This window comes from Schistocerca gregaria, chromosome 4, assembly GCF_023897955.1.
Source record: "Schistocerca gregaria isolate iqSchGreg1 chromosome 4, iqSchGreg1.2, whole genome shotgun sequence".
NCBI lineage: Eukaryota > Metazoa > Arthropoda > Insecta > Orthoptera > Acrididae > Schistocerca > Schistocerca gregaria.
Window position 1 is genome coordinate 100222755 of NC_064923.1, and position 144179 is coordinate 100366933.

The 144179-nt window shown below is 45.6% G+C and overlaps 1 protein-coding gene and 1 long non-coding RNA gene across 2 annotated transcripts; both read left to right on the top strand.

The window, feature by feature from the left end:
- The first annotated feature begins 12711 nt into the window (after positions 1 to 12711).
- On the top strand, positions 12712 to 52535 carry LOC126267618 (uncharacterized). The gene is made up of 2 exons (XM_049972917.1): positions 12712 to 12918; positions 49673 to 52535. Exons 1-2 carry the CDS (start codon positions 12712 to 12714, stop codon positions 49973 to 49975), a joined length of 510 nt encoding a protein of 169 aa, XP_049828874.1. The 3' UTR covers positions 49976 to 52535.
- A 633-nt stretch (positions 52536 to 53168) lies between these two features.
- LOC126268214 (uncharacterized) lies at positions 53169 to 53603 on the top strand. Its single transcript, XR_007549114.1, has 3 exons — positions 53169 to 53214; positions 53345 to 53457; positions 53551 to 53603. It is a non-coding gene; the product is annotated as an uncharacterized LOC126268214 (long non-coding RNA).
- The last annotated feature ends 90576 nt before the right edge of the window (positions 53604 to 144179 follow it).

The following is a 144179-nucleotide window of genomic DNA, read 5'->3' on the forward strand; positions in this document are numbered from 1 at the left end:
CTCTGCAATGCCCTGTCCACGATCCCATATCTCTCTAACTGGTTTAGAAGTAGTAAGTGATCGACCGAGTCAAAAGCTTTGGTCAAATCACAAAAATACCTTCGTCCTTTTTATCCTTGTCTAACGCAGAGCATATTTTTTCAGTGAGTTCCCCGATAGCATCTTTCCCCTTTTGAAATCCAAATTGATTTTTAACTACAATATCGGTTTCTATAAGAAAGTTTTCAAGATGTTTTGCAACAATCCTTTCTATCACGTTAGCAAAAATTGGCAGCAGGGAAAAAGGGCGGTAATTTCCCATGTCATCTGGTGAGCCTTTCTTGAACAGTGGTCTTATTTCAGCATATGGTTCAAATGGCTCTGAGCACTATGGGACTTAACATCTGAGGTCATCAGTCTCCTAGAACTTAGAACTACTTAAAGCTAACCTAAGGACACCACACACATCAATGCCCGAGGCGGGATTCGAACCTGCGACCGTAGCGGTCGCGCGGTTCCAGACTGAAGCGCCTAGAACCGCTCGGCAACAACGGCCGGCATTTCAGCGTATTTTAACACATCTGGGAAATTTCCTTCCCCAAATGACTGATCAATAATTTTAGCCAATGGTTGAGAAATGATGTATAAACGGCCTTGGCTACAGTGGTTGGAATTTCATCCCACTCAGCATCTTCTACATCTTTTGGGGTAATTCTTTTGAATGTTTTAAGGCTTGCATTTTGTTTTATATTTACAAAGTTGATATCAGCGTTGTCCTGGTGGGCAGTGATGTCTACATCTGATTTTGCAAGATTTATGAAGAAACAGTCTGACATTTGAAAAGCATCTATAATTATATTATTTTTAATTTTATTTTGGACAATTTCTTGGCACATATTTTTTATCCCCAACTCAGATTTGACGACACCCCAAACTGCCTTCGCTTTATTTTCATGTTTACTAATATACAGGTTGTTAGCCAATTTTTCTGCTGTCTGTTCAACTCTTTTGAGTGTATTCTTGTATCTCTTTCAATTTCCTTAAATCGCTTCAGGCAAATGCTGGGTTAGTTCCTTTCAAAGGACACGGCCGATTCCCTTTCCCATCCTTCCCTAATCTGACGGGACCGATGCCCTCGCTGTTTGGTCCCCTCCCCCAAATCAACCAACAAAGCAACCAATCAACCGACCACTCGTAAAGTACACAGTGTCATCAGCGAACTATGGCAGTTGAACGTTTGCAATCATCAGCACCTCGCTGATGTAGTTTGTAAACAAGACCGAGACTTGTGGAATTCTGACCTCTAGGAGTTTGATCTCCGATATGATGCCTTCAGTTTGTATTCGCATTTTTCATTTGCAGAGAAAGCTCATTGGAAGTTTAATATAGCTCTCTGGGATCGTTGTTGGCTTTTTCATCTGTCGTAACAAGTCGTCACGCCAGACCTTACCATGACTTCTACAGTCGCCGTTATTCCTGGAAATTGAGCAATTGAGCAAGCAGCTGTTGTAAATTCTAGTCAAAAGGATGAATGGTTTCCTTGGCAGTCTCTTTAGTTGTTCCTTTGTTACTGCACCCAGACCAGGATCTTTGCGATTTGCAAGACTCCTTAACCTGCTCCTCACTTGACAACACAGTACTTCCCGTCTCCTTTTGTACTGCCCTCTCGTGACATCTAGTGGCAAATTTCGCATTATGTAGGGGGTTTCTGGACCCTTGTAATCAGATAGCGTTGTTAAGACCTCCGTGAACGATCAAACGCGTTTGACAAAATCGCTCTTATCTAGCCACAGATTTGCCAAACAAGCCCGTACAAGTTCAAACAATGTTTGTCCGTTTAGCTTGACATTGAAGCAGACGTTATTCGTGTTCGTGTGTATTTTGAGAGCAGTGATAACGGCCACAAATGCAGACATAGCAGTCCTGGCATTGACTTTGGGATTCTGTTAAGAGAAGAATAAGAAAATAAAACTGGTACAGGGAATGGCTTAAATGAGAGATTTACCTATGAAAATGTGTTAAAGGAAATGTTACTCTCAGAACCCGATGATTACGTCAACTTTCTTCAAATGGACAATGAAACGTTTTAAAACTTGTTAAGTCCATCCCAAAAGAGCAAAATAACCTTTCGAATTCGATCTTGTCTAGCTACGGATGTGTCAAGCCTGTACACGCCCTAAGAATGCTTGTTAACTTAAGCTTTTGATTTAATTTTATCAGGGAAGCAAAAACGACAATGGTCACGCCCGCTGTTACCCACACCGAAACGTACTGTGCGGTATAGTTCCCTGTGTCTCTAGTGAAGCCAACCAATTCTCTTGAACAGTGCAAGTAGATCCTTTACCAGTGTTTTGCTAGACACAGTTTCTTCAGTTCTGGTTGATCCGAATATTATGTGTCTTTTAATCTCCAGTGCCTATCGCATTCGAAGATCAGATGTGATGCGGTTTCCTCGCCCACACCACACATCCTACATTTGGGGTCTTCTTCTATTATCCCCATTGTATTTAGTCTTTTTTTTAATTCCCATGGCCTGTCAATAGTCTAATCATGAGTTTCATTTCTCTCCTGTTCAAGCCCAGGATTGGCTCCGGCATCAATACCTTGCCATGTTTTTGCTTTTAGAACTTAGCCCAATATTCTACATGCTGTCTCCTTGTCCAGTCTCCTAGTTTTATTTTGATCATCGCCTTGGTGATTGTCAGAACAGATTCCAGTCCAATAAATGGTATCATCGCCATTATCCTGGGCAACCTATAGGCTTGCTCATTAGCACTAATGCCTGAGTGACCAGGGACCCACAAAATATTTAGGCTATTGCTTTCCCCTAGCTCCACAAGGTCTTTAGGCATTCTGCCACGAACTCTGATCTTGTTGCAGAGGCTGCCAGTGCTTTCAGGCTTGCTTGGCTGTCTGAATAAATGAAAATGCTACGATCTCTGTAGCACCTCCGCAAATTCTCCTCCACGCACACTCTGATAACAGACATTTCTGCTTGAAACACGCTGGCCATTTTCCCAAGAGAGATTGCACTTTCCAGCCTTGGTTGCACCCTGTATAGCCCGGCCCCAACACCTTGCTCTGTTTTCGAACCGTCAGCGAACCAGACTATGTCTCCTGTATGGTGTCTAAATTTGTTCTTCCAGAGCTACTTCCAATTACTACACTGAAAGACTTGTTAAAGCAGCTGGGAGTTATTATATAGTCGGTCGGCATTTCCCCAACCATACCTATGTCTACCTCACTCAGTATCTTAGTGTGAGATCCTGGATACCCCAGTAAGTTACAATTTTTGCCAGTCTTTAACCTGTGTGCTCCTGCTGCTGCCTCCATCTTTACCCACTGGTGGAAGGGGCATGACCAGCACGAGTGTGCTGCTGATTCCGAGTGTAAAGGCTAAGCAGGCCAGTCTCTGTACCTTAGCAAGCTCCTTAGCAGCTACATGCTGTTCTACCTTTTTCCACCACACTGTACCACAATAACTGATCATAGGCCTAACTACCGTGGTGTGTATACAGCACATATTCTTGGGGCTGAAGCACCAGTGGCGTGGCGATTGCACACTCTAACCTTGTATACCAGTAACACAACCAATTTGTAGTTGCAACACTTCTCTATTGATTACTCATACACATGAATTCATCAGCAGTAATAATCAATTAACATTTGCATATCAAGGACCTAACCACAATTACTATTTACAATATTAACCGTCACACTTGTGACAACGGCCACTTTACGTGCCGGTAACAACAACCAAAATAATAGATGAAATAGTTAACCAAATGTTTACAATGTCGGCTTCACCTTTCTCACTCAGTTTTACACTTACTGAAAAGGTAAAACTAATTTGATGCTGTTTGACCTGAAGGGTACTACTAATTGTTCTGTTTACACTTAGCATACTACTACACTCAACGTCGGGAAGATTCTAGACTTTATGCAAGCTAAAGGCAAAACGTCAATTTGATGAACTTGTGATGGACGCGAGCAAACGTTAATCTATCACGATTTCACAAACACACGATCCAAAGAGTGAACTTATAGTCAACTTTGGGCAGTAGAAAATCTTCTGCCTAAATAAGCCTCTCGTTGAATGGAATAGAGAACTCGCGCGTGAACGGGGTCCGGACGACCCAGAGTTCAAATCCTGAGATTTCCGTCACCCTTATTATAAGCATATTACAAGTTAACTAATAAACAGAATTAAGGAGCTTAATTTCCTTTGACCCCACCAAAAAAATCTAGATAGTACGTGAAAAGAAGTGTTAGTCTACACCCAATGACTTAAGGTCCACCTTACAAGATAATCTGTCTTTGCGGAATGGCTGACACCACATAAATCAAACTTTCAGTACCTAACGTGACAATCAACCTTTACAGACAGGTATTTGAAATTGTAATAGAAAACTGCCACTTCAATAGATCGCTACTGCAATAAGCACGGCCCCTATGGCCACGGATTAAAATACACACGGCCTCTATCTGACCATAAAACACAATGTGACCTATATTTATCATGACCACTTGCCTTCCATACACACAAGAAATTATTAAGAAACAACAACTACCACTAATTCGTAAAACCAGAAAATTCTAAATCTATAACTAAAATAAGAAATGACGTTAAAGTGAACCAGCTACCTTCAGCTTGCCACTAAGCACCAAATTCAAACTTACAAATGCGAGGCGCTATTTCTAGTCACTTTAGTAACATAATTTCGTGACCACTCGAGAACATAACTCGCCTCGCCACCACGGCAGTGAATGTTTTGCTGCCCACTAGCACGAGCAACTGCAACCGAGAACAGTCCGTAAGTGCACAATAATATTCACTATATATAGGAGGAGGAACCCACCACGAAAGCTTGACGATTAATTTTTTCTTCTTCATGAAAATTTCACACGCCATCCATCCACATAGCTCTCGAGGTATTAGCAAATCCTGGTCGCCACTGGCCAGCCGTGTAAATACAACTTTAATACTTTCCGGCAACGGCCCATGCTTCTTCGTTGCACCAATTCAAAATAGCTCTGAGCAATATGGGACAACGTCTGAGGTCATCAGTCGCCTAGCACTTAGAACTACTTAAACCTAACTAACCTAAGGACATCACACACATCCATGCCCGAGGCAGGATTCGAATCTGCGACCGTAGCGGTCGCTCGGTTCCAGACTGTAGCGCCTAGAACCGCTCGGCCAACCTGGCCGGCTGCTCCAACTCAGCTGGTCCTCACGGCATACGTCCGTGCCGCGTGACATGGTGTCGCCAACTCCCCACAACGACAACATCGAAAGCACGTCACGTCACGGCTCATGCTCGGACCCCACACACGCGCCACAATAAATAGACTGCCTCAAAGGCGCAAAGAAAACAAGGTACAGGGACAACGATCAAAGATGGAAGTAAGAATCGACATCGCCTGGCGCCAGAAACCCCCCGGTTCACCCAATTTTTACCACAAGCTCTCCTGGTACTCATTAGAGTACTTTTCGCCTTGGAACAGGTGCTCCTTACCTGAGGGGACCTCAATAGTTTCTCATCCAGGGTTACCTCTAGATATTTCACTATTCCATTCACTGGTACAATTTCATCGAGAAGTTTGAGATTCCAATATGTGTACTTGATCTGCTTCCTCACAAATGGTACTACAACAGTCTTCTTAGGACTGTCCCTTAGGTCCTTTTCCCTGCACCAATTCTGCACAATGTTCAATGCTCCTTGTGCCATAGCTCTGACAGCACTTGAAAATCTTGAAAATTTGCCAAGTATTAGTACGACAAGATCATCTGCGTATCAATGGCAAATGTACTGTCTAGAGTTTAATTCTACAATGAGTTCACTCATCACGAGGTTCCACAGTAGAGGGGACAGGACCTTCCCTTGTGGACAGCCTCAGGTTGTGCTGATTACCATTTTTCCTTGCATCACGGTGGTTTCTACCTTTCTACCACTAAGCATGGCTCTAATCCACCTGCAAATGGTGGTCTCCAAGCAATGTACCTCTGCTGCCTTAACCGTGGATTCGAATATCGTGTTGCTAAAAGCCCCTTCGGTATCCAAGAAGATGCAGACGGCTACTTCCTTAAAATGTAGCACTTTTCCAGCTTCCCATCAAGTTGATGGAGTGCAGTTTCACACAATTTTCCTGATTGGTTTGCATATTGGCTTATGTGTCGAGGGACCCTAGTTAACCTCCTCTCCCTAACATGCACATTAACCAGTTTTTCTAATATTTTACGGAGAAAGGACAGACTGATTGGGCTTATTTCCTTGGCCTTGGTATGATCGGTTCTCCCTGCCTTTAGAATGAAGACAACTTTCCCTGCTCTCGAGACGTCAGGAATAATTCCTGCTGCTAGGCTAACCCTAAATAAACTGCATAGGAATTTTATTAAGTTCACTCCTGCTTGTTGCAGGAGCGCTGGAAAAATTCCATCTGGGACAGGTGACTTGAACGGTTGGAATGTTCCTACCACCCATTGGATTTTACTGTGGTCAGCACATTCTCTGGTGGATTCCCAGGTCTCCCGTCGAATACCTGAAAACCGATATCTTGATTCGATTGGCTCTAAGCACTATGGGACTTAACATCTGAGGTCATCAGTCCCCTAGACTTAGAACTGCTTAAGCCTAACTAATCTAAGGACATCACACACATCCATGTCCGAGGCAGGATTCGAACCTGCGACCGTAGCAGCAGCGCGGTTCCAGACTGAAGCGCACAGAACCGCTCGGCCACAGCGGCTGGCAAACCGATATCACACAGGGATCTCGTCCTGATTTATGTTGTCTGTCAGAGTACATTGAGGAAAATGAGTCTTGAGGAGTAGTTCCAGCGTTGCATGTGCTGGCCTTGTATACTCCCCATCCTCTTTCCTCAAAGTTCCTCCTGGATTAGTTGGTATCCTAGTGAGGATTTTGTGAAGTCTAGCCTGAACAGCCCTACCCTCTACCTCCTCACATAATACCTTCCAGGACACCTGCTTTGCTTGCTTAATTGCAAGATTGTATTTGACAAGGGCCTCCCGATATTCTGCCCATTGTCCTTTCCTTGTCGCAAGATTAAAAACTCTTCATACCTGTACCCTCTGTGATTCCAGGTTGTTGTTTCACCAAGGTACATTCCTATTCGTGCACTTCTTGGTGATTGAGCAGTTGTCATGGTATGAGGTCATGATGGCAGAAGTCACTGCCTCTGCTACCTCCTCAAACTCTACTGGATTCCTTACCAAAGTACTGACATCTGATAGGCTTGAGTCGAGGTCACTCCTATACGCCTCCAGTCTGTTTTCCTGGGATTCCTATAGGACGTGGTCTGTCTAATGCCCATTTCAACCTCGAACTTAATATATATGTGGTCTGTGAGGATGGCTCTAAAGCCACATACCTTTGTTTGACGTAACAACCTATTAAACCATTAGAACTAATGACAGCCTTAGGAGTGCCAGGCCTAACAAAACTCTACCACCTAGTGAGCAATATGTATAAGACAGGAGAAATACCTTCAGACTTCAAGAAGAGTATAATAATTCCAATCCCAAAGAAAGTAGGTGGTGACAGATGTGAAAATTACCGAACTATCAGTTTAATAAGCCACGGCTGCAAAATACTAACACGAATTCTTTACAGACGAATGGAAAACTGGTATAAGCCGACCTCGGGGAAGATCAGTTTGGATTCCGTGGAAATGCTAGAACACGTGAGGCAATACTGACCCTACAACGTATCTTAGAACTAGATTAAGGAAAGGCAAACCTACGTTTCTAGCATTTGTAGACTTAGAGAAATCTTTTGACTATGTTCAGTGGAATACTCTCTTTCAAATTCTCAAAGTGGCAGGCGTAAAATACAGGGAGCGAAAGGCTGTTTACAATTTGTACAGAAACCAGATGGCAGTTATAAGAGCCGAGGGACATGAAAGGGAAGCAGTGGTTTGGAGGGGAGACAGGGATGTAGCCTATCCCCGATGTTATTCAAACTTTATATTGAGCAAGCAGTAAAGGAAACAAAAGAAAACTTCGGAATAGGTATTAAAATCCTTGGAGAAGAAATAAAAACTTTGAGGTTCGCCGATGACATTGTAATTCTGTCAGAAACAGCAAAGGACTGGGAAGAGCAGTTGAACGGAATGGACAGTGTCTTGAGAGGAGTATATAAGATGAACATCAACGAAAGCAAAACGAGGATAATGGAATGTAGTCGAATTAAGTCGAGTGATGCTGCCGGAATTACATTAGGAAATGAGACACTTAAAGTAGTAAAGGAGTTTTGCTATTTGGGGAGCAAAATAACTGATGATGGTCGAAGTAGAGAGGATATAAAATGTAGACTGGCAATGGCAAGGAAATAGTTTCTGAAGAAGAGAAATTTGTTAACATCGAGTATAGATTTGAGTGTCAGGAAGCCATTTCTAAAAGTATTTGTATGGAGTGTAGCCATGCACGGAAGTGAAACATGGACGATAAATAGTTTGGACAAGAAGAGAATAGAAGCTTTCGAAATGTGGTGCTACAGAAGAATGTTGAGGATTAGATGGGTAGATCACATAACTAATGAGGAGGTATTGAATAGAATTAGAGAGAAGAGAAATTTGTGATCCAACTTGACTAGAAGAAGGGACCGGTTGGTAGGACATGTTCTGAGGCATCGAGGGATCACCAATTTAGTATTGGAGGGCAGAGTGGAGGGTAAAAATCGTAGAGGGAGACCAAGAGATGAATACACCAAGCAGATTCAGAAGGATGTAGGTTGCAGTAGGTACTGGGAGATGAAGGAGCTTGCACAGGATAAGTAGCATGGAGAGCTGTATCAAACCTGTCTCTGGACTGAAGACCACAACAACAACAACACAATCTATTAAAGTGGAACAGAAGGTTGTGTCATTTAGCTCTTGCCCTCTTATATTCCGAAACGTAGGTTCCTTGCCTCTATTGAGGATCTCTAAGGTATTAGCTAGTAGAAATTGTAGAAGGTACTCACCTCTGCTGTTGGTGTCGGTGCTGCCCCACACTAAACTGTGGGCATTAGCAACGTATCCAACCAGCAGCTGGTCGCCCTGTCGTGCACAGTCTTCCGTTAGTCTCCTCACCTCCTGATAAGGTGGAGCACTGTCCTCGTAAGAAAGGTATGTCGAGGCCACTACAAACTCCCTCGTGATCCTTCCTCACGTTGCCACAACCTGATGGTCACTAAGTCCCTAGAAAAAAAGTCCGCCATCGGCATGAAGGGGATCCCATTTTTTACATATATGCACGTTCTGGAGGTTCTTATATTTCTAATACAAACCAGACTACCTCCAGTGCCCCTGATGCCCGATACTCCCCGCTTTATATAAATAGGGTTCCTGAATCAGGGCCACGTCCACTTCTTGTCTTCCCAGGAGACGACTCAGGGCAGCAGTGGCCCCTTTACTGTGTTGCAGATTCATCTGCAGCACGTTCAGTCTCCATCTTGCCGCCATTGTCGCTTCTGATGTCTTTGATTATCCTGACGGCAACATGCGAGAACACCTCAGGTCCTGTTACCGCATTGCCTTCAGGGACTTCTCTCCGACTTCCACCATAAGAGTTTCCTTACTTTTGAGGCAGACACTCTCCGTGTATGCTGTATTTTGCTACTAGCGGGAATGGCTACAAATGATGATAAAGCATTTCTACCATTGTCTCTGGCAGTGAGTTTAAAGAAGAAGAAACAAGATGCTCATTTAAAATGAAATATATACAACTGGAAACCTGTTAATGGAAATGTTGCTCTCAGAAGCTCATGATTACATCAACTTTCTGCTGATGGGCAGTGAAACGTTTAATAACTTGTTTAGAGTTACTTCACTCAAACATTGAAAAACAAGACACAAATACACGAATATTTATTCTCTTCTACTAGGTCATCTAATGACAGGATATTAAAATACTGCAACGTGGGAACACATAGCCCACTTGTATGCCACTGTTTGCGTAAAATATTGATTTTGCTCATAATTTCTTCATGCTTGATATGTGGCTTGGAAAGACGTGATACCTCTACCATTGCGGTAATTGTTAGTGCTATTTTGTTTTTATACTAGAACGTAATTTTCGTAGTAGTGCCGGGCGCAGTGGCCGAGCGGTTCTAGGCGCTTCAGTCTGGAACCGCGCGACCGCTACGGTCGCAGATTCGAATCCTGCCTCGGTCATGGATGTGTGTGATGTTCTTGGGTTAGTTAAGTTCTAGGGGCATAATGACCTCAATTGTTAAGTCCCATAGTGCTCAGAGCCATTTGAACCACAGTAAGATAAATAGTAATAAAACAATTTTTCAGTAAAAATATACGGCGAAAAGTGGAAATAAACAACGTCCACCATCTTGTCAAACTTTCTGGCAATCAAAATTTCTCTTAAACATGTCAAACACGGTGTATGCTTGACGAAAGCGTCAAACAGAACAGCACACTGTCAAATGCACTGCAGCAACAAAGAAAGTGGTATAGGCATGCATATTCAAATACAAAGACATATAAAACGGCAGAATACGGCGTTCCAGTCGACAAAGCCTACATAAGACAACAAGTGTCTGGTAGTTAGATAGGTGAGTGCTGCTACAATGGCAGATTATAAAGATGTGAGTTTGAACGTGGTGTTATAGTCGGCACACGAGCGATGGGATATAGCATTTCCGAGGTAACGATGAAGTGGGGATTTTCCAGTACGACCATTTGACGAGTGTATCGTGAATATAAGGAATCCGGTAAAACTCAGATCTCCAACATTTCTGAAGCCGCAAAATAGATGTCGCAAGAACGGGACCAACGACGGTGGAAGGAGTGAAGAGAATGTTTCAGTGTGACGGAAGTGCAACCCTTCCGCAAACTACTGTAGATTTCAAGACTGGGCCATCAAGAAGTGTCAGCGTGCCAACCATTCAACGAAATATTGTCGATATCGGCTTTCGGAGCCGAATACCCACTCGTGTATCCTTGATGACTGCACGACACAAAGCTTTATGCCTCGCCTTGGCCAGTCAACGCCAACCTTGCACTGTTGATGACTGGAAAAATGTTGCCTGGTCGGACGAGTCTCGTTTCAAATTGTATCGAGTGGATGGACGTGTACGGGTATGGAGACTGTCTGATGAATCCATGGACCCTGCCGCATCCTGTGTGATCACCTGCATCCATTCAAGTCCATGTAAATTCCGACGGACTTGGGCAATTCCAGCGGGTTAATGCGACACCCCACAAGTCCAGAATTGGTACAGAGTGCCCCCAGGGACAGTCGTCTGCGTTTAAACACTTCCGCTGGCCACCAAACTCCTGAAACATGAACGTTATTGAACATATCTGGGATGCCTTCCAACCTGCTGTTCAGAAGAGATCTCCACACCCTCGTACTTTTACGGATTTATGGATAGTGCTGCAGCATTCATGGTGTCAGTTGCACTACCTCAGACATTAGCGGAGTAAATGCCACGTCGTCTTGTGGCACTTCTGCGCGTTCGCGGGGGCCCTACACGTTATTAGGCAGGTGTAGAGAAATTGTAGCATTAGAAAATTGCAGCGTAATGCAGGAAGATCTGCAGCGGATAGGCACCTGCTGCAGGGAGTGCCAAATGACCCTTAACATAGACAAATGTACTGAATTGCGAATACATAGATAGAAGGATCCTTTATTGTATGATTATATGATAGCGGAACAAACACTGGTAGCAGTTACTTCTGTAAAATATCTGGTAGTGTGCGTGCGGAACGATTTGAAGTGGAATGATCATATAAAATTAATTGTTGGTAAGGCGGGTACGAGGTTGAGATTCATTGGGAGACTCCTTAGAAAATGTAGTCCATCAACAAAGGAGGTGGCTCATCAGTGTGGGGTCCGTACCAGGTCGGGCTGACAGAGGAGATTGAGAAGATCCAAAGAAGAGCGGCGCGTTTCGTCACAGTGTTATTTGGTAAGCGTGATAGCGTTACGAAGATGTTTAGCAAACTCAAGTGGCAGACTCTGCAAGAGAGGCGCTCTGCATCGCGGTGTAGCTTGCTGTCCAGGTTTCGAGAGGGTGCGTTTCTGGATGAGGTTCAAATTCAAATTGCCCTGAGCACTATGGGACTCAACTGCTGTGGTCATCAGTCCCCTAGAACTTAGAACTACTTAAACGTAACTAACCTAAGGACACATCCATGCCCGAGGCAGGATTCGAACCTGCGACCGTAGCAGTCTCACGGTTCCGGACTGCGCGCCTAGAACCGCGAGACCACCGCGGCCGGCTCTGGATGAGGTATCGAATATATTGCTTCCCCCCTACTTATACCTCCGAAGAGAATGAAAATTAGAGAGATTGGAGCGCGCGCGGATGCTTTCCGGCAGTCGTTCTTCCCGCGAACCATACGGGACTGGAACAGGAAAGGGAGGTAATGATAGTAGCACGTAAAGTGCCCTCCGCCATACACCGTTGGGTGGCTTGCGGAGTATAAAAGTAGATGTAGATATATATGTACCAGTTCCTTTGGCGCTTCAGTGTACTTGGCAGCCATATTACTTTTGACAGACTGATCGTTTACGGAGGCCATTACACACTGTCCTCCCCGTCAACGCCGGCGTGGAAAAATTTTCCCCTCTCAGCTTTGACGTTGACGCTACGTCGCGTGTCGTTCAGTTCTGAGGCCTGCGGAAGGTTTTGACGTCTCCGTTCCGCCGTTGCTGCGCCGCCCACTGTCGGCTGGTCCTTGATACGCGGAGTGTCAGACGGCTCCGAGGCCATGAACTCGGCGAGCTGCGGCCGTGTGCGCTATGAGGCGCTCGGCCACCGTGGGCGCCGGGTTCCTAGCGGCGGCGGAGGCAGGCGCGTTGCGCAAGCGGCCTGGCGGCGAGGTGAAAGCGGCCGCCGTCTGCCGAGCTGTGCGGCCCCACCACACAGCCAGCCAGCCGCGCAGTCCGCCACAGTCTGCGCGCCCGAGCACGGACAGGTAAGTCGCTGCCCGCCCGCTGAGCCTCCTGCACGTTAACTACACTCCTGGCCATTAAAATTGCTACACAACGAGATGACGTGCTACAGACGCGAAATGTAACCGACAGGAAGAAGATGCTGTGATTTGCAAATGATTAGCTTTTCAGAGCATTGACGGAAAGGGGGGCGCCGGTAGCGATACCTACAACGTGCTGACATGAGGAAAGTTTCCAACCGATTTCTCGTACACAAACAGCAGTTGACCGGCGTTGCCTGGTGAAACGTTTTGTGAAGCCTCGTGTAAGGAGTTGAAATGCATACCATCACGTTTCATAAAGGTATGATTGTAGCCTATCGTGATTGCGGTTTATCGTATCGCGACATTGCTGTTCGCGTTGGTCGAGATCCAATGACTGTTAGTAGAATATCGAATCGTTGGGTTCAGCAGCGTTATACGGAAAGCCGTGCTGGATCCCAATGGCCTCGTATCACTAGCAGTCGAGATGACAGGCATCTTATACGCATGGCTGTAACGGATCGTGCAGCCGCGTCCCGATCCCTGAGTCAACAGATGGGGACATTTGCAAGACAACAACCATTTGCAAGAACAGTTAACGTCTGAAGCAGCATTGACTATCAGCTCGGAGACCATGGCTACGGTTACCAATGGCGCTGAATCACAGACAGGAGCGCCTGCGATGGTGTACTCAACGACGAACCTGGGCAAAACGTCATTTTTTCGGATGAATCCAGGTTCTGTTTACAGCATCATGATGGTCGCATCTGTGTTTGGCGACATCGCGGTCAACGCACATTGGAAGCGTGTATTCGTCATCACCACAGTGGCGTACCACTCGGCGTGATAGTATGGGGTGCCATTGGTAACACGTCTCGGTCACCTCTTGTTCGCATTGACGGCACTTTGAACAGTGGACGTTACATTTCAGATTTGTTACGACCCGTGGCTCTACCCTTCATTCGATCCCTCCGAAATCCTACATTTCAACAGGATAATGCGCGACCGCAAGTTGTAGGTCCTGTACGAGCCTTTCTGGATACATAAAGTGTTCGTCTGCTGCCCTGGCCAGCACATTCTCCAGATCTCTCACCAATTGAAAACGTCTGGTCAATGGTGGCCGAGCAACTGGCTCGTCACAATACGCCTATAAATACCCTTGATGAACTGTGGTATCGTGTTGAAGCTGCATGGGCAGCTGTACCTGTACACGCCATCCAAGCTCTGTTTGGCTCAATGCCCAGGCGTATCAAGGCCGTTATTACGGCCAGAGGTGGTTTTCTGGGTACTTATTTCTCAGGATCTATGCACCCAAATTGCATGAAAATTTAATCACATATCATTTCTAGTGTAATATATTTTTCCAATGAATACCCGTTTATCATCAGCATTTCTTCTTGGTGCAGCAACTTTAATGGCCAGTAGTGTAGTTCCGTCCTCCATAGCTCATTTCAACGATTCTTTTATCGAAGCGGTGTGGAATCATTTCACAGTATATGTGTACATTGTTAGCGTTAACAGTAGAAAAAACATAATTTTGTGGCCCAAGTGCACGCAATTAACCTCAAAAACATTTTTTAAAAATTGTATATCATTAGGTTAGTGCATAACTCCCTAGTGATTCTATTTCGCATGTTTGTATTCCCACTCACTATGCGTTTATTTACTGACTGCCATTTTTTATTTGTAGCTCTCCGGTCCTATCAGAGTTTACGTATTGTCTACATCTACATTTATACTCCACAAGCCACCCAACGGTGTGTGGCAGAGGGCACTTTACGTGCCACTGTGATTACCTCCCTTTCCTGTTGCAGTCGCGTATGGTTCGCGGGAAGAACGACTGCCGGAAAGCCTCCGTCCGCGCTCCAATCTCTCTAATTTTACATTCGTGATCTCCTCGGGAGGTATAAGTAGGGGGAAGCAATATATTCGATACCTCATCCAGAAACGCACCCTCTCGAAACCTGGCGAGCAAGCTACACCGCGATGCAGACCGCCTCTCTTGCAGACTCTGCCACTTGAGTTTGTTAAACATCTCCGTAACGCTATCACGGTTACCAAATAACCCTGTGACGAAACGCGCCGCTCTTCTTTGGATCTTTCCCATCTCCTCTGTCAACCCGACCTGATACGGATCCCACACTGATGAGCCGCCTCCTTTGTTGATGGACAACATTTTCTAAGGACTCTCCCAATGAATCTCAACCTGGCACCTGCCTTACAAACAATTAATTTTATATGATCATTCCACTTCCAATCGTTCCAAACGCATACTCCCAGATATTTTACAGAAGTAACTGCTACCAGTGTTTGTTCCGCTATCATATAATCATACAATAAAGGATCCTTCTATCTATGTATTCGCAATACCATATATTTGTCTATGTTAAGGGTCAGTTGCCACTCCCTGCACCAAGAGTCTATCCGCTGCAGATCTTCCTGCATATCGCTGCAATTTTCTAATGCTGCAACTTCTCTGTATACTACAGCATCATCCGCGAAAAGCCGCATGGGACTTCCGATACTTTCTACTAGGTCATTTATATATATTGTCATTGGAGGTAACGAGTCGAGCTGTGGACGCTAGAAGATGCAGTACCAAGAGGTGAAATCGGAATATTTTCGACATTTTCTTCTGTTTATGAATTCAATAGAGGGATAAACAGCAGCGGAGAGCAGCCAGAAGCGATGTACGGGAAATTGCGCCCACTGAAATTTGCGCCCAGAAGGGACAGAGGAAGGACTCACTAATCCCCTTTGCCTCGCAGGTAGAAGAGGTGATGGGCGTTTCCGTAGTCGCATACTCACGTCACACTATACAGAATGCTGCGAACTTAGGTGGTCAATGTTAGGAGCGCGTCGAGAGCTTTCTACAAGAAATCTATTCACTTTGCGGAGCCATGGAAAGTATGTCAGATCTTGTTTCAGATCCCAGTCATTTGATTCAAAACCCAGACACGAAACTTCCCACGATCATACAAAAATCAATTGGCAGATATCGTGAGATTCCTGAAGACGGCATCTCCGCACAAATTTGTTTACTAAGACGATTTCTTACGAAATCCAAACTTTACTTTGGTGCTGAGATTTCTGTTTCGACAGCGCTTTGTAAGAGAATTCTTTTATTCAAAAGTCAAATTAATTAAGAATTGTCTTTGGGCCACTATGAGTCAAGCACTACTGTCAAATTTAGCATTTAGCCAATAAAAAATGGGCTAGCTAAAGATATCGATATTTTTGAGGCAATTTAAAAATTTGCAATCGAAAAAGAGGGAAAAATATTCTTAGCTAGTGCTAGCCACCTGTGACTAAGGAGATCTTCGATTACTTGTTCTGCTTCCTGAATAATCAGTTAAACTGGTGTGTTTTCTTTTCTTTTTAATTCGTTCTACTTATTCTTTTCCGGCCATAAAAACTGTTTGCGGAATAGTTAACATAATACTTTGATTACTTAATCTCGCCTATGAAAAGACACCTACACAGAAATGTTGTATTTTATGCTTTTGTGAGGCTGAGAATATGGGGGCATGACAAAAGTCTGCACCGTATACCAAATTAAGTAGCGGCGCTACTGTGTGAACGTCACCCTGAATGGTCGCTAAAACTCCCTTATCGGAACTGTTGTGAGAGAAATATACAAGTCGCACGATGCCAACTCTTACGACAGCTAGAGCGGTACTATGTCCATCTGTTGAGACAGTCGGCTACTGTGATGTGACAGAGGAGGTCTATCGGGGCGCAGGTCGACCATGTCTGAGGAGCAGGTAGTTTGCAGTAATAACGACGTTCCGGGTCCGTGCCACAAAGGGGACAGGTCCATTAGTCACTCTCCACGTTCAGGAAGACCTATGCGTTTTGATGAAGATCGTTTAAACTCATGAATCCACAATGATCGACGTCAGTAAACCCGAGAACTGGTAGCTGTGAAGAAGTGTGATCATTTGACAATCGTGTGACATTTGCATGCAATGGAGAAGGTTCAAAAACAGGGTGTGTGGGTACCGCATGCTCTAAGCTAAAATCATAAAAATCAGCGGTTGGCCGTATGCCCATCTCTGCCAAGGCCTACACTGAACTGTTTACTCTGCGAAGGCCAACTAGTTCAAAATGGTTCAAATGGCTCTGAGCACTATGCGACTTAACTTCTGAGGTCATCAGTCGCCTAGAACTTAGAACTAATTAAACCTAACTAACCTAAGGACATCACACACATCCATGCACGAGGCAGGATTTGAACCTGCGAGCATAGCGGTCGCTCGGCTCCAGACTGTAGCGCCTAAAACCGCACCGTCACCATGGCCGGCTTTCAGTTTTTAACAGTCACCGTTTTTTTCTCCTGCTTTTGTTTGTTTTTCATATCTCCTGATTCTGTTTTTTAACTTTTCTGTAGGCTGCAGAGCGGCATATTGTGCTGCTGCCAGCACGCCCCCGGGTGGGGGGGGGGGGGGGGGGGGGGGGAGTTCTCTGCAAAGGACTAGGCCGGTCTAAAGCGCTGCAGTCGTGGACTGTGCGCCTGGTCCCGGAGGAGGTTCGAGTCCTCCCTCGGGCATGGGTGTGTGTGTTTGTCCTTAGGATAATTTAGGTTAAGTAGTGTGTAAGCTTAGGGACTAATGACGTTAGCAGTTAAATCCCATAAGATTTCACACACATTTGAACATTTTTTGCCTGGCCGAAGTATACACCTTCTGGTTCCTCTGAAACTTTGTTGCACTTTTTCGCCAGAGCAGGATCTCATCTGCCAATGGTGGCAATGATTCAGAGCTCCGACCAGTAAAATTCAAGCGAAGAAGTTAAACAATATCCTTTTGTCGTATATTTTCTCTGCGTTGAACGAAAAGGGCTCTTACGACCGAAGAAAGGTAGAAAATCTTTTCCACTCGACGGCATAATTCTGAAAAGGGCCTAATTGATGCTCTGCTCTGCATGTAACACAGCAAGAAAGCGCAGACTCTCCAGAAAATAACAGTATGACCCATTGAGAAAGCCGGATACTCAAAGTTTAAACCGAACATTATTCTGAGGTGTCGTAACGAAAATTCACCCGCCCTGTGGGAAACCACATATGCCTAGACGTCTCATTTCTTGCTAAAAGGCTTCTGCGAAGAATTTCACGTTTCTTTCCACAGAAAAAGCATGTCCCTTGTCCAGCCTGGAGAGTATGATCTGGGGAATGAGGATGACAACAAATGCCGGTCCATTTATCTTAAGCTGCGCATCTGCCGAACCACACCGACCATTCCTATCCTGTGTTGCTAGTGGTGATGAGAAATGCTGCCTTTGTGCTAACTTAAGGAAAGGAATGACTGAGTACAAACAAAACAGCAACTCCCCGCAAAAAGACCTGTGCGCATCCACAAAAGACGGATAAGTCTCTGGTGGAGAAGTAACGGTATGGTGTACTGCGAATTGCTTCCCCGAGGTTTAATCATCACTGCTGACGACTGAGACGTCTTCCAGACGCTATCAAAGAACAAGACTTGGTGAAGTGATGCTATTCCACGATAACGCAGATAACCCTCCGCCATACACACCACCAGGTGGCTTGCGGAGTATGGATGTAGATGTAGATGTAGAACGTCCGTCCGCATCCTCCTAGACGGACAAAACACACTATACAGGTACTGGTTGGAAAGTCATTCCGCACCCATCTTATTCAGCTGATCTTGCACCCTCAGATTTTCATCTTTTCTGCTTTCTGTTGAACAACCTTAAAGAAACATCCTTTCTGGATGAAAAAGCTCTCCGAAAACGGTTTGACGAGTTCTTTCACCTCAAAACCACGTAATTTCCACGGTCGCGGAATCGAAAAGTTGTCCCAGAGTGGCAGACTGTTGTAAATAGTGATGGAGAATACACTAATCAGGCAGAACATTATGATAATGAACCTAATAGCTGGTATGTCCACCGCTGGTATGTCCAACTTTGGCACAGTTAACAGTGGCGATGCTTCGTGGCATGGAAGCAATGAGGCCTTGGCAGGTGGTTGGAGGGAGTTGGCACCACATCTGCACACAGACGTCACCTAATTCTCGTAAATTCTGGGGAGGGGCAGGGGGGGGGGGGGTGGGCTACCAGTTCTGACGCCACGTTCAATCACAACCCAGATGTGTTCAATTGGGTTCAGATCTGGCGAGATGGGGACCAGTGCTTCAATTGGAACTTGCCACTGCATTACTCGAACCACTCCATCACATTCCTGGCCTTGTGACATGGCGCATTATCTTGCTGAAAAATGTGTCTGCCATTGGGAAACTTGCTCGTCATGATGGGGTGTATGTGGTCTGCAACCAGTGTACGATACTGCTAGGCTGTCGTGGTGCTTTGTACGAGTTCCACTGGACCCGTGGATACCCACGTGAATGTTTCCCAGAGCATAATGGAGTCATCGACAGCCTGTCTCTGCGCCGCAGTGCAGGTGTCAAGGAGTTGTTCGCCTGGAAGACGACAGAGTCGTGCAGTTATGTCTCCATCGGCATCAGACCGTGCAACGCTCTGCCACTGCGCCAACATCCACTACCGATGGCCACGTGCCCGTTTCAGTGTAGTTGCCGATGTCTTGGTGTTTACATTGGTACATGCATGGGTCGCAGGCTGCGGAGGCCCATCGTTTGGAGTGTTCGGTACTCTGTGAGTTCAGACACAGCTGTACTCTGCGCAGCATTAAATCTGATAGTTCCACCACAGTTCGCCGCCTGTCCTGTTTTACCAGTCTGCCTAGTCTACGACATCCGACACCTGTAATGAGTGGTGGCCGGCTAATCCCACGACGTCTGGGCGTGGATTCACCGTGGTTACGCCACGTGTTGTAGAGACAACATTCCTCGTACAGCAGACAGTCGTGCAATTTTCGAAATACTTGTGCCGAGCCTCTGGGCCATCGGAATTTTCCCCCGATCAAACTCAGGTAGATCGTGCACGTTCCCCATTCTACACACAGACCACATGCTTACTGATAATACATGCACCGTGCATGTCTCTGACTAGTAGTCGTTCCTCGCCAGGTGACATTGCTGCCGTTTGGACGGGTTTATTTCGACAGTAGTTCGGAGGCCATAATGTGCTGGCTGATCAATGTATGTTGGTGATGACTAAAGTGTCTGTTGTATCAATCTTTAAAACTTACTTTACTAACTGTCAGACTTTTCATGTTATCGGGAAAATGATCAAAACTTTTTGTTGCTGCAAACTGAATTTCTTTCTGAGCTACTGACAGCCTCTAATAATGGGTAATAAATGTCATTTTTCCCTCTAGTGTTGCAGGTATGGACATCACCGTTCTTCTAAAATTGTGATGGATTACTTATGACGAATTTCATTAGCTCCTTGGAGTGGTAACTACATCACGTCCGTGAGTGAACGCCACATATTATTCTTACTCCGCGCATTTGTGCGATCAGTACTTTCTAATCCATGAGTTACCCCAGAAAATTATTCCATAACTCATTGTTGAGTGGAAATAGGCAAAATATGTCAGAAGGATTGTTCGTTTGTTTCGAAGATTACCAGTTATAAGAAGACAACGTCTGAACTGCGTGCCACGCGGCTTGCGCGCCAAGCCAAAATGGATTTTTGGTAGCTCGATCAGTTATCGGTTATCCGAGCGACAGTTGTTTCACACGAATCTTCTACTTCTTCCCCGCCTTTTCACGCTCCTCTGCACGACCGGCATTCGGTAAATTATTTCTTCTTTTAATGTTCAACTCTGAGGTTGGTTTGAAGCACAGCACCACTCCTCTCTTCCGTCTGCCTTCCTCTTCATTTCCACGTATGTGTTACATCCAACGTCATTCATGATCTGTTGCATGTATGACATCCTTGGTCGTCATCGCCGATTCCTTCCTTCATTATCTCCTTCTGCTATTGTTCCAATTATGTTGTTGTGTTGTAGGATGTGCCCGACAAGTTTGTCTCTTCTTGTTTGGATGTGTCTCCACAGATATCTGGTTCCCTCTACTCTTCTAAGCATCTCTTCATTTGTTACTTTGTCTCTGCAGCTGATCTTCATCATCCTCCTATAGCAACACATATCCAGGGCCTCTAGTCTTCTTCTCTCTTCTCTTACAATTGTCCAAGTTTCACATCCGTATAGGGCCACACTCCAGACGAAAGGTTTCATGATTCGGTAAATTGGGCTCTAGTGATGTTGGTGATACTGGGTGATCTGGTGCCCTTCCTTAAGGCGCCACTTCCCGAAGTGCGGAATCTGCATGCGCCATCTGATTTATTTTTTCCATATGGAATTTAGCCCAACTTTGCCTCCCACTGTATAAAGTCTACTTATTACAAAAAACTGTTATCTAACTTAGAGTCGCACGCTAACCTTTGACTAAACAGAACCGAATTTGAACTGATCTGTAACTGATCGAAATGCAGTTTGTGTTTGTACTAAATGAACAAGGGAAGTAAAACAATCATCTGACCCTAATCAAAATTTCCACTTGCCTCGCATCTTGATAACATTGTTGCAGATTTCTCAAGGTACAAGAGCAAGTAGGCAGCGGCTAAGCTAGATTTCTGTTTCTAGATACAGTACAGTACATATTCGAACTGTTGCATGTGGTAATGCGTAATGATAAACAGCGTGGTGGGGAGAGTAACTGATCCTATGAAATGATATTCCCAGACAACGATTTTAGAATGAAGAATATATTCAAGAAGACAGAGGAATATTTCACGTGATCTTCACACATAACATTGGTCTGATGAAAATTATACTTAACAAGTGAACAATGATTTAAATAGGTGAAAATGTTAACGAATGATATGTATAAAAATCAAACAGCTCAATCAATTCATGTGTTAATGCGTAACTGAGGGGAGTGGGGTGGTCTTTCTTTCAGTTCTGAGCAAGTTAGATGGCTGGCAATAATCATTCCTAGCTGCGCAGTGCTGTAGTATTACTTGAAACTTCTTCACTCCAAATAACATTAGTCAAACCTTATGTTCCTTTCACCTTTCATTGTATACATCGTACTGATCCTTGCTGTCCTTTCTTCGTCTAACAGATACAATCACAAGTCCACACAGCACTAGTAAATGCGTCGATCGCCTGCCACACTTTAAACGTACCAGACTGCACAGAGGCAAAGACTATACCACGACAAGATCAAAGATTCTTTAACAGTAACGTAACTTGCTCTCTCTCTGACGTGCACATCGATGACAAACAAAAATCAAAATGACATGACGACCTTACAAGAGTAATCCCTTTCTGAAGTGGGAGAACATTATCTAAATATCTGTGTAGCGTTTATCTTAGGCGGATCGTGGGTACAAGGCCCGTGTTTGCTTCCTTGGATGAGGGAAACCATCTACAACCTACGTCCAGCCTGGGCGACCTCCCCCCCCCCCCCCCCCCCCACCAGCTGTCGTCTCGTAATCCACTAATCAACGAGGCGGATTTAATCCGAAGCAGCCTCGCCTTCCCGAATCCCGGAAGCGGCTCTTTATCGCTCTTCGCTTTCCGGCAGGATCAATCCGGTGCCAGGAACTCAGCCTTAGACCGCGCACAATGTCTTGTGCTGGAACCAACATCTCGATCAGCTCACTGCTGGCGGCATTTACTTGCACGCGGCTACTTCTGCAATACTCTTCACCTGGTCGTAGTTGTACCATTTTCGGTAAAGGTTTCAGTATTGCAATGGTGAAATCAGCAGCCGCGCTTGGTTAGACTGAAAGATATGTGAAAGCAAGTAGTATTTCAATCCACATGTTGCTGTAAAATTAAAAAAAAAAAAAGTTAAAAGCATTTCGAGAGTAAGTTGAAAAATGGCTCTGAGCACTATGAGACTTAACTGCTGTGGTCATCAGTCTCCTAGAACTTAGAACTACTTAAACCTAACTAACCTAAGGACATCACACACGTCCATGCCCGAGGCAGGATTCGAACATGCGACCGTAGCGGTCGCGCGGTTCCAGACTGTAGCGCCTAGAACCGCTCGGCCACTCGGCCGGCTTCGAGAGTAAGTAATTGAATTTACAGGCTGAACACGAATGGTCTTGTATTTGTCAGCAATTGTTTGTGTCTAAATGTCACGAATTGAATTATAATGGTCATTACACTCCGTCAGTCCAAATACTTTCGAGGCTGGACTAATACAAAAAATAGAGAATAGCTACGATGTTGATTTTAATGTTTCAGGTGTTGTACATAGTCTCATCCCCACCATATCCCTCCCTCCCCCCTCCCCACTATAATACGCCCATATAGTGAAGTGAAACTATCTGGAAAATCCTTCTTTGGGATGTTGCTCAACTCGTGTGTCACTTTGGCTTCGCCATCTGTTATATCGTCAGAGTGTTGGTCCTTTGTGTGAATTTCTACACTTTGTCGTTCTGTAGTAGGTACGTACTGATAACACCAAGTCTCATCACCCGTAATGGTTTTTCCAGAAAAGAATATTGTCTGTGGTTTTGGATTTCAGTCAAGTCGAGGCCGGCGTCGTTTTTCTTCGGGAGTCGAGGTGTGCGAGACAAACTTTGAACACACTTTTCCCTTCTTCGGAAGATTTTGAAGGATGCCTTGAATGCTTGATTCAGAGATGTTACTCCACAGCCTTCCGGTAACTCACTGATAGAACGCATAACTGTTGTTTACGTTGGTAGTTCAAGATGATGCCGTATTTACTATGACCTCGGCCGGCTAAATTAAGAAAAATATTGGCTCCTCACAAAACGGATGACGTAACATTACTATCATCAAGACGCACTCCCACGATTATTTTCTGCTCTGTTAGAAGATGGTGATTTTACATCTGGTATTTCTTGGGGAGCTAATATTTTTCTTAATTTATGGCTAGCTTAAAACATGTTGAATGTCCTGCAATATATGTTAGAAACATAAAATCAAATAATTGAAAATGACATAAAAGGCCGAAATCTGGGTTGTACTTAAATAAACAATAAAACACTCAGATGACGGCGTGTTCCTTTAAAAAACATTCAACCATGTCTTCTGAGTGCTTCACCGTTTTTGTCAGACATTGTATATCAGCATTTATATCTCCCTTTCCATCGAGTCAAGATAAACTGCTCGCCTCTTCAATTCTATAAAGGAAATGAGTACGTTCGTGGTCAGTCGAGCACCACACATTTTCCTTCACTTCACTGAAAATCATTTCGTCCACATTAAGTGAATGCTGGAATCAAACAACATCCGAAATGTAGTGGAGAGTATGCACGGACTGAAAATCGTTTGTGAGAGCTGGAATCCGGCAACCAAACCTTCATTTGCGGAATCAAAGTAGATGTGTTCACACGACCAACTAGGACCGGCAACGAGAAATCGTCACACCGAAAACCGGGTGTGGGAGTCCGTCTGAAGTGCTGCTCCTTCTGCCTACTTCATCTTACCCCACCTCAGTTTGCTACCCATCTCTCTGTCGACTTGCACCTACCGAATATTTTCCGCTGTTTTCCTCCGCCCTCGGTAGTGGCAATAACAGGTAACATAAACTGATTATTGCAGTTCGCAGTTTCATTTGTTTATCGTAACAGTTACGGTTAAGTCGTAACTAAAATGTTCGTACTTGAACTTAATTTCTTGTTAAATGAACTAAGCACGCTTCTGTTACTTGTGTAACAAAGGGCACTGTCTCCAAAAAAGAAGTAAATCGTTTCATATTCGATCTTAAATACTTTAACATTTGTAAAGTAGGCTTTATTTCTCTTTCATGTTCTTATTTTTATAGCCAGTCTAGTATTGTTGTCTCTGTATGAAATGACACCTTGAGTTTTTACATGGATTTCCGCCAGGTGATGAGCTTCTCGGATTAAAATCGAACATTATCCTTTCATCTCTACAAACAATCCATGTTCTGCGTTCATAGGCAGCACACCACGCGTAGTACACGTCCACCGCTGCGCTCGGTGACCACAGCACAGTTGCGACACCTGAGGATGGGTTTATGAGAGATAATAAAAGAAATTTACAACTGAAGCGGTATTTTCAACGTCTGGCCTTTTATCTCTGTTATTTTTACTTACGAGGCGTGTTTTTTTAAGTAAGTACCGTTTTGAAATTAAAAAAAAGACGTGCTAAGATATCTCAATAATTTTATTTTCACATGAAAGCCTGAACCTTAATCTACGCACTGACGCCACTACAGTCTGATTATTCCTTGTTTACGTTGTGTACTGAGTGAAGATGCCTCCGATAATTGTGAGTCCCGCCGACTGTGAAGTACGGCCTGTTGTAAGATTTCTTACTGCTAAAGGCCTAAGAGCGATCGACATTCATCGTGAGATCTGTGCAGATTGCGGAGAAAACATTATGAGTGATGTAATGGTAAGAAAGTGGGTGAGAGCATTTAAAGATGGCGGCACAAATGTGTATGATGAACAACGGAGTGGGCGTCCTTCGGTCGTTAATGAATGTTTGGTGCAGGAAGTGGACAATAAGGTGAGAGAAAACAGACGCTTTACGGTTTCCTCCTTGCGGGATGTCTTTCCTAATGTTTCTCGTAGTGTTTTGTATGACATTGTGACCGAGCACTCAAATTACTGAAAATTGTGCGCACGTTGGATACGAAAATGTTCACGGATGTGCACAAAACCAAACGTTTAGACAGTGCATTGACTTTCCTTGAGCGGTACCACAACGACGGTGATGATTTGTTAAGCCAAATTGTTACGGGCGATAAAACATGAGTTGCCTACGTCACACCAGAATCAAAGGGACAGTCCACGGAAGTGGAGCAAGGGCATCGTTTTGCTGCAAGAAAATGCCCGTCCGCATGTGGCGAATCAGACCAAAGATCTCATCACATCTTTTCGATGGGAAACTCTAGATCATCCTCCGTACAGCCCCGATCTTGCAGTGGCTACCATCTGTTCCTGCGCTTGAGGAAAAGCTGGACACGGCCAGCGACTTCAAGACGATGACGAAATCAAAACTGTGGTGATGCAGTGGTTAACAAGTCAGGCGGCAGACTTCTATGAGGAGGGTATTCGAAAACTGGTACAACGTTATGACAAGTACCTCAATATTGACGGAAATTATGTAGAAAAGTAGATTAAGGTACAGGTTTTCATGTAAAAATAAAATTATTGAGATATCTTAGCACGACTTTTTTTAAAATTTCAAAACGGTACTTACTTAAAAGTCACACCTCGTACAATCCGTCTTCTTGGCCCAAAACCCATTTTTTATTCCACGTTAAAGCTCTCTGTTGTAGCTTACAGTCAGCTTCGTGATAGAACTGTTTATATTTAGACGGGGAATATGGTGGTGAGATCTATCTTCAATGAGTTAACTAAAATGAACGAAGAGTGTAATGTAGACGCAGTTATAGATGATAAATGCAAAATGAAGTCGGACGCTTTGCAGTTTGGTTAGACGTTGAGTCCGTGTGGTTCAGTAGCAGAAGGCCGTGACTGCTAACGTCTCCAGCCTTGGCGAGGCCTTCGGGCGTGTGTGTGTGTGTGTGTGTTTGTGTGTGTGTAAACGCGTGACGAACGCTGCGCATCTGCGGTCCGCATTCCATACGGCACTTCGTGGCGCTGTGCGAGTATGTCTGCTGGGAAAGCCAACAGGCGAAGTGCTGCTTTCCTGTGACGATCAATTGCGGATGTGCGTACAGTGTCAGCGATATAGGGGGCGTTCTTACGTGACTGATAGATAAACGGTACCAGAAGATCGCTAATAAAACATGTGAATCCATCACGTCTGGATAAGTGATGTTATGATATAATTGTATTCAACTCACCGCGATTTTCATAAATACGAGATCGATTGGGGCCACTCGATCAGTTCCCAATAGTTGGTTCCAGCTGGAAACTCCCTTGTAAACTTAACCTAAAATTCTACATAATGAAATTTGGTTCTGATGTAACATTGCAAACGCTCTCGGTTCCTACGTAAAATTGCTTGAAATTATCCACCCCTTTCCATATTGATCTTTTTACTTTTATATCGTCGTATAGTTCGAATTTTCGTATTTGATTTCTGTTTTACAAATTATTTCCAGCTTTACTAGCATGTATTGGAAGAAAGTACAACTTCTTATTGTCTGTGAATAATAGTTTTTGTTGGGGGGATATCTGCCATCCCCTACCATGTAAAGCCAGACTGGGGAACACAGCTCAACTTAATGTTCACATAAAAAAAACCTTTTAAGTTATTCATCTATTTCCGTCGAAGCAAAAGGCTGAAATGCATCGATTCTTATAATAGGTATTGCTGAAAAGGCGATGTTTTAATTTCTGTTAACTAATTAAGCCTAGTACAGAGGCATAGAGTTGTTTTTCCCTCGCTCCGTTTGCGAGTGGAACAGGAAAGAGAATGACTACCAGAAGTACAAGAAACCATACATCGTAGGCCTCAGAAGGCATCAGCCGACCGCCGTGTCATCCTCAGCGGATAGGGATGCGGATGTGGAAAGGCATGTGGGCAGCGTTCTCCCAGCCATATGTCAGTTTACGAGACCAGAGCAGCTACTTCACAGTCAAGTAGCTCCTCAGTTTGCTTCACAAGAGCTGAGGGCATTCCACTTGCTAACAGCACTCGACAGACCTGGACGGTCATCCACCAATATATTTTTATATCCTTGGAGACCATGGTCGTTCACTATTGTAAGAAAATGAAACGCCTACAGCCTTCCTTGTGATCTTATTTATTGTGTAACTACCAGTTTCGGCGCTTCAACACGCCGTCTTCAGGCTTTAGTTGATGCTAAAGGGGTTATCACGATCCATAGACATGTTGCATCAACTGTCAACTGACCGCTCCAGTCAGTTGGCAGCTGATGGGTGGAATGTTGATATCACAGTTAGAGATAGCCTGCGTAAACCAGTTATGTCGGCCACTAATGCAGCCTACATATGGATTGTCATAGCCCCTTCATCATCCAAGTGTTAGCTTAGCCGACAGCACTTTGGTGATTTTGTTGGAACTGGTGTTACCATTGCTAGAAGACCGTTGGCTAAGTATTTACTAGGGGTCCCAGAAAGTAATGTTGGTCATTTATCAGCTCATTGTGTACTTCAGAGTACTGCCAAAGACATTTTATGGTTAGAGTGATTTGATTACTAGTAAATGATAAAATTTAACATCTTTTTGCAATTTATGGTGAAGTGGATAGCCAAGTACCAGAAGAGGTTCATACAAGGCATTGAATGCCTTTTTAGTTTCGCAAGTTACTACCAAAACCAATTGGCGGTCGTAAACGCCAAAGGTAGTTTCCTAAGTTCAAATCCTCTAATTTTAATCTTTCTGAACCCAATCGACATGGAAGACGATAACATGTTAAGGGCGAAAGTGTAAGCAAATTCGTGTCAGACAATCGAGGAATAGTCAGAGACTCTTAATTAACCTTGGTCGACCATCCAAGAACGTCTGCAGCAGATTGGTAACGACCAACAGAGTTAACAGATCCACAATGTGCAAGTTATAGCTTCAGTGACACGATACGGAAGCCCTGTTTGATCGCTTGATCACTGAAGATGAAAAATGAGTCTTCTGTGAAAACCCAAAACGCAAACGGCAGCGGCTCTCTCGGAAAGAATCGCCACGAAATAGAGCTAACTGAGATATACACCACAAAATGAGGCTTTTCTGTGTTTGGTGGAATATTAGCGCCTCTGTTCATTTTGAAGTGCTGAAACCTGGACAAACTGTGTATGTGGACGTTTACTGTGAACCCCTACATTGAGTAAATCAATCTTTAATTGAAAAGTGCGCAGCGATTGACATCATAAAAGGCGTTATTCTGCTACACGATAATGCAAGAGCGCACTGCGCAAGACGAAATCGGAAAAAATTAATTAATTGGGCTGGGAGATATTGCCTCACCCACAACGCTCGCTCGATATTCCGCCAACGGATTTCCGTTCACTCCGATCTTCACATATCTGAGTGGCAAAAAACTTCGAAATGTGGGTGATGTCCAGAATGTCATCTCCAGATATTTTGCGCAAAAACCAGTGAATTTCTGTCGACTCGTCATTGAAAATTTGCTCACTAAATGACAAAAAATCGTTGATAATGACGGCGATTACATCACTGATTAAAAATAAAAATTTGTTAACAGTCTGTCTGAATTTAATGTAAAAACCGACGTTACTTTCCGGTCCCCCTAGTAGATGTGAAAACGCAGTTGTGGTGGGCTGCGTGCTGTCACCGAGTTTCGCCCTCCTCTCATATGGGCGCAACACAAGCATGAAGGCTCACTGTAGGCACATTAATGACAGTCATCTACAGGGTGTCTGATAGGTCACTCCTTTTTTAAAATAGTTATAATTTTTTAATTTATGAACCAATGTTCTTACAACTACTTTTGTTAGAAACTTCCACGTACGTTCCATCATTCTCTAAGCATTTTTTAAACGAATTGGTATGTGCGAAACTGCTGCTTGCAACATATTAGGTGGAACATTGGCTAACACATTGGGTATTACTGCTTCCAGTTCATCAAAGTCCCGCGGCTTTCTCTTGTAAGCCTCCTCCTTAGTCCACACCCTGTAACACCTCGGTTCAGTTTACATTGACAAAAGCTATAGAAAGAATAATTTAAAATTAAGAATAGAATTTTTAGAGGGGAAAATAGTGAAGAAACAGAGTTCGGTAACTGCAGATCAGAATTATAGTATATCAGCAAGTAGTTTAACGTCTAAGTACAGCAAAGCTACGGAAGCTCCGTCATGGAGGAGGCAGTGACGTTAAACTCTTGTGATGAAAAACCTATAAAAAGTCCTGATCGTCATTATTGCCGCCTTATTTTCCTTGATTGTTTCGTTAAAGGGAGGGGAACCCGTGTCAGTCAGCGAGACAATAATTAGATTGGACTTAGCGTGTTCAGGTTGACGATAAACTGTCAGAATATTACGGAGATTAAAAGTGATGTAGTGTACGATCTCTGACTGTTGGTAGCAACGGAGTATTAAGCGGATTTTAGGACTTTAGTGCTAGATTGGAACTTTACGGACATATAGACGACAGAAACTCCAATTATCTGCTGATACGAGTGAATTCAGAGGTACCGGTATTCAGATATTAACGTGTGGACTTTTCAAAGTGTCGTGTGCCGTTAGTTGCGAATCTGGGCGTAGAGCCCGTGCATATCGGCATTTGCGAACTGTTTAGATTCCTCCAGGCTAGGAACCTTTTAAATAGACCATCATCCATCACCATCTTAATCCTTGAAGATAGAGTGAAAGTGAAATACAAGAGTGTTGTACTTATTTCATTTACCTAGTACTAATCAGTGAAGGTTTTATGGAACCAAAGCTATTCAGCAGTAAGTCAGCACCATCTAGCGGAAAGCATAGGCATTAACTAGCACGCTAACTGAAGTGAACGTTTACGTGTTTTACGGACTGCTTAATATGAACTTTTGTGACTCTTTGACGTCCCCACTCCCTCCGAAAGGTGGCGCAGGCTGTCTTAATCATAAAAGGGGAGAGTTTTAGCCGGGCAGTTTACTAAATAAAAGCGATATTTACAAGACTCGCAGTAATAGCAAAACACAAGGCCCGCACCTCATCGGAGAGTCGTCGCTGTCACGTCGGGAAGTAAAGCCAGAAAACCTACCGACGATACGTATCTACGAGCAGACGTCGACGTGGAGTACCTAAAAAGGGAACCACAAGAGAGTTGGGGATGCTTCAACCCAGAAAAAAAACGCGATGCATCGAATGACGGATGCGGGCTGGCCATTCGTGTGCACCACGTCAGCCTGTCCAACGATCGGCAGCCGGCCGCGGTGGTCTAGCGGTTCTAGGCGCTCAGTCCGGAACCGCGGGACTGCTACGGTCGCAGGTTTGAATCCTGCCTCGGGCATGGATGTGTGTGCTGTCATTAGGTTAGTTAGGTTTAAGTAGTTCTAGGTTCTAGGGGACTGATGACCACAGATGTTAAGTCCCATATTGCTCAGAGCCATTTGAACCATTTTGTCCAACGATCTGCAGTCATTCGCGGAAATCATCTGCAGAATGTGCACGTGCTCCATCCTGCATGAAGTGAAGCTGTGGGTTATTCCATTGTGAAAGTACTGGTCATACGAAATATTGCAGCGTTTCCAGCTATCTTTCCCTATTCACTGTGTTCCGCGGAAAGAAAGGACCAACAGTTTCGGATGACGTGATACCACACCGTACTTCAAAGCTTCGGACGCCCCTGTACTTTTTCAACACATTCGTGAGCGTTTTCGGCTGCCCAATAACGGCAGATATGCCTGTTTATAAATCCTCCAATATTGAAAACTGACTCATCAGTTCACATAATGCTCTCAAAAAGCTCAGGCCAATCATAATTCAAAACCAAGAAAACATCTCCAAACTCCATTCTTCTGTCACCGTCGTCAGGAAACAATTATTGCACATGATGTGGCTTCCATGGGGCAAAAGTGAGATTTATTGCAAGCATACAACACGAAAGACCACTTTCACGAGATACTTGATGCAGTGATTTCTTAGGCTCCTCGTGAACATTTCACGAACTCTGTCAACATTCCCTGGTGTCTTCGAAGTTTATGTTTTCCCAATCTTCTTGCATCGGTGGCACTCCCTGTTGTTAGTAATTTGGAATGGCGATTTTTAACTGTTTTTGCATCCAGTGTTGCATGGATCCTTTAGTTCAGTCCTCCACCACCTTTGTACACGCACCGAAGATCGCCAAACCTCATCTCTCTCTCTCTCTCTCTCTCTCTCTCTCTCTCTCTCTGCCTCTATCTATTCTTTTAGTCGGTTGCGAGTCTTCGTGACCCCGTGAACCAAAGCACACCAATGTCTTTTGCCCTGCAATTAATTTCTCCCGTAGTCTTTCCAGGCTGGAACACATTACTTTTGTGATGCCATCGATCCATCCCATCCTATGAAGTCCTCTTTTTCTAGTGTCTTCGATCTTCCCCAGCATTAATGTTTCTTTTTTTTCAGTGAAACATGTCTTCTCATGATGAGTCCAAAATAGGGCAGATTTTGTTTTAGTATCAGATCTTCCAGGGAGCACTCTTTTTTTTTTTGCTCTAGTATTGACCTATTCATTCTCTTTGTAGTCCAAGGGATATTTTCTCCGTTACGCCTTTCTAACGGTCCAGGTCTCATATCCATACAACCCTCATAACGAGCTGCTATTTTGGCCCATTTTTGCGCAGTCAGCACAGGCGGCAATTTCCAACAGAAAAAAAGAAAAAAACATGATGTTAAACACAACCTCGAGGAGTGCTGTTTCTAACATAAATGGCTCTAAGAAAATTGGGTCATAAATAAAGAAATTGTAAGTGTTTAAAAACAGGGAATGACTTATCAGACACCCTGTACAGCAAACAAAACACCACAAGACGCAAATCTTATAGACCGCATTGAAACGTCTCGTGGTGTGTAATCGAAGAAAACCCTTTCTGGTTAGGCAGCTGAACAAAGTCCCGGTGTCCATCAGCCAACAGTGCTACGCGAACCGTCCTTTGTTTTCCTTTGAAAAGGCCAAGGCCGCTTTCCTTCTCCATGTTTACTCAGTCCAAGCATGTATTAAGGCGTGGATCTAGCGATAGGTTAAGGGGAGGGGGTCACTGTGGGGTAAGAGCCCTCACAAGCTCTTTATTTATTGCACAATAATATTGTGTCAGTATATTTAGCGAAAGTTTGAGGCCAAGAACGGCACAATGTTATGGCGCAGTATTAATGCCCGGGACGCGCCAGTAATAATTCAGCCCTCGTAGCGAACGTGTCGGCACTTGATGACGTAGTACTCGTATGTACTGCAGTTGCAATCGCCACACGCTGCAAAAAGAAAAGCAACAGGAAGCGGCGATGGGCGAAGAAAGCGTCTTGGAAGGCGTTCTGCACGCGGCCATACTAACATGCTAAGGGCTCAGGGAAGACTCGCAACAGAACCACGTAACTATAGGAATTTTTTAAGGATGAACGAGCAATCTTTCAACGAACACAGAATGTATACTGCCCATATACTCGTCGGATTTCACTTCTCACAATGCTGGAAGCGATCTATAAACCTGAAAAGAGTAACATATATTATTGTAGCATTTAGAGGATCGGTAGATAGCGCTGTTATGTATTTCTGCAATAAATAATCCAAATTTCTGAAATGAAAAAATAAGCAGTTGCATTATTATTCGCCTTCAGTTTAACATTTTTGTTGACTGTTTCTACAGCTAATTACTGAAAATTTTAAATATTCAGTCAAACTATTCCCCTTAATGCGCTTAAAAACGTTTAGTTCATCAGCCCTTACTGATGTATTCACATTCATGTGGCGTCACTGTCTGAGTTGTTTTCATGTCCTCAAATGACGAAGTCTCGCTAGGATCTGCCGTGCAGTGCACGGTATCATCCTTGCACGGTACAATATATTGCGCAATATGTTGAACGAGCGTCAATATTTTGAAAGCTCTGCAATCTCGTTCAATACATTTCGCCAACCGACAATGCTGCTCTCAGACGGTCAATATTATTGTGCAATGCTCAGTACTGCTCAAATGGCTCAAATGGCTCTGAGCACTATGGGACTTAACAGCTATGGTCATCAGTCCCCTAGAACTCAGAACTACTTAAACCTAACTAACCTAAGGACATCACACTCAGTTCTGTACAATAAATATTGAGCCTGCGAGTGTCCCTTTACAGTTCTTCCCTCTCCTCACCCCTTGAAACCAAATCAGACTTCCTTCAGATTTTAACACGCCGCACTCCTTCTCCGTAGTAAATGCCGGTTACGCACGCGTGTACGGTAGCAGTCAGCTCCGAGACACGCTGTTTGAAATTATGGTGGTTCATGAAACTTTGACTGCCATTATTTGGCCGTCAAGGTTAGGAGAGTCGCTGGCGTAAAGATTCTGTACTCGACTTCTCAACAAGGACCTAGATTCATCTCCAAACCTTTCCGCATTGCCTCATGAAGTGGGGGATGTAACACTGTTCACGGTGATCCGTGCATCCGATGGGCACGTTGAACTTGGGGGCCCCCTTGGTGCTATTCGAGAGGCGTAGAATATGTGCTGGGATTGGGTTTTTAGTATTTATTCATTAGATTTCCTTTCAGTGCAGGATGTTTCTGTGGCTCTTCTCCATATCAACATCTCTATTGTTCCTAAATTTTTCTTTTCTTCGTTCCACAGTGTCCACCCCTCTCAACCACAGCTTTATATACTCCAAATAACTGTCTTTATGAATTAATTTCTTATTTCTATGTTTAGACGATTGTTTCTTGATAAATTACTCATATTTCTGAATGCTTCTTTAGTCATTGCAATTCTTGATTTAGTGCCCAACATACTTCTGTTGACACCTGTTATTGTACTTCCCAAGCAGCAAAAGGTTCGTTTGCGTCTATTAGCAGTTCATTTCCTGTCTTAATGTTTACCCTCAGTTGTCTGTGCGATTTAGCTATCTCCGTTATATTAGTCTTGAATGTGTTTGTTTTTATCCAAGGAAACAGCCAATTTATTGACATATAGTAGATGTAATACACTACTGGCCATTAATGTTGCTACACCAAGAAGAAATGCAGATGGTAAACGGGTACTCATTGGACAAATATATTATACTAGAACTGACATGTGATTACATTTTCAGGCAATTTGGGTGCCTAGATCCTGAGAAATCAGTACCCAGAACAACCACCTCTGGCCGTAATAACGGTCTTGATACGCCTGGGCATTGAGTCAAACAAAGCTTGGATGGCGTGTACTGGTACAGCTGCCCATGCAACTTCAACACGATACCACACTTCATCAAGAGTAGTGACTGGCGTATTGTGACGAGCCACTTGCTCGTCCACCATTGACTAGGCGTTTTCAGTTGGTGAGAGATCTGGAGAATGTGCTGGCCAGAGCAGCAGTCGAACATTTTCTGTATCCAGAAAGGTCCGTACAGGACCTGCAACATGCGATAGTGTATTATCTTGCTGAAATGTAGGGCTTCGCAGGGATCGAATGAAGGGTAGAGTTACGGGTCGTAACATATCTGAAATGTAACTTCCACTGTTCAAAGTGCCGTCAATGTGAACGAGAGATGACCGAGACGTGTAACCAATGGCACCCCATACCATCACGCTGGATGATACGCCAGTATGGCGATGACAAATACACGCATACAATGTGCGTTCACCGCGATGTCGCCAAACACGGATGCGACCATCGTGATGCTGTAAACAGAACCTGGATTCATCCGAAAATATGACGCTTTGCCATTCGTGCACCAGGTTCGTCGTTGAGTACAGCATCGCAGGCGCTCCTGTCAAGGGTAACCGCAGCCATTGTCTCCGAGCTGATAGTCCATGCTGCTGCAAACGTCGTGCAGATGGTTGTTGTCTTGCAAACGTCCGCATCTGTTGACTCAGGTATCGAGTACCGTTACAGCCATGCGGATAAGATGCCTGTCATCTCGACTGCTAGTGATACGAGGCCGTTGGGATCCAGCACGGCGTACCGTATTACCCTCCTGAACCCACCGATTCCATATTCCTCTAATAGCCATTGGATCTCGACCAACGCGAGCAGCAATGTCGCGATACGATAAACCACAATGCGATAGGCTACAATCCGACCTTTATCAAAGTCGGAAACGTGATGGTGCACATTTCTCCTCCTTACACGATGCATCACAACAATGTTTCATCAGGCAACGCCGGTCAACTGCTGTTTGTATATGAGAAATCGGTTGGAAACTTTCCTCATGTCAGTACGTTGTAGGTGTTGCCACGGGCGCCAACCTAGTGTGAATACTCTGAAAAGCTAATCATTTGCATATCACAGCATCTTCTTCCTGTCGGTTAAATTTCGCGTATGTAGCACGTCATCTTCGTGGTGTAGCAATTTTAATCGCCAGTAGTGTATAAACGCTTTTGCATAGGGACTTCAGGAAGGAAGTTACACGCGTTATTGCTGAAGAAGAGTGGCGCATGGTCAAAACTGGGTATATAATATGGATTGTACGGAGACAGTCCCGCTACGGTAGGGATAACAGGTACAGTACAAGCCAGTACAACTCTAGGGGGCAAAACGTCCAAGTTGCACTTAGATTCACCGTGACATCCTGACAATATACGTTGCAAATGCAGTTTTGCGGCCAGCTGTAGTGAAACGGAGTAACAATCTGACCAGGGGCGCACGGACGTCGGTGATGCTGATAGAGAAGGGAAGCCATCGACGTCGGCCACAGGCGATAATGTCTGGGCAATCGAGTATCCGATTCGCAGCAGTCGCAGGGTAAAGAGATTTACTGACAAACAATGGTCTTCGAACGGCTCCGTGACCAAGTTGCGTATTTCTGCTGTCGAAGAACTAAATTATTTGCAGGACATTTCGAGGGTTACCAAGACATGAGTACGATGAGAAATAGTGTAATGCATCTGTGTCACTTTGAACTGTAGTGCACCATACAATAAAAGTTATTTTGTCTTGCCATGATACATTTCGAAGGCCTAAGTAAGAAACAACTACAGTAGATGTGATAATGAAGTGCACTGTATGGTAGAGTTCACAGCTCGTGGTCTAGTGGCTAGTGTTGCTGCCTCTGGATCACGGGGTTCCGGGTACGATTCCCGGCAGGGTCGGATATTTTCTCTGCCCGGAGACTGAGTAATAGTGTTGTCCTCATCATCTCATCATCATTCAGGGAGTGCTGCGACTGGAAATGGAAATGTTAGTCGCTGATGAGCACGATATTGAGCGCCCCACAAACCAACATCATCATCACGGTATGGTAGAGCGTCTCAAAGGATATACATTACCGCATCAGACGCACTAACTATTCTCGCGACAGTGCAGGGTGATCGCATGAGGCGAAAATGGCGACATCACAGCAGCGTGCGCAAACTGTAGCGTAGTTTACGGAAACAAAATCGCCGATTAGTGTGCAAAGAAATTATCGGAGAGTGTGTGGATGTGATTCAACTTACGTGGAAACGATTACGGAAGGGTATCGTGCCGAGCGAGGTGGCGCAGTGGTTAGCACATTGGACTCGCATTCGGGAGGACGACGGTTCAAACCCTCGTCCGGTCATCCTCATTTAGGTTTTCCTTTATTTCCCTAAATCATTTCAGGCAGATACCGGGATTGTTCCTTTGAAAGGGCTCGGCCGACTTCCTTCCAGACCTTCCCTAATCCGATGGAACCACTTATCTCACTGTTTGGTCCCCTCCCACAAATCAACCATCCAGCCAATGGTGTCATAAGCGTCTGACGGCTGGAAGTGTTCTGAAGCGATCTGGCGATGCACGTAGTAGTGTTTCGGAAGAGACGGTGGAGGACATCGGACAAGAAGCTCTCAGAAGCACGAAGCACACGTAACTCAGTTCGGCAGGCATCCAGCCAACTTAATGTACCTCTTCAACATTTATACCAATGACTAGCCATTGACCCCAGGCCCAAGGAGATTCTTATATGCAGATGACCTAGCCCTTTCTACGCAGAGCTCATGCTTTAAAAGAGTGGAAAGAAACCTGACAACAGCACTTAGAACACTGTCAAGCTACTTCAATCGGAACCAACTCAGACCAAACCCTTCGAAGACACAGGTGTGTGCCTTTCATTTAAGGAACAGGGAAGCTAATCGTGAGCTACATATTGGATGGTCAGGCATCCAACTCCAGCATCATCACGCACCTAAATACTTGGGAGTCACCCTCGACAGAACTCTGACATTAAAAACTCACTGCAAGAACACCAAAATGAAAATCTCCGCTCGAAACAACCCAATTCTCAAACTAGCGGGGACACAGTGGGGATCACATCCACAAACTATTCGCTGTTCTGCAATGGTACTGAATATGCTTCTCCAGTCTGGTTCAGGTCATCTCATGCCAGACAAGTAGACATTGCTCTCAGCGAAACCTTCAGGATGATCACAGGTTGCTTAAGACCTGCCCCAACCGATAAGCTCTAATGCCTGGCTGGAATAGCGCCACCTTGGGTACTCAGAACAGTGGCTTCCAACAAGAAGAGACTTAAAGTGGAACAGGTCAGTGCCCATCCACTGCATGGACATAATCCACCAGAGCAACGGCTGAGATCGCGAAAGACCTTCCTGAGAACATCCGAGAAGCTCACCATTTCACCAGAGAAGGCAAGGCTGGAGTTATGGAAAAAGTCGACGCCTCACCTGCAGACGCCAGAAGCTGAAGAACTGCCACCTGGACACAACGAGAGCTGGCTGCTGTGGAAATCTTTAAGCAGATTACCATCAGAAGTTGGACGATCCAGAGACAACCTGAAGAGATGGGGCTTCATAAAAGAAGATACGTCCTGTCATTGTGGACAAAGACAAACCACAAGCCACATGCTACTTTGCCTTTTGTGCCCTACATCCTGCACGAAGATCATCAGTTGCAAGCCACTCCAAGCGCCCTGGAGCTTGCAAAGTACTGGGCACATGTAATATATATATACAGGGTGTTTCAAAAAGGTACGGCTAAACTTTTAGGAAACATTGCTCACACACAAAGAAAGAAAATATGTTATGTGGACATGTGTCCGGAAACGCTTACTTTCCATTTTATTGCTTCTCTTCAAATCACATTAATAATGGAATGGAAACACACAGCAACAGAACGTAGCAGCGTGACTTCAAACACTATGTTACAGGAAATGCTCAAAATGTCCTCCGTTTGCGAGGATACATGCATCAACCCTCCGTCGCATGGAATCGCCGATGCACTGATGCAGCCCTTCAGAATGGAGTATTGTATCAGAGCCGTCCACAATATGAGCACGAAGAGTCTCTACATTTGGTACTGGGGTTGCGTGGACAAGAGCTTTCAAATGTCCCCCTAAATGAAAGTCAAGAGGGGTGAGGTCAGGAGAGCGTAAAGGCCATGGAATTGGTCCGCCTCTGCCAATCCATCGATCACCGAATCTGTTGTTGAGAAGCGTACGAACACTTCGACTGAAATGTGCAGGAGCTCCATCGTGCATGAACCACATGTTGTGTCGTACTTGTAAAGGAACATGTTCTAGTAAAAAAAAAAAAAAAAAATGGTTCAAATGGCTCTGAGCACTATGCGACTTAACTTCTGATGTCATATGTAGCCTAGAACTTAGAACTAATGAAACCTAACTAACCTGCGGACAACACACACATCCATGCCCGAGGCAGGATTCGAACATGCGACTGTAGCGGTCTGGCGGTTGCAGCCTGTAGCGCCTAGAACCGCATGCCCACTCCGGCCGGCCATGTTCCAGCAGCACAGGTAGAATATCCCGTATGAAACAATGATAATGTGCTCTATTGAGCGTAGGTGGACGAAGCTAAAATGAGCTCTGACATGGAAATTAAGCATTTCCGGACACATGTCCACATAACATCTTTTCTTTATTTCTGTGTGAGGAATGTTTCCTGAAAGTTTGGCCGTACGTTTTTGTAGCACCCTGTATGCTGTAAATTTGTATGTTTCTGACTCGAGAATAAATAAATAAACACTTCATCGCTCGTAGTACACTAACGTCTTCTTTTACATAGTACAAATTCCGCAACATCTGATGCCGAATGGTGAACAATGGCTCCAAAAATCTGCTACGGACATGCTACTGCTGATCGAAATGAATGTCTGCTTCCTGGAAAGATGTTTCTTCCCAGAAACTTCCATGAACCAAGAACGTTTAACTCGCTTCGCGCTACAAATGGTTCACATGTAGAGGTATTCTGATGATTAGCAAATAGATTCTTTGAGAAGCTCTAGAATGTGGTGCAACTTCATTACCATACCTAGTGTAGCACTTTTCGCTGAGCCTCTGAAATGTGTGTGTGTCTATGGGGGAAGGGGGGGGGGGGGAGGTTTTAAAGGGGCACCCAGTAATGTGTAAGTTATTTCTTGAAGTATGAACTCCACGACACCTCCTCTCCCCCCCTTCCCCGCCCCCCACCTCTTGGATCCCCGCCTGCTGACGATGGCCTCGTGGTGAACGGGACTTGAAACCCTAACCAGGGTGCTGGGTTTGCAGTTAGCACCAGCGTTCAACTTGGGCCTGTCAGCGTTGCGCAGTGCGGACCAGAGCCCAGCGCTGACCTCGGTCCACTGTGGACCACCGGCGGCCGTGCTGGACGCGCCGGCACGCGGCTGCCGGTGGGGTGACTCACTAATTGGGCGGTCGGTGACCCCAGCCGGCCAGACGGCATTCCTGGGGCTGCGGCGTCTCTCGGCTGCCGTAATGAGGCGGCCACTCCCTAATTGGGGCGCCCGGCCTCGTCTGCATACGCTCTCACACCTCCCGCGGCCCCCCTAATGGACGTGCGGCCGCCAGCCCTAAAGATGTCACTCCCCGCGTTCCTGTCACCACTGGACGAGGGCCGGCCAGCGCGATGTGTGCCTAGGAGGCACGGATGGGCAAGTTACGCTGCAACACGAGGTGCACAGACAACGCCGTTCCTATACCTCCGTCCGTTGCGCACGTCTCGTACTGTTGGTTGACGTATTAGCAGTGGTTTTAACGTTACCACACAGTAAGTGATTGGGGCGGAACACGGTTTACGCTCGCAAGTTGTGATTCTCAGACGCCTCTCACCGCCTTTTTCGCCCAGTTCTTCACTTCGTTTTTCACCTCCTCTTCGTCGCAAAAGTGTTTTCCAAGAAGGTGTTCCTTTAATTTAGTGAACAGTTGATAGTCACTCGGTGCGAGATCGGGGCTGTGAGAGGCGTGGCTTCAAACATCCCTACCAAACGAAGTCAACAACTCTTGTGGTGCATGAGCAGTGCGTTGTCATGAAGGAGTACACTCTCCCGTTGTCAGCATCCCGCGACGTTTGTTTTGTACGGCTCTGCAAAGTTTCTTCATTGACTCGCAATATCTTGCAGCATTTATTGTTTCACCTCTTTCCCAAGACACTCACACCGTGATTTTCCTCGCTGTCTGCTGAGTACTGAATATTTTGCCTGAAGGAGAATGAGTATGGAGCTACTGCATTGATTGTCATTTGCTCTCTGGACTTTGGTGATAAGACCAACTATAGAGTTGAGAAAACCTCACCTTCAGTCTCAAGATGGTCAAGAAATCCTCGAGCGCACTGATTCTGTTCATTTTGTGTGCTTTGGTAAGCGTTCTGTGCACGCATCGCACACCCAATTTTAATAATTCATGATAGTGTCTGTTTGTTCTATATCGTGTCTCGCTACCACTTTCGCGCAACGACGCTCTGAGCGTGTTTTTTAGGGAATTGACTACTTTGAACCTGGGACCTGTTGCTGGTAAGGAGACGCCACACCATACATGACATGTAGAATTCAGAAGAGTTCAGTGAGACTAGCGATGATATAACCAAATACTAAATGATCTCAGCGTCAGCTCCACTGCACTCCCTGTAAAAGAATCTTGATACTAACTAAATTTAGTGGAAGGGGTTCAAGGCTTTCCTGTTTTTAGTTAGCTGGTAAAATAACGTCGAAAAAGCAGTTAAGTTTACCATTGGAAATTTTATTCTACTCACAAAACATCGTTTATAAATTGCACTATTGATAAAAGGAAGTGTTTTAATACAGGATGGTAAAAACCAACTGCGTTCAACAAAAATGTGAACGAATATTTCCTGAATGGGTTTCCAAGTTATACAATGAATCGAAGGATGACCTATGCAATATCACATCTATAATCTAGGTTTAAGTTAAGTTTCACAAAAGAGAAAACTATCAAAATGGTCTAACTTGTTGTAAATTACAGTGGCTGATGTGGCTTCTCAATAATTATATAACAGAGAAATCGCGTTTCAGATTTTTACTTCTAGTGGCAAATGTGAACACCATGAGGTATAATTTACGATCGACACTAGTATTACGCAAAAAAAGGGGGTGTAACAGATGAGACTTCTGCAGTTCTGAGTGAAGCTTCATGCGCTGTTGTGCGGCATCGCGTGCGTTCATTACCTTGTCGCTGCTCGTCAGGGGGCCGCGGCCGGCGGAGCTCCGCTCACCTCGCCGTCTCGGAAGCAACTAGTCACCTAACTTCTCCTTACTACAATTTACCGAAGGTGGTTTAAAAAAACTATCGGGCTATGTTTTCATCTGACCAATCAGGATCTCAATGTTAACCTTAAGCTCGGCCTACAAAAATTCTGTCTATCCAATGAGAAACGTTGTACTTTTCGTGGTGGGGCAATGTTTTTTAAAGTTTGCAACGTAACAGAGACGCGAAAAAGTCTCACGCTAAAACCTGCAGCTGGTGTGGTCCTTTTAGCGTTATCGTAAGATCTATACTGTTCTTTCGGAGGGCTCTATTTTTTAACATGGGCTGGGGGGTAGTCTTAGAGGTAGGCTGGCGACGTGGCTGTCCAGTCCGTCCCTTATCGTAGGGCCTTCTAGCTTAACACGGTTCTGCTCTCGGCTTCTGTTCTCGTTTCTCCCCTCGGAACTGCGTCTGCCTCGCAGTGGGAAGGTATGACATGCATTTAGACATTCTTGTGTTAGTCTGTGGTATTCCATTTGCTCACTCGTTACTCGCATTACTTTGGTTAATTTAATGTCACGATTTATTCGGAGCTATGTGACATACTACTGGATTTGCTTATCATGTCAGGGTTTTCATGGAAGGTGTTGGATTTGCCTGACACCTTACACAATTTGCGGTAATTCAGTCGAGTAGTCACGATTTCATGAAAAACAATTCGTGAAATGTTTGGACCAAATGCATTCAGGTCGTCAATTGTTGAACGGCGATCGAAGAGAAGATGTCCTTCAGTTTTCTGCATCACATCGTCAGTCTCAACAGACGACCTTCCGCTTCTGTCTTCATCGTGAATTTCCGTCCTTTCATAATTTAAATTCCGTACACATTTCGTCACACGCTGCCTTGACATTATGTCCTCTCCATAAATTGAAACAATTTCGCGCTGAATCGCAGCGGCGTTCACGCCGTTAGCATTTCGTAGGGAATTGCAGCGCGCACTTTCCACTTGGCGGGACTCGGAATGAGAACGCTCATTTCTGACAGTCTAAAAGCAAACTCCTCCCGAACAGGCCGTGAAGGTCCAACGGCACCGACCGGCCGCTGTGTCATCCTCAGCCCACACGGCAGTGGTACCAACATCCCCATGGATATTCCACGCTAAAGCTACATGCTTTGTAACCTTAGTTTCCGGATAACTCACACTGAGTGGTGTGCAATCTCCAGTCACGGAATAATCGGAGCGATATTCATTGATGGCACAGCGACTACCGAACGGTACGCGAAGGGTTTGGAAGACGATTTCACTCCCTTATCCAAAGTAACCCCGATTTCGATGAGATGTGGTTCACGCAAGACGGAGTTCGACCTTATCGAAGCAAGAGAGTGATGTCCTGGTGGAGCACTTTGGGGACCGCATTCTGGCTCTGGGGTACCCAGAGGCCACTGGCATGGGACTCGACTGACCACCATATTCTCCGGATCTGAACACAAGCGACTCCTTTTGTAGGGCTATATTAAACACGAGGTGTACAGCAATAACCCCAAAACCATTACTCAGCTAAAAACAGCCATTCAGCAGATCATCGACACCATCGATCTTCCGACACTTCAGCGGGTCATGCTGAATCTCGCTATTCGTCTCCGCCACATCATCGCGAATGATGACAGGCGTATCGAACATGTCATAACATAAATCCGAATATCTGTAGTGACGTTTATGTGTTGAATAAAGTGTGTGCACGCCGTAGTTTGTAACTGCTTTATGTTTTTTTCATATATTTCAATAACTGTCACCATCTAAAACCTATACCACCGACAGATATAGAAATTAAGCAAAGATGAAAGTGAATCAATTATTAAATCGATAAAGATTAAAGTCTAGGATAAGCGAGACGAAATGTCATGTGCGTTATGAAGACTGGATGCACCACGTATTACTACTGTATTCTGCCACCTGCGCAATGTGTATCTCAGGAGTTGTCGGTTCTTGACAGATCTGAAATGCTGCTTAGTGAAACTACTTTAGAAAAAAGGGGAGAGATAATTTAAACAATTAATAGTGAATTTATTTACAACACACTTTTTCGAATTTTTTTGTTTTGTTTTTGAGAAAGCATAGAATGAGAGTGTAATGTAAAATAGGACCACATACAATTTGTTGGCGGCGCGGGTTTAGCCGAGCGGTCTGGGGCACTGCAGTCAAAGACTGTGCGGCTGGTCCCGGCGGAGGTCCAAGTCCTCCCTCAGGCATGGGTGTGTGTGTGTGTTTGTCCTTAGGATAATTTAGGTTAAGTAGTGTATAAGTTTAGGGAGCGATGGCCTTAGCTGTTAAGTCTCTTAAGATTTCACACACATTTGAACATTTTTGAACAATTTGTTACCAGGTTCCTTGTGCCGCCACAGGGAAGGAGTATCCACAGGAAAAGCAATTTATGTTTTCGTTGCAAGGCTCTCGAAGGGCTAAGTGATAGGTTGAGGACAGTAGGTATTTTCTTTCATGTAACAAAAGCATTTTATTAGGTGGACAACGCAGCTCGTTGGGGAAGTTGGGACATTATGGGGTTAGTGAAGAACTCAACAACGCAGTAGGAAGCAGAATAAATATGAGTTGACTGGGGTAAAATAACGTTGGAGGTTCCACAGGGTTTTGGGTTGGGCACGACGAAGGAATTAACCGATTCGGACGGAAATCGGTAGATGCAATGTACATGTACAGACAAACAAATGTTTACAATGTCATAAAATCTGCATGATTTATTCAAGAGAAAGAGATTCACAAGTTGACCAAGTCAGTAACGTGTTGGGCTACTACTCGCTATTTTGCAAGCAGTTTTAGGCTCGGCATTGATTGGTGGAGTTGGTGGATGTCGTTCTGAGCGATATCGTGCCAAATACGTCCGATTGGCGGTTAGGTAGTCGGTACACCAAATTGCCTGGAGGGCCCTGCCCATAATGTTCCAGACATTCTCAATTGGGCGATCTTGTTGGCCGAGGTAGGATTTCTCAAGTTCGAAGAGAAGCAGTAGAAAGTCCCCACTCAACGTGATTCCCGACCGAAGACATATCTGTAGACGCCCCGGACAGCGGTGAAATACCAGCATGACTGTCGCCCGCCATATGGCTCGATAACCAGGGGTAACGGTCTGCGGTGCCACTTCATTTCATAACAGGACCCCTTGAGTTGTTATCCACGACAGTCTTAGAACAAAGCGGTACGTGGACGATATTCTGCTCCCCGTTTCGTTGTCCTTCATGGCAAGCCATCGTGGGCTTACATTTCAGCAAGATATTGGCCGCCCCCACACAACGAGAGCTCCTACTGCTTTTCTTCGTTCTCGCCAAACCCTACCTTGGCCAGCAAGGTGGCAGGATTCCTCCCCTGTTGAGAACGTTTGGAGCATTGCCTGTATCAATATAATTATGACTCTACTTGCCGACTGTGAACAGGAACTGATTATTATGTATTTTGCACTATTATGGTGGATCACAAACAGTTTTTATTTCAGAGAGATCTATTGTGTTGAACACTGACATTCCCAACGATAACTCATTCACAACTGACCATACAATTTTAATTTGGCTCATAGCTCTTTCTGTTATCCTGGTGTAATGCGTTACTTTAGTCTGTTTTGTGACATTTTTCAGTCCTTTGTGGGTTTTTTTGTGGTGATGTTCTGTAGTTGGGCTGTGAATGTCCTTCATATTACGATATAGATCCCGTTTTCTCCTGTATGGCGTCTAATGCCATTAGTTATCTAAACTAGTGGATTAGTATTGCGTACCTGCTTTCAATTTTTAAGCGGTAATCTCCCACCTTCTTCCTGTTTTCATCTATTGTCCACATTACTCTTTTATAAGAATTGAGAGGATCGAAGATTACAATAAACTTTCTAGTTTACTTAGCTTGTCATATAGAGTTGGCTCCAGTTCTTCTTGTCTAGGGGTTTGATCCTTGAAGCCGAAAATGTCACATTTTAGGTCCTCACTGTTAGATTGATCTAAATAAATTTGAAGATGGTTGTTGCAGAATTTTTGTTTTTACGTAAATCTGTTTTCTCACATTTTAGTGTATCATACAAACGTTTGATTTTTCACATTAACAAAGCCGAAATTACACTGATCGAACAAAATACAAAAATACGTCCGATCACATCAGAGGCATGCTTACGACTCTCACACTCTGTAGCCATAACCGTATTTCAAAGGGTTTACAGTGTTTCTTAACAAATGAATTTCTACGAGTTTCCGATACTTTCGATTATTATTTCATAAATGAATTCAGAAATAAACATAACAACCAGTACAAATGGTTCAAACGGGTCTGAGCACATAACAGCTGAGGTCATCAGTCCTCTAGAATTTAGAACTACTTAAACCTAACTAACCTAAGGTCGTCACACACATCCATGCCCGAGGCAGGAGATTCGAACCTGCGACCATAGCAGTCGCGCGGTTCCGGACTGAAGCGCCTAGAACCGCTCGGCAACCAGTACAGTATTGCGTAATTTATAATAGTGCCAATAGTTCGTAATTTCAAATGTTTCTAAAAAAATAATTATAACTGTAAAATCAGACTAGTACTTATCGATTACAACATCGAGACTAAAACATTTTATAAAGTAAAAAGGCAAGAGAACCGTGTGTGCAAACGCCACCGCGTGGCTCCGACGACGATTTGCAATAACGCCCAGAACAGCAAGCTAGATTTCGCCATCTTGGGCGTTTTCTATATTAAATAAAAGGGGAATGCTACTATTATTCTGCCCCCTCTAACCGATGGTCCTCTTCATACACAAAACTTCGGTAGTGTCTGTGGACTTGGGAAAATTAATTTAGTGGCATTAATTAATTATTCGACTGGTCGGAGTTAGGTATCACTTTGCTTTGGTAGTGCCGGCACGGTAGCTCAGCGTGTTCGGTCAGAGTGCTAGTTCGCCTCTGCAATAAAAAAACTGAGTGACGGATGTCATGTCACGTCCGCAACGACCGAACACAACGATCAACAACGAAAAAAAAGTAACTAACTGCCGAACGATTCTACTTCCGCCAACGTACATTGCGTTTAAGGACCGCGAAGGTAAGATACGAGAAATTAGGGCTTATGCGGAGGCATACATACAGTCGTTTTACCATCGCCCTATTTGCCAGTGGAACACGAAAGCAAATTGCAAGTAGTTGTACAGGATGCCCTCCGCCACGCACCGTACGGTGGCTTGCGGAGTACCTATGTGCAATGTAGATATAGATGTATAATGCTGGCCCATGAAATTTTTCCGTTCCTAACGTTTCGTCCAGAGCTCCCCTCGACATCTTCAGAGGTGCTTCCGGTTCTACTGAGTCGTGCCGACGGACGGGTCAGTCGTACTGTGACAAAATTTGCACGGTAGAAGTTTACACGTGATCGGCAGTGATAACATTGTTCAGTGACTTCGAATGTGGACTGGTCATCCGTCAAGGCAGAATTACTGAAACAAGCTGCCTCTATACCCATCCACAATTGCGAAAGTGTAACTGGTGCAAGATTTAGTGCGCGAATTGTGCTCTCAATTGTGCCCCATAAATGTTCGATGAGATTCACGTCGGGAGATCTGCGTGGCCAAACCATTCGCTTTAACCGTCCAGAGTACCCTTCAAACCAATCACTAATAAGTGCGGGCCGGTGACACGGCACATTGTCGTCCATAAAATGTCCGTTGTTGTTTGAGAACATGAAGTCCATGAATATCTGTAAATGGTCTGCAAGTAGCCAACATCACTGAGGACCCAGTCCATTTAATGTAAAACACAGCCTACACGATTATCGAGCCACCAGCAGGTTACACAGTGCCTTGTTGACAACCTGGGTCTACCCTGCACTCGAACCGTACCATCATCTCTTACCAACTGACATTGGAGCTCATCTGAGCAGACCAGACCTCGGTTTTCCAGGCGTCTAGGGTCCAAGTGATATGTTTACGAGCCCAGGAGAGAGGCTGTTGGCGATGTTGCGCTATTAGCAAACGCACTCGCGTCGGTCGTCTGCTGTCATAACCCATTAACGCCAAATTTCGTCTCATTGTCCTAATGTGTACGTTTATCGTACGTCCCTCATGGCTTTCTATGGTTATTTCATGCGGTGTTGTTTGTGTGTTAGCATTGACAACTCTACGCTAAGGTCGCTGCTCTCGGTCGTTAACAGAACTGCGCTGTCTGTCGTCAGAGCTAATGCCTGGAAATTGGTACTGTTGACACTGCGGACCTCGGCATATTGAATTCCAGCTCCAACTACTACTTCGCGTTTAAAGTCTGTTAATTCCCGTCGTTGAGCCATAATCTCGTCAAAAACATTTGCATATGAACCACTTGAGTGCAAATGACAGCTCCATCAATGCACTTCCACAATATACCTTCCACTGTATATCTTGTGAATGCGATACTGCATATCGCTATTCCTGCTAGAGTTTGTCTACTACTGGCCATTAAAATTGCAACACCACGAAGATGACGTGATTCAGACGCGAAATTTAACCAACAGGAAGAAGATGGTGTGATATGCAAATTATTAGCTTTTCTGAGCACCGGTGGCGACACCTACAACGTGCTCACATGAGGAAAGTTTCCAACCGATTTCTCATACACAAACAGCAGTTGACCGGCGTTGCCTGGTGAAACGTTGGCGTTATGCCTCGTGTAAGGAGGAGAAATGTGTACGTACATGACGTATCCGACTTTGATAAAGGTCGAATTGTAGCCTATCGCGATTGCGGTTTATCATATCGCGACGTTGCTGCTCTCGTTGGTCGAGGTCCAATGACTGTTAGCAGAATATGGAATCGGTGGGTTCAGGAGGGTAATACGGAACGCCGTACTGGATCCCAACGGCCTCTTATCACTAGCAGTCGAAATGACAGGCATCTAATCCGCACGGCTGTAACCTATCGTGCAGCTACGTCTCGGTCCCTGAGTCAACAGATGGGGGGGACGTTTGCAAGACAACAACCATCTGCACGAACACTTCGACGACGTTTGCTGCAGCATGGACTATCAGCTCGGAGACCATGGCTGCGGTTCCCCTTGACGCTGCATCACAGACAGGAGCGCCTGCGATGGTGTACTCAACGACGAGCCTGGCTGCACGAATGGCAAAACGTCATTTTTTCGGATAAATCCAGGTTCTGTTTACATCATCTTGATGGTCGCAACCGTGTTTAGCGACATCGCGGTGAACGCACATTGGAAGCGTGTATTCGTAATCGCCATACTGGCGTACCACCGGCGTGATGGTATGGGGGTGCCATTGGTTACAAGTCTCGGTCACCTGTCGTTCGCATTGACGGTATTTTGAACAGTGGACGTTACATTTCAGATGCGTTACGACCCTTGGCTCTACCCTTCATTCGGCCCTGCGAAACCCTACATTTCAGCAGGATAATGCACGACCGCATGTTGCAGGTCCTGTGCGGGCCTTTCTCGATACAGAAAATGTTCGACTGCTACCTTGGCCAGCACATTCTCCAGATCTCTCACCAATTGAAAACGTCTGGTCAATGGTGGCCGATCAACTGGCTCGTCACAATACGCCAGTCACTACTCTTGATGAAGTGTGTTGTCGTGTTGAAGCTGCATGGGCAGCTGTACCTGTACACACCATCCAAGCTCTGTTTGACTCAATGCCCAGGCGTATCAAGGCCGCTATTACGGCCAGAGGTGGTTGTTATGGGTACTGATTTCTTAGGATCTATGCACCCAAATTGCGTGAAACTGTAATCACATGTCACCTCTAGTATAATGTATTTGTCTAAAGAATAACCGTTTATCATCTGCAGTTCATCTTTTGTAGCAATTTTAATTACCAGTAGTGTATAATGCTTTCATATTCTCTTTGTGAGTAATATCGTAAATGCGCTTATGCTTCCTCTACGGAGAGTGCTGACCGGCTGTCGCTGCGTTGCAGATGAGAGCGACAGCGCTAGTGGTGGTGGCCGCCGTGGCGGCGGTGGTGGTGGCTGTGGCGAGCGGCTACGACCCGGAGGACGAGTCGCTGGCGACGGTGCTGCCGCCGCGCGGCCAGTTCGAGGCGTTCTACGGGGGGCGCGCCTTCGGCGTGGAGGACGCGCCGTCGCGGCCGGCGCACGGCCACGCCTCCTACTACGCGGAGCGCAGCCCCGCGCTCGTCAACGCGCCAAACGCCGCCGCCTACGGCTTTCGCTTCGACGGCGGCCGGCGCTTCAACTACGACCGCCGCCGGCGCCGCTAGTCGCACTCACGGGTCCGGGCCAGGGGCTCGCCCTACTCCGCCTCGTCTCGGGTTCTCGTGTACTTTCAAGACCTCGACTCGCGAGACAGGTTTCTGCCGGTGACTGGGACAGAAACTACAGTGGTGTACAGGCGAGTGCGTTTGCATTTCCCAGAGTGTGGCACAGAAACTTGGCAGTGCCGTCACTTTGTTCTCTGCCTTGCGTCACTCAACTGTTCTCTTTCATGGCAGTTGGCAGCCCTGGTCCAGGCTCATCGTGGGCGGTGCAGCTTCAGATTCTGACGCCTTTCTCATGAAACTGATGTACACGGGATGCCATTGCTGCAGTGGTAAAGACTTGTCAGATGACCTATACTTTTCAGAGGCCCTATACAACCAACAGGACAATTTTAAGGCCGAGATGTGGCTATGCTCTGTTAAGGTAGACAATTTTGTAGCTTTAGGCTGTAACTCATTATTTCAGTGACGTCATGGGACTGATATTTCCAAAACACTTGCCACCCACTCTGTGCTGACTCGTACAGGATGACAGTGTAAGAATCATCTGAAAATGACAGTTGTCATTTGTCTCTGATTAATATAAAACAAAAGATACATGTATCGCGATTTACAGGGTGAACCAAAAAGATGTTGACATTAAATGGGTGTTCAATCATGTGAAATTACGAGGCAGGGATTTGAAATGTTCAAAAGTGTGTGATATCTTATGGGAATTAACTTCTAAGGTCCTCAGTCCATAAGCTTACACACTACTTAACCTAAATTATCTTAATGACAAACACACACACCCGAGCCCGAAGGAGGACTCGAACCTCCGTAGGGACCAGCTGCACGACAGCGGTTTGATTACAGAGTTTCAATTTGCCACCCATCTCGTTCAGTGCACTAGTAGCGGCGGCCCATTGTTGACTATGAGGCCCATTGGACCATCTGTGCAGCAATAGAAGGACCTCACTGTTGGAGGGCTTCAGACTGTCTGCGTTGCAAGATTGGATGGCGTAGACACGATCCTTGACCATGCCCCACAGCCACAGATGGCATGGCGTCAGGTCGGATGAACGTGCTGGCGAGTGGAAAGGATCACCTCTAGCAATCCAACATTTACCGAACGTGTTGTTCAGGTAACCCCTACCCATATGACTGTAATGGGCATAGGTGCCGTCTTGGTGAAAGTACCCTCGCTGGAGGATGGAAAGTGGCGCGTTCTCCTCCATGAACGTGTTGAACATGACAAGTTAATTCTCTCCCCTGATTGTCTGTTCTTCAAAAAAGGATCCAGTCACTCCACAGCAAACGTTCACCCTGGGAGAATCCCGCACGGGCTTTCGAACTTCCAGGTGGTGCTCGGTCGCCCAGATGACACAGTTATGCTTGTTCACACGACCACTCATGAGGAATGTTGCTTTGTCAGAAAACATGAACAGAATGTCACGCTCCAAGTGTACCATTTCCAAGATAATTGCGCAGCAATCACCCGTAATTGCTTGCCCGCATTTGTGAGTTGATGCACAATCTGCAAGTGGTTTGGCTCCATTCCTAAATCGTAATTCAAAATTCTAGAGAAAGTCTCCTCGAGGACTTGGTTGGGCTGTTATCATTGGTCCCTGGATGAGGATAATCAGTTCGGACAGATCTGTTGCTACCGCTGTCTTGAGCAGACGCCAAACTTCTTGTAGATCCTACTACCTGTCAGGCGCGATGGCCATTCCACCCGATCCAGGCCTTGAAATTTTTTTGCATGATGCTTGAGGACTGAAAACCTCCAGCCAGGCAATTATCTTCCTTCGTTCATCAATGGAATATCGGGACGCCGTGGTTTAATCAGGGGAAAAACATAAAAAGAACACCCATTTAATGTTTACATCTTTTTGCCTCACTGTATTTTCATGTAGAACTGAACTGAATTTACTACCTATTAGTAGACTAAAATCCTTTGCCAGACTGATATTGAGGCTGGGTCATTATCTTAGAGGGAACTGAAATCATGCATTGTTTCTGTGAATTCATGAACTGTGTCTTGTTTACTTTTGACACCAACAATAGAAGAATTTTCATAATCTTCGAGTTTTGATTCTTTAATTTTGCAGATTGTTTTCAGAGTTCAAACAGCACATGGCAATATCTTAGAATAAAATGAAAAAGTTCTTAGAGTAAAGCTTCTAGTTTATTATTCGAAAATCGTGTCCTTTCCCATTTTGTCGAAAACCAGTGTCTCCACTTTTTTGTGTAGCCACTGTAATTTCGCAACTTAACACTACAACTGCTATTTTCTATTTCTGTCGGCTCATTTGTCTTTGTAAATGGCTTAAGCTTCCCTGATGTTTGTTTTTCATTTATTTTGTGTCTATCTGTATGTCTGTCTGTATGTGTGTGTCACAATGAAATTTGTGACCGAAATTTCTATGACATAGATAAAAGCCTAAATCTGCCTGTGTTATTATTTCTATATGCCTTGGTTTTCTAAGTGTTTTTCGCAACAGGCAGAGGTCTTGGTTTGAGTTCTGCAGTTCAGTACAAAATTATATTTTTCTATGGAAATAAATTTGTTGATAAAGTTTGAGTTGCGTTTCTAACTCTCGATGGAACCTATGTTACAAACTTCAGCACTAAGTTGGAAATGTTTGAAATTGGCTTCACACTGGTTTCTAAACAGGAGCAGAAATATTTATTTAACATATCATGCCCTTAAGCAATAATTTTATCTTGGAACTCTTCCATTTGGTCCGTGTTTGCATAGAAAAACAATATCAGAAGTTGCGTCCGCCTTGATGCAAAACACCTTGTTATATGTTTAATTTCTTTATTTTCCCATACTAGTTTCGGCGACAAATATCACCATCATCAGTGGGCTTTTCAAATCTAGAACATGCAGAGAATAGCATGGTTACACAAACAGTGGCACATTATTACATTTTTACTGATCGTTTCTTGAAATATACTTTTTTATACTACCTTATTTATTGCAAGTTACATAATGTTTTTGAGCATTATTTTTGCTGTTTGCAACATATTTACTTCCTGCTTATGTCACCGTTTTTATTCACGAACATCATGTCATCTGCAAACTGTATGAGCGGCTGTTAGTAAACAAATACTGAAGGTGAACTGTGTATGTCAGCAATATACTCTTGGGATTGCAGCAGCGTTGTGGAATGCAGTGTAATGAAACTGTTACTTAGCTATTTGTGCCAAAGTTTTGTTTTGTGTATATAAAAGCGTCTCCACACCATCCAACGAACGTAAGTACACAAATAGCTAAGTAACAGTTTCATTACACTGCATTCCACAACGCTGCTGCAATCCCAAGAGTATATTGCTGACATACACAGTTCACCTTCAGTATTTGTTTACTAACAGCCGCTCATACAGTTTGCAGATGACATGATGTTCGTGAATAAAAACGGTGACATAAGCACGGAGTATACATGTTGCAGACAGCAAAAATAATGCTCAAAAACATTATGTAACTTGCAATAAATAAGGTAGTACAAAAAAGTATATTTCAAAAAACGATCAGTAAAAATGTAATAATGTGCCACTGTTTGTGTAACCATGCTATTCTCTGCATGTTCTAGATTAGAAAAGCCCACTGATGATGGTGATATTTGTCGCCGAAACTAGTATGGGAAAATAAAGAAATTAAACATATAACAAGGTGTTTTGCATCAAGGCGGACGCAACTTCTGATATTGTTCATGCCCTTAAGCTTATAAATTCTCTGTACACCTGAAATATTTGTAAATTCTTCAAATTAATAGATATCTGCATTGATTGTTGTATCAATGATTGATGTAACTATTTCTCAAAACTATTTAGGACTTGAAGCTGATTCTATTAAAAACTAGGTGAGTGTTTGGGTACTGCACCTTCGTTCAACATATTTGGGTACTGAACCTGCATTCAGCAACATTACTATGACTCAGAGAGCAGCCACTTGAAAACATTCCTTTATTTTCTGGATGGTATTTATACACCTGTAGACATTGAAACCTACTTTCTGAAACATAGGGTAAATATTCTTCTGTTGTTGTGAGCCAGTTTTGGGATTATAATGTATCATGAGAGGAAATATATTAGCATGTTGGTTATAACAGGTACAGTAAGTGTGAAGATTTTATCAATCACAAGCAGCCTGCCTTTAGTTGGAGAATTTAAACAGGTCAATAACATTTAATGAGTATGATTCTCTCCAATTCTTGTTTTGTGATGCACCTGTATTCATAAACCTACATGTCTTTCCAATTGTAGTTTGTGATACATCTGCATCACAATAGAATTTTTAGGTACAGTGTAATATGTAAGCTGTGAATGAGTGTGTCAGTTAAATGAAGCAGGTCTGGTATTGTTGTCTCATGCAACTATCTGTAATTTTAGAATACCAAATTACAATGTTTGCATAGCAGTTGACATATCGAATTTCCGTATATATTTCTTCCAAGCCTGTATATTAATATACAGTGGTATGCTGTGCATTGGTAAATACTGAAGTAGATAGGTGAAATATATAGAAAAAATTTTCTGCATGCTAAGCGACTGACAACAGCTAAAGCAATAATACAAATTACAGTTGGCAGTAGGGTTTAGAGGTTTAGTTTAGAAATAAGACAATATAGCTCTACAAGAAAATTTTGTTTATTTCGAAATCACAGAATAGAAAGAGTCCCGGAACCTGTACAGAAAATTGGAATAGAGATAAACATAAACATCATTTCCGCTCTTTTTATTGCTCATGAAAACCACACATTGTATGTTGTAACACCATACACCGAGACCTTCAGAGGTAGTGGTCCAGATTTCTGCACACACCGGTAACCTTGGTTCAAATGGCTCTGAGCATTATGGGACTTAACTTCTGAGGTCATCAGTCCCGTAGAACTTAGAACTACTCAAGCCTAACTTACCTAAGGACATCACACACATCTATGCCCGAGGCAGGATTCAAACCTGCGACTGTAGCGGTCGCGCGGTTCCAGACTGTAGCGCCTAGAACCGCTCGGCCACCCCGGCCAGCCACCGGTACCTCTAATGCCCAGTAGCACGTCCTCTTGCATTGATGCATGCCTGTATTCATCATGGCATACTATCCATACGCTCATCAAGGCACTGCCAACCGCGGTAGCCGAGCGGATCTAGGCGCTTCACTCTGGAACCACGCGGCTGCTGCGGTCGCAAGTTCGAATCCTGCCTCGGGCATGGATGTATTTTATGTCCTTAGGTTTAAGTAGTTCTAAGTCTAGGGGACTGATGACCTCCAATGTTAAGGCCCATAGTGCTTAGAGCCATTTGAACCATTTCATCAAGGCACTGTTGGTCCAGATTATCCCACTCCTCAACAACGATTCGGCGTAGATCCCTCAGAGTGGGTGATGGGTCACGTCATCGATAAACAGCCCTTTTCGATCTATGTTCGATATGGTTCATGTTTGGAGAACATGCTGACCGCTCTAGTCGAGCGATGTCATTACTCTGAAGGAAGTCATTCATAAGATGTGCACGATGATACCAATCCTGAGCAGTCCATTCGGCATGTTGTTGGGTCAATAAGCACTGCGCTGCAAAGATGGACCTTGTCATGGACGTTGGGAGTGAGGTTGCGCATCATGCAGCCTATTGCGCACAGTTTGAGTCGTAATATGACGTCCTGTTACTGCGCAAAAAGCATTATTCAACATGGTGGCGTTGCTGTTAAGGTTCCTCCGAGCCATAATCCACAGCAATATTAGCCCTTGGGCGGCCTGCCTGAGGCATGTCATCTACAGTTCCTGTTTCTCTTTCTCTCTCCCCCATGTCGGAACAAAATCGCTTTGGTTCACTCCGAGACGCGTGGGCACTTCCCTTGTTGAGATCCCTTCCTTGCACAAAGTAACAATGCGGACGCGATCGAACCGCGGTATTGACTGGCTTGGCATGTTTGAACTACAGACAACACGAGCCGTGTATGTCCTTCTTGGTGGAATGACTGGAACTGATCGGCTGTCGGACCCCGTCCGTCTAATAGTCGCTGCTCATACACTGTTGTTTACATCTTTCTGTGGGTTTAGTGACATCTCTGAACAGTCAAAGGGACTGTGTCTGTCATACAATATCCACAGTCAACATCTGTCGTCAGTAGTTATGGGAACTGGGGTGATGCAAAACTTTTTTTGATATGTGTATATTTTACAAGAAAAAATAAGATTCGATGGAGTGTACATTCCAATCAACTATAGTGCAGTCTGCAAGGTTATGGAACAATACAAAAAATTAAAATTCATTATAACCTTTTTATACAGTAGTTTCTACATATACTTCAACATATAAAATAATTCATAAGATATTATAGCCAATTATTTCCAAACAAAAATTATTACAACATTTACTTACACTGAACATATTACCCTTTAGGTTTAGTATTACATAGCAGTCAAATTATGTAATACCATTATTAATTCCACACAATTCACAATCAACTGATTGGAAACCTATAACCCCTCAAGCTCTCCTAAAATTATATTTTATTCATAGCTAAACTTGCATTTGATTCTTTCTGAATATTTTTCTTATTTCTGGTGTGTATTCTTGAACTGAGCAGTTGGTTGAAAAACAATTTGATTCACAACAAATTTTATTAAAGAAGAAAGGATATTTTTGTCTTCATCCCCAAAAATAATTTTTATCACATGCCTTTGGAAACAGGAATGTTTTCTTGATATATTATCCTATGTTACTGTAGTATATGACATTATACAATAAAAAATAAGCACAACACACCAGCTTTTGTATGTTATCTATCTTGGGAACATCTGCATAGAAAACAGAGATTAGTTTTCGTTTTTCAGGAGTTTTGTGGTATATTCCTCTTGATTGATTTTATGATCATATGGTAATCCCAAGTATTAAATGCTGTCAGTGCCCTTCCATCTCCACAATTGTATATTCTGTCAATATTCTCAGTTGAAATCCCTAACATATAGCACAAAATATGGTTTTAAATTTAATGACAATGCATTAGTTACAAACAACTGATTAGCATCATTTTGTAAAATTTGAATGGTATTTGTCACACTCTTTGTATTATGTGAAAGAAATGTCTTACATGAAGAAACATAACCACCAACATGTCATTAAGGTACAAAAGGAAAACCAATGGCTCCAAGATGGAACCTTGGGGAAAATCTCTTGTGATTATTTCCTAATTAAATAGTGACTCATAGCTTATTTGATGAGTCTTTAGTACTGATACCTTTTCTTTGTTAGAACATGAAACCTTTTGAAACTTTACTTCTGACAAAACGATATCTTAATTTATTTACAAAATTTTATGACTTGTGCAGTTAAACACCTTTGAGTAATCACAGAAAATAATAGTAGAATGACATTTGTTACCAACTAAGTTAAGTTCATACTCACTATATGAACAAGGAACATTATCAGTAAAAAAATGTTCCCCAGAAATCCAAACTGTGATATGGGCAGCACATTATTTGTGGTCAGAAGGTTAAGAAGACACCTATGCATATCATTTCCTAAAACTTTACACCATATTGGCAAAAGGAAACTAGAATGGAAACTGTGTACTATATATGTTTCCACTTTCTTGTACAGTAGCTTAACGTTAATGTAGTTGAGCCAATCAGAAAATGTTCCTTTGACAAATGACTGGTTACACATTCAAACTAGGAAATTATTTGACAACATAATTCTTTATTGAACTTCGCAGATATTTGGTTAGAGCTATTACTTTTTCTTTAATTTTAAAAATTTGGTAGTAGTTGGTGAAGTAATTATCATATAGTATTACTGAAGTTATTATCGAATACTAGTGTCAGATAACTAGATATATCAGAATTGGGTCACTGGTAGCAGTCTGCCAACAGGTAAACGATTATTTCAAGACTCCAGATCACTATCCACATAATACTGAAATCCAAGGAAACATACAATCACAAAACCAAAAATGAAGCACTTTTGGTGCTAAGATATACATAAAAGGTCCTCAAACATTTGATTATCAAAATAATTTCTTGCTTCTAATCAGATTAATTAAATTTTTTGTATGATTAGGTGCATTTCTTTAAGATAATAGATAACATTATTACAATCCATTTTAATTAATGTACAAAATTTCTCATGAAGTATTGTGATTAGAACCAGAAAACTGGCTAAACTCTACTAAGTTGGTAATGGTACATCTGAGTGTGTACATGGGGAACAGGGAGAAGTGGGGACAGTTATGGTTGCAGAAATCATCTCCAAATTTGTTTGAAATGGAAACTGGACCCCCAACAGTAACACACCTCTCAATGGCAACAGCAATGTTTCACAACAGTGGCATCTCACAAGATAATGCAAGCATGGTGTGCCTATGTTCTGGCAAACAGGATACTCTATGATGGTTCAGGATGCAGCTGGTCCTCATTTGAAAACCAGCCATCGCTATGTGAGTAAGTGGGAACAGACAAGCACTTCCCGTGTGGCACTTTCTATCAGCAAATTGCACTTTGTATACTCATCATGACTGTATCAAAAGGTTATCTAAACTAGCAACTGATGGGGACAGTGTCTTCATTGGTGGAAATTTAAAATTCACATTCCTCAAAAAGGGAAAAAGATTATGATTTAACTGTAATGGTATCTATAACTCGATGAAAAAAGTTGTGGTAGTAATTTAAGAACTTAAGAGAATGGTTCACCTCAACCACATTTACAACATTACTCATATTAAGAAAGATCACAGTGAAATGAAGAGTTTCAATGTTATTAACATAATAAACCAAAATAGTCTCATAGATAGTAGATTTTAATATACTTTAAATGATGCATTTATTAGATATGGGGAACAAGCTCAGACTGGGGAAGGAAAACAGCAGTGCTCTCTCAAAGAAACCTTCCCAACATTCGACTTAAGTGATTTAGTGAAGTAAATCTGGTGAACTGTTAGTAATTTCAATCCAATGTTCTCTTGGATATGGGTCAGGTGTGCTACCATTGTACCACCTCACTCAGTACTGCAGTCCATTGGGTAGCTGCGTGCCACACACCACACGTTTGTGTATTCTGTTGCCTGTGCCAAGGGCAGTTAGAGGGTACAGTGAGATTCGATGCCTTATCCAAACTGACAGCGTCACAGTTAAAAAGATTTTCCAGAATGTGTATCTTCATGGATTATTTGAAGAATGAAGCCTCAAAATGATGATCTACAGCTAAATTTATTGGTTTCTCATATTTAGTTGAATGTTCAGTATTCCCTAGAATAGATTTGGTGGATTTCGAAAGGCGAGTACCACCGTAATGTTCAGTGCAACACGCTTCCACGGAGGCTGTGGTATGAGCACGATAATCTTCATCAAACTAGCAAGGAATTTTGTAACCAGCCTTCCCCCAGCAGTAATCCAACCCTTATTGGCCCCAGAATGTCTGCAGTTGTAGATGATCGGACGAAATTCACTTAAACTTGAATTTTGGTGATTTTGGCTGTCTTAGACGATAATATGTGAAGACAGAGTACGTCAATTACAGATGTTGCTGGCTTAGTCTCTTTTGTATCAGATAGTTCTGTTTTGCCTGTGACTGATAGTGACCCATTAGCCCCATCTTTGCCACGTGGAATATCCACTTTGGATGCTCGTACCAGATGTCATTGACTTCTGACTTTCTACATCAAAGTATCCAGTTTGGACGTTTTTGCCACCTGTTAGGTTAGAAACATGGTCTAGCTGTCCCATGATACAGTAAAAACCATCTTCAGTCCACTTTTATGATACAGGATAAACTTTTAATCTAGTGATAAGAAAGATAGTAACGAAATTTGTGTGTGCAAGAAATTTGCTCCTTATATGTGTATGAAACTACAATTATTTTTATGAATGATAGAGTGCACTAAGAACGTTCTATAATGTTTTTGTATCTTGTTAATCAGACAAATAACAGATTGGTAAAGATGTTGGTATGATTTGAAGTAACTTTGTAAAAGTCACTGTAACTGAAGCACATTTGGAAAAAAATCGCAGAGTAAACGTTATGCAACTAAGATGTAAGGAAAAAACTTCCAAGTAACGGATGAAAAAGTGGAAATGAAGACAATCACAAGCATGAAAACTAAGGAATAAAAAAATCGACTAACACTCTGAATAAAATAAAGAGGCACTGAAGTAGACAGGTGGGACAGGAGAGACATCGTGTGGAGTTAGATAGTTTAATAAAGCGTCGGGAAGTTTCGAAAAATAATTCAGTACTACCAGATGGGGCACTTTGTATCGTAGCTATTATTATTAACTTTTCATGAAAATTTAATAGTAGCAGAGACTACACTTATCAAAATGCTGATAAGTGAAAAATCTATGGGTGCAAATGTCTTTGCATTTAAATCCCTTGTTTACTCAAGTGGCAGCTTGTCCTTTCTGCATGTATCCGCTGCATAACCTGATGTTTAAGTTATGTTCTGAACTCATATATTAGTGGCAAAATGATGTTAAGAAACACATATCACATCTAAAAGATTTTCATGTCGTAGTTCATACGAAGAAATCAAAAATTCATTGACATAATTTTCTGTGTCTCTAATACTCCGATGCAACAAGTTTACTTTAATCCCTTCTTTATCGTCACATGTTCTTATCTCGAAATATTCAGTTGTCTTTACTTTTTTCATACTCATCGCTGAAATCTGAGTTTACAACGAAAAAAAAGAAGAAGAAAGGCTCTGCCCTCACACCAGTGACTACACGGATACACCAAAGAGCGGAAGTAACCTTGTTGTGTTACTCGGAGATTTGACATTATATAAAGTTCTCGACTCTCCAGTTGCGTTAGTTCATCGAAATAGAGACGTTTCGTCGAGTGTCAATCAGCTCATCGTGTGACAAAGTGTTGAAATAACGTGTGAATTCTCATTGTGGAGACGATGCCACTGGACTTCCCGCCCCCCTCCCCTTTCCCCCTCCCCAGTGCCGCAGGCTGGCTGAGAGCGCCGGGAAGGTCCGCATCCGAATCCCGTCACGGTCAGGTGGTCAGTCATGCTACACCTCGCGTGTCGCCTGGACCTCCTTCGGCTGGGAGTGCTCACGGCCTACTGGCGAGGGACTGAAGGAATTTGGCCATGTGTCGTTCCAAAGCGATCTCACCAGTTTTTTTTGTATTTTTTTTTACGAAATTTGGGGAAACCGCGGAAAATATAAAGCTGAATGGGGACTGGCATACGAGTCCATTGTGTTGACCATTGCGCCACGGCCATTATGACTTCACAATAACATTGCTGACCGATCGCCGAGACAAGTATAACTACTGTGTAATCTCTCTGACCCGGGTCTACAGCTGGTGCTCTCGCGGTTGCGTTCTCGCTTCCCGGGCACGGGGTCCCGAGTTCGATTCCCGGCGGGGTCAGGGATTTTCACCTGCCTCGATATGACTGAGTGTTTGTGTTGTCCTCATCATTTCACCATCATACAGGAAAGGGGCGAAATTGGGACGAGCAAAGGTTGGGAAATTGTACGGGTGCTGATAACCACGCAGTTGAGCGCCCCACAAACCAAACATCATTACCATCACCTCTGACCAGGACTTGTCGACCAGTACTGCAGTGCCCCATTTGAACTGTTTTCTGTGTTTTCTCACTAGCGCGCCGCTGTGGCCGAGCGGTTCTAGGCGCTTCGGTCTGTATACGTGCGACAGCTACGGTCGCAGGTTCGAATTCTGTCTCGGGCATCGATATGTGTGGTGTCCTTAGGTTAGTTAGGTTTAAGTAGTTCTAAGTTCTAGGGGACTGATGAACTCAGATGTTAAGTCCCATAGCGCTCAGAGCCATTTTCTCACTCTGATAGAAAACGTGTGTATCATGTCGGCATATTATCCCCACGTCTATATTCTCTCGAACACACTGCCGAGCGTTACAAGGAGAGCGTTAGTTTTTTCCAGTATTTTACCCTTGCAAGCGACCTAGGAGGTTAAACAACTTACTATCTCTCATGCAACTGCTGCGCACCACGCAGTGTTAGGTAACACAGTCAAGTGGACTGGAATATTTTATGACTGTGTGCTAGATCTCAAGTACCTGTTTCCTCGAGGCGCTTACTTTCTTGTTGCTCCAACCACCAACTCAAGCCTGATCTCGAAACTGTTTATTAATTAGCTGCATGTTGGTGGAGCACGTACAGAATGAGGACCATAATATCTGATAAGGATCTAAGTATATTGTACCAGTAAAAATAATTTATTTCCACACCTCCATGTCCTTTACACCAAATATAAATTGCATGAAATGTATTCGAGGTTGCGAATATGGACAATCATCAGCTGTGTAATGGAATGACAATAAACATTTATGCCTGACTGGGACTCGAACGTGGCTCTCCTGCTAACGCGAGCGGTCGCCTTAACATATGATTATCCTAGCATGACTGTCAGCCAGACCCTAAACTTCCATGTGCATCGTAATTAGTTATAACACAGGCACTGCAATATCGCATACAGGGTTATTTTTTCCACCCTGTACAAACTCTATGGATTGATCGATGAGAGGCTACAGATCAAAAACGATCAAATAAACTTATGTCCTGAAATGCATGGTTTCCATGCTAGAGACCATTTATTCAATCACACTTTGCTACACAGAGACTGTGGTGTAAAACACACTGTACTATGCAGCCACAGCTACATTCCCCATGACAGTTGTTACTAACCCTTATCTCTTACTGCGTTCGCAGGGCTTATTACACATTGGAAGCAGTATTGTCAATGGTTTCTTCACCAGGTTTCCTACTAGAGGGTGGTACTGTTCCTTATATGTCATGCCAGAGCGCCCTCTTCTGCCATCGTAATTCGTAATGTCGTGTCCTATTCTCTTGCTGACGCACCTCGTGGTGGACGTGATACAGCGTTGTACACAATGGTTCCACATTCGAATCGAGAACTTGCCGACACGGTGTTTGCTTACGGAAAGGCAAATGGCAACGGGAGGTGGGCAGCAAGGTTGTATTAGGAGACCTGTGCCCGCCGACAAAAACCACAGCATTCATAGTCTGCAACAGAGTTTCGCATTTTGTCTGAGACAGGGTCGTTTCAGCAAGCAGGAAATCATGAAGGACATGCCCGAAACGTTCGGACAGCAGACTTGGAGGAAAATGTGATTAACACTGTGGAAGGCGACTGCCGTGTCAGTACCAGGCAGTTGGCCCGCCAGTACAGAGTAAGCCAGATGACCTTGTGGAACATTCTCCATGACAGTTGTTACTACCCTTATCACTTAATGCGTTTTCAGGGCTTACTAGCGACAGACTTTCCACATTCGAAGCACTTTGTCACTGGTTTCTTCACCAGGCAACCATGATTCCAGAATTTGTGTCATCCATTCTATTCACAGAGTGGTACCTTCAACTTTCATAACAGTTATCTGTGGGATGGTAAGCAGAACCCCCATGGTGTGGTGACAACTCATCATCAGCATCGGTGCACCCCGAATGTGTGGGCCGGGATAATTAGCAACAGTTTTTTGGGACCAGTTTGACTTCCACATCGTCTAACAGGCTCGAACTATCGGCGTCTCTTGAGGGTGACTTTGCCTTCCCGCTGGAAGAAGTGCCACTGATGATTCGAAGGGTTGTGTGGCTCCTACTTGATGGTGCTCCAGTCCACTTCGCCGTTAACGTCCGGACGCATTTCAGTCGTGTCTTCCCTGATCGATGGATCGTTTGAGGGGGTCGAGTTGCATGGCCTGCTCGTTCACCTGATCTCATGTCGTGCGATTTCTGGTTGTGGGGCATCCAAAAGTATGCAGAGCTTTTTCCAGATGTGGAGACTGGAACAGCGTATTCATGCTCCCTTTGACACCGTTTGTATGCAGCCTGGCCGATGTGAACGTGTCAGATATAACATGCTACGGCTTGTATACGCATGCGTTGAGGCACATGGAAACCATTTTCAACACTTACTGTAACTGTGGCTGCATGGTACAACGCTTGTTAGTCTGCAGTCACTGTAACAATTTGTAATTGAATAAATGGTCTCTAGCATTGAAACTATGCATATCCGGACAAAGGTTCGTTAGACCTGTTTTATTCCGTATCCTCTCAGCGATCAATCCCTAGAGTTTGTACACTGTGGAAAAAGTCGCCGATCAGGACCAACCTTACGCCTACCACAAGTTCTTACAACAAAAGACATATTACTACTTAGCTAAGATGTACCTCTATCTCCATCATAAACGTCAACAATACTTTAAGTACGGTATATAGTAACACCAGAATGAAACTTTTAAGTCCGCCGATTTCACTGATACTACCACAACGAATAATGGGTATAGTCAATCAGCCACCACCATGGGAAAATTCAATCAGCTTTACTAATACTAAAATTCAGTACTCCTCTGACGAAAGCACAAAGGCCGTCAACAGCAGTAAAAGATCCAATTCCTTTCAGCTTCATTTTATTTTTCGTAATCATGTTCCCTGCTGTAATGTTTACATTGTCACTAGCTTTATATACTAAAGCGCGTGAGAGCCGGCTATGCCTATAACGACTCATCTCTGTGAGTCGCAGTTGCCTTTGCAGCAGCCCGAAAGTGTGGGCTGCACTGTTCACAACTGGCCAGTCACCCAAGAGCTGGTAATTAATTCCTCAGCCACCTGGTCTATCTGTAGGACACAGAAACCTACCACCATGCTGCACAGTCTCCCCAGCTCCGCAGTCACACAAGATCACATTCAGACAGTTTTGATAATAAGCACAGTTCTCGAAATTAAGATTACGACATCCTATCGGTGCTAATATTTATTTTCACGAGGGCACGTATAACCATTTCGCGGTTCGGCTGTCCGTTGATCTCTAGACTCAACATGCGAACTAAATGTCTCGACTCGTAAAATTTAGTTACACAATTTATAAGTCTCTTTCAATTGAAATGATCACTGTATTACGACCTAGTCTACGTTTCCTGGTTCTGCATTCGTCGCTGCACGACAGATTTTTTATCTCGACGACACGACATACGAACGCAGAAACTGGCCTTTCTGTAATACTTCACCGATACCGTTGAAATTGCTACGGCAGAGAGAACTTTCACTGTGAACGCTGTGGCAGTTCTTGACTGAAATGCAGCAAGTTGCCTCCTGCAGTCCACGTCTCTTGCACTACACATGACGTCCACCGCCAAGGTTTATATGCAATTGTGCTTTCTAACAGTTGCATTACGAGAGATGACACTATCTATATTACAGTATGCTTACGCGTTGGAAGGTAGGACGGGGTGTTTGTTCTTCTCAGCCCAACCCCAGGAGACGATTTCCGTTTGGGGATATCTGAGAGGGGGCAAGGAGGGGTGTAGAGAATTCCACTATTTGCTTTACAGCCAATGGAAATTTCCCGAAAAACTTTGATCGGAACTAGAGGGGAGCTATTTTGTTTCGATTGTGGACGACACAATCTAGACAAAACTAAGGATGTTTAATGTGTCGGTGGCTACCTTGTAATGTCACGCATTTTGTAGCGTTGCATGGGTAAACGCGCGTAATTGGACTTCGTCCGTGGAATGAACGAAGTATCTTCCCTACATGACAACCATCATCATCATCATAATTTATTGCGTTAACGGCCATTTACATCCTACAGCAGAAAAACAAAAGAAATAATTTCACTACAAAATTGAAAAAACAGCACACTAAAAAGACCACAATTCAAAAAGCACAATAAAAAGGAAGTTGATCAGTCACAACAGAAGAGATATCTATTGCAGATGGTAGTCCATGGTAGTCTACCTATACTAGATAGTGCCAGTAAATGAACAATGCGTTCGGCAGAATACCGGTACCAAATAGACATTTTACCAACTTAAAATAATGAAATTCAAACCTTAAAATGATTCGAGAACTGAATGCTCCAGTGTCATAATGAAATGGAGAAATCACCGTCTGCTGCATATTTTATGAGACAGCAGGTGTCAATGAGAGATACAGACTTTTCTTCACAAAATTTCACTGTGAGCTATCAAGTTCAAATTAGCTGCACTTTTAGTATTACACATGACGAGGCAACAACGTGCACAATTAATAAGAATGCAGGAAAGCATGCAGATGCTACATTTTTACAAGAACCACCATAGCCGCAATAAAAATCAGACTAGCTGCTTCTCTCAAATTTACGTAAGCGTAAACGATGAAGACTAGTTACAACGCAGTGGCATAACAGTTATATCGAAACGATGTAAGTTACACGTGATTGCGTAACACACTGGCGGCGATTCCTGATCTTCTGAGGCCTTAATCATTCAGGCAAACTACCGGAACATGGCGCATAAGCTTCAGGTCCACGTGGCATGAGGACTGACATTACTACAGGGATAGTTGTTCTCTTTAGACTCTCAAACCAGCAAATGAAACGGACCGCTAGCTTTCGGTGCTCTTTGCAACGCGGTACTCAAAGAAAACAGTGGGCTGTCCAGAGAGATTGTGCTTTTTATATTCAACCGAACTGAGCTCATTTTGACAGCATTGGGAGGTCTTATTAGACCTATTAGGTTGCGAGGCAGTGACGCCTCTCAGCTACATTTATACGTGAGGCACCGTTTAAGTTAATTGGAAACGCCATCTCCCCAAAGATTACCAACTTCTTAACGAAATGGAAGAACGACTCACAAAAATTTGAAAAAATCTGTCTATACCTACGTATCGTCACTACCTATTTATCATCTCTCGTGTGCCTCGTATCATGAATAAAATTTACAATAAAAATTAAACACTCATTAATAAATTCAAAATTATATTTATTCTGGCACAGAGACCTTCTATGCTTAGTTACACTAAACATGTTTTATTAATTAACTCCTGTTACCCCTGGGGAGACTAGCATCACAGACAGTTTGTGAACAGGAGAATGTAAGTAGATAAATTACATACTATAAGGGTACTATGATTTGTAGGATAGATGCTACTCAAAATTAGACCTGCCTACGGTGTTGATGGTTGGCTCAGTGGACTGTTCACTGTGGCCTTGCTTTTCTGGATTTTTACAGGGCATCTGCTCTTCCTTCTCATACTTATTTGATACATGTGTTGGAGATAATCGGTTTTAGCCCTAAATTCGTGTAGTTCATTCCTATATGTTTCAGGGTTTCGGAGCGAAGGTATTTGTTAATGGTCACCTGACGCCGCCAACTGCGATTAGTCGGGGCGGGTTTGCCTCAGGACAGCTCGCTTTCGATGTCCTCTCTCCGAAATCGCTGCGTAGTACGGGTCGATTGCTGTCCTCTTAAAATGGCGACACTTAACTGGAAAACCGTAAATGTAAAATCCAGAGGCCATACCGGAACATGAGCGGCACCAAATTACAATTCTTCAAAAATTTCATATTTTAGATACATATGTGTCATAAGAGTCGAGGGGCATGAATGGACAGCAGTGGTTGGGATGGTTGTGAGACAGGGTTGTAGCCTATCCCTGATGTTATTCATTCTATATATTTGACAAGCAGTAACGGAAACAATAGAAAATTTTGGAGTAGAAATTAAAATCCACGGAGATAAAAACTTTGAGGTTATTAAACTTTTTTTTTTTTAATTTGTGGTAAAGTCTTATGAGACCAAACTGCTGACGTCATCGGTCCCTAAGCTTACTACTACGTAATCTAACTTAAACTGAAAACTGACTTGCGCTAAGGACTCGAACGTCCGACGTGTGAAGCCGCGCGGACCGTGACAAGACAACCTACACCGCGCGTGTACCTCGCGCGGCCCTTTGAGGTTTGCCGATGACATTGCAATTCTATCAGAGACAGTAAAGGACCAGGAGGAGCAGTTGAACGGAATGGACAGTGTCTTGAAAGGAGGATATAAGATGAACATCAACAAAAGCGAAACGAGGATAATGGAATGTAGTCGAATTAAGTCTGGTGATGCTGAGGAAATAATATTAGGAAATCAGACAAAGTAGCTGATGAGTTCTGGTATTTGGTGAGCAAAATAACTGATGATGGTTGAAGTAGAGAGGATATACAATGTAGACTGGCAATGGCAAGGAAAGTGTTCCTGCAGAAGAGGAATTAGTTAACATCGAGTATAGATTTAAACGTCAGGAAGTCTTTTCTGAATGCATTTGTATGGAGTGTAGCCACGTATGGAAGTGAAACGTGGACGATAAATAGTTTGGGCAAGAAGAGAATAAAAGCTTTCGAAATGTGGTGCTACAGAAGAACGCTGAAGATTAGATGGGTAGATCACGCAACTAATGAGAAAGTACTGAACAGAAGTGGGGAGAAGAGGAGTTTGTGGCACAACTTGACCAGAAGAAGGGATCGGTTGGTAGGACACATTCTGAGGCATAAAGTGATCACTAATTTAGTATTGGAGGGCAGTGTGAAGCGTAAAAATCGTAGAGGGGGACCAAGAGATGAATACACTAAGCAGATTCAGAAGGATGTAGGTTGCAGTAGGTACTGGGAGATGAAGAAGCTTGCACAGAACAGAATAGCATGGAGAGCTGCATCAAACCAGCCTCTGGACTGAAGACCACAATAATAAAATGTGTTGTGTATGGCATTTTACATTGCCCAATTGTTCCCGCTCCCTTTAATGGTGGCAAGAAAATTGCGGTGATTGTCTCGGCGGTTTATATGGAACATTACATATTTATGTTACGCAATGCGATTATCCCAAAAGAAAATAGAAGATTTTGAAATATTGTGCTACAGAAGAATGTTGAAGATTAGATGGTAAGGTTACGTAACGAGGAGGTACTTAGTAGAAATCGGGAGACAAGAAATCTGTGTCACAGCTTGACCAAAAGAAGGGATTGGTTGACAGGACACGTTCTGAGACATCAAGGGATCACGAATTGATTACTGGAAGGAAGTATGGGGAGCTGTATCAAACCAATCTTAGGACTGAAGATCACAACAACAATAACAAAACATGCGATCACGACCAAACCACGTCTCTTAGGTCGTTCGGGCCTCTCTGATATCACGACCAAAGCTTTCGTTTCATACAATAGGCGCACGGTTTTGTTTATTACCCAGGTGTCAAGTACTTTCACAGCTCGGCTGTTCGCACTTCTGTATCCACCGAATCTTGTTCCGCCTGTTGACGTTGGTGAAACTACGACAAGTCAGAGAAACCGACCTTGCGGTGAGCTACTTGAGTGTGGTTGTACGGCAGCGGCCGGTATCTACTATCCGGTGTTTGCTCGCTCGCTCGCGAGGAGGGGGTGGTCTGTTACAACCCCACTGAACTTTTATCGCCGCGGTTCTCCTGAAAGACGGTGCAGAACAATGTTAGTCTTCGGTTTTATTCCATGGCAGTGGCCTCTTCTTAGTATAGAGTATGAACCGTAAATTTACTTTCAAAATCTTTTCTTAAAGAATTTCATTTATTTACTAGCGATTTATCAAGAACATTAACACATTTAATCACACTAGGTGAGCGTGGAGTAGTTTCCAGGAAGTAACTGATGGGAAACGAAATTACTTTTAACAAACGTGAATTTTATTCATAAAAGCTTTTTCAAAAACTGATTTAAAATTATAAGCAGAAAAGCACACTCCAAATATCAAGTTACAATTTTATTTAGAGGCAGAAAAAACAATATTAACAGTATGAGCCTTCGGGCTGAGAAGCTTGCCTGCTCCCTTTCAACACGGCCGTAGTCATGACCGCTCACAAGAGTACACTAGTGCAAATTTGCAACACACCAGATTACTTTAAACTAAAGAATTTCTAACAATTCAGACAAACACGTAAACTATGCACCCCGTTAGACGGATGGAAATGGTACAACACTCAAATCATTTGCCACCGAAAGCGCAATTTTTTTAAGGGCTCTTACGGTGAAAGGTGGCAACTTTATAACCTAAAATGACTATTTAAACAAAACCCATAAAATTCAGACTTACATAAAATGTACAACATGCTCTACATTGCACATAAACCACCTCGCATGATAATAGGCAAGATAAAAACATATTTCAAGAATTTGGCCTTTAAGTAATAAATTCGTTAACACCGAATCCGACAAACATGACAGAAGCAGCTATTAACGTATGGCAGATTGACAGGGGGGGGGGGGGGAGGGGGTTACTAAACAACCCCAATCGCAGATTGCTCTACACCTCCCCAATTCCACAAGGGAAAAACGGACCAGCCAATTCACAAATAACCACCTTCCTGCGGGTGGGCAAACGGAGAAGAATGGTGGGACGACCCCAAAACAAAGCAGCTCGTGGCCTCACCAAGAAAAGTAGAATTTAACAAGTAAATGAAACAACATATCTCCAATCAGTTAACTTCTAATAAACTGCGATTTCTGGCGAAGACCTGGCTGAGCACCCCAACGCTCTCCCGAACAGTCCGCTGCCAGCCGCTACAACGGACGCAGGAAGGCGCGCCGATCTCCCGTCTCACGGCGTCTCAGCTCTCCCCGGCCAGCCCGATGTCGTTGTTTCGCTCCTTCTCGTGTGAACCGTGAAGCCACTACCCCTTTCTATACGGCGCTGCCCACTGGACTCACGTGGCGACCTCACATGCGCCGACGATCAAGGCGGACAAATCGTCTCGTGTCTCAGTGCGCGACCGACCAACCGACCGATCCAACCGCCAATGACCGTTGCCCGAGCAACTCGAGCAGACTGGCTGCCTAACGCAGAGACTCAGATGCAGGAACTAAGCCCCGACCAGGCGACCACTCGCTGAGATCTCTTACTGGCGGACTGGAAAGACTCTCGTTTTGCCGGGTTTACAGGTTGATCCGAACGATAGACATACTAGCACTCCGAACGACAGACAGCACTAACTGCCTAACAAATGCGGAAGAGAGACAGATTACTAAGCAGGGGACGAGAGACTGACCCAGACTGACCGACTGGCGAGTTTTCTTTTTTTCTTTATTGCATTTCAATTCCCCATCGGGGCGGGCTGGCAGCAGCATATGGGCTGCTCTTTAGACGAAGACATAGAACAAAACAATAGAAGACATTTAAAAATAACAAAGGAGAGAATATGGTTAACATAGATATAAAAAAGGGGGAACATCATGGAAGGCAATAGACAAAAAACGGTGTGACTGTAAAATGGAGATAAAAAACTGTTTAAACGTAGCACACACAAAAAGCCACACACTGCGACAATTAAAAGAACACAAGGCACAGTATGACTGGAGGATAAAAGGTATCGACGGACTGGCTAGCTCATAGCGCCCGTTAAATACATGTTAGCAGGCAACCTTTCCCGTTTCCCACCAGAGGGGGACACCGAAGCTGCTATTGCCAAAGCGGCACCACCGTCAGAAACGGAGAGCGACTGCTTCACGCAAGGCGCTGTGGCGCGCTCTTCAAAACAGCAATATTTTACCACGGCTCAGAGTAGTAAATAATTTATTTGATAGCCGCCAACGAGTGACACGCACAAAAATGTAGTAAGTGTCATCTTACAGATACCATCCAGCACCGGTATTCCTGCTGTGGCCATTGGCGAACTGGTATTGCTTCCGGAAACAACTGGCTTTCCTTACCAGATCTGTTGACACCGCCTACACTACTGACGTTGTTCTGCGGCCTGCAGCTTTGTCTCTTCCGAAAACGAAAAACAATGAAACAATCAGGTTGCTTCATCATTTTGTACACTTTGTGGTCGCTGCTTGTGAAGGAGACGATCACTTGGCATTTCGCCAGGATATGCTGCATACCGGTACAGCCGGCAATTGCCCCACTTTGAGGAGTCCTTTGATAATATGCTCACCCTTACAGTTTACTCACAGGGCATTAGCTGAAGCAGGGTGCTGGTGCCAGAGGCTTGTGACAGAATTCGCTGACTGCACAACTGCATAACAACACTCATATGGGAGACAACTTGATTTACAGTACTGGTTGATTTGAACTGGAGACACAACAGTGAAAGAAAAAAAAAGAAGTGTAGTGGGCTAAAGTGCGTGCATGGAACCCTAGAAAAAAAGGCATTTGGCTAGAGAGCAGTGAGCCTGTGTTCGATTCCCAAATGAATTCTGCAGTTTTTTCCTTTGTACTTTTTTTTGCATATCTAAATTGGTGGGAACGGGAGGGTTAGTAGAATGGGTTTATCAGTGAGTAATAATAACAAGATAGGAAGGTGGATTCCTCGAGCGACTTTGATTGGTAAAGAACTACAGAAAAAGTGCTAAAGTGCCGTACTGTAGATCCGGAGTTCTCGGGTGAGTTCTCGGTTTCGACCCTGTGTCACTCCTAGGAATTTATCTGTCACTTATCATATCTTTGGCCTCTGGCAACGTTTGTTGATACGAAAAATGCAGAGTTGCACTGTAATCCTGATCCATGTTAAACTGTAGGTCTCTGTATCTGGCTTTGTAAGTCAGTTCAAAGTTCGGAGGAAAGCAACGGCATACCAACTGCAACAGGACCACGCCTAGTAAACACTGGAGTGTTCAAAACAGTTTTCGGATTAATGAGTGCTTAACAGGAAATTAAAGCACTATGAGTTGTATTCACTCGTAAAGAAAAATAATTGATAATGAAATAAATTAAGCACTTAAGACATTTAGAAACAATTTCGTCGCTTCAGCTGTCCCCACTTATTATGAAAATAAATATCTTTGCTCATTTAACGAAGTCATTTTTGATGTTTTGCTATCACAAAAAATTCACTTCTCTGTCTCTCGCTCCTAATTATCGAAATTCATAATATTCAAGTTATTTAATTAAGGACCAGTGAAGTTACATAAAACAGAGTAGGACAGACTTAATCCACACAACATTTGACAAACGATCGAGACGATTTTGCTGTCTACAGTCTTTGCATACTATCGTCTAAGACCAAATTTCATATCTCATGTAACCACGTGTAAAAGAATGGAATTTTTTACCGTTACTCGGAGCCGGCAAAATGAACACGCGATGAATATTGCAGTTCTGCTTAGCGTATGTGCACACAAGACATAAGCAAATGTTGCGTGTCACTTTTCTCTTGCAGAAGAAACTTTAAATTCCCATGAAGTGTACTATAGACTTGGCTATGCAGATGATCAGCAAGTCAGCTCATCAGCAAAACGTGTGTCAATAACCCCCTCTTCATTCCATATACAGAGTGGTCCGTTGATAGTGACCGGGCTAAATATATCACGAAATAAGCATCAAACGAAAAAACTACAGACAACGAAACTCGTCTAGCTTGAAGGGAAAAACCATGGTTGGCCCGCTAGATGGCGTTGCCATAGGTCAAACGGAATCAACCTTGTTTTTTTAAATAGGAACCCCCATTTTTATTACATATTAGTGTAGTAAGTAAAGAAATATTAATGTTTTAATTGGATCACTTTTTTCGCTTTGTGATAGATGGCGCTGTAATAGCCACAAACGTATAAATACGTGGTATCACGTAACATTCCGTCAGTTCGGACGGTATTTGCTTCGTGATACATTACCCGTGTTAAAATGGACCGTTTACCAATTGCGTGAAAGGTCGATATCGTGTTAATGTATGGCTATTATGATCAAAATGCCCAACTGGCGTGTGCTATGTATGCTACTCGGTATCCTGGACGACATCACCCAAGTGTCCGGACCGTTCGCCGGATAGTTACGTTATTTAAGGAAACAGGAAGTCTTCAGCCACATGTGAAACGTCAACCACGACCTGCAATAAATGACGATGCCCAAGTAGGTCTTTTAGCTGCTGTCGCGGCTAATCCGCACATCAGTAGCAGACAAATTGCGCGATTATCGGGAAACTCAAATACGTCTGTGTTGAGAATGCTACATCAACATCAATTGCACCAGGAATTGAATGGCGACGACTTTGAATGTCGTGTACAGTCCTGCCACTGGGCACAAGAGAATTTACGGGACGATGACAGATTTTTTGCACGCGTTCTATTTAGCGACGAAGCGTCATTCACCAACAGCGGCAACGTATACCGGCATAATATGCACTATTGGGAAACGGAAAATCTACGATGGTTGCGACAAGTGGAACATCAGGGACCTTGGCGGGTTAATGTATGGTGCGGCATTATGGGAGGAAGGGTAATTGAACCTCATTTTATCGATAGCAATCTAAATGGTGGAATGTATGCTGATTTCCTACGTAATGTTCTACCGATAATACTATAAGATGTTTCACTGCATGACAGAATGCCGATGTACTTCCAACATGATGGATGTCCGGCACATAGCTCGCGTACGGTTGAAGCGGTATTGAATAGCATATTTCACGCTAGGTGGATTGGTTGTTGAAGTACCATACCATGGCCCGCACGTCCACCAGATCTGACGTCCCCGGATTTCTTTCTGTGGGGAAAGTTGAAAGATATATGATATCGTGATCCACGGAGAACGCCTGACAACATGCGTCAGCGCATTGTCAATGCATGTGCGAACATTACGGAAGGCGAACTACTCGCCGTTGAGAGGAATGTCGTTACACGTATTGCCAAATTCATTGAGGTTGACGGACATCATTTTGAACATTTATTGCATTAATTTGGTATTTACAGGATATCACATGCGATCTCAGAAATGCTAAGTTCACAAGGGTATATATATCACATTGGAATAACTGAAATAAATTGTTCAAACGTACCTACGTTCTGTATTTTAATGTAAAATACCTACCTGTTACCAACTGTTTGTCTAAAATTTTGAGCCAAATATTTGTGACTATTACAGCGCCATCTGTCACAAAGCGAAAAAAGTGGTCCAACTGAAACATTCATACTTTTTACGTACTACACGAATATTTAATAAAAATGGGGGTTCCTATTTTTAAAAAAACGCAGTCGATATTCGCTTGACCTATGGCAGCGCCATCTAGCGGGGCAAACATAGCGCCATCTGGTTTCCCCATTCAAGCTAGACAAGTTTCGTTCTTTGTAGTTTTTTCGTTTGACGCTTATTTCGCGAGATATTTGCCCCTGTCACGATCAATGGACCACCCTGTATAAGTAGGTCCCTCATTCAGTAAAAGCATTTGAAAGCTAGTTGTTTACGAAAAAGTAGTGTTGTGCTTCTTTAAGCATGGGACACGTCTATAAATAAGTGTCGGAATTCGACAGTGCCAGGACCGTAACCTATGGAGAGTGCAATTTATCGTTCCGCTATATTGCTGCTCGCGGCAGTCAGGATGCCAACGACCGTAAGCGAGTAGCGCCCGAAAGGTCAGACACGTTGTGCGCTCGTACAGCCACAGCACACACCGCGAGTCAGGGAACTTGTTTGTTTGCAGCAGTAACACAAATAGGCAGTGTGACCAGTGTGACGATACCTGGAGAATCACGAACTCTCAGCACAGCGACCGTTTTTGAGGCTCCCACTCACACTGCAGCAGAGAAGCACGGCGATATCGGTGCACCCAGCAACAATACTGGACAGCGGGTTGCAGCACGTCGTCCTCTGAGACGAGTCCCATCTCTGCTCACAGCATTACGACGGACGTGCCAATGTGTGCAGGCTCCGACGAGAACGAAATTTACCGGATTATATTCGTTACCGACGTTAGCCGTCAGAACCTGACGTGATGATACGGCGTCCCACTGGGTACACAACAGGATTACCTCTGGTACGTGTATCGACAATTTGCGCCGTAACCGCTACATTTCTGACCTGTTGCGGTCGTATTAAGGCTGGTGAGTGCCCCATGTCTAGGAGGCCTCCATAATTTTATCTCTCAACAACATAACGCAGCCGGCCGGTGTGGCCGTGCCGTTCTAGGCGCTTTTGTCTGGAACCGCGTGACCGCTACGGTCGCAGGTCCGAATCCTGCCTCGGGCATGGATGTGTGTGATGTTCTTAGGTAAGTTAGGTTTAAGTAGTTCTAAGTTCTAGGGGACTAATGACCTCAGATGTTAAGTCCCATAGTGCTCAGAGCCATTTGAACTAACACAACGCAAGACTGCATGTTACCCGCGCTCCCTGACCTGCCTGGAAAGAGAAAGTATTGGACTGTTGCCCTTGATAGCACGTTTTCTGGATCTCTCAGCCACAAAGACATATCTGTTCATGGGCTACAGAGAGACTGGCACTACTTGCCAGCCACAAGGACTCACTCTCTCTGGCATACAGCTGACGCAGTACAGAATGACGTACGCGTGTCTGTCATCTAGACATCGCTTCTACATCCGGCCGAGTTAGAAACATTGTTGCTGCCGGAAGTGGCACGCCTGCACACTAAATTCGGCAACGTGTATACCCCCAAATTGCCTACAAATTTAATCATATATTTTTTGTGCTATATAACACCTGCACAACAGGTAAAGTTTTGCCTTTCATGGCTGACAGTGTATCTCATGTACTTGACCCCGGCCCCGGTTAGCCGATCGCGTTAAGGCCAATTCACACTGGCCGTCACGGCACCGTCACTTCACGTCACGACACCGTCACGTCACGTCACGGCACCGTCACCTCAAGCTGTCTTCACACTGTCCATCGCGTCATGGCACGCCAAGTCAATTCGTGTGATGTGATCTCAACCCGCATGGCGATCGTCGACTGTCTTTTTCATAGGAATTTCGATCATCAGAAGACGATTTTCAACTGTTTTTACACGCGAAGTGTACATAAACAGTGCTGTAGCTTACATAAGTAGATATTTGAGTCAACATTTGTACGAAAATGATATTTATTGGACTCAAATTATTCGCAACTTGCAGGGATGGTTTGTATATTAAAGAAGGAAGACATAAGTGCAAAACAACACAAAAATAGTGTATGGGTCCGGAAAACATCATTAAGTGGTACGGAAAATGGTCTAACTGTTCTAGGCGCTCAGTTCGGAACCACGTGACTGCTACGGTCGCAGGTTCGAAACCTGCCTCGGGCATGGATGTGTGTGACGTCCTTAGGTTAGTTAGGTTTAAGTAGTTCTAAGTTCTAGGGGACTAATGACCACAGATGTTAAGTCCCATAGTGCTCAGAGCCATTTTTGGTACGGAAACGAAATTTCACACACTATACAAGGAGCTCAAGGGAAACGAATCTTCGTTTCACAATTTAGATAGTCGAAGCATCAGTTTTTTTTATTTGTTACGTCAAACGTTTTTTTTATTTGTTACGTCAAACTGTGGAAATGAGACACTTAAAGTAGTAAAGGAGTTTTGCTATTTAGGAAGTAAAATAACTGATGATGGTCGAAGTAGAGAGGATATAAAATGTAGACTGGCAATGGCAAGGAAAGCGTTTCTGAAGAAGAGAAATTTGTTAACATCGAGTATAGATTTATGTATCAGGAAGTCGTTTCTGAAAGTATTTGCATGGAGTGTTGCCATGTATGGAAGTGAAACGTGGACGATAAATAGTTTGGACAAGAAGAGAATAGAAGCTTTCGAAATGTGGTGTTACAGAAGAATGCTGAAGATAAGGTGGATAGATCACGTAACTAATGAGGAGGTATTGAAAGGATTGGGGAGAAGAGAAGTTTGTGGCACAACTTGACTAGAAGAAGGGATCGGTTGGTAGGACATGTTTTGAGGCATCAAGGGATCACAAATTTAGCATTGGAGGGGAGCGTGGAGGGTAAAAATCGTAGAGGGAGACCAAGAGATGAATACACTAAGCAGATTCAGAAGGATGTAGGTGGCAGTAGGTACTGGGAGATGAAGAAGCTTGCACAGGACAGAGTAGCATGGAGAGCTGCATCAAACCAGCCTCAGGACTGAAGACCACAACAACAACAACAACGTCAAAAGTGCATACAGAATTAATAAAAGAAACACAATGTCACGAGCTGCCTTCATACCCCGTGAAAAATTCGTTTGCTTAAGGTTCGTTGGTAGTCCAGTGCAGATTTTTTTGCAATCGTCATATCTCCCTCAATACCTTTCCCCTCAAGATTTATAGGCTTTCTTTACGTCTTGTATTTGGCGTTTAATAGATCAAGTGCGTTATTTGTACGGGGGTTTAGCCAGTGAAACCACACACAACCGATACAGCTACTTAACTATAAGTAAACTAAAAAAATACCACCCGAACAGGCCATGAAGGCCCAACGGCACTACCGGCCGCCGTGTCATCCTCAGCTCATAGGCGTCACTGGATGCGGATACGGAAGGCATGTGGTCAACACACCTCTCTCCCGGCCGTATGTCAGTTTCCGAGACCGGAAGCAATAAGTAAATCTACCAAAAATATATAAATAAACAAACAACTTCCAGTTTCGGAAGAGTTCTTGCCATTTCTTTACGAAACGCTACAAATACCTGACAATATACAAGCAAATTCCACCTGGTAATCAATCTGATTGTACCCACTTCACGTTTTTCACTTCATGGTGCAGGCATATTGCATGCATCTATCGTAAAATATTAAATACTGTAATGGTATAGATAAAAATCCACTTAAAAATTTAACAGAGGGCAAATAATTTAGCACGCATATGTCGTACAATTCAGACTCCTGCCTCACTATCCAATTAATCATTCATCATTTATTATAAATTTTAACAAAAGAAATAGCGAAACAAAATAATTTTATAACATATAAAAAAAAAACCAGTGGCATTGACCACTAAGACCACAACCAGACGAAATACGGAGATCTGCGGGAGGAAATGAGCTTGGCGGTCACGTGTTCAACAACGGACAGATGACGTCAAGCGTCAAAACTTTCTCGCCAATCTTGACGGTGCACTGACGAGACGTGACGTGACGTGACGTGACGTGATGTGACTGGTCGGGACGGGACGGCCAGTGAGAACTGGCCCTTGAGCGCTCGCTTCCACGACGGGGAGGCGCACAGGCCCCAGATTGATTCCGCCCTGCGGGTTAACGTCTGGGGCCGGTGTGACAGCCTTACTTGATGCGGTTTCCCATATTCCTCTAGGTGAACACTGCGCTGATACCGCCATCCGCCTCGGTTACACCATTCGCTGACATTTACAAAACGTTCTTGATCCGTTCTAAAATTTGCTGTTTTGAAGAGCGCGCCCCAGCGCGTAATGTAAAGCAGTCACCTTCCGTTTCTGGCGGTGGCGCCTCTGTGCTAAATCGCAGCTTTGGTGTTTCCCTCTGGCGGGGAACGGGAAAAGTTGCCTGTTCACGTCCATTTAGGGGGCGCTATGAGCTCGTCAGTCGGTCAGTCTGAGAGGGGGCAATCTGTTAATCTGGGCGAGTCTGGTCAGTTGGTCAGCCAAGTTAGTCTGGGTCTGTCTCTCGTCCGCATTGGTCAGGCGGTTAGCGCCTGTCTGTCGTCCGGAGTGCTAGTATGTGTTATGCCGCCAGTCTGCTCGAGTTTGCTCAGGCAATGGGCGTTGGCGGTTGGATGGATCGGTTGGTCGGTCGCGCACTGAGACACAACATGACTTACCCGCCTGGAGCGTCTGCGCATGTGAGATCGCCACGTGAGTCCAGTGGCCGCGCCGTGTAGCGAGGCGTAGTGGGTTCGCGGCCGACACGAGAGCAACAGGAGTCAACCCACGACATCGGCCTGGCTGGTGCGAGCTGCGACGCCGTGAGATGGGAGATCGGCGCGCCTTCCTGCGTCCGTTGTAGCGGCTGGCAGCGGACGGTTCGGGAGAGCGTTGGGGTGCTCAGCCAGGTCTTCGCCAGAAATCGCAGTTTATTAGAAGTTAACTGATTGGAGATATGTTGTTTCATTTACTTGTTAAATTCTACTTCTCTTGGTGAGGTCACCAGCTGCTTTGTTTTGGGGTTGTCCCACCATTCTTCTCCGTTTGCCCACCCGCAGGAAGGTGGTTATTTCTGAATTGGGTGATCCTTTTTCCCTTGAGGAATTGGGTAGGTTTAGAGCAATCTGCGGCTTGGGTTGTTTAGTAACCTCCCCTGTCAATCTGCCATACGTTAATAGCTGCCTCTGTCATGTTTGATGGAATCGGTGTTAATGTATTTATTGCTTAAAGGCCGAATTCTTGAAATATGTTTTTATCTTGCCTATCATCATGCGAGGTGGTATATGTGTGATGTAGAGCCTGTTGTACATGTCATGTAAGTCTGAATTTCATGGGTTTTATTTAAATACTCATTTTAGGTTATAAGGCTGCCACCCTTCCACCGTAAGAGTCCTTAGAAAAATTGCAGTTTCGTTGGCAAATAATTTGACTGTTGTAACATTTCCATCCCTCTTACGGGGTGCATAGTTTACGTGTTTGTGTGAATTGTTAAAAAAATTTTGTTTAAAGTAATCTGGTGTGTTGCAGATTTGCACCAGTGTACTCTTTCACAGGTTGTTGTGAGCGGTCATGTTCAAAGGGAGCAGGCAAGCTTCTCAGCCCGAAGGCTCATACTGTTAATATTGTTTTTTCTGCCTCTAAATAAAATTGTAACTTGACATTTCGATGGTGCTTTTCTGCTTACAATTTTAAATCTGTTTTTGGAAAAGCTTTTAGGAATAAAATTCACATTTGTTGAAAGTAATTTCGTTTTCCATCAGTTACTTCCTGGCAACTACTTCCACGCTCAGTTAGTGTGATTGAATGTGTTAATGTTCTTGATGAATCGCTAGTAGATAAAGTAAATTCTTTAAGAAAAGATTTTGAAAGTAAATTTGCTGTTCAGTTCTCACACTCGCACGTGAGACAAGACAGGTCGCAGAAAGACGAGGTACACAGGGGGGGAGCGGTTAGGGGGGAAGGGGAGGCCTCAGGAAGGGCGTCATTCACCGCCTGCCACTAAGAATACCAAGTGGGGAACAACATGCACACCCACTGGAAACACAATATAAGGCCAGGAAGAAGAACAAGAGGAGATGAAGATAAGAAGAAGAAGATGATGATGAAGAAGGAGAAGTGTATCTCGTGTGCGGAGATGTTTTCTGAAAATACTATAATAAAAAATACTCAGATTACGACGGAATTTACCAATCCCCCTCGAGAAAGGCCGCTAAAAACTGATGAAATAGTTCACGGGTGAACGGTCAGATGTTAGTGTCGAACGGGCACATTGCCATCGTCAGATGCACTGATGAACTGTTCATCTGTGTACCAAATGATGGCAAAATGGTCGCTTGCCGAAATGTTGTGCCCGTTGGACGTTGACACCTATTTCGTCACAAAGTCCACGGGAAAAGCTGAACAATCACACACTTAAAAAGTGTTGCCTAACCACAGAGGAAAGTCGATGACGTTCTCCATAAGTTCTCCAGCGCAGTTTGCATGGAGCCCCCACTCGTAATAAGCCTCCAGAAATGTCGCAGTGTAGCCGGTGAGTCCTTAGCTGGTGTATAAGGGGCGTACAGTATTACCTGCCGAGCTTTCCCACCCGAGTATTGCGATAATTAAGCCAGTACGTCCTTGAAATGACTTAGTGAGCTTCCGCGTACAAATTCTTTATACCTGTTATATGGAGGTACTGTCCTCGTTTTATGCCTCCTTGCAGAGCCGTAACAGGGCCGTCGGATTCTTAAAGTGCAATACTGTTGTCTATGTTTTACGTAATCAAGCGGGAAGAAGTTCTGTCTGTGTAAGTAATTTTTATACGGGATACCATTATGGTGCGTTTATTTAACGAACGCCGTAAAATGAACTTGTTCACACTGATTTTAAGCCAGGTATTAACGGTACGAGAGCATGGTCTGCATCACGACTAGGTCGAAATGTATCTTACTGCCGACTGCTGACGATGGTACACATTGTGTAAATTGAGCTTACAATCAGTATAGTTCGTACAAGATTGTACATCTTCAGTTGTGCCAAAGTTATTCATTTATTTATTAATATCAGCGTTTCCTGTCACTGTAAAATTACTGAAATATAATGTCCTATTATTGTCTGAGAGGCAAAAGACGACTTTCGGTAGCAAATATTTATTAATAACAGTTACTTGCTCCGCATCCGAATGAATGTACTTTCCCTACGTATCTCTTTGGTAACGTTACAAGCGATTTCTGCATCGGCCTCTCATCCCACTGGCTCTGAAAGCGCCGGATGGCTACCGCCTCTGCAAGCCAGCGTGGGAACCTACCTCTCTCTCCTTACTCCATACGTACTGCAGCGCTGATACGGGTACTTCAAGTAATCGAAATAGCAAAACTGGAAACAAAGTAAAATGTAGATAAGGGGTACCTTACAAACTCGTAGTAATCAGTAAAAAAAATGACGTATTGTCAACTTTGATTTGTGACAGGCTGATCATCTTATTTTATTTGCTTCACCAAATATCATCGTCCGACTAAGGTGGCGAAATGACGTACCAACCGCGTTGTGAGCATAAGTTAGCCTTGAATAAATGCTTCGCGTCAAATTTTTGCTTCAGCCTCAGTCTTTCGATGATTTCCTGCATCGCTATCGTCGGGGTCTTCTGATTACTAGAAGCGAACACTTACTGACCCATATTTCGGCGTACAGGGCTTTCAGTATCAAGTCCAAAAGAAAACAGTTTCAAACAGGCTGATACATAGATCTATGACAGTCTGTAACAAGGAACACCTGGAAATCAAGACATCTAAAAAACATGTTCCGGAAGAACGGCTGTAGCGATCAAGATATTAAGTAATCCATCTCCAAGAATCAAAAACAGAGAGGTACTCAGTGATGAGAAGATGATCGGATTACAGCACTCCTTTCTTTCTTCGGAGATACAACAAACAAAATAAGCAGAGCACTGGGTAGACATGATATTCAATCCATTTTCTGGTCACCCAAGAAAAATAAAGAGACGCTGCGTGCAGTAAAAGACAGTTTTGGCCTCGGTGTTCGTAGAATATATAAAACGTTGTGAATGTGGCAGCAGTTATATTGGCCAGACAGTGCGAACGATGTCAGAACACACCATGGAGCAACGACGCCGCGTGAAATATGGCGATGTTGACAAATCTGGTGCCTCCGAACACAGCCTCATGAACAGCTGTAAATTACGTTTGATGAAACAGAAATTTTATCGCTTGCAGCTACATCCTAGGATTCTGTCATCATAGAAGCCGTTGAGATCTCTTAACCGTGATAATGGCTGCACGCTTAGATACACCTTTAGTGGTGAATGGAAACGGACGCTTGATCCTGAAAGGCAAGAGAAAAATTAGCTGCAGCGTCCACCATATACCGATGGCCGCCGATGTTCTTCAGTCACAGACATCGACGCGATGTTTGGTGGTATATGGAAGTTTCGTGATTTCGTTGCATTTCCATAAAGCATTTAACAGCCTGCTAATGTCGCCCGAGAAAGCGTCTAAAAGCTTCAGACTGAATGCAAGTCTGACGCGGCAAGAATTCCGTGAAGCAGTTATTCAAGAATGTCAACCGAGGGAGGTGGCGCAGTAGTTAGAACACTGGACTCGCTTTCGGAGGACGACGGTCCAATCCCTCGTCCGGCCATCCAGATTTAGGTTCTCCGTGATTTCCCTAAATCACTCCAGGCAAATGCCGCGATGGTTCCTTTGAAAGGGCACGGCCGACTTCCTTCCCCGTTCTTCCCTAATGCGATGAGACCGATGACCTCGCTGTTTGGTCTCTACCCCAAACAACCCAACCCAACCCAAAAATGTCACCGCGTAAAACAACGTTGTCTGCATAAGTCAGAATGCAATGAGAATGTTACGTCAATCCTTGCAACGTTTGCCTTTAGGTGGGTGATGTCCTCTGTTTGAAATCAGGTACTGAACTGTGAAATGCTTTTGTGACTGTTGTCATAAGCAGCTGAAAGAAGGTTGTCCGTAGTAGTGTAAGCAAATTGGACATTTACTAGCCAATAAACATACGCAAGTTGTAAATGATTTAAAGTAATGTTGGGCACCACAAATACGAGTGGTAAGAGTTTGCGACAATTTCTGGCGTGTGCCGAATTTTTAAAAGCCGAAAACCAAGTCATTTTTGGAGTTTGTTCAGATTTCACTTATAGCTCGAAAACGATACACCCAATAGAAGATTCCGAGAACCCCAAAATGGGGGAGCATAACATTTCCCGTAGAATGACCTCCTTAAAACTGAGAATTGGTTCCCCGCCCGTTGTGGCCGAGAGGTTCGAGGCGCTTCAGTCTGGATCTGCTCGACCGCTACAGTCGCAGGTTCAAATCCTGCCTCGGGCATGGATGTGTGTGATGTGATGTCCTTAGGTTAGTTAGGTTTAAGTAGTTCTAAGTTCTAGGGGAGTGATGACCACAGATGTTAAGTCCCATAGTGGTCAGAACCATTTGAACCTTTTCTTTATTTTATTTTATTATTATTTTTTTTTTGAGAGAATTGGTTCAGTCGTTCAGCCATAATGTATCGTCAAAACCGACAAAGTTTACCAATTTGGCGAAAAAGTGACTTGTGCTAATGCCCCAATATCCCTGGCTCTAAAACAGCTACTCCAAATGAAAAGTGCGACGCATAAAGCTTAGAGCATCAAATTATGCGTAAAAAGTGCTACTAGATTTTGAAATTGATTCACTGATACAAATAAAAACGTGATTCCTCATAAGATTTTTTCTTTTGAATCTCAGCTCATCCACATTAGCCCAAATACCCGAATTAAAGGGCAGTTTAGTTAAGTACCTACCTAGTTAGGTATTTAGATCGATGTATTAATACTAATTAAAAACCGTTTCAGTCCAAGATGATAGTAAATGTGCTTACAACTGGCAAAAAAACGTATCAAATGAAAAGTTTTACGGACGGAAAAATATTTCAGTTGCAATATAAAATTGATGAGAGATGAATTTTTTGCAAACATTCTATAAGCAATTATTGTTCTGTATCCACATTTATTTACATTTTATTTATTTTTTGATGATGTTCTGCGTTTCCGAGAACAAGGCCCCATGGAGGAAACGTTTCATCCATTTCTTCGTCCTCTTCTTGCATGGGATCTAAATTCATTACTTCCTCGACGCTGTCAATCTCATCGACTATTTGCATGGAATGTTGGAAGATAGCCCCTTCTGTTAGAGAGTGAAGGTATAGAAAGCCCCTTCCAATCGCTTCATATGGCCGTGACTCTGTAGGCGCTCTTTTGCGGGAACGGACTTCTCGGCACCCGTTCTTGCACGTGCAGAGTATGGTGTTAAACCGTTTCCGAGGCGCTGGTGGCCGCACGTTAGCAATACAGATTTTCGTGGTCTTCAGTGGATCCAGCTGGTTGTTCCTCCAGATCTATACCCGCAAGCAGACCCAGAGCGATCCCTGGCGAGTGACGGCTTCTTCGGTGGGAGGTAAAGACGCCAAACTGACGTTATTATTGTTCAACAAAGCTCCCTGGAACAGTTTCAAACGAATTTAATTCGAAGGTTTGGAGCTGCCACCCGTGCAGTCCTGCCTCAGTCACCTTGCCAGGAGTGGCGGTCGGCTCCATGAAATCTGAGGCGACGTGCTGGAGGTTCATGTTCTTCTGATTATAAATTTGATTTTGGCCTGTCGAAAAACTATAGAAGTGGCGTCACAGCCACTGAAGGCGTGAAGAAATAACACGTGTTTTTTGGATACTTTAGAGAGCGTAGAACCGCTGGGAGTGTATATGAATGTGTATTGGTTGCCTTTTACAGGTTTCTTGAGCGAGATGCTGGCGACGTGTTCTTCCTCCTCACTATTATCAGGTATGTGGTTAGTCAGCAGAATCAACAAATCAGTATCATCCCCGATAATGTTTCCTCCCTGTCTCGAATTTTCTATGTCTGTGCCATAAATCAAGGTGTCTGCGTTCTCAGTGACCTGCTTGAGCTGATACCCTCCGCCAAATAATTTTTCTGTCAACATTCAGATGGAACGTTTCTTTCAGTAAGAAACCTTTTCTTGGTACAGTTGATAACATTGTCTCATCAAATAAGACAGAAGTGGAGATTTCGCGGGATCTGCAGGCACATTCAGCCAATTTTATGCTTTTGTGAACAATTTTCTGAGGGTATCCATAAACACAATAGCGCAATCGAACCTGTAGTGTTTTTTGACATAGTTCTTCTATTATTCAAGGATGGAGGAAAACCACAATAGCGCAATCGAACCTGTAGTGTTTTTTGACATAGTTCTTCTATTATTCAAGGATGGAGGAAAACACTCCTTAAGTATTCCACGTAACTGGGTGCAAGAGGAACCCACCGTCGAGGACGAAGCATGTGTTGCTTGTGGTTTTCAACACTGACTGGATTGAACAGTTTAAAGAGATCTGCTTTTCTTGTCTTGCACATTATTTTGTCATCATCAAAAAGAGGTAATGGATATGGGGCTAACTGAAAGACGAAATATGATACTAGATGTTGTGGTGACTTCATATGGAAAGGGATTCGATGGAAAGTTGTATAATGACAACCAGGGACTGGTTCAGCATTCAGCTTGACTTGTACACGTCACGCCGATTCTTCCTCAGGAGCAGCATCATCTTTAAGTTTTTCCCTTTGATATTTTCCAAGCTGTCTTTCGTTTTTGTTAAATACTCCTTGTATGGTTACCACAACGCAAGTAATTAACACCTAATCCGATGGGTCAACTAGCTAAATAATTAAATTAATAAAATCATATATCTACCTAGGTGCCTAAATAAATTGCTCTTAAATTTAAATATTTCGACGACTATGGATTATGTGGGGGCTCCGAAAGAAAACTGACTTCACAAAACGTTTTCGCAGAAATTCAGCGCTACAACTATCTTCAGGTATTTATTTGTAACTTTCCTAAGGAGTGAGTCAATTTCAAAATTTAGCAGCTGTTTTCACGCAGAATTTGATGCTCTACTACTTTTATGCATCACACTTTTCACTTGGAGTATCCGTTTCTCAGCTACAGGGGGTGGAACATGAGCATAAATCAACTTAGTAAACATTGCCAGTTTTGACTATCGATTATGGATGAACAGCTGAAGCGATTTTAAATTTTAAGTAGATCATTCTACGGGAAATGTTCACCCCCCAGGTTAGCCGAGCGCGCTAACGCGCTGCTTCCTGGATTCGGTAGGCGCGCCGACCTCGGATCGAATCCGCCCGGCGAGTTAACGACGACGGCCGGTGTGCCAGCCAGCCTGGATGTGGTTTTTAGGCGGTTTTCCACATCCCTCTAGGTGAATACCGTACTGGTCCCCATAACCCGCCTCAGTTACACGACTGGGAGACATCTGAACACTTTCACACTATTCCATGGATTACACTAGTCGCAGACAGTTGGGGTACACTAATTCCTTCCTGGGGGGGAGGGGGGGGAGGGGGGGAGGGGGGGTCCGGGGTGGCGGCAGGAAAGGCATCTGGCCACCCCTTCAACTAACACTGCCACATCCGATTAACCGTGCTGACCCTGCCTATCTGTGGGAAAAACGGCACAAGCAAAAGAAAAGAGGAGAAGATTCTACGGGAAATGTTACACCCTTCCATTTTCGTATTTTTGGGATTTTCTCTAGGATGTCTAGTCTTGAAGTTGTAAGCGAAAAAGTGAAAAATGCCAAAAAAATTCGGGGTTTCCGGCCCTGAAACGTTTAACATAAGCCAGAAACAGTCGCAAACACATTTAATTCTTATTTTTAATGCGTCGATTGAAATTATTATAGCTGGTACATATTTACTGGCCAGCACGACCTTTTTCGGGACTAATTTTCCTGGGCTAATAGACGGTTAGCGAGAGTGAGTGCTGAGTATCTGTGCGTTCCCTCCCCCGAAACCGAACAATGGCGCTCAAGCTTCTTCAGGGACGGCACCGCTTTTATAGAAGACGGCAACGACTTTGTGACTACGGCGGGAGTGTGAGGGAGTGAGGGCGGACCCACCAAGGCTAGGGCGGCGTGGCGCGGCGGACTACAAAAGGGTGCCAGCTCTGGGAGAGGCGGCGTTTCCCTCTGCAGGGACGACCTTCCGGCAGTCGGCAGATACAATTAGAGATAGGCGGCGCGGCCATCCATTCTGAAATTAAAAGCTTTTCGGATGCAAATGACGCGCGGGCTCTCGGAGGGGTCTGTGCTTAAATAAGATCTCTGGGCCGCGGCACGTCAGCGCTCCGCGGGGGTCTAGAGCCGTACTGCCGACCGGTCTACTTGCTGGGCGCGCCTGCCGCCAGGCAACCCGACAGCCACACACAGCCAGCCTGACAATCCTAATGCGCTGAGCTCTGTCACCAAACTGAAGGTGTCGCTGTAGCTCGTCCAGAGTACTCGTACTAACCAGGAATTGTTAACGCTACGATTTCACCCGGAACAAGTCCCGCCTTAAATTTTGGCAGCTAGTTAAGAGACACATTACAAAAAACGTCCAAAATTGGCCTCAGATGTGCCAGATACTTCCACAGCAAACGTAAGAGAAAACAATTTAGCACTAAATTCTTTAAATACGAGAATTCAGTATTCAGGTGAATAGCCTATGAAGAAACATACTTCTATGTGACAAAAAGCACCCAAAGCTAAAACAGGGGAAACCTACTCTCAAAGAATAATTTGCTTGGAGAAAGAGGAACCACAGTATACTTGACACTCAAGTTTCAGAACTCAGACAGTGTATGTGAAACAAGCACCAATGTTCAATTATACTTCCAGAGGGCATCAAAATTACTTTGTTCATGCTAGATCGATGCGTGTTATTCACTGATCAGTTTTGCTGAAAAGTTGTAGGGGTGGAAGAAGAGCTAGCACAGCATGAAGGACGTTTTACAACAGTGAAATGCTGCAGCATTTATTGCCTCCATAACTGCTGCCTGACAAACATACACATCATCATTATTATTTTATAAAAATGGTTTGAATGACATTTCCGAAATTAATAAATCTTTTGGTTAAAACCAGACAGGACAAAGAATAACGACAGATTATTTTCCTGAGACGTTTGCAACAGCATATAGAACACTAATCACACAGAAACAGCCACAATTCTTTATGACCTCGTTTATAATGCGCAGTTATGGCATTTGAAGAATTTACAAGTTAAAATTCACCAATTATCCATGTAAATACTAACGAAATATGTCATATAAGCAAATGTCTTACTGCTTACATTAGGCATTTCTACTTTATGGCATTCTTATATTCTTTAATTTTCTTGAGCTACTATGAGGGCCTTCACAGAGTGTCACTTATTTCTATATAACGTTGATTTTAGACAACAGAGTTATTCGACTGCATCCGTGGCTTTACTACCGAGCCGCGCGGGAATAGCCGAGCGGTCTAGGGCGCTGCAGTCACGGACTGTGCGGCTGGTCCCGGCGGAGGTTCGAGTCCTCCATCAGGCATGGGTGCGTGTGTTTGTCCTTAGGAAAATTTAGTTCAAATAGTGTGTAAGCTTAGGGACTGATGACCTCAGCAGTTAAGACCCATAAGATTTCACACACCGACATGACAGATTCAAGGCCAATGTTTTCGCATTGTATGTTTGCTCTGCGTTTCCCCTCAAATAAGCGTATTATAATAAGTCAATTAGTTAATGAAAATTAGTCCTTATTGCCCTTAAACAACATCACGTTATTTTTCAGTTCTCTATCAATATTTTTATTTCTTTAATAATGCGAGTTTATATTATATTACTATCCAGAAGAACTTAAATTTCTTATCATTACTGAATTTCGTCACAGTGTAACATGTGTTGGACTGTGACGATAGCAACTTTGATGTAGCTTCCAGCTTGCGGAAATGGCAACTGTTTAGGGGAGGGCCTTACACTATGGATAGGCGTGGAGGGGGGTGAAGGGGCGGGACTTGTTCCGGGTGAAATCCTAGCGCTAAGGGTACGTGTACTAGCCGGAATCTTCCGCAATGGATTGAAAAATAGGCTATTCAGCAAACACCCACGGTGAATTGCTGCTGATGAACAGAACCAGCCACAAACCTATTTCGCGTTACTTAATTCAAAAAGTACTATTACCTGTTACGAATTTTTCAGTTCTTCATCCGACGGTTATTTTCGTGTTCTCATCGAAATAAATGATACATTAGTTTCCTGTGAATTGCCCTAGGATAAACAATAATTCACGGTTCCAGACATCGAACGAAAATGGTTGGGCTACAGATTTAAGTTAGAAAGGAACTTACGAGAAATATCCATCTGGCGCATTTGTTGTCGCAGTTTCCTTCCAACGAAGTATATTTCCAAGGATGTTCGTATTTTCACTGTCGCATGTGTTGGTTGTAAAGCGTTGAATGTAAAGCGAATTTTCAACGTGCACCACATATTTTGACTTATAACATACAAAAACACTTACAGAGCTTATGAAGTTCACGAGTGACAAAGTTGCTGCGATACAATGAAATAAAGATACGAAAGACAGATACGAAAGATATGAATTTTTTGAGGGGTGGGGGGGAGGAGGAAGCATAAATTACTGTTGTGTTAAATTGAAAAAGTGTTTTACATTAAATGGAGGGCGTTAAATACAGATGGATAATAATAAATAGATATGATTTCGTGAATTATAGCGTCAAAAACTTATTTCATATGAAGGTAGAGAAACAAATGTGGACAAGGAAGTGTGGGAATTTGTATTGGAGTATGGAAACTACTTTCTGGAACTTTTTTTAGGAAACGACTGTTAGCCACGTGAGCCTGCTCGTTAAGGATATTATCACGGGAAGTCTTTGTGCGTGTGTGTGTGTGTGTGTGTGTGTGTGTGTGTGTGTGTATTTCTCTTTCCTCTGTCTGGTTCACAGTGGCTGTTTTTCTGCTGTGTTTAATATTTTCAAGTTACTCTCAGTGTTTCTCACTGAATGGTTTTCTTCTACAGGTTGAGCTGGAAATGTAAATTTGTTCAAGTTTCCAAGCCTTAAGGCATCAAGGTGATCTATGTGTGTAATCCCGAAACTTTTGGCTGCCTGTCCTTCGTAGAACTTTGGACACAAACCACATTGCAGCTTGTATATTCCCGATTTGCAGTACCGAGCCTTGGAAATATTTACATGACTCATAACTTTTTTCTGTAATTTACTGCTAGTGGAGAAGCTGATATTAATATTCTTCTTTTTAACTAAGTTTGCACATTTATATGATATTGGGCCTATGTCTGGGATAACGGTATATTTACATTTCGCTTCTGTGAGAAGCTGAGCTGTTTTGGATTGAATGGTGTGTGAACTGATGTTTCGTGGAGCTGTGGCTTTTATTTTCATCTTGTTGTGGAGTTTTTTTTATTATCATACGGTTACAGCTGTTGTTATGGGCAACTGTTTCAATTGAATTGATTTCATTGTGTTCTGTATGTTTGATGGAGACATCATTCACCGAGTCCAAAAACTACTTCTGATCACGCAGATCAATAAAATGAAATCAATTTAGTTAAAACAGTTGCTCATAAAAATGACTATGATCGTATAATAGCACACAAACTTCGAAACAAAATCCACAGCTCCTCAGAGCAGCAGTTCGCACAGCATTCAATCCAAAACAACTCAGCCTTCCACAGAAGCCAAACGTAAATACACCGTTATCCCACACATAGGCCCAATGTCATACCAATGTGCGAACTTATTTAAAAAGAAGAAGATTAAAATCAGCTTCTCTACTAGTAGTAAATTACAGCAAAAAGTTACTGTAAATTAGGAATATACAAGCAGTAATGTGGTTTGTGCCCTAAATTCTACGAAGGCAGACAGTCAAAAGTTTCGGTATTACGTACATAGAACACCTTGATGCCTTAAGGCTTAGAAACTTGAACAATCTACATTGGCAGCTCACACTGCAGAAGAAAGCTATTCAGTTAGAAACATTGAGAGTAACATGAAAATATTAAATTTAGCAGAAAAAAGAAACACTGTTAATCTGTTAGTGGAAATAAAAATACACACACACACACACACACACACACACACACACACACACACACACACACACACACACAAACAAACAAAAAACAAACTTCATACTTCAATATAAATAATGTTTGCACAAGTATTTGCAGATTAAGTACCTAACCTGATACATTACATGTACCTACAATCGTCACCATTATTCAAGGCACTAAATACTAATAAATTCTAATATAATATCTTTGTGTCATTGCATCTTTGCCACTCAAGTATTTTACTTGCTACGTTGCGAATCAAAACATGTGGTCCACATTGAAAATTTGTCTTACGACCAAACGAAAGTGGTTTACAACTAACGTATGTGATTGTGAAAACACGAACATTCTTGGAAATATAATTCATTGGAAGGAATCTGCAACAATAAATGCGCCAGATGGACATTTCACTTAAGTTGCATTCTAATTCAGATCTGTAGCCCAACCATTTTTGTTCCACGTTTGTGATTGTGTATTATTGCTTGTCCCAGGGCAACTCATAGAAAACCAATATATCATTTGTTTTGATTAAAGCATGAAAAAGCCGTCTGATGAGGAATTGTGACAAATTAGAAACAGGTAACGGTACTTTTCGAATAAAATAACCTGTTTCTGTATACCATTCACAATTTCCGTCTTATAAGAGCCACTATCTCCAACCGGGTGGTTATTTGGAAAAATTACAAATACCAAAAGTTAAGAAATAAATAGTCGACCTTGATAACGGAGATAAGTGCAATAACTGATTAACAACTCAAGCATCCAAGATTATGACAAGAATAACATACAGAAGAATCGAAAGAAAATCGAGGAGGGTATAAGATTGCGCGGATGTATTTTCTCCATACTGTTCAAGCCATAAACCGAAGAAGCGACGACGAAAATGAAAGGAGGGTTCAAAAGTGGGATTAAAATTCAGTGCTAAAAATCAATAATAAGATTCGCTAGTGACATTGCTGCCCTCAGAGGAACTGAGTAAGAATTACATGACGTGTTGAATGAAGCGAACAGTCTACTGAGTACAGAAAATCGGTCGAGAGTATACCGAAGAAAGATGGAAGTAATGGCGATTACAGAAATCAGATTACCGATAAATTTATCATCAAAATTGATAAGCGCAGAGTAGATTAGGTTATGGAATTTTGCTGCAAACAAAGTAACTCTGACGGACGAAGCAAGTAGGGTATAAGAAGTAGACTATCACAGTTAGACAAGGAGGACATATTGCTATAGGATGAAAGGAAAATTTCTCCATCAAGTTTTGGAATATTTTTTAATACATAATTTTTTTTACAGAAACACATTAGTACATTTTAATGAGTGATTTGGACAGTCATCTGTTCTCTTTTTCAGTAATTTGTATGGTGTCCCTGATTATGAAGACTTTCTTCAACTCGTCTGCCTAAACTCTCCACGAGTATTGCTGTCTCTTCAGGAGTGACAGAAGTTCATTCCTCAGGAAGACGTGAGATGCTGGCCTCTGTTCTCCTTTGGGCGGACGAGTTCTTTGAGGACTGCATCCTGTTGTCTGGCCCACAAGTGGTTTATACGTCTTAAACGTCTGGACTGTTTCGATCCCAAGCAACAAGGAATATTCTCTTGTTAAGTGCTGCTACTTGTTTGGCTGTGTGAGTTGGTACTCCATCTTGCACGAGAATAGCACTGTCTGAATTTGGGAAAGATCTTTCTGGACCGATTGAGTATAGATAGAAACAATTCTTTCCCGACAGTAGTCACCATTACCTGTCTTTTAATAACCAATCATGTGCAGTTCAGTCACAGATGACACCCGTGACAATTGCATTCAATCTTTGCTTTAGTCTGTGGACTGGAGAAATTTTCACTGGTTCATTTTTGTAAATCAGACACTTTGATTGTTGGGCTTTGCGGTAAGTTCTACGGGAGACTTGTCTGTAAACAAAATGTGCTTTTTCCCTCTTTCCTTCAGAATTAACATCGCAGAGGCCAACACACATTATTGTTTTATAAAATGTCTGACGTTCAAAGATTTTTTTTCTAACAGCATGTGTTTTGTTGGTTGGACATAAGCATGTATTCCCCAAGATTGTCTGCGAATTAAGTCTTTTACAATATCCCTCCCAATGGTATTCTGTTTGCTGGTTGTCATCTGACAAATTCAGACGTCTAGAAACTGCCAGAGTACTGAAACCAATTTTATACGCTACCATATGTCTGATTTTCTTCTGTTTTCTGTGAGATTTGTCGGTCGTCCAGCTCTCTTGTTGTCACTACGATCACTTCTATCAACCCAAAGCCTAGCAGTTTTTGGATCATCGCCCAGCGATCCAACAATTATGGTGTTAGACATTCAACTGGCATGGAGGAAACGCACATGTTCACGTTCTGGTCCCGTTTTTAATGACAGTCTTAAGAAATACGAAAAACGCAACCAACCACAGAGCAGTATACAAAGTTTAAAATAAATTTAAAGAAGCAGTGTGTAAATCTATTAAAATGAAGAAAATTAGACTTTTACAATAATGTCTTTTTACATAACTCCACCACTGCGTTGGCATTAGGGTCAGCCACTCTCAATATATTTGCAATACATTAACAAAGATTTCCGTCAGAGTTGCTAATAATATTTTTATTAGTGACTAGTTTCGAAATTTTCGTTCATTCTCAAACTATTACCTGAATTAGAAAACACAATGTTATTAAAAAAATGAAATACAAACATTTTTCGAGCACAGTCTACAGCAGTGCACTAAATCTTTTCTTACGTACCTCCGTTTGTAATGTTTCATTGTACCTATATATCTGTTTTTACATCAGAACAATATAACAAATGTTACTTGACTGAATTAAAGTTGGTCTTGATACACTCTAGATTCAATAGGCGTCTCTAGTTGTTTAGACATAAAAATTTGACACGTGCTTTCAATTGCCTATTGTCTCCATATGCTCTGTTTCTTACAGTTAATAATATTAATAATATTACAACTAAATCCATAGATGGTATTTTGGTAAAGGTCTCAGACATTACTCCCGAGCTGTTCTTTAACTTACTAATATGTCATACGCTAACTGCCTTACTGAATGATGAATCAATTTCAAAGATAACAAAAAATGTTGCATTTAAAGTTGGACTGTCCGTGCATCAATCTGTCGGGCTGCTTAAACTTCAGTTTATATATTTCCCAATCTTAAAACATGTTTAACTTCATTCCGTTAGATGTCACGCGTAAACTTTTCATATTACTTTCAGCACCACCCACTACGTACGTTTCGAGCTGCGCAAATGATGAACCAACAGAACAAATTTAAATACAATAATGTTTTGCTCTTTTTGAAGTTGATTCGTCATTCAGTAACGCAGTTATCTTATGACATATCAGTAATTCATAACACATCGCTATAATGTATGAGAGCTTTACCAAGACAGCATCTATGCATTTAATTGTAACATTATTGTCTGTGAGATACAGAACATATGGACATACAATAAACAGCTGAAAGCACCTGTCAAATTTTTATGCCCAAACAGCTGAAGGCGCGTATCGAACCTGGGATGTATCAAGACAACTTTAATTCAGTTAAGTAACATTTGTTATATTCTTCTGATTAACAACAAAACAAAACAGTGAAACACTATAAATGAAGATATGACAGAAAAGATTTATTGCACTGCTGTAACCTGTGCGTACAAAATGTTTGTATTTCATGTTCTGTTAATAATATTTTATCTTCTAACACAAGTAATGCTTTGAGAATAAACAAAAAGTTCGAAACTAGTTACTAATGAAAATATTATTTGCAACTTTGGCAGTAACCTTAGCTGATATGTTACAAATATCTTTTTTTATCTCCCCAGTCAAAATTTAGAGATAACATTAATTATTCTTCTGTTCTTTCATTAGGTGAAAATACAAGAATACGTACAAAATTATTGAATGGCAAACTTTTATTAGCTTCCTAGGTACAGGTGTGTTAAATTTATGGAAACAATTAGCTTAGAAGAAGTAGCGGGTGTTTATAGTTAAACTTCCCTATTTAACACGGTATAATATGGAAACTAATTGCCGGTCGAGTACCAAACTTGGTAGCATGTCCAATTTATGCGGAATGATTTACATGAATCACAGCGCCATCGTCCAGTTCCAACTATGGTCACCAGGCGTCATCAGTCATCGCGTTTCATAGTCTCTCACTCCTGACCAGTCGCAGTGCACTTGCTGACGTTATGAAACGTCCCCTAAGAAAAATTATACATGACTGTGCTTAAACTGACTCACAATATTTTTGGCGCAACGCAATCTGACTTTCAAAAATCCCTACAAAAGAATGGCCCTGACTAACATTAACCTATACCTTTCACAAATCACTTACCTCACCAAAAATCTTCGTTACTCGAACTACTGCAATACAGCGAATGCCACTACTGTCAGCTAAATAAAAGATTCAAACTACTGAAGGCACTAACTACTAAGAGGCATAGTCAGCAAATGAAAGATTTTAATAGAGAACAAACAATGTATTTACCTTAATAGTCATAATATATATAGCAGTTCATGACATCCATTCTTACAAATTTCAAAACTCCGCCATCTCTCTCCCCACATCCACCACTGCTGGCGGCTCACCTCCAACTGCGCAACGCTACGCGCTGTTAACATCCAGCTGCTGCTGTCCAACACTACAATGGCAGACAACAATGCAAACCAGCCACAGACTGCACACAGCACAACCAGTGATTTTCATACAGAGCGCTACGTGGCGTTGGCGTTACCAATATAAGAACCTAAAGAGCCTACTTACAACGTGTCAGAATGAACTTGGAAAAAAGGAACAGAGCATTACTGGAGAAGCTCTATTCTCAAAAAACAGTAATATCGCCGGCTGAAAGGATTGCGGAAGGGTTCTCTTTCTCCACCAGATGTGTGGAGCGTGATGAAGAAGTGTTGGGCAACAACCGGTTGCACTACAGGCGGCTGATGAAATAGCTGTTGCTATGGCAGACAACACTGCTTACAATTCCCGATCGTGCTATGTCACGACAGTTGAACATCCCTTGGTCCACCATACGGGAGGTGCTTCGAACTATTCGCGAATGGTATCCGTACAAGATCCATATCGTACAGCAGCTTGCATCACAGGACACACTACGACTTGTTGACTTTGCTCTCCACTTTCTCGCAAGGATTGAAGTTGACGAGGGCTGGCTCTGGACCATCCTATGGACAGACGAAGCTCATAATTCTCTGTCGTGTTAGGTGAACACGCAGAATTGCCAAGTGTGGGGTATCTTCACCTCCAGTCACTGTGCACGAAGTTCCTCTGGATGGTGAATATGTCACCTTATGGTTTGGCTTCATGACTACGTTCGTCATTGGCCCTTTCTTTTTCGAACAGGTTGGCTCTCAAGGACCAAAGACATGCAGTGTGACTGGCCAGCGTTACTGCGATATGCTTCGCCAGCATGACCCACGGGAGAGAGACGCAGTGAACTCAACAGTTTTCATGCAAGATGGGGCCCCACAGCACGTATCTCGTGAAGTTCACCTGCTTCTGCGAAACACATTTGCAAACTATTGAATTATCAGCCGATCGTTTTCAAATGCTTGGCCGGCACGACTACCTGATCGCACTCCCTGTGGTCTTTGGTTGTGGGGATGCCTGAAGGACAGGGGAACATTCCCACAGGCGCGGTCTGGGGCGTTGCAGTCATGGACTGTGCAGCTGGTCCCGGAGGAGGTTTGAGTCCTCCCTTGGGCATGGATGTGTGTGTTTGTCCTTAGGATAATTTAGATTAAGTAGTGTGTAAGCTTAGGGACTGATGACTTTAGCATTTAAGTCCCATAAGATTTTACACGCATTCGAACATTTTTTTGAACAATCACACATGTGCTGATCTGAAGTGCAGCATATCAAGAAAGGTAGATGGCATACCTATGTGCTTCGTTCTGTTATGGAGAATGCAGTCCTGCGCTATCAGACTCTTCTGGGCACTGACAGGCGCCATATTGAGGCCCTTTAGTAGCAATAATGGTACCTGTATGTAATGGTTCAAATAGTTCAAATGCCTCAGAGCACTATGGGACTTAACTTCTGATGTCATCAGTCCCCTAGAACTTAGAACTACTTAAACCTAATTAACCTAAGGACATCACACACATCCATGCCCGAGGAAGGATTCGAACTTGCGACCGTAGAGGTCGCGCGGTTCAAGATTGTAGCGCCTAGAAACACTCGGCCACCCCGACCTGCTATGTGATGGTATGATGTACTGCAGCAGAACATTAATAATGTTTCAGTTGAATTGATTCTGCAGTATTTCTCTTCCCCATGTCCTTGACATTAATGCTACCACGTTTGGTTCTCGTACGGTAATTAGTTTCCGTGTTATAACGTGTTAAATAGGGAAAGTTTAATTGTAACCACCTGGTATATTTAAACATAATGGATGTACAGTGTATTTAGTTGTGAATGTATATAACTGATCGCAATTACAATGAAAATATCGTAAATTGTTGGATAATAGCCAAGGGAACATTATTTAAAGGTATCGATAGCAACTACGAAACGGCAATAGCTCTGTCATTGTTTATCTTTGTGTATGAAGAGTCACTGTCGTGCTGCGAACAGAGAGGAAGCAGGCAGATTAAGTCATGAAAGAGTGTGGAAGTGTTTGTTGGGCGCTCCGCAGCTATGACCACGCAAGTGTAGGAGCACTTGCTTCGTTAACCTGAGAGTATTGAGAGCATGGTAGGAGTGAATAGGCGGAGGAAGCTGCATTCCTAATTATTGCGTGTCCCTTAATTGTCCGTGGCTCTGGAGATGATTCGTAGTTCTCAACCAGCAGCAGCAGCAACTCAGCATTGTCATCGGCTACATTCTTCATTATCCGCACAGCTACAACATGTTGTTGTTGTTGTGGTGTTCAGTCCTGAGACTGGTTTGTTGCAGCCCTCCATGCTACTCTATCCTGTACAAGGTTCTTCATCTCCCAGTATCAACTGCAACCACCTACAACATTATAAGACCGTTAACTGATAGAGTATAACTAATATTGTACAGGGATTATCCATTGGTATTTCTTTCACAAAATGTGATTAACTTTCATGAATAATAATCTAAAAAAAGCTCTTCCCGAACAGGCCCAAAGGTACCGACCGGCCGCCGTGTCATCCTCAGCTCAAAGGCGTCACTGGATGCGGATATGGAGGGTCATGTGGTCAGCACACCGCTCTCCTGGCCGAATGTCGGTTTCCGAGACCGGAGCCACTACTTCTCAATCAAGTAGCTCCTCAGTTCGCCTCACAAGGGCTGAGTGCACTTCCTTGCCAACAGCGCTAGGCACCCATTCAAGTACTAGCCCAGCCCGACAGGGCTTAACTTCGGGGATCTGACGGGAACCGTTATTATCAAAGCGACAAGGCCGTTGGCTGAATAATAATCTGCAGTAGTCAGAACTTGTAGGGCGCCTCTGTTGTCATCGTTCTCAGGCAATATTACCGAGCACAGTCTTCCTTCCATACAATCACCGACTGTCATAACAAATCTGAAAAGTGATTAACTATCTTCTTGACAGTTTTGTTTGTTTGCTAACGACCAGTCTCAGTCTAAATTTCGCTGCCTCAGTAATTGTTACCTCAGTAACTGTTCATTCTTGTATTGCAGAGAGGCTCAAATACTTTGCAATTTTGAGTATTAACTTCACTCACATAAAGTAACGTAAAATTTCACTGGCAAAACTAATAACTAAAGACACAACACAAATTAAGGGTGTGCAATTCCATTTATTTTGTATTTAATTTAGCAACTGACTTCTGCTGGCTTGGTACGTATCTCATTCTTCTTATGTTAAAAGTACCATCAGTTGCTCATATGCTTAAAGGTAATTCAATTCAACATTTTAATAATTAAAAGTAAATTACCTACTTTTCTCTAAATTTTGCATTATGTTACACTGACGTTACTGAAAGTCATTTTTTACGTAACAAAGTTTCAGTTACAGCCAGTCATTTATTTAACTTTACTTTCAAAATTTAGTATTTGAGAATAAGTAACTGCAAACTCAGTGTTTCTGATTCATTTATTTTATCGTGAATTCTTGTGTTGTGGAAATACGTGACAACCTTCTGTTGACATCGCAGTGATTAGTTGCTTAATTTTCTTTGCCATTACATTTATTAGGATTCTGGATATTCAATGTCCTAGTTGGCTGGCGACCGTTTAATTATCCTTTTTTTGCTAATCAGTATTTTTTTGTGTTAAATAGTATGTGGTACCCTTTTCTCCTCTTGTGTTGTCCTTGAGCGATTGATTTATATTCCACCCAATTCAAAATATGTTATCAGATTACATTTATAATAAATTCTTCCTTGGGTCTGTTGTACACTTTCCTCCTACTAACCGGCACTGTTTTCCTACGGCAACGACAGCCTTCCTCACTGTAAAATTTCATTAGGTACACGCTATCACGGTCATTTACATCGCAGTCCAATAAGTCAATTATGAAGGGGAAGATTACACTACCATGCTGCAGAAACAGTAGAAGTGTTCGCAACCTTACCGCAGCACGTAAAAAAAAAAAAAAATCTATTTAGCTACATGTACACTTTGCTAAATACATGGAAACAATCTAATAATGGGATTTACCGTATCATAAAAGCTCTAATATACTAATTACAGGCTTTCAAAAAATATTATATTATACTGAACACATTTCCAGATTTTAGCAGAATGTCTGTTTCCCTATGGAAACGGAATTTTTAAAAAGTTTGTAGATGCACAGCACCAAACTGTTTCTGTCAACTATGATGTTAAAACAGGAGTTGTGTTAACCTAAAAATGTACACAGACTAAAAATCACAATGTTCACAACCAGTGCTGAATGTTTTGCCTTTAGTCTTCAAAGCTTTATGACGTCTAATTAGTGATGCATATGCTGGACTGCTGTTGAAATTGCTCGTCAATATTTTATAAATTTTAGTCTTCAGTTACTTGTTTTAAACTTTATTTGTGTTAATATTTGCTGTAAAGGTAACTTATTAATGGATTTTCATTAGCCTCAGTCTTTCTTCCTGTGTTATTGACTCGAGTGGTCTGTTATTCGTGAGTGTGCTTCGGTCGTTCGTCCAAGTTACTTGTTTTAAACTTTATTTGTGTTAATATTTGCTGTAAAGGTAACTTATTAATGGATTTTCATTAGCCTCAGTCTTTCTTCCTGTGTTATTGACTCGAGTGGTCTGTTATTCGTGAGTGTGCTTCGGTCGTTCGTCCAAGCCTCACGCCTCAGTAGTGAGTTCACGTTTTACGGCATCAGTTGAAGCTTTGGCGGCTATAAAGCTAAGTACTGACAAAGTTATTTGTGCACTGTTATACAGTAATTAAATTTAATAGTATTCAGTTGTGTTTCGTACTGTTTGTGACGAAGTAACGATTTCATAAACTTTTGCAAACGTTCCCTCGCTGTGTTTTCTAGAATTTTCAGTGCCTTGAAGTTTCTACTGAAATATTACAGCAAAATTTTCATTCATTGTTTTAACTTCGTCGAGTGTTCCAGTGGCCGCTTGAAGTTTTGGTTTTAGCTAATAATATTGTGAAGTTTTGTTAGCATTGGTAATAGTTGTGTTTAGTAGTATTAATACAAATAGTTGCTTTCTTAGTAGAGAGAGAATTTCGACACCGCTATTGTTAGTTCTATAAATAGTTCCACCGGTGTAACTGAACTTCGGTAACGTAGACGTAGTAGTGAGTAGTGGGTTACGGGTGGGATTTGTTCAAAGTATTTTCCTTGGGGGAATGCAGTGGGGACGTCAGTGGGCATTCTAACGAGATCCTCTCCTGGGAATGCAGAATCTGTAACAGAAATAAGTTGATAGAGAAGCAGGAGCGTAATATCTGTGACCTTCAGGTGCAGTTACAACATTCAAAAGAGGAACTAGATAGGTTGAGGAGGATGAAGATTGCTGGGGAATGGGAACTGGCAGTCGGCAAGAAGGCAGCTTGGAGGAGGAGGGGGTATTCAGACAATTATGCTTTGCGTATACGCAACAGATTTGACCAAGTGTTAGAGTTGAGTGGAGAGGAGCCTCTTGTAGGTGCAGGTTGTAGGGACGTTGCAGCAGTCCTCAGCAGTTAGGAGGCCTATATCAGTTGCAAAGTCTAACAGAAAGAAAAGGTTCTGCTGATAGATAGAGGCGTGGGCCAGCTGATGCAGGAAGAGCTGGGAAGTGAGTACCAGGTCACTAGCATTATGAAGCCTACTGCAGGATTGGCTCAGGTGATTGACAGCATAGGGGAGTTATATCGGAATGCTACGAAGGAGGATAAGATAGTGAGAGTTGGTGAAGAACGGAACAGTCTTGATAGGGACGGGGAATATGATGTATCTGGTGACCTGGTAAAGATGTATACTCAATCTCGTGGCACTTATGTGCATTTCGTGCAGCTATTTCAGCGTCATGATCGGTCTCATCTTAATGCGGTTGTTACGCGCGTTAACGTGAATTTGGGGAGAGCATTGATGGCAGAGGGCATGTTCACATTTCCGTAGTGCCGGTTGAGTTTATTTTGCTAGGTTTCACTAGGCTTTGCCTGCACCTCAATAGGTATGGGAAGTGGAGGCTGGCAAAGCTTATAGGCGACAGTGTAGTGGGTGGTGGTGGGATTACTCCTGGAAAAATTCCTGTAGTAGTTGGTGTTAGAGCTGCACCTTTTTTCGATTGAAGTCAGTTGATAGGTATGCCTGCTTAAAGGAAGTCCCTCTAAGGGCTCATCTTCAGAGGTCGCCAAGTTACCAAGTAGAGAAGGAATTAGCATATTTCATCAAAATATGAGGCATTAGAGATAAAGTTAGTGATCTGCTTATAGATGTTGACTCTGAAACTATTCTTATATCAAAGCATCACCTAAATAATTTCACAATTCAGAGGCTTCCTTTACCAGGATGCTTCTAATTGTTGTTGTTTATAGGTACCCTGACCCTCACTTCAGAGCATTTCTGCTCAAGCAACGGAGGGTTCTTGAATCACTTTATAGTAAGTACCAGAAATTAGTTATATATGGTGACTTCAACATAAATTTTGTATATAATGGTGCAAGAAAAAAGATGTTGGTAGATCTTCTAAATTCATATGATCTGGTGTAGACTGTATGTTTTCCAACTAGGGTACAGGGGAACAGTAGCACAGCCATAGACAATATTTTTATTCATTCTTCATTACTGGATGGGCATTCTGTTAGTAACAGGGTGAACGGTCTTTCAGACCATGATGTACAAATTTTAATACTAAAAGGCTTTTGCACTCAAACAAATGTAACACATAATTACAAACTATGTAGGAAAGTTAATCCAACAGCAATGAGAGTTTGTTAAACCTCGTCAAGGAACAAGAGTGGAAGGATGTTTATAGCGCCGATAACAGAGACGACAAATATAACACATTTCTCGTGCTCTCTTTTAGTTGCTTTCCATTATAACGTTCAAAACGGGGTACTAGCAATAACAGACAACACGGGTGGCTGACTAGTGGGATAAGGATATCAGTTAGAACAAAGTGGGAATTATATCAAAATGTTAGAAGTAGTCACAGTGAAGCTACATTAGCCCATTACAAGCAGTACTGTAAGGTGCTTAAGAAAGTTATTAGGAAGACAAAGGATAAAATTAAAACCATATGATCAGTTGTGAAGGAAGCGTCTTGTCAGCAGCACAATGTCGACGATATAAAGCCAGTTCGTAGTAAAAATATTTCTGCTACTGATAAACCAGATATATGTACAGTATTTAACAATAATTTTCTGAGCATTGCTGGTGAATTAAATAAGAATTTAGTTTCTACAGGAAATCATATAACTCTCTTGGCAAATGCCTTTTCAAGATTAATGTCTGTGAGTCAATAATTAAATCACTGAAGACTAAGGACTCTCATGGATATGATGGAGTGCCTAGCAGAACATTAAAGTACTGTGCTGCACATGTGAGCCCCGTATTTAGCGATATTTGTAAATTTTCCTTTAGGAATGGTCAGTTTCCTGAACGATTTAAGTAGTCAGTAGTAAAGACGCTTTATAAAAATGGTGAAAGAGATATTGTAGACAATTTTAGACCTAATGTAGGAGTGCATAGTTTCACGGTGATATGTAATAATAAAGGTTTCTCGGGCTTCCAGCTACGTCAAGTGGTTTAAAATACTCGAGCTTTCGGCTGAGTACTCCTCGGCCATTGTCAAGTGGAGACTGTCTTCTGGTTGTTGTCAAGCCTACTATGCTGCCATAAAGAAGAACGGCAGCAGCACTTGATAATGGCGGAGGAGTACTTGTCCGAAAGCTCGTGGATTTTAAACCACTTGACACGGCTCTGGAAGCTCGAGAAACCTTTATTAATTTTATATCTATTTCTACGCCATAAGTGTTTGCTAAAGCTATTGAAAAGGCTGTGTATGTAAGGATAATTGATCATGTTATATCACATGATTTGCTATCAGATGTAGAGTTCGGTTTTAGATGTCGTTTAACAACTGAAAATGCTGTATTATCTTTTCTGTGTGAGATTCTGGATGGGTTAAACAAAAGGTTTCGAACGCTAGGTATATTTTTTGATTTAACTAAAGCGTTTGATTCTGTTGATCACAAAATATTGCTCCAGAAGTTGGACCATTACAGAATATGGGGAGTAGCTCACAATTGGTTCACAGACAACGGACAACAAAAGGTCATTATTCACAGTGGCGAGGATGACTGTGACGTAGGGTCTGAGTGGAGTGAAATGGGGGTGCCTCAGGGACCAGTGTTGGGGCCAATCCGATTTCTTATTTATATAAATGATATGCTCTCTAGTACTATGGGTGACTGTAAAATATTTCTGTTTGCTAATGACACTAGCTTGGTAGTAAAGGATGCTGTATGCAACATTGGCTTGGTTTCAAATAGTGCAGTACATGACCTAAGTTCATGGCTTGTAGAAAATAAACTGAAGCTAAATCACAGTAAGACTCAGTTTTTACACTTTCTAACACACAGTTCAACAAAACCTGACGTTTTAATTTCACAGAGCGAGCATACGATTAGTGAAACTGAACAGTTCAAATTTATAGGTGTTCAGAGAGATAGTAAGCTGTCGTGGAAAGGCCACGTTCAGGATCTTGCTCAAAGACTTAATACTGCCATTTTTACTATTCGTACGATATCAGAAATGAGTGATCGTTCAACACGAAAATTAGTCTACTTTGCTTATTTTCATTCGCTTATCTCGTATGGTATTACATTTTGGAGTAACTCTTCCCATTATTAAAGGATATTTTTGGCTCAGAAACGGGTGGTTTGGGCAATAAGTGGTGTAAGTTTACGTACCTCTTGTTGACCAAGAGTCTGGGTATTTTGACATTGGCCTCTATATATATATTCCTTACTGTCATTTCTTGTTAACAATATTAGCTTATTCCCAAGAGTAAGTCAATATTCGGCAGAAATCAAACCTGCATTTGGATCGGACATCCTTAACTCTTGTGCAGAAAGGTGTGCAGTATACTGTTGCATTCATTTTCAATAAGCTAAGACTAGAATTAAAAAATCTTGGCAGTAATCCACGCGCTTTCAAATCGAAACTGAAGAATTTTATTTTCATCTGTTGTTACTTTTATGTTGTAATTTCCTGTACTGACATGTTCCGCGGTCTTGGAGATTTACTCCTCAATTTGGTCCTTCGGAACTTGAACTGTAAATAAATAAGTTCAAATGGTTCAAATGGCTCTGAACACTATGGGACTTAACAGCTGTGGTCATCAGTCCCCTAGAACTTAGAACTACTTAAACCTAACTAACCTAAGGATATCACACATACCCATGCCCGAGGCAGGATTCGAACCTGCGACCGTAGCAGTCCCGCGGTTCCGGACTGAGCGCCTGAACCGCTAGACCACCGCGGCCGGCAAATAAATAAGTAAATAAGTAAAACTGTACATAGTGGAGTGGCGATTGCACCGTTTTTTAGCAAATATACTTGTTTTGTCAATTTTCGGCAATTGGTGTGCCCTTCTGTCACTACCGACTGTAAGCGATTTTGTCTTCATATTATCAAAATATCTATTTCAAGTTGAATCCATTTCAAGTTGAATAGAAAAGAAGAAATTATCATTCTCGGCGGTGAGGGCAGCTTATCGATCTCGCTTCTGTTGTGCTCTGCAACCGATTGCCCTACTACGGAATTGTTAGACTTACGACCACAAGCGTTCTCAATAGAAGTGAGCTCACGTGACCTGTTTGGACAAACGTATCTTGGGAGGGGAACCTAAATGCTAAATGCTCATCAGGATTCACCTGAATTCAATTTGGCCCATCAGTCATAATGTAGAGACTGATCGCACACGGCCGCAAATAGCATGTATTTTAAAAGCGGCAAATTTATAAGTTCTTTGCGGACTTATGTATATAAATGACTGTGGCTACAGTTAATTACACCAAACATGTCGGCAACACAAGAAATACCTTTGAAATTCAATAGTTTATTCATTAAATCTTAACTCTGTTTTACTGGCGCTAGTCATATCAGCAACTCTAGTAGGCATCCATGTTCAAAAAAAGCAGTCAGTGGGTCGCTCACAATTCACTAATAACCGATAAAACTGTTAAGTCCTGTTATATCGACACATTGTGCTATGAAAACGTTAAAGTGTCTCTACGGTCGCACCTGCGGAAAAATTCAAAGTCGCGATGTGAACTGGAAATAATCGAAGTCTCATCGCTTGTACTATGCAGCCACCTGTTGCCCGGAAACCAGACCACGCAAACTCTACACACTTGCGTCCTGAAGCCGGGGCTCCTCACCCTTCTGAGTCTAGGAACGAGATTCCTCTCTCCTCTCGACAAACGAGACCAGCTTACTATGCCTTACTACCACTACTTCTTTTAACTTGATTCCTACTGGCTTCCACGACCGTCTCTTCCCTAACGTGGCACTCCATCTCACTGACGTGCGTTACGTTACAGTTCAATACGGCTTTCGAGCCAATCGTTCAAGAGTTTCATAATACATTACTCTCAGACGCTAATCAAAATGACATCAAACATTATACAGGGTGTTACAAAAAGGTACGGCCAAACTTTCAGGAAACACTCCTCACACACAAATAAAGAAAAGATGTTATGTGGACATGTGTCCGGAAACGCTTGCTTTCAATGTTAGAACTCATTTTAGTTTCATCAGTATGTACTCTATCTCCTTGCTTCACCGCCAGTTGGCCCAATTGAAGGAAGGTAATGTTGACTTCGGTGCTTATGTTGACTTGCGACTCATTGCTCTACAGTACTAGCATCAAGCACATCAGTACGTAGCATCAACAGGTTAGTGTTCATCACGAAAGTGGTTTTGCAGTCAGTGCAATGTTTAAAAATGTGGAGTTGGCAGATGCCCATTTGATGTATGGATTAACACGAGCCAATAGCCGTGGCGCGGTACGTTTGTATAGAGACAGATTTCCAGAACGAAGGTGTCCCGACAGGAAGACGTTCGAAGCAATTGATCGGCGTCCTAGGGAGCACGGAACATTCCAGCCTATGACTCGCGACTGGGGAAGTCCTAGAACGACGAGGACACCTGCAATGGACGAGGCAATTCTTCGTGCAGTTGACAATAACTCTAATGTCAGCGTCAGAGAAGTTGCTGCTGTACAAGGTAACGTTGACCACGTCACTGCATGGAGAGTGCTAAGGGAGAACCAGTTGTTTCCGTACCATGTACAGCGTGTGCAGGCACTATCAGCAGCTGATTGGCCTCCACGGGTACGCTTCTGCGAATGGTTCATCCAGCAATGTGTCAATCCTCATTTCAGTGCAAATGTTCTCTTTACGGATGAGGCTTCATTCCAACGTGATGAAATTGTAAATTTTCACAATCAATATGTGTGGGCTTACGAGAATCCGCACGCAATTGTGCAATCACGTCATCAACACAGATTTTCTGTGAACGTTTGGGCAGGCATTGTTGGTGATGTCTTGATTGGGCCCCATGTTCTTCCACCTACGCTCAATGGAGCACGTTATCATGATTTCATACGGGATACTCTACCTGTGCTGCTAGAACATGTACCTTTACAAGTACGACACAACATGTGGTTCATGCACGATGGAGCTCCTGCACATTTCAGTCGAAGTGTTCGCACGCAATCTCAACAACAGATTCGATGACCGATGGATTGGTAGAGGTGGACCAATTCTGTGGCCTCCACGCTCTCCTGACCTCAACCCTTTTGACTTTCATTTATGGGGGCATTTGAAAGTTCTTTTCTACGCAACCCCGGTACCAAATGTAGAGACTCTTCGTGCTCGTATTGTGGACGGCTGTGATACAATACGCCATTCTCAAGGGTGCATCAGCGCATCGGGGATTCCATGCGACGGAGGGTGGATGCATGTATCCTCGCTAACGGAGGACATTTTGAACATTTCCTGTAACAAAGTGTTTGAAGTCACGCTGGTACGTTCTGTTGCTGTGTGTTTCCATTCCATGATTAATGTGACTTGAAGAGAAGTAATAAAATGATCTCTAACATGGAAAGTAAGCGTTTCTGAACACATGTCCACATAACATATTTTCTTTCGTCATTTTTACTGTTTTCCGTCTTATCCTTTAGTTGCTTTAAATTCGTGGAGGTATGTGCCGTCTATGCAACTAAATGAAGGCAGTTTGTTTGTTGCCATACGCGTTTCGCTTCATTTATTTGGGAAGCATCATCAGTGGCCTGAAATACATGTTTCTTTTTATATATACAATAAGCGTATTATCTGCTAGATATAATAAGTTGATATATTACATTTTGTCGGGTTTCTTAGGTTAGAAGCAACTTTTGTAGCACAAGTTCCGTAAAATGATGTATCTTTCGTTTTACTTACGATTTCCAGCACTGCTAACACATATATGTGTTTCTGGAGATGTATTTGTTGGTCTTCATGCTCCAGTTAGCCGAATCAGGTGTTGTTTAGCCACTTGTCACATCACATTTCACTTTCATTGCCATTTGGCGATCAACATATGTGTGTTTGCAGTGTGTAGTGTTGCCAACTGTTGTTATGTGTTTGTCTTTTGTTTCTGTTGTGTTTTGTGGTTTTCATTTGTTGTATGTCTGTGTGTGCGTGTGTGTGTGTGTGTGTGTGTGTGTGTGCAATCTTCTTTTTTTTGTTTTTTTTTTGTGGGTTCCCCCCCCCCCCCATACACACACACATACTCACAGACAAACACATGAACCCAAAAGTTCTTTCCACTACGGATAGAGTTTATTCACATACTGATCTGATTCTGTATAAGGCCTTAAAAACTGGGATCATAGTCTCGTATGAAGTAGCGCTAGTGCTATCCTTCAGTGTCAACAGTGGTGGTCTCTGTTTTACACTGCAGCTGGCTCGAATTCAGTTTTTCACGAGTGTGTTAATACGAAGCAACAGTAGTAGCCTATCCCTCACTGATATAGACATCCTCCAGAACCCCTCATTTATCATGATCTTCCAAGGTTGTCCTGCTTGTCGTACAAGTAGTCAATGCGGCTTTCGTCAGGTTGTCCTTATCTACATCTGCAACTGCATGTATCTCTGCATATTTGTTCTACAGACCACTGCGAAGTGCATGGCAAAGGGTACTTCCCATTGTACGGCGTATTAGGGTTTCTTCGGTTCGATGTGGATATGGAATGCGGTATGGAATGTTACACCACGATTCATTAACCATTCTGTGTGTCGTTCCTGTTCTACTTTGTCATCTACGTAAAATGGATGAATGTGTTACGGGTGGAACGTTATTCGAATTTAAAAAGGTTCGTATTTCACGAACTAATAATGGAACTGTCCGATATCATCCACACACTAAATTAATCCAGCAATTGGGCTGATAAGTTGTTTGGAGTATGTTACGCAGGTACTCCACGTTTTATGTAAATATCCCCCATCTCCCATTCGCCGTGAAGTCACGATTATAATACTCCATTGTTGTGTAGTGCGGAACCTGCGTTTAAAGTCTCCGCTGCGTATAATTTGGTGCTGTTTTATTGTACATTGTATTCTGTTCGACTGTGTGCGAGGCTTTTGATCCTAAGTTCTTTTAGTGTAAGGGCTTAATACCGATACTGTTATCTTTCATATAAGAAAAAAAGTGGTTTTTATGTACCAGCTTCTACGAACTTTGATTTATCAAATAAAACTATAAAAGAGAGACAATTTCTTCGTTAATATCGGTTAATTGCAGGCTTCATAATTTCGACAGTGAAACCCTAACCACAGGTTTAAGCTTCATATGCTTTTCTTGTTGGAGGTAATATACACAACTAACTTGATTCGTAGCTGCTGCTGCAACGATTGCTTTACAGTGCTAATTACAGCAATAAATTCAAGGCGTTACTTTTACCAAGACTAGTAAAAGTATCGTTGTCTCTTGGTTTTCCTTTCTAGGCAGAGAAAAAAATTATGGCAGGTTCTTTATGAGAGTCGTTTTGTTTGTAGTTATTACTGTTTAGAGTATGTTTTCGGTTACTCTCTTCAGCATCTGTTGTATCTTGTGCAACTGTTTTAAGTATAATCGAAAATCCTATTGCTCTTCACATTTTTCGCATTTCTTTTAAGAGCTAATCATGTCATTAATGAGCAGTGATCCACATAAGACAATTATGAGTTATGAACTTGAAGGAAAAGTTTCCCTCATTCGCAATTGCATAGCTTTATGATGTAAACATATATAAATGTTAATGGGAGAGATTTCAGTGGAACACAGTTCGTTTTCAGACAAAACAAAGGCAAATTAAAATTTAAGTGATGTACTGTGATTACGAGAGTCAGCTAGAAAATAAGATCCATCATGTTCAGAGATGGAATGAGTAGAGGGCATGAGCAGTGGGTTCAAACGGTTCAAATGGCTCTGAGCACTATGGGACTTAACATCTGAGGTTATCACTCCCCTAGAACTTAGACCTGTTTAAATCTTACTAACCTAAGGACATCACACACATCCATGCCCGAGACAGGATTCGAACCTGCGACCGTAGCGGTCGCTTGGTTCCAGACTGAAGCGCCTAGAACAGCTCGGCCACTGCGGCTAGCTGAGCAGTGGGACCTGAAAGCGCTTGTGTCGTAATCGAGAAGAAATACGAAGCAACATGTGGTGCAGTTGCAGTTACGGCTCTAGGACAAAACAACAGAGCTCCTACTGGCCCCACCAATTGTGCGCTCCTTACACTTGTCAGAGTTCTGCATGTCCAGCAAAGATTTATTTTATGAGTGCGAAGACTTCGACACTTCGACACAACGCCACAAGGACGCTTTTTCTTTATATTTTTGCCAAAATATTTCCTAAGGCAATGTTCTTTCTGCTAGCAGTTTTACAAGGCATGCAGGAAACGGCGGATCATGAGTGGGGTTAAGAGCAAAAGCGACTCATATTTTATGAAATGGGCATTTATTACAAATACCCTTGACTCCCAGAGCACACATCGTGCATCAAGAAATACGCCAAACTAAAATGTTCCTTAAGAAGTATGGAAGATTAATAGTAAGAATGTTTAACGCTGGCATGTGAATCTCGCGGGAAGAAATGGGGAGTGTGGATGGCCTACGTTAGGAAGCGAATAACTCTGATTTTCGCAACACTGGAAAAGTACTGGAGAAATCACACAGGATATTGATATCAGCACGCACTACGATCATAGGGCCAAGTTTCAAACGCTACAAATCGAAGTCCACTACGTTTCCTAAAAGCCAATGATTTTAATAAATTCCAATCTGTCGGAACATTCGCAGACACAAATGTATTCATTGTGCACAGAGTCGTGAGCATGATGCAATTAGTGGGGCTGCTATGCTTGGACAGTAAATTCAGGGCCAAGCCACAGAATGCAATGAAATCGATAAAGTCCAATTCCAAATCGAATGGCTCTGAGCTCTATGGGACTTAACATCTGAGGTCATCAGTCGCCTAGAACTTAGAACTACTTAAATCTAACTAACCTAAGGACATCACACACATGCATGCCCGAGGCAGGATTCGAACCTGCGACCGTAGCAGTCGCACGGTTCCGGACTGCACGCCAAGAGAATAAGGTATGGAAAATGGATCATGTGGTGTAGGAAACAAGCTGGAAAAGACAGATGGACGGGGCAGGCGATTCCGCGGTTCCAGACTGAAGCCTCTAGAACTGCTCGGCCACCTCAGCCTGCAGTCCGATTCCCACAGATCCGAAAACGCACATGGGTATTTGTTCTACCTATTGAATTGAGAACAGTTCGACTGATCAGTCTCTTAGTGGAAATTAGCTGGTGCAATATACGTAGTGCTCAGTGCCACACAGAAATACAACTTCAAATTTAATAGTCACACAAGAAGCTCAATTACAATTAAATTACTTAAAGCTGAAAATATAAGTTACAGATAATTCGCTGAAAGTTATCAATAAACTGAAGCACTTGATAACTTCACACAGTGGCGAGGCAATGGAAAGGCAGGTCACGTGGTTCACAATAACGAGGAAGATTTACTCAAAAGGGAAACTCCCCATCGCGCCCACCCACGTTTCGTCGTTTAAGATGCCCCAGTGGATAGCACGTCAACAAACTGAACAAGATCAAGTATGAAAGCACGAAGAAGCTGTACTGAACTGTGCAAAAAAGAAGCAAAATAGAAACAGTGAAATGTCCAAAGTCGAAGAAGTGCAGCACTTTGCAGACGTCCACAGGCACGACGGTGTAGTTAAGTGGTTACGATTTGGGATCGCGCAGCAGTAGGTCCGTGTTCAAATCTTACTTACGCAACATTTTTGTGTCACAGAATTATGAACTGTCCGCCCGTTATTGACATACACTACCTGGTCAAAAGTATCCGGACACCCGCAGAAAAATACGTTTTTCATATTAGATGCATTGTGCTGCCACCTACTGCCAGGTACTCCATATCAGCGACCTCGGTATTCATTAGATTTCATCAGAGAACAAAATGGAGCGCTCCGCGGAACTCACAGACTTTGAACATGGTCAGCTGATTGGGTGTCACTTGTGTCATACGTCTGTACACGAGATTTCCACACTCCTAAACATCCCTACGTCCAATGTTTGCGATGTGATAGTGAAGTGGAAACGTGAAGGGACACGTACAGCACAAAAGCGTACAGGTCGACCTCGTCTGTTGATTGACAGAGACCGCCGACAGTTGAAAGGGTCGTAGTGTGTAATAGGCAGACATCTATCCAGACCATCAGACAGGAATTCCAAAATGTTTCAGGATCCACTGCAAGTACTATGACAGTTAGGCGAGAGGTGAAAAATCTTGTATTTCATGGTCGAGCGGCTGCTCATAAGCCACACATCACGCCGATAAATGCCAAACGACGCCTCGCTTGGTGTAAGGGTTGGGTTGGGTTGTTTTGGGGAAGGAGACCAGACAGCGAGGTCATCGGTCTCATCGGATTAGGGAAGGTCGGGGAAGGAAGTCCGCCGTGCCCTTTGACAGGAAATATCCCGGCATTTGCCTGGAGCGAATTAGGAAAATCACGGTAAACCTAAATCAGGATGGCCGGACGTGAGACTGAACCGGTGTAAGGAGCGTAAACTTTGTACAACTGAACAGTGGAAAAAAGTTGAGTGGAGTGACGAATCACGGTACACAATGTGGCGATCCGATGGCAGCGTTTGGGTACGGCGAATGTCCGGTGAACGTCATCAGCCAGCGTGTGTGGTGCCAACAGTAAAATTCGGAGGCGGTGGTGTTATGGTGTGGTCGAGTTTTTCACGGAGGGGGCTTGCACCCCTTGTTTTGCGTGGCACTATCACAGCACAGTCCTAGATTGATGTTTTAAGCACCTTCTTGCTTCCCACTGCTGAAGAGCAATTCGGGGATGGTGACTACATCTTTCAACACGACCGGTTCATAACGCACCGACTGTGACGGAGTGGTTACACGACAATAACATGTCCGTAATGGACTAGCCTACACAGAGTCCTGACCTGGGATGTTTTCGAACGCCGGCTTCGTACCAGGCCTCACCGACCGACATCGATACCTCTCCTCAGTGAAGCACTCCGTGAAGAATGAGCTGCCATTCCCCAAGAAACCTTTCAGCACCTGACTGAACGTATGCCTGCGAGAGTGGAAGCTGTCGTCAAGGCTAACCGATGAAGGCCGCCACGAACTTATAAGTCTTTTTCAGCCAGTTGTCCGGATACTTTTGATTACATAGTGTATCTGTTCGCTGTATTCAGATTTGTGTCTGTGTCGGGGTGTAGCGTCCATTTGCAACAGCATGGTGTCAGAAGGGGACCTACAGACTTACGTACCTCCTATTTGTTCCATACAAGTGCCACATGTTACGACTCTCGCGTTCCGTTTTGGAAGTTTTGTCTTTTGAATTCCTTTGTTGTAACTAGTTCAAACCCGCGTACCTGTTGTCATTTCTGAGAAAGGTCGACGTGGCATCTCGCCTGCTCTCACTATTTCTGACATTTACTTGCGACGTTAATATATACTTACCACTTAGCGTATTTTACAACGAATGTATAGTATGACAATTGCCAAGGCTACAAAAGGAAAAAGGCATGTCAAGGAACGGACGGAAAGTTCATAATTTTGTGGAAAAAAAATTCGGGGTATTGGTGCGATTCCAACACACGTCTCCCTCGTCACAGTCTAACACCGTGACTACGTAACCACGACATCGTAGCTGCAGAATGCTATTCGATGTTGGACATCTTGAGCCTGAACTGTTCACGTTATCTATTTTGCTTCATCTTTTGACAGTTCGGTATATCTTATTCGTGTTTTCATGTTTGATGTGTGTTCAGTTGTTCACAGGCTATCGACTGGGCCATCTTACGACTGAATCTGATGGGGGTGCGATGCGGAGTTTCCCCTATCAGTATTTCTCTGTGCAATATAAGTATGCGTCAATTAATTAATAAACATGGAAGAAAGTTCTGAATTTAACTAACAGGTGAGCTAAGGGCAAGTGTTCAGCATCAAACCTAGAGTAAACCACCAACACCAAAGTCGTCATTTAGTAACGTCCCCGGCTAGCTTTTGCTAAAATAATAAGTAGAAGTGAGAAAGCCGCCATGAAGTATTTAATTGTCAGCTGCAGGCTGGTATCTGCAAGTGCGGCGTTGTGTGGGTCAGAATAACATACAGTAAGAGGATTGAGAGGCGAGGCTCAGCGGGAAAGTGCACGGCACAGCGGTGGTGCCCGAAGCAGGTAGGTCAGTGTCATTAGACCTGGGCAAGTCCCTTAGTATGGGCGACGTGACTAAGGAGCCAGGGTTTTAACGAAACAAATGCGCCTCGCAGCGATATAAATACGTCTGTATTTTGAGGCGGAGTCCAGCAGCAGCAGCACGAGGCCTGGGCCACGTCAGGCAGCGAGGCTACTGGGCACGCAAGCGGCAGTCACGAGTTCGAGACTGGGCCGCACCTGCCGGCGCCAGGACTGAGTTCCTCACGGGATGTGTTGCCTCAGCCTCACCCACCTGCAATGAGTTCTAGTGAGACTTCGTGGGTGACTATTCTGTATCTTTCCGCTATTGTGCCGATCGTTTCGGTACTCAAGAGCACCGAACGGTGTAATACTCGAATGAGAGCCCCAGCATTATTCAATATGCATTTCGGAAGCGATACCGTTCGGGTCTAGAGAACCGAAGGGCTGTTGTCGGTTCGCGTCGCGCAAGCCAATCAAAAGCAAGCGGCCGTAGATCCGCGCATGCGCACTGCAGCGCGCACAGCGCCACGAACACAAGGCGGCCAGCAGACGACGCAGGCGCGCTATTCTTCCCAGTACCGAAAATTGCGTTTAGGTTGCCATAACGCGTGACGCCACATTCCAACGAGCTGACGTGCCTGCCTCATCGCTCTTGCCTCCTCCTTAACAGTATCAGGCGCAGTATATCGATTTCCATGATTCTCAGCTGGAATGCATAGAAATTTTTACAGTTTCCCTGTCTGCATGTTTCCATACATGCATAATAACGACAGCGTATTTGGCTGTATTCTGCAGATTGTCGTAAGTGGCGCATTATGTCATCTTATTCTCATTCACACTGACATCTTGTTTTGGATTTTACGTTGAAATTGAGTTACGAATAGTGTGTAGTACCACATTGTTCTAATACATCAATAAAAACACCTGAAAAATTGATTATGAGAGTTTCAAATACTAAGAAGATCAACAGAATGTGTTACGACTCGCTCCTAGAGATCCAGATGATTAAGTAGCCCACTTCCCTATATGATACGTCAATGATTTGGGTCTTAAAAACAAAATTGAAAAAAACTCATTTTCGAGAGCTCCTGCAGTTCGCCGAAGTTTACAGCATGCATCTCATGAATGAAAATGTTTCGTATATGGTGCTAAAGTCTAAAAATATTACGGTGAAGATCTTTCATCTCTGGCTACTGCTGTTGAGGATTCGATCGCAGGTAAATACTTGTGATTAGCAAGATTATGAAGATTACTGTTGCTAGTTACATTCCCAGTAATTTAAGTTGTGCTCTTAGATTGCTGTCTAACCGCTGACTCGGAAATCGCTACATATTCGAAAGAAATAGTGAATTATTTCTGACAACAAAAAATATAAGGTTGTTTCACTCACAGCAATTTCTTCTCCAGCAATTTCATATTTCTTTTTTAAACACACAGAAATCACGAGTCATTACGGAGGAAGTGCACTCTTACATGTAAGGAATAACGAATATTGCAGAAAAATCTTAACTTACACGAATAAAAATGTCTCAGAACGTGTTGCATATATGAAGTGGAAAAAAAAATTTTTGTACCCATTTGTGGGCAAACCCGTGTCCTCTCGTTTCGCATTCCGCGCGCTAACCACATTTTTTTGTGACTGGATGTTGTGGACGTAATATGACATCCATTCAAGTTCGTTTGTTGATCCTTACACTCAGTTTTTCATATTACAGAGGCCAGCCGGCGCCGTGACCGAACACACTGAGCTACCGTGCTGGCACTCGATCGACAGGGCCACATCAGAATCCAAAACCACTCGGTACAATTGTCGTAAAATCGGTGGGAAGACCATTGGATCACAGGTCTCAGAAGCTTACTGAATAGGATATTTCGACAAAGAACCAAAAATGACGTCACTACCGAAACGAACCTACTACACCGAACGATATGAACGATACTGAATAGGGCCCCTGCTGCTGCACCGGTGCTGTCTTGACACTTGGCAGAGGGCAGTAAATCAAAGCCTGCAGACAGCTGTCTCTATGAGCCTCCGTGGTAAATGCGTGAGGAGCCAAGGGGCTGCCAGGGATTCACGCTGCTGTGGAAAGCACGACGCAGGGCCCACGAGAAATACGGGCCCTGCAACGAACTTGTGACGTCACACTAGTCGGCTTGCCCACCATACTTCATGAAGGCTCGGCTTCGTGCGATGCCCACGGGAAATCAATGTGTAAAGGGTCTTCCAAAGATTCACGCAGCTGCGGAAAACACGACGCAGGGCACACAAGAAATATGGGCCCTGCAACGAACTTGTGACGTCACACTAGTCGGCTTGTCCACCATACTTCATGAAGGTTCGGCTTCGTGCAATGCCAACTGGAAATCAATGTTTAAAGGGGCTGCCAGGCATTCACGCTGCTGCGGAAAGCACGACGCAGGGCCCACGAGAAATACGGGCCCTGCAACGAACTTGTGATGTCACACTAGTCGGCTTGTCCACCATACTTCATGAAGGCTCGGCTTCGTGCGATGCCCACGGGAAATCAATGTGTAAAGGGTCTTCCAGGGATTCACGCAGCTGCGGAAAACACGACGCAGGGCACACAAGAAATATGGGCCCTGCAACGAACTTGTGCCGTCACACTAGTCGGCTTGTCCACCATACTTCATGAAGGTTCGGCTTCGTGCAATGCCAACTGGAAATCAATGTTTAAAGGGGCTGCCACGCATTCACGCTGCTGCGGAAAGCACGACGCAGGGCCCACGAGAAATACGGGCCCTGCAACGAACTTGTGACGTCACACTAGTCGGCTTGTCCACCATACTTCATGAAGGCTCGGCTTCGTGCGATGCCCACGGGAAATCAATGTGTAAAGGGGCTGCCAGGGATGCACGCTGCTGCGGAAAGCACGACGCAGGTCCCACGAGAAATACGGGCCCTGCAACGAACTTGTGACGTCACACTAGTCGGCTTGTCCACCATACTTCATGAAGGCTGGGCTTTGTGCGATGCACACGGGAAATCAATGTGTAAAGGGGCTGCCAGGGATTCACACTGCTGCGGAAAACACGACGTAGGCCCCACGAGAAATACGGGCCCTGCAACGAACTTGTGACGTCACACTAGTCGGCTTGTCCACCATACTTCATGAAGGCTCGGCTTCGTGCGATGCCCACGGGAAATCAATGTGTAAAGGGGCTGCCAGGGATTCACACTGCTGCAGAAAACACGACGTAGGGCCCACGAGAAATACGGGCCCTGCAACGAACTTGTGACGTCACACTAGTCGGCTTGTCCACCATACTTCATGAAGGCTCGGCTTCGTGCGATGCCCACGGGAAATCAATGTGAAAAGGGTCTTCCAGGGATTCACGCAGCTGCGGAAAGCACGACGCAGGGCACACAAGAAATATGGGCCCTGCAACGAACTTGTGACGTCACACTAGTCGGCTTGTCCACCATACTTCATGAAGGTTCTTCTTCGTGCAATGCCAACTGGAAATCAATGTTTAAAGGGGCTGCCAGGCATTCACGCTGCTGCGGAAAGCACGACACAGGGCCCACGAGAAATACGGGCCCTGCAACGAACTTGTGACGTCACACTAGTCGGCTTGTCCACCATACATCATGAAGGCTCGGCTTCGTGCGATGCCCACGGGAAATCAATGTGTAAAGGGGCTGCCAGGGATTCACGCTGCTGCGGAAAGCATGACGCAGGGCCCACGAGAAATATGGACCCTGCAACGAACTTGTGACGTCACACTAGTCGGCTTGTCCACCATACTTCATGAAGCCTCGGCTTCATGCGATTACCACGGGCAATCAATGTGTAAAGGGGCTGCCAGGGATTCACGCTGCTGCGGAAAGCACGACGTAGGGCCCACGAGAAATACGGGCCCTGCAACGAACTTGTGACGTCACACTAGTCGGCTTGTCCACCATACTTCATGAAGGTTCGGCTTCGTGCAATGCCAACTGGAAATCAATGTTTAAAGGGGCTGCCACGCATTCACGCTACTGCGGAAAGCACGACGCAGGGCCCACGAGAAATACGGGCCCTGCAACGAACTTGTGACGTCACACTAGTCGGCTTGTCCACCATACTTCATGAAGGCTCGGCTTCGTGCGATGCCCACGGGAAATCAATGTGTAAAGGGGCTGCCAGGGATTCACGCAGCTGCGGAAAGCACGAAGCAGGGCCCACGAGAAATACGGGCCCTGCAACGAACTTGTGATGTCACACTAGTCGGCTTCTCCATCATAGTTCATGAAGGTTCGGCTTCGTGCAATGCCAACTGGAAATCAATGTTTAAAGGGGCTGCCAGGCATTCACGCTACTGCGGAAAGCACGACGCAGGGCCCACGAGAAATACGGGCCCTGCAACGAACTTGTGACGTCACACTAGTCGGCTTGTACACCATACTTCATGAAGGTTCGGCTTCGTGCATGGCCAACTGGAAATCAATGTTTAAAGGGGCTGCCAGGCATTCACGCTACTGCGGAATGCACGACGCAGGGCCCACGAGAAATACGGGCCCTGCAACGAACTTGTGACGTCACACTAGTCGGCTTGTCCACCATACTTCATGAAGGCTTTGCTTCGTGCGATGCCCACGGGAAATCAATGTGTAAAGGGGCTGCCAGGAATTCACGCTGCTGTGGAAAGCACGACGCGGGGCCCACGAGAAATACGGGCCTTGCAACGAACTTGTGACGTCACACTAGTCGGCTTGTCCACCATACTTCATGAAGGCTTTGCTTCGTGCGATGCCCACGGGAAATCAATGTGTAAAGGGGCTGCCAGGCATTCACGCTGCTATGGAAAGCACGACGCGGGGCCCACGAGAAATACGGCCCTTGCAACGAACTTGTGACGTCACACTAGTCGGCTTGTCCACCATACTTCATGAAGGCTTTGCTTCGTGCGATGCCCACGGGAAATCAATGTGTAAAGGGGCTGCCAGGGATTCACGCTGCTGCGGAAAGCACGAACAGGGCCCACGAGAAATACGGGCCCTGCAACGAACTTGTGACGTCACACTAGTCGGCTTGTCCACCATACTTCATGAAGGCTCGGCTTCGTGCGATGCCCACGGGAAATTAATGTGTAAAGGGGCTGCCAGGCATTCACGCTGCTGTGGAAAGCACGACGCGGGGCCCACGAGAAATACGGGCCTTGCAACGAACTTGTGACGTCACACTAGTCGGCTTGTCCACCATACTTCATGAAGGCTTTGCTTCGTGCGATGCCCACGGGAAATCAATGTGTAAAGGGGCTGCCAGGGATGCACGCTGCTGCGGAAAGCACGACGTAGGGCCCACGAGAAATACGGGCCCTGCAACGAACTTGTGACGTCACACTAGTCGGCTTGTCCACCATACTTCATGAAGGCTCGGCTTCGTGCGATGCCCACGGGAAATCAATGTGTAAAGGTGCTGCCAGGCATTCACGCTGCTGTGGAAAGCACGACGCGGGGCCCACGAGAAATACGGGCCTTGCAACGAACTTGTGACGTCACACTAGTCGGCTTGTCCACCATACTTCATGAAGGCTCGGCTTCGTGCGATGCCCACGGGAAATCAATGTGTAAAGGGGCTGCCAGGGATGCACGCTGCTGCGGAAAGTACGACGAAGGGCCCACGAGAAATACGGGCCCTGCAACGAACTTGTGACGTCACACTAGTCGGCTTGTCCACCATACTTCATAAAGGCTCGGCTTCTTGCGATGCCCGCGGGAAATCAATGTGTAAAGGGGCTGCCAGGGATTCAGACTGCTGCGGAAAACACGACGTAGGGCCCACGAGAAATACGGGCCCTGCAACGAACTTGTGATGTCACACTAGTCGGCTTGTCCACCATACTTCATGAAGGCTCGGCTTCGTGCGATGCCCACGGGAAATCAATGTGTAAAGGGTCTTCCAGGGATTCACGCAGCTGCGGAAAGCACGACGCAGGGCACACAAGAAAAATGGGCCCTGCAACGAACTTGTGACGTCACACTAGTCGGCTTGTCCACCATACTTCATGAAGCCTCGGCTTCATGCGATTACCACGGGCAATCAATGTGTAAAGGGGCTGCTAGGGATTCACGCTGCTGCGGAAAGCACGACGCAGGGCCCACGAGAAATATGGACCCTGCAACGAACTTGTGACGTCACACTAGTCGGCTTGTCCACCATACTTCATGCAGGTTCGGCTTCGTGCAATGCCAACGAGAAATTAATGTTTAAAGGGGCTGCCAGGCATTCACGCTACTGCGGAAAGCACGACGCAGGGCCACGAGAAATACGGGCCCTGCAACGAACTTGTGACGTCACACTAGTCGGCTTGTCCACCATACTTCATGAAGGCTCGGCTTCGTGCAATGCCAACTGGAAATCAATGTTTAAAGGCGCTGCCAGGGATTCACGCTGCTGCGGAAAGCACGACGCAGGGCCCACGAGAAATACGGGCCCTGCAACAAACTTGTGACGTCACACTAGTCGGCTTGTCCACCATACTTCATGAAGGCTCGGCTTCGTGCGATGCCCATGGGAAATAAATGTGTAAAGGGGCTGCCAGGGATTCACGCTGCTGCGGAAAGCACGACGCAGGGCCCACGAGAAATACGGGCCCTGCAACGAACTTGTGACGTCACACTAGTCGGCTTGTCCACCATACTTCATGAAGGCTTGGCTTCGTGCGATGCCCACGGGAAATCAATGCGTAAAGGGGCTGCCAGGGATTCACGCTGCTGCGGAAAGCACGACGCAGGGCCCACGAGAAATACGGGCCCTGCAACGAACTTGTGACGTCACACTAGTCGGCTTGTCCACCATACTTCATGAAGGCTCGGCTTCGTGCGATGCCCACGGGAAATCAATGTGTAAAGGGGCTGCCAGGGATTCACGCTGCTGCGGAAAGCACGACGCAGGGCCCACGAGAAATACGGGCCCTGCAACGAACTTGTGATGTCACACTAGTCGGCTTGTCCACCATACTTCATGAAGGCTCGGCTTCGTGCGATGCCCACGGGAAATCAATGTGTAAAGGGGCTGCCAGGGATTCACGCTGCTGCGGAAAGCACGACGCAGGGCCCAGGAGAAATACGGGCCCTGCAACGAACTTGTGATGTCACACTAGTCGGCTTGTCCACCATACTTCATGAAGGCTCGGCTTCGTGCGATGCCCACGGGAAATCAATGTGTAAAGGGGCTGCCAGGGATTCACGCAGCTGCGGAAAGCACGAAGCAGGGCCCACGAGAAATACGGGCCCTGCAACGAACTTGTGATGTCACACTAGTCGGCTTCTCCATCATAGTTCATGAAGGTTCGGCTTCGTGCAATGCCAACTGGAAATCAATGTTTAAAGGGGCTGCCAGGCATTCACGCTACTGCGGAAAGCACGACGCAGGGCCCACGAGAAATACGGGCCCTGCAACGAACTTGTGACGTCACACTAGTCGGCTTGTACACCATACTTCATGAAGGTTCGGCTTCGTGCATGGCCAACTGGAAATCAATGTTTAAAGGGGCTGCCAGGCATTCACGCTACTGCGGAATGCACGACGCAGGGCCCACGAGAAATACGGGCCCTGCAACGAACTTGTGACGTCACACTAGTCGGCTTGTCCACCATACTTCATGAAGGCTTTGCTTCGTGCGATGCCCACGGGAAATCAATGTGTAAAGGGGCTGCCAGGAATTCACGCTGCTGTGGAAAGCACGACGCGGGGCCCACGAGAAATACGGGCCTTGCAACGAACTTGTGACGTCACACTAGTCGGCTTGTCCACCATACTTCATGAAGGCTTTGCTTCGTGCGATGCCCACGGGAAATGAATGTGTAAAGGGGCTGCCAGGCATTCACGCTGCTATGGAAAGCACGACGCGGGGCCCACGAGAAATACGGCCCTTGCAACGAACTTGTGACGTCACACTAGTCGGCTTGTCCACCATACTTCATGAAGGCTTTGCTTCGTGCGATGCCCACGGGAAATCAATGTGTAAAGGGGCTGCCAGGGATGCACGCTGCTGCGGAAAGCACGACGCAGGGCCCACGAGAAATACGGGCCCTGCAACGAACTTGTGACGTCACACTAGTCGGCTTGTCAACCATACTTCATGAAGCCTCGGCTTCATGCGATGCCCACGGGAAATCAATGTTTAAAGGGGCTGCCAGGGATTCACGCTGCTGCGGAAAGCACGACGCAGGGCACACAAGAAATATGGGCCCTGCAACGAACTTGTGACGTCACACTAGTCGGCTTGTCCACCATACTTCATGAAGGCTCGGCTTCGTGCGATGCCCACGGGAAATCAATGTGTAAAGGGGCTGCCAGGGATTCACGCTGCTGCGGAAAGCACGAACAGGGCCCACGAGAAATACGGGCCCTGCAACGAACTTGTGACGTCACACTAGTCGGCTTGTCCACCATACTTCATGAAGGCTCGGCTTCGTGCGATGCCACGGGAAATTAATGTGTAAAGGGGCTGCCAGGCATTCACGCTGCTGTGGAAAGCACGACGCGGGGCCCACGAGAAATACGGGCCTTGCAACGAACTTGTGACGTCACACTAGTCGGCTTGTCCACCATACTTCATGAAGGCTTTGCTTCGTGCGATGCCCACGGGAAATCAATGTGTAAAGGGGCTGCCAGGGATGCACGCTGCTGCGGAAAGCACGACGTAGGGCCCACGAGAAATACGGGCCCTGCAACGAACTTGTGACGTCACACTAGTCGGCTTGTCCACCATACTTCATGAAGGCTCGGCTTCGTGCGATGCCCACGGGAAATCAATGTGTAAAGGGGCTGCCAGGCATTCCCGCTGCTGTGGAAAGCACGACGCGGGGCCCACGAGAAATACGGGCCTTGCAACGAACTTGTGACGTCACACTAGTCGGCTTGTCCACCATACTTCATGAAGGCTCGGCTTCGTGCGATGCCCACGGGAAATCAATGTGTAAAGGGGCTGCCAGGGATGCACGCTGCTGCGGAAAGTACGACGAAGGGCCCACGAGAAATACGGGCCCTGCAACGAACTTGTGACGTCACACTAGTCGGCTTGTCCACCATACTTCATAAAGGCTCGGCTTCTTGCGATGCCCGCGGGAAATCAATGTGTAAAGGGGCTGCCAGGGATTCAGACTGCTGCGGAAAACACGACGTAGGGCCCACGAGAAATACGGGCCCTGCAACGAACTTGTGATGTCACACTAGTCGGCTTGTCCACCATACTTCATGAAGGCTCGGCTTCGTGCGATGCCCACGGGAAATCAATGTGTAAAGGGTCTTCCAGGGATTCACGCAGCTGCGGAAAGCACGACGCAGGGCACACAAGAAATATGGGCCCTGCAACGAACTTGTGACGTCACACTAGTCGGCTTGTCCACCATACTTCATGAAGCCTCGGCTTCATGCGATTACCACGGGCAATCAATGTGTAAAGGGGCTGCTAGGGATTCACGCTGCTGCGGAAAGCACGACGCAGGGCCCACGAGAAATATGGACCCTGCAACGAACTTGTGACGTCACACTAGTCGGCTTGTCCACCATACTTCATGAAGGTTCGGCTTCGTGCAATGCCAACGAGAAATTAATGTTTAAAGGGGCTGCCAGGCATTCACGCTACTGCGGAAAGCACGACGCAGGGCCACGAGAAATACGGGCCCTGCAACGAACTTGTGACGTCACACTAGTCGGCTTGTCCACCATACTTCATGAAGGCTCGGCTTCGTGCAATGCCAACTGGAAATCAATGTTTAAAGGCGCTGCCAGGGATTCACGCTGCTGCGGAAAGCACGACGCAGGGCCCACGAGAAATACGGGCCCTGCAACGAACTTGTGACGTCACACTAGTCGGCTTGTCCACCATACTTCATGAAGGCTCGGCTTCGTGCGATGCCCATGGGAAATAAATGTGTAAAGGGGCTGCCAGGGATTCACGCTGCTGCGGAAAGCACGACGCAGGGCCCACGAGAAATACGGGCCCTGCAACGAACTTGTGACGTCACACTAGTCGGCTTGTCCACCATACTTCATGAAGGCTTGGCTTCGTGCGATGCCCACGGGAAATCAATGCGTAAAGGGGCTGCCAGGGATTCACGCTGCTGCGGAAAGCACGACGCAGGGCCCACGAGAAATACGGGCCCTGCAACGAACTTGTGACGTCACACTAGTCGGCTTGTCCACCATACTTCATGAAGGCTCGGCTTCGTGCGATGCCCACGGGAAATCAATGTGTAAAGGGGCTGCCAGGGATTCACGCTGCTGCGGAAAGCACGACGCAGGGCCCACGAGAAATACGGTCCCTGCAACGAACTTGTGATGTCACACTAGTCGGCTTGTCCACCATACTTCATGAAGGCTCGGCTTCGTGCGATGCCCACGGGAAATCAATGTGTAAAGGGGCTGCCAGGGATTCACGCTGCTGCGGAAAGCACGACGCAGGGCCCAGGAGAAATACGGGCCCTGCAACGAACTTGTGATGTCACACTAGTCGGCTTGTCCACCATACTTCATGAAGGCTTTGCTTCGTGCGATGACCACGGGAAATCAATGTGTAAAGGGGCAGCCAGGTATGCACGCTGCTGCGGAAAGCACGACGCACGGCCCACGAGAAATACGGGCCCTGCAACGATCTTGTGACGTCACACTAGTCGGCTTGTCCACCATACTTCATGAAGGATCGGCTTCTTGCGATGCCCACGGGAAATGAATGTGTAAAGGGGCTGCCAGGGATTCACGCTGCTGCGGAAAGCACGACGCAGGGCCCACGAGAAATACGGGCCCTGCAACGAACTTGTGACGTCACACTAGTCGGCTTGTCCACCATACTTCATGAAGGCTCGGCTTCGTGCGATGCCCACGGGAAATCAATGTGTAAAGGTGCTGCCAGGGATGCACGCTGCTGCGGAAAGCACGACGCAGGGCCCACGAGAAATACGGGCCCTGCAACGAACTTGTGACGTCACACTAGTCGGCTTGTCCACCATACTTCATGAAGGCTCGGCTTCGTGCGATGCCCACGGGAAATCAATGTGTAAAGGGGCTGCCAGGGATTCACGCTGCTGCGGAAAGCACGACGCAGGGCCCACGAGAAATACGGGCCCTGCAACGAACTTGTGATGTCACACTAGTCGGTTTGTCCACTATACTTCATGAAGGCTCGGCTTCGTGCGATGCCCACGGGAAATCAATGTGTAAAGGGGCTGCCAGGGATTCACGCTGCTGCGGAAAGCACGACGCAGGGCCCACGAGAAATACGGGCCCTGCAACGAACTTGTGACGTCACACTAGTCGGCTTGTCCAACATACTTCATGAAGGCTCGGCTTCGTGCGATGCCCACGGGAAATCAATGTGTAAAGGGGCTGCCAGGGATTCACGCTGCTGCGGAAAGCACGACGCAGGGCCCACGAGAAATACGGGCCCTGCAACGAACTTGTGACGTCACACTAGTCGGCTTGTCCACCATACTTCATGATGGCTCGGCTTCGTGCGATGCCCACGGGAAATCAATGTGTAAAGGGGCTGCTAGGGATTCACGCTGCTAAGGAAAGCACGACGCAGGGCCCACGAGAAATACGGGCCCTGCAACGAACTTGTGACGTCACACTAGTCGGCTTGTCCACCATACTTCATGAAGGCTCGGCTTCGTGCGATGCCCACGGGAAATCAATGTGTAAAGGGGCTGCCAGGGATTCACGCTGCTGCGGAAAGCACGACGCAGGGCCCACGAGAAATACGGGCCCTGCAACGAACTTGTGATGTCACACTAGTCGGCTTGTCCACCATACTTCATGAAGGCTCGGCTTCATGCGATGCCCACGGGAAATGAATGTGTAAAGGGGCTGCCAGGGATTCACGCTGCTGCGGAAAGCACGACGCAGGGCCCACGAGAAATACGGGCCCTGCAACGAACTTGTGATGTCACACTAGTCGGCTTGTCCACCATACTTCATGAAGGCTTTGCTTCGTGCGATGACCACGGGAAATCAATGTGTAAAGGGGCAGCCAGGGATGCACGCTGCTGCGGAAAGCACGACGCAGGGCCCACGAGAAATACGGGCCCTGCAACGATCTTGTGACGTCACACTAGTCGGCTTGTCCACCATACTTCATGAAGGCTCGGCTTCGTGCGATGCCCACGGGAAATGAATGTGTAAAGGGGCTGCCAGGGATTCACGCTGCTGTGGAAAGCACGACGCAGGGCCCACGAGAAATACGGGCCTTGCAACGAACTTGTGACGTCACACTAGTCGGCTTGTCCACCATACTTCATGAAGGCTCGGCTTCGTGCGATGCCCACGGGAAATGAATGTGTAAAGGGGCTGCCAGGGATTCACGCTGCTGTGGAAAGCACGACGCAGGGCCCACGAGAAATACGGGCCTTGCAACAAACTTGTGACGTCACACTAGTCGGCTTGTCCACCATACTTCATGAAGGCTCGGCTTCGTGCGATGCCCACGGGAAATCAATGTGTAAAGGGTCTTCCAGGGATTCATGCAGCTGCGGAAAGCACGACGCAGGGCACACAAGAAATATGGGCCCTGCAACGAACTTGTGACGTCACACTAGTCGGCTTGTCCACCATACTTCATGAAGCCTCGGCTTCATGCGATTACCACGGGCAATCAATGTGTAAAGGGGCTGCCAGGGATTCACGCTGCTGCGGAAAGCACGACGCAGGGCCCACGAGAAATACGGGCCCTGCAACGAACTTGTGATGTCACACTAGTCGGCTTCTCCATCATAGTTCATGAAGGTTCGGCTTCGTGCAATGCCAACTGGAAATCAATGTTTAAAGGGGCTGCCAGGCATTCACGCTACTGCGGAAAGCACGACGCAGGGCCCACGAGAAATACGGGCCCTGCAACGAACTTGTGACGTCACACTAGTCGGCTTGCCCACCATACTTCATGAAGGTTCGGCTTCGTGCATGGCCAACTGGAAATCAATGTTTAAAGGGGCTGCCAGGCATTCACGCTACTGCGGAATGCACGACGCAGGGCCCACGAGAAATACGGGCCCTGCAACGAACTTGTGACGTCACACTAGTCGGCTTGTCCACCATACTTCATGAAGGCTCGGCTTCGTGCGATGCCCACGGGAAATCAATGTTTAAAGGGGCTGCCAGGGATTCACGCTGCTGCGGAAAGCACGACGCAGGGCCCACGAGAAATACGGGCCCTGCAACGAACTTGTGATGTCACACTAGTCGGTTTGTCCACTATACTTCATGAAGGCTCGGCTTCGTGCGATGCCCACGGGAAATCAATGTGTAAAGGTGCTGCCAGGGATGCACGCTGCTGCGGAAAGCATGACGCAGGGCCCACGAGAAATACGGGCCCTGCAACGAACTTGTGACGTCACACTAGTCGGCTTGTCCACCATACTTCATGAAGGCTCGGCTTCGTGCGATGCCCACGGGAAATGAATGTGTAAAGGGGCTGCCAGGGATTCACGCTGCTGCGGAAAGCACGACGCAGGGCCCACGAGAAATACGGGCCCTGCAACGAACTTGTGACGTCACACTAGTCGGCTTGTCCACCATACTTCATGAAGGCTCGGCTTCGTGCGATGCCCACGGGAAATCAATGTGTAAAGGTGCTGCCAGGGATGCACGCTGCTGCGGAAAGCACGACGCAGGGCCCACGAGAAATACGGGCCCTGCAACGAACTTGTGACGTCACACTAGTCGGCTTGTCCACCATACTTCATGAAGGCTCGGCTTCGTGCGATGCCCACGGGAAATCAATGTGTAAAGGGGCTGCCAGGGATTCACGCTGCTGCGGAAAGCACGACGCAGGGCCCACGAGAAATACGGGCCCTGCAACGAACTTGTGATGTCACACTAGTCGGTTTGTCCACTATACTTCATGAAGGCTCGGCTTCGTGCGATGCCCACGGGAAATCAATGTGTAAAGGGGCTGCCAGGGATTCACGCTGCTGCGGAAAGCACGACGCAGGGCCCACGAGAAATACGGGCCCTGCAACGAACTTGTGACGTCACACTAGTCGGCTTGTCCAACATACTTCCATGAAGGCTCGGCTTCGTGCGATGCCCACGGAAATCAATGTGTAAAGGGGCTGCCAGGGATTCACGCTGCTGCGGAAAGCACGACGCAGGGCCCACGAGAAATACGGGCCCTGCAACGAACTTGTGACGTCACACTAGTCGGCTTGTCCACCATACTTCATGATGGCTCGGCTTCGTGCGATGCCCACGGGAAATCAATGTGTAAAGGGGCTGCTAGGGATTCACGCTGCTGCGGAAAGCACGACGCAGGGCCCACGAGAAATACGGGCCCTGCAACGAACTTGTGACGTCACACTAGTCGGCTTGTCCACCATACTTCATGAAGGCTCGGCTTCGTGCGATGCCCACGGGAAATCAATGTGTAAAGGGGCTGCCAGGGATTCACGCTGCTGCGGAAAGCACGACGCAGGGCCCACGAGAAATACGGGCCCTGCAACGAACTTGTGATGTCACACTAGTCGGCTTGTCCACCATACTTCATGAAGGCTCGGCTTCATGCGATGCCCACGGGAAATGAATGTGTAAAGGGGCTGCCAGGGATTCACGCTGCTGCGGAAAGCACGACGCAGGGCCCACGAGAAATACGGGCCCTGCAACGAACTTGTGATGTCACACTAGTCGGCTTGTCCACCATACTTCATGAAGGCTTTGCTTCGTGCGATGACCACGGGAAATCAATGTGTAAAGGGGCAGCCAGGGATGCACGCTGCTGCGGAAAGCACGACGCAGGGCCCACGAGAAATACGGGCCCTGCAACGATCTTGTGACGTCACACTAGTCGGCTTGTCCACCATACTTCATGAAGGCTCGGCTTCGTGCGATGCCCACGGGAAATGAATGTGTAAAGGGGCTGCCAGGGATTCACGCTGCTGTGGAAAGCACGACGCAGGGCCCACGAGAAATACGGGCCTTGCAACGAACTTGTGACGTCACACTAGTCGGCTTGTCCACCATACTTCATGAAGGCTCGGCTTCGTGCGATGCCCACGGGAAATGAATGTGTAAAGGGGCTGCCAGGGATTCACGCTGCTGTGGAAAGCACGACGCAGGGCCCACGAGAAATACGGGCCTTGCAACAAACTTGTGACGTCACACTAGTCGGCTTGTCCACCATACTTCATGAAGGCTCGGCTTCGTGCGATGCCCACGGGAAATCAATGTGTAAAGGGTCTTCCAGGGATTCACGCAGCTGCGGAAAGCACGACGCAGGGCACACAAGAAATATGGGCCCTGCAACGAACTTGTGACGTCACACTAGTCGGCTTGTCCACCATACTTCATGAAGCCTCGGCTTCATGCGATTACCACGGGCAATCAATGTGTAAAGGGGCTGCCAGGGATTCACGCTGCTGCGGAAAGCACGACGCAGGGCCCACGAGAAATACGGGCCCTGCAACGAACTTGTGATGTCACACTAGTCGGCTTCTCCATCATAGTTCATGAAGGTTCGGCTTCGTGCGATGCCAACTGGAAATCAATGTTTAAAGGGGCTGCCAGGCATTCACGCTACTGCGGAAAGCACGACGCAGGGCCCACGAGAAATACGGGCCCTGCAACGAACTTGTGACGTCACACTAGTCGGCTTGCCCACCATACTTCATGAAGGTTCGGCTTCGTGCATGGCCAACTGGAAATCAATGTTTAAAGGGGCTGCCAGGCATTCACGCTACTGCGGAATGCACGACGCAGGGCCCACGAGAAATACGGGCCCTGCAACGAACTTGTGACGTCACACTAGTCGGCTTGTCCACCATACTTCATGAAGGCTCGGCTTCGTGCGATGCCCACGGGAAATCAATGTTTAAAGGGGCTGCCAGGCATTCACGCTACTGCGGAAAGCACGACGCAGGGCCCACGAGAAATACGGGCCCTGCAACGAACTTGTGACGTCACACTAGTCGGCTTCTCCACCATACTTCATGAAGGTTCGGCTTCGTGCAATGCCAACTGGAAATCAATGTTTAAAGGGGCTGCCAGGGATTCACGCTGCTGCGGAAAGCACGACGCAGGGCCCACGAGAAATACGGGCCCTGCAACGAACTTGTGACGTCACACTAGTCGGCTTGTCCACCATACTTCATGAAGGCTCGGCTTCGTGCGATGCCCATGGGAAATCAATGTGTAAAGGGGCTGCCAGGGATGCATGCTGCTGCGGAAAGCACGACGCAGGGCCCACGAGAAATACGGGCCCTGCAACGAACTTGTGATGTCACACTAGTCGGCTTGTCCACCATACTTCATGAAGCCTCGGCTTCGTGCGATGCCCACGGGAAATCAATGTGAAAAGGGTCTTCCAGGGATTCACGCAGCTGCGGAAAGCACGACGCAGGGCACACAAGAAATATGGACCCTGCAACGAACTTGTGACGTCACACTAGTCGGCTTGTCCACCATACTTCATGAAGGCTCGGCTTCGTGCGATGCCCACGGGAAATGAATGTGTAAAGGGGCTGCCAGGGATTCACGCTGCTGCGGAAAGCACGAACAGGGCCCACGAGAAATACGGGCCCTGCAACGAACTTGTGACGTCACACTAGTCGGCTTGTCCACCATACTTCATGAAGGCTCGGCTTCGTGCGATGCCCACGGGAAATGAATGTGTAAAGGGGCTGCCAGGGATTCACGCTGCTGCGGAAAGCACGACGTAGGGCCCACGAGAAATACGGGCCCTGCAACGAACTTGTGACGTCACACTAGTCGGCTTGTCCACCATACTTCATGAAGGCTCGGCTTCGTGCGATGCCCACGGGAAATCAATGTGTAAAGGGGCTGCCAGGCATTCACGCTGCTGTGGAAAGCACGACGCGGGGCCCACGAGAAATACGGTCCTTGCAAGGAACTTGTGACGTCACACTAGTCGGCTTGTCCACCATACTTCATGAAGGCTCGGCTTCTTGCGATGCCCACGGGAAATCAATGTGTAAAGGGGCTGCCAGGGATTCACGCTGCTGCGGAAAACACGACGTAGGGCCCACGAGAAATACGGGCCCTGCAACGAACTTGTGACGTCACACTAGTCGGCTTGTCCACCATACTTCATGAAGGCTCGGCTTCGTGCGATGCCCAAGGGAAATCAATGTGTAAAGGGGCTGCCAGGGATTCACGCAACTGCGGAAAGCACGACGCAGGGCACACAAGAAATATGGGCCCTGCAACGAACTTGTGACGTCACACTAGTCGGCTTGTCCACCATACTTCATGAAGCCTCGGCTTCATGCGATTACCACGGGCAATCAATGTGTAAAGGGGCTGCCAGGGATTCACGCTGCTGCGGAAAGCACGACGCAGGGCCCACGAGAAATATGGACATTGCAACGAACTTGTGACGTCACACTAGTCGGCTTGTCCACCATACTTCATGAAGGTTCGGCTTCGTGCAATGCCAACTGGAAATTAATGTTTAAAGGGGCTGCCAGGCATTCACGCTACTGCGGAAAGCACGACGCAGGGCCCACGAGAAATACGGGCCCTGCAACGAACTTGTGACGTCACACTAGTCGGCTTGTCCACCATACTTCATGAAGGCTCGGCTTCGTGCAATGCCAACTGGAAATCAATGTTTAAAGGCGCTGCCAGGGATTCACGCTGCTGCGGAAAGCACGACGCAGGGCCCACGAGAAATACGGGCCCTGCAACGAACTTGTGACATCACACTAGTCGGCTTGTCCACCATACTTCATGAAGGCTCGGCTTCGTGCGATGCCCATGGGAAATCAATGTGTAAAGGGGCTGCCAGGGATTCACGCTGCTGCGGAAAGCACGACGCAGGGCCCACGAGAAATACGGGCCCTGCAACGAACTTGTGACGTCACACTAGTCGGCTTGTCCACCATACTTCATGAAGGCTTGGCTTCGTGCGATGCCCACGGGAAATCAATGTGTAAAGGGGCTGCCAGGTATTCACGCTGCTGCGGAAAGCACGACGCAGGGCCCACGAGAAATACGGGCCCTGCAACGAACTTGTGACGTCACACTAGTCGGCTTGTCCACCATACTTCATGAAGGCTCGGCTTCGTGCGATGCCCACGGGAAATCAATGTGTAAAGGGGCTGCTAGGGTTTCACGCTGCTGCGGAAAGCACGACGCAGGGCCCACGAGAAATACGGGCCCTGCAACGAACTTGTGATGTCACACTAGTCGGCTTGTCCACCATACTTCATGAAGGCTCGGCTTCGTGCGATGCCCACGGGAAATCAATGTGTAAAGGGGCTGCCAGGGATTCACGCTGCTGCGGAAAGCACGACGCAGGGCCCACGAGAAATACGGGCCCTGCAACGAACTTGTGATGTCACACTAGTCGGCTTGTCCACCATACTTCATGAAGGCTCGGCTTCGTGCGATGCCCACGGGAAATCAATGTGTAAAGGGGCAGCCAGGGATGCACGCTGCTGCGGAAAGCACGACGCAGGGCCCACGAGAAATACGGGCCCTGCAACGATCTTGTGACGTCACACTAGTCGGCTTGTCCACCATACTTCATGAAGGCTCGGCTTCGTGCGATGCCCACGGGAAATCAATGTGTAAAGGGGCTGCCAGGGATTCACGCTGCTGCGGAAAGCACGACGCAGGGCCCACGAGAAATACGGGCCCTGCAACGAACTTGTGACGTCACACTAGTCGGCTTGTCCACCATACTTCATGAAGGCTTGGCTTCGTGCGATGCCCACGGGAAATCAATGTGTAAAGGGGCTGCCAGGGATTCACGCTGCTGCGGAAAGCACGACGCAGGGCCCACGAGAAATACGGGCCCTGCAACGAACTTGTGACGTCACACTAGTCGGCTTGTCCACCATACTTCATGAAGGCTCGGCTTCGTGCGATGCCCACGGGAAATCAATGTGTAAAGGGGCTGCCAGGGATTCACGCTGCTGCGGAAAGCACGACGCAGGGCCCACGAGAAATACGGGCCCTGCAACGAACTTGTGATGTCACACTAGTCGGCTTGTCCACCATACTTCATGAAGGCTCGGCTTCGTGCGATGCCCACGGGAAATCAATGTGTAAAGGGGCTGCCAGGGATTCACGCTGCTGCGGAAAGCACGACGCAGGGCCCACGAGAAATACGGGCCCTGCAACGAACTTGTGATGTCACACTAGTCGGCTCTTCCACCATACTTCATGAAGGCTCGGCTTCGTGCGATGCCCACGGGAAATCAATGTGTAAAGGGGCAGCCAGGGATGCACGCTGCTGCGGAAAGCACGACGCAGGGCCCACGAGAAATACGGGCCCTGCAACGATCTTGTGACGTCACACTAGTCGGCTTGTCCACCATACTTCATGAAGGCTCGGCTTCGTGCGATGCCCACGGGAAATCAATGTGTAAAGGGGCTCCCAGGGATTCACGCTGCTGCGGAAAGCACGACGCAGGGCCCACGAGAAATACGGGCCCTGCAACGAACTTGTGACGTCACACTAGTCGGCTTGTCCACCATACTTCATGAAGGCTTGGCTTCGTGCGATGCCCACGGGAAATCAATGTGTAAAGGGGCTGCCAGGGATTCACGCTGCTGCGGAAAGCACGACGCAGGGCCCACGAGAAATACGGGCCCTGCAACGAACTTGTGACGTCACACTAGTCGGCTTGTCCACCATACTTCATGAAGGCTCGGCTTCGTGCGATGCCCACGGGAAATCAATGTGTAAAGGGGCTGCCAGGGATTCACGCTGCTGCGGAAAGCACGACGCAGGGCCCACGAGAAATACGGGCCCTGCAACGAACTTGTGATGTCACACTAGTCGGCTTGACCACCATACTTCATGAAGGCTCTGCTTCATGCGATGCCCACGGGAAATGAATGTGTAAAGGGGCTGCCAGGGATTCACGCTGCTGCGGAATGCACGACGCAGGGCCCACGAGAAATACGGGCCCTGCAACGAACTTGTGACGTCACACTAGTCGGCTTGTCCACCATACTTCATGAAGGCTCGGCTTCGTGCGATGCCCACGGGAAATGAATGTGTAAAGGGGCTGCCAGGGATTCACGCTGCTGTGGAAAGCACGACGCAGGGCCCACGAGAAATACGGGCCTTGCAACAAACTTGTGACGTCACACTAGTCGGCTTGTCCACCATACTTCATGAAATCTCGGCTTCGTGCGATGCCCACGGGAAATGAATGTGTAAAGGGGCTGCCAGGGATTCACGCTGCTGCGGAAAGCACGACGCAGGGCCCACGAGAAATACGGGCCTTGCAACGAACTTGTGATGTCACACTAGTCGGCTTGTCCACCATACGTCATGAAGGCTCGGCTTCGTGCGATGCCCACGGGAAATCAATGTGTAAAGGGGCTGCCAGGGATTCACGCTGCTGCGGAAAACACGACGCAGGGCCCACGAGAAATACGGGCCCTGCAACGAACTTGTGATGTCACACTAGTCGGCTTGTCCACCATACTTCATGAAGGCTTTGCTTCGTGCGATGACCACGGGAAATCAATGTTTAAAGGGGCTGCCAGGGATGCACGCTGCTGCGGAAAGCACGACGCAGGGCCCACGAGAAATACGGGCCCTGCAACGAACTTGTGACGTCACACTAGTCGGCTTGTCCACCATACTTCATGAAGGCTCGGCTTCGTGCGATGCCCACGGGAAATGAATGTGTAAAGGGGCTGCCAGGGATGCACGCTGCTGCGGAAAGCACGACACAGGGCCCACGAGGAATACGGGCCCTGCAACGAACTTGTGACGTCACACTAGTCGGCTTGTCCACCATACTTCATGAAGGCTCGGCTTCGTGCGATGCCCACGGGAAATGAATGTGTAAAGGGGCTGCCAGGGATGCACGCTGCTGCGGAAAGCACGACACAGGGCCCACGAGGAATACGGGCCCTGCAACGAACTTGTGACGTCACACTAGTCGGCTTGTCCACCATACTTCATGAAGGCTCGGCTTCGTGCGATGCCCACGGGAAATGAATGTGTAAAGGGGCTGCCAGGGATTCACGCTGCTGTGGAAAGCACGACGCAGGGCCCATGAGAAATACGGGCCTTGCAACGAACTTGTGACGTCACACTAGTCGGCTTGTCCACCATACTTCATGAAGGCTCGGCTTCGTGCGATGCCCACGGGAAATCAATGTGTAAAGGGGCTGCCAGGGATGCACGCTGCTGCGGAAAGCACGACACAGGGCCCACGAGAAATACGGGCCTTGCAACGAACTTGTGACGTCACACTAGTCGGCTTGTCCACCATACTTCATGAAGGCTCGGCTTCGTGCGATGCCCACGGGAAATGAATGTGTAAAGGGGCTGCCAGGGATGCACGCTGCTGCGGAAAGCACGACACAGGGCCCACGAGAAATACGGGCCCTGCAACGAACTTGTGACGTCACACTAGTCGGCTTGTCCACCATACTTCATGAAGGCTCGGCTTCGTGCGATGCCCACGGGAAATGAATGTGTAAAGGGGCTGCCAGGGATTCACGTTGCTGTGGAAAGCACGACGCAGGGCCCACGAGAAATACGGGCCTTGCAACGAACTTGTGACGTCACACTAGTCGGCTTGTCCACCATACTTCATGAAGGCTCGGCTTCGTGCGATGCCCACGGGAAATGAATGTGTAAAGGGGCTGCCAGGGATTCACGCTGCTGTGGAAAGCACGACGCAGGGCCCACGAGAAATACGGGCCTTGCAACGAACTTGTGACGTCACACTAGTCGGCTTGTCCACCATACTTCATGAAGGCTCGGCTTCGTGCGATGCCCACGGGAAATCAATGTGTAAAGGGGCTGCCAGGGATTCACGCTGCTGCGGAAAGCACGACGCAGGGCCCACGAGAAATACGGGCCCTGCAACGAACTTGTGATGTCACACTAGTCGGCTTGTCCACCATACTTCATGAAGGCTTTGCTTCGTGCGATGACCACGGGAAATCAATGTGTAAAGGGGCTGCCAGGGATGCACGCTGCTGCGGAATGCACGACGCAGGGCCCACGAGAAATACGGGTCCTGCAACGAACTTGTGACGTCACACTAGTCGGCTTGTCCACCATACTTCATGAAGGCTCGGCTTCGTGCGATGCCCACGGGAAATGAATGTGTAAAGGGGCTGCCAGGGATTCACGCTGCTGTGGAAAGCACGACGCAGGGCCCACGAGAAATACGGGCCTTGCAACGAACTTGTGACGTCACACTAGTCGGCTTGTCCACCATACTTCATGAAGGCTCGGCTTCGTGCGATGCCCACGGGAAATGAATGTGTAAAGGGGCTGCCAGGGATTCACGCTGCTGTGGAAAGCACGACGCAGGGCCCACGAGAAATACGGGCCTTGCAACGAACTTGTGACGTCACACTAGTCGGCTTGTCCACCATACTTCATGAAGGCTCGGCTTCGTGCGATGCCCACGGGAAATCAATGTGTAAAGGGGCTGCCAGGGATTCACGCTGCTGTGGAAAGCACGACGCAGGGCCCACGAGAAATACGGGCCTTGCAACGAACTTGTGACGTCACACTAGTCGGCTTGTCCACCATACTTCATGAAGGCTCGGCTTCGTGCGATGCCCACGGGAAATGAATGTGTAAAGGGGCTGCCAGGGATGCACGCTGCTGCGGAAAGCACGACACAGGGCCCACGAGAAATACGGGCCCTGCAACGAACTTGTGACGTCACACTAGTCGGCTTGTCGACCATACTTCATGAAGGCTCGGCTTCATGCGATGCCCACGGGAAATCAATGTGTAAAGGGGCTGCCAGGGATTCACGCTGCTGCGGAAAGCACGACGCAGGGCCCACGAGAAATACGGGCCCTGCAACGAACTTGTGATGTCACACTAGTCGGCTTGTCCACCATACTTCATGAAGGCTTTGCTTCGTGCGATGACCACGGGAAATCAATGTGTAAAGGGGCTGCCAGGGATGCACGCTGCTGCGGAAAGCACGACGCAGGGCCCACGAGAAATACGGGCCCTGCAATGAACTTGTGACGTCACACTAGTCGGCTTGTCCACCATACTTCATGAAGGCTCGGCTTCGTGCGATGCCCACGATAAATGAATGTGTAAAGGGGCTGCCAGGGATTCACGCTGCTGTGGAAAGCACGACGCAGGGCCCACGAGAAATACGGGCCTTGCAACGAACTTGTGACGTCACACTAGTCGGCTTGTCCAACATACTTCATGAAGGCTCGGCTTCGTGCGATGCCCACGGGAAATGAATGTGTAAAGGGGCTGCCAGGGATTCACGCTGCTGTGGAAAGCACGACGCAGGGCCCACGAGAAATACGGGCCCTGCAACGAACTTGTGATGTCACACTAGTCGGCTTGTCCACTATACTTCATGAAGGCTTTGCTTCGTGCGATGCCAACTGGAAATCAATGTTTAAAGGCGCTGCCAGGGATGCACGCTGCTGCGGAAAGCAAGACGCAGGGCCCACGAGAAATACGGGCCCTGCAACGAACTTGTGACGTCACACTAGTCGGCTTGTCCACCATACTTCATGAAGGCTCGGCTTCGTGCGATGCCCACGGGAAATGAATGTGTAAAGGGGCTGCCAGGGATTCACGCTGCTGTGGAAAGCACGACGCAGGGCCCACGAGAAATACGGGCCTTGCAACGAACTTGTGACGTCACACTAGTCGGCTTGTCCACCATACTTCATGAAGGCTCGGCTTCGTGCGATGCCCACGGGAAATGAATGTGTAAAGGGGCTGCCAGGGATTCACGCTGCTGTGGAAAGCACGACGCAGGGCCCACGAGAAATACGGGCCTTGCAACGAACTTGTGACGTCACAGTAGTCGGCTTGTCCTCCATACTTCATGAAGGCTCGGCTTCGTGCGATGCCCACGGGAAATGAATGTGTAAAGGGGCTGCCAGGGATGCACGCTGCTGCGGAAAGCACGACACAGGGCCCACGAGAAATACGGGCCCTGCAACAAACTTGTGACGTCACACTAGTCGGCTTGTCCACCATACTTCATGAAGGCTCGGCTTCGTGCGATGCCCACGGGAAATCAATGTGTAAAGGGGCTGCCAGGGATTCATGCTGCTGCGGAAAGCACGACGCAGGGCCCACGAGAAATACGGGCCCTGCAACGAACTTGTGATGTCACACTAGTCGGCTTGTCCACCATACTTCATGAAGGCTTTGCTTCGTGCGATGCCAACTGGAAATCAATGTGTAAAGGCGCTGCCAGGGATGCACGCTGCTGCGGAAAGCACGACGCAGGGCCTACGAGAAATACGGGCCCTGCAACGAACTTGTGACGTCTTACTAGTCGGCTTGTCCACCATACTTCATGAAGGCTCGGCTTCGTGCGATGCCCACGGGAAATGAATGTGTAAAGGGGCTGCCAGGGATTCACGCTGCTGCGGAAAGCACGACGCAGGGCCCACGAGAAATACGGGCCTTGCAACGAACTTGTGATGTCACACTAGTCGGCTTGTCCACCATACTTCATGGAGGCTTGGCTTCGTGCGATGCCAACTGGAAATCAATGTGTAAAGGGGCTGCCAGGGATGCACGCTGCTGCAGAAAGCACGACGCAGGGCCCACGAGAAATACGGGCCCTGCAACGAACTTGTGACGTCACACTAGTCGGCTTGTCCACCATACTTCATGAAGGCTCGGCTTCGTGCGATGCCCACGGGAAATGAATGTGTAAAGGGGCTGCCAGGGATTCACGCTGCTGCGGAAAGCACGACGCAGGGCCCACGAGAAATACGGGCCCTGCAACGAACTTGTGATGTCACACTAGTCGGCTTGTCCATCATACTTCATGAAGGCTTTGCTTCGTGCGATGCCAACTGGAAATCAATGTTTAAAGGCGCTGCCAGGGATGCACGCTGCTGCGGAAAGCACGACGCAGGGCCCACGAGAAATACGGGCCCTGCAACGAACTTGTGACGTCACACTAGTCGGCTTGTCCACCATACTTCATGAATGCTCGGCTTCGTGCGATGCCCACGGGAAATGAATGTGTAAAGGGGCTGCCAGGGATTCACGCTGCTGTGGAAAGCACGACGCAGGGCCCATGAGAAATACGGGCCTTGCAACGAACTTGTGACGTCACACAAGCCGGCTTGTCCACCATACTTATGAAAGCTTGGCTTCGTGCGATGCCAACTGGAAATCAATGTGTAAAGGGGCTGCCAGGGATGCGCGCTGCTGCGGAAAGCACGACACAGGGCCCACGAGAAATACGGGCCCTGCAACGATCTTGTGACGTCACACTAGTCGGCTTGTCCACCATACTTCATGAAGGCTCGGCTTCGTGCGATGCCCACGGGAAATCAATGTGTAAAGGGGCTGCCAGGGATTCACGCTGCTGTGGAAAGCACGACGCAGGGCCCACGAGAAATACGGGCCCTGCAACGAACTTGTGACGTCACACTAGTCGGCTTGTCCACCATACTTCATGAAGGCTTGGCTTCGTGCGATGCCCACGGGAAATCAATGCGTAAAGGGGCTGCCAGGGATGCACGCTGCTGCGGAAAGCACGACGCAGGGCCCACGAGAAATACGGGCCCTGCAACAATCTTGTGACTTCACACTAGTCAGCTTGTCCACCATACTTCATGAAGGCTCGGCTTCGTGCGATGCCCACGGGAAATGAATGTGTAAAGGGGCTGCCAGGGATTCACGCTGCTGTGGAAAGCACGACGCAGGGCCCACGAGAAATACGGGCCATGCAACGAACTTGTGACGTCACACTAGTCGGCTTGTCCACCATACTTCATGAAGGCTCGGCTTCGTGCGATGCCCACGGGAAATGAATGTGTAAAGGGGCTGCCAGGGATTCACGCTGCTGTGGAAAGCACGACGCAGGGCCCACGAGAAATACGGGCCTTGCAACGAACTTGTGACGTCACAGTAGTCGGCTTGTCCACCATACTTCATGAAGGCTCGGCTTCGTGCGATGCCCACGGGAAATCAATGTGTAAAGGGGCTGCCAGGGATTCACGCTGCTGCGGAAAGCACGACGCAGGGCCCACGAGAAATACGGGCCCTGCAACGAACTTGTGATGTCACACTAGTCGGCTTGTCCACCATACTTCATGAAGGCTCGGCTTCGTGCGATGCCAACTGGAAATCAATGTTTAAAGGCGCTGCCAGGGATGCACGCTGCTGCGGAAAGCACGACGCAGGGCCCACGAGAAATACGGGCCCTGCAACGAACTTGTGACGTCACACTAGTCGGCTTGTCCACCATACTTCATGAAGGCTCGGCTTCGTGCGATGCCCACGGGAAATGAATGTGTAAAGGGGCTGCCAGGGATTCACGCTGCTGTGGAAAGCACGACGCAGGGCCCACGAGAAATACGGGCCCTGCAACGAACTTGTGACGTCACACTAGTCGGCTTGTCCACCATACTTCATGAAGGCTTGGCTTCGTGCGATGCCCACGGGAAATCAATGCGTAAAGGGGCTGCCAGGGATGCACGCTGCTGCGGAAAGCACGACGCAGGGCCCACGAGAAATACGGGCCCTGCAACAATCTTGTGACTTCACACTAGTCAGCTTGTCCACCATACTTCATGAAGGCTCGGCTTCGTGCGATGCCCACGGGAAATGAATGTGTAAAGGGGCTGCCAGGGATTCACGCTGCTGTGGAAAGCACGACGCAGGGCCCACGAGAAATACGGGCCCTGCAACGAACTTGTGACGTCACACTAGTCGGCTTGTCCACCATACTTCATGAAGGCTCGGCTTCGTGCGATGCCCACGGGAAATGAATGTGTAAAGGGGCTGCCAGGGATTCACGCTGCTGTGGAAAGCACGACGCAGGGCCCACGAGAAATACGGGCCTTGCAACGAACTTGTGACGTCACACTAGTCGGCTTGTCCACCATACTTCATGAAGGCTCGGCTTCGTGCGATGCCCACGGGAAATCAATGTGTAAAGGGGCTGCCAGGGATTCACGCTGCTGCGGAAAGCACGACGCAGGGCCCACGAGAAATACGGGCCCTGCAACGAACTTGTGACGTCACAGTAGTCGGCTTGTCCACCATACTTCATGAAGGCTCGGCTTCGTGCGATGCCCACGGGAAATCAATGTGTAAAGGGGCTGCCAGGGATTCACGTTGCTGCGGAAAGCACGACGCAGGGCCCACGAGAAATACGGGCCCTGCAACGAACTTGTGACGTCACACTAGTCGGCTTGTCCACCATACTTCATGAAGGCTTGGCTTCGTGCGATGCCCACGGGAAATCAATGTGTAAAGGGGCTGCCAGGGATTCACGCTGCTGCGGAAAGCACGACGCAGGGCCCACGAGAAATACGGGCCCTGCAACGATCTTGTGACGTCACACTAGTCGGCTTGTCCACCATACTTCATGAAGGCTCGGCTTCGTGCGATGCCCACGGGAAATCAATGTGTAAAGGGGCTGCCAGGGATGCACTCTGCTGCGGAAAGCACGACGCAGGGCGCACGAGAAATACGGGCCCTGCAACGATCTTGTGATGTCACACTAGTCGGCTTGTCCACCATACTTCATGAAGGCTTTGCTTCGTGCGATGACCACGGGAAATCAATGTGTAAAGGGGCTGCCAGGGATGCACGCTGCTGCGGAAAGCACGACGCAGGGCCCACGAGAAATACGGGCCCTGCAACGAACTTGTGACGTCACACTAGTCGGCTTGTCCACCATACTTCATGAAGGCTCGGCTTCGTGCGATGCCCACGGGAAATGAATGAGTAAAGGGGCTGCCAGGGATTCACGCTGCTGTGGAAAGCACGACGCAGGGCCCACGAGAAATACGGGCCTTGCAACGAACTTGTGGCGTCACACTAGTCGGCTTGTCCACCATACTTCATGAAGGCTTTGCTTCGTGCGATGCCCACGGGAAATGAATGTGTAAAGGGGCTGCCAGGGATTCACGCTGCTGTGGAAAGCACGACGCAGGGCCCACGAGAAATACGGGCCCTGCAACGAACTTGTGATGTCACACTAGTCGGCTTGTCCACCATACTTCATGAAGGCTTTGCATCGTGCGATGCCCACGGGAAATCAATGTGTAAAGGGGCTGCCAGGGATGCACGCTGCTGCGGAAAGCACGACGCAGGGCCCACGAGAAATACGGGCCCTGCAACAAACTTGTGATGTCACACTAGTCGGCTTGTCCACCATACTTCATGAAGGCTCGGCTTCGTGCAATGCCAACTGGAAATCAATGTTTAAAGGCGCTGCCAGGGATGCACGCTGCTGCGGAAAGCACGACGCAGGGCCCACGAGAAATACGGGCCCTGCAACGAACTTGTGACGTCACACTAGTCGGCTTGTCCACCATACTTCATGAAGGCTCGGCTTCGTGCGATGCCCACGGAAAATGAATGTGTAAAGGGGCTGCCACGGATTCACGCTGCTGTGGAAAGCACGACGCAGGGCCCTCGAGAAATACGGGCCTTGCAACGAACTTGTGGCGTCACACTAGTCGGCTTGTCCACCATACTTCATGAAGGCTCGGCTTCGTGCGATGCCCACGGGAAATGAATGTGTAAAGGGGCTGCCAGGGATTCACGCTGCTGTGGAAAGCACGACGCAGGGCCCACGAGAAATACGGGCCCTGCAACGAACTTGTGATGTCACACTAGTCGGCATGTCCACCATACTTCATGAAGGCTTTGCTTCGTGCGATGCCCACGGGAAATCAATGTGTAAAGGGGCTGCCAGGGATGCACGCTGCTGCGGAAAGCACTACGCAGGGCCCACGAGAAATACGGGCCCTGCAACGAACTTGTGATGTCACACTAGTCGGCTTGTCCACCATACTTCATGAAGGCTCGGCTTCGTGCAATGCCAACTGGAAATCAATGTTTAAAGGCGCTGCCAGGGATGCACGCTGCTGCGGAAAGCACGACGCAGGGCCCACGAGAAATACGGGCCCTGCAACGAACTTGTGACGTCACACTAGTCGGCTTGTCCACCATACTTCATGAAGGCTCGGCTTCGTGCGATGCCCACGGGAAATGAATGTGTAAAGGGGCTGCCAGGGATTCACGCTGCTGTGGAAAGCACGACGCAGGGCCCACGAGAAATACGGGCCTTGCAACGAACTTGTGACGTCACACTAGTCGGCTTGTCCACCATACTTCATGAAGGCTTGGCTTCGTGCGATGCCCACGGGAAATCAATGTGTAAAGGGGCTGCCAGGGATGCACGCTGCTGCGGAAAGCACGACGCAGGGCCCACGAGAAATACGGGCCCTGCAACGATCTTGTGACGTCACACTAGTCGGCTTGTCCACCATACTTCATGAATTCTCGGCTTCGTGCAATGCCAACTGGAAATCAATGTTTAAAGGTGCTGCCAGGGATGCACGCTGCTGCGGAAAGCACGACGCAGGGCCCACGAGAAATACGGGCCCTGCAACGAACTTGTGACGTCACACTAGTCGGCTTGTCCACCATACTTCATGAAGGCTCGGCTTCGTGCGATGCCCACGGGAAATGAATGTGTAAAGGGGCTGCCAGGGATTCACGCTGCTGTGGAAAGCACGACGCAGGGCCCACGAGAAATACGGGCCCTGCAACGAACTTGTGA

Coding starts and splice junctions, on each gene's coding strand:
- LOC126267618 (XM_049972917.1), top strand. CDS start 12,712: ATGAACTCGGCGAGCTGCGGCCGTGTGCGCTATGAGGCGCTCGGCCAC. Junction 12,919..49,672: donor GCGCGCCCGAGCACGGACAG/GTAAGTCGCTGC, acceptor GCTGCGTTGCAG/ATGAGAGCGACAGCGCTAGT.